The sequence below is a fragment of the Anopheles marshallii genome, chromosome 3 (assembly GCF_943734725.1).
Source record: "Anopheles marshallii chromosome 3, idAnoMarsDA_429_01, whole genome shotgun sequence".
Classification (NCBI taxonomy): Eukaryota; Metazoa; Arthropoda; class Insecta; order Diptera; family Culicidae; genus Anopheles; species Anopheles marshallii.
This window is the reverse complement of record NC_071327.1, coordinates 72,231,393-72,375,571: the sequence shown is the minus strand read 5'-3', so window position 1 is coordinate 72,375,571 and position 144,179 is coordinate 72,231,393. Positions and strand designations below refer to the sequence as shown.

General features: G+C 44.1%; 1 protein-coding gene across 1 annotated transcript; it reads left to right on the top strand.

Annotated features, from left to right (window-relative positions):
- The first annotated feature begins 39,258 nt into the window (after window positions 1-39,258).
- LOC128716010 (homeobox protein araucan) lies at window positions 39,259-99,617 on the top strand. Its single transcript, XM_053810932.1, has 5 exons — window positions 39,259-39,379; window positions 76,926-77,327; window positions 85,719-85,825; window positions 98,388-98,695; window positions 98,809-99,617. The coding sequence occupies exons 1-5, from the start codon at window positions 39,275-39,277 to the stop codon at window positions 99,615-99,617; spliced, it is 1,731 nt and encodes a 576-aa protein (XP_053666907.1). The 5' UTR covers window positions 39,259-39,274.
- The last annotated feature ends 44,562 nt before the right edge of the window (window positions 99,618-144,179 follow it).

The window sequence follows — 144,179 nt, the reverse complement described above, 5'->3', positions numbered from 1 at the left end:
GAACGGTGGAACGCCAGTGCCACGATCACACGATCGTCGGCTGTCGTTGGAGGCGGTTTTTGGTACCGTGTGCGTTAATGCTTCATCTTCTCCGGTTGTTTTGTGTCACGATCGCGCGTTGGGCACAGGATGCGACCCAAACAGCGGGAAAACATCGCGTCCGTGCGCTTTACTACGTTTGTGTTTTTTGATTTTTGTTTTTTGTAAGTCCGTCTGTTTAATGCACAATCTAATCACTAAAAGGTGAATGAGCGTTGAGTTTTAATAAGCAACGGTTTTATCTCTTTATACGCTTGTTTATGACGTGTGGGTGCGATTGTTGGTGGGGCAAACCGTACACATCCCTGCCCGGTTTGTCGACTGCCGACTTCGGCTGCTGGGACTTCTGGTACACATTCGGGTTCCGTGCGTTGAAATTCGCAATCAAAGTAGGCTTCCGCTACGCGACGAAGCAGTGCAGTTGTTTAGCGTGTGAGTCTTCGTTTCCTTTGTTTCTTATTCTTCTTCTTTCGTTTGGCTGTCTTTCTTTTGCGAAAAACACGTCCATACACACTCGCACACATTCCCTTCTGCGCGGTTGTTTCGCCCGTTGTCAATTCGCGCTCGAACGTTTCTTATCAGTTTTATAACTTATTGCCTCAATTAGCGAATACCCAGCGCGAATAGCGCAGAGGTAACCGACCAATTCCGCCACAGTTGCTGGAAGAAGTCCTTTTTCCTTCTACCTACCCGAAAAGTTCTCACCCCAATTCACAATCGAAGCCGAACATTCGATCGCGAAGACTTGTTTGGTTTGGGTGCACTTTTTTTTCTTTTTGATTCTTTCGCTTTTGCTGTTGCTTTTCCGTCCTTTGAATTTAATTTTTGGAGGCTTCTTCGACGTCCCGAAAGTCCCTCCGGGGGAAGGATTTATGCAAACTCCTCAATCCAGCTCGTATTTTAGCCAATCTTATCTCGGTAATGTATTTACCTCACTCGATGGCATGTGTTTGACTGTCGTTGTTGTGTTCTTTCAAATTGTTTCTTTTTCACCCTTCTTTTTTTCCTTTCCTTGCTTCGCTCATGCCGGAACGAAATGGTGCAATTTTGTACATGGCTTAAACTTCACCAGTTTCGCTGGAGATTTTTGCGATATTATAATGATGCAAATACGCTAAATTTGCGAAGGACTCGCTCCAATTCTTCGCTAAGAGCAATGATTTAAACTGTGAAGCAAATGGTACTCAAAGCACGATTTAACTTCAACAATAGTAAAACAAATCACAGATGAGAACGAAAGAAGCTGAAGAAAAAAACTGTCCAAGTATGCGCTGGATAATTCTTTCCGCGAACCTTCGATTTCGTGATTCCGGTGTGTCAAAGTGACAACTAGAAGTGAACGACACAAACGAAAAAAAAGGGACAAACACACTTCACGCAATTTAAGAGCATACGCCGCGGACGCAAGCAGCCTCAGCCTTGGCCGTGTAAGCAACGTTGGGTGAGGCAGCCAAAAGCGAAAAGCAAAAACCACTTCCAGAACGGCAGGCAACGGTGCGAAGCGGTGTACATAATATATCAGATTTGATTGGAGATACGTGAGAGATATCGTTTTAATGGCCAAATCTTGTTGAAATCAACTAAACGTTAAGTTACACATCAATTAGACACATTTCCATCGTCACCTTGGTTCCCGTCGTAACGGTGGGGAGGAATTTCGTTTCGGTAAACACACGGCACGACGGGAGGGATGCAGAGTACCCGGGTGGTTGGTTGCAAGCGGAATCGAAAGTACGGCTAACGGTTACGGATCCTTGCGCAAGACAGGCACGGGAAAAACACTTGCACTTTGGCGAATCCGCAGGAAAATCGGTGTGGATCGAAGCACACAGAGGGGGAAAGTGGGACCGCAAGGGAACACAAAAGTGGTGCGAGGAAGTGCTGAGCGCATGTACCATCCTTATCGCTAGCGTATGCTAAATGAAGGAAGGAAAACATTCCCTGCCCTTCCCAACTTCCCAGCGCGGACTCGTTTTAGTTCCCAACTTCGAGTTTCGAGTCCGTTCGCGTGAATCACTTTCTACACCGTTCGGGCACCGCACGCGAGGAAGAAGCAGCGTGTGGTGGTGGTGGTGGTGGACACATGTGTGCAGAACGGTGGAAGCCTCACTTCCTCCCAGCGATCAGTCGCTTCCGGAAGAAAATAAAAGTACGCACGGGCGCATGGTGCGGGCAGCTGTTGAATGTTGTTGCTTTTGTGTGCCTTTACACAAATTCGATTCCTCGGGTCTTGGCGGCCGGTTCCGAACCCGATGTGGCTAATGGGTTGACGAAGTCTAATGAAACACTTGACACTCGCCGGGCGAGTGTCTCCAGGTGGCTGCAGAGTGACAGAGTGGCATTAATTGATAGTGCTTCCATCGAACGGCCATTTAATGAAGATAAATTTTTTATCAGCGATACTGTGATACCGATAGCTGCCGGATGTGAGCTGCACACTGCAATTGGACGTACGCTATGGTAGGCGACCGTGTCATCAAACACAAATTGCTTTATCGAATTTTGTTTACATAACGCAACTCAATATAGTCTTCAGTTTTTTTATATACTAAATATAACTATTACAACTTTTTTTTGCTTACTTCGTAAAGTCTTAGACTGTATTTTTCTACAAATCGTCCTTTTGTCTTATCATATGGTTGTTTAAATTTCTCTTATAGATTGTAAAGCTTCTTAAACATATATTTTTCAAACGCCATCAAGTTTAAGTTTATATTTTCTGTACCATCTTGATCAAAATATAGTGCTTTTTGGTTTATTTTATTGTGATAATGGATTTGGATGTTCACTAGTTGCAAACTAGTTGTTTATATCTAATTTGTTTTTTATTACTTGCATTATCTTTTGACATTTTTTTATGACTTATAAAGTAACATTAATTCAAAACTACAACTATTACTACTAAGATAAATTATATTATTGCAGTCATCTAGGCGCTATCCCATGGTTGCTCCCACTCGCTCTTGTCTAATTCATTTCTTTTTAGCTTTTATATTTTTACTTCAATGTTGCGATATTTGATTACAATTCTAGATAAATATTTTTTTCCATAAATAGTTACGATGACAATACTTTGACTTATACTTAGACTTTAAAGATGAAATTGAAAGAAATTCACATTCAAACAAGCAAAACAACGTTTTAATTAAATTTATTCCATGTATATGCTTACATATAAATAATAAGCAGGAATTAGAACAAAATCGTCAATTTATTCCAGAAGTGCATAAACTACGAACCACGAAAACAGGACAGGGTTCAAATGAAATGTTATTAACTCTTCCTTGCATTCACATCAGTTTGCACTCTCGGCCATAGCCGTAGCTGGGTGTTTCCGTCTGCTTTTCTTCCGCGTGTCCAGTTTGTGTCAGTGAAGCTCAAATAAACAACACGGTTACAAACAGCTACGAGGGCAACTACACGGACATCGATATGTTTTCATTTCGACTCCGTTATCTAACCATGTATCTGGTGGTGTAGTTTATGAAAAACAATGGCATCCAGAAAGGGATGAGTCCCTTCGGTATATTACGATTTGTACGAAATCCCTTTTCCCCCGGACCGGTGGGAAAGGTAACCAAGGGCCTACAGTGCATCGAGCTACGGTTCCGCTAAAATGGTGGTGTACGATTCCACCAAAGCCAGACCCAACCACTCAACTGCGTCTCGACCTCTGGGGAGAACCTTTCGAGCGCAGCAGCAGCAACAACAACTGTAGAAAGGATGTCAGAACCGTAGATCCTGTATTAACAGGTTGTTTTTTTCCGAGACAGTACATGAAAAAGAGCTTTCCTCCCGTTCTCAAGGTGATAACGAAACCCATCCGTTCCGGAATGTTGCATCCTTGCACGACCGAGATTATCGATCCGGTTTACGAGCAGCGCGAAGGGTCGCGCCATGGGACGGGACACAAAGCAACAGGGCCACAACACAGATAAGCGTGTCTAGACCGATGGGCAGAAAAATTTATCGCTCGTCCTGGCTAGGTTTTTTTTTCTTTCGGACCTTTCCGATTCTATTCTTGTGCCATTAGTTTCATTAGGATGTCCTTTCGATTTCGCTTCATTAAGTGTCCTGCATGTTCCATGCGGACGTTCTTCGGCAGCATGTTGTTTCCCGCTGTTCCTAATGCAGACGACGAATCATTTAACTTATTCACACTCCCGATAATTGTCCCTAACACTGGGAGGTACCCGAAGGGCGGACAACGGACACACGAACCCACCACGATCGAGAGTGATCTGCAAGCGAGAGTCGGAGAGTGGGCCTTGTCCTTTTTCCCGTTCTTTCAGTGATAAACAGACGTCTTGTGACGCCATTTGTCCAAGGGGACAGGATATCGCATGGCTAGACAACAGACGTGTATGAATTGCCCAGGAGCCAGATGACAGCGACACCTGTGTGGGTTGTTGTATGCGACGCTTGACCAGATTCTAGTTCCCATCGGAAAGGGATCCTTTCGGGTATTTGTGTTGTGTTTTTCGATGCAATTGAGTGTAGTTGGCGGATACGAACAATAAAAAATGTGTTCACAATCCTGTGAAACAGTGTGGTATTTTGGGTAGAGTCATGTTTTCAATGTTTCACCATCACTGTTTTTTTTACCTGACCATTGCATCCGGTATTAAATCACAAACATTGCGCAGCAGCGTTATTCCATTCTTAATTGTATTGAGAAACAACAATTAATCACGAAAGGAAGTGAGTTGTAAATAGCCAAAAGAAAAGCTGGTACAGAGTTTAACTATATAATAAATGACCCAAAAAAATTGAAAAGAATCAGCGAATTAAATAAAATGTTATAGTTACAATTGTATGATTGTATTGTAATTCTCAATGAAAGTATTGAGTGTTCCGTCACGTTAAATCAATTTAAACTAATAAACAATAAGACTTATAAAAAAAAATATATGTAATCAACTATTCCAACTATTTCAACACAGATAACAAACAAATTTAATACCAATCTTTTCCAATATTAGCATGCGGTACGGCAAGCGTACCGCTGTACAAAAACAGACCCCATAGCGTTGGCCTAACCGTAAACCACTGTGCGATGGTTGCGTTGGATGTGATGCGGATTGCATATTCCTGGAACGTAGGGGGCTTAAAGCCATGAATAAAATAATGTTTTGTTTCGTATCGTTCTGTGCAGTTATGCTCTTGGAATTGATTACCGATAAACAAATAATTAATCAGTACGTTTTTAAACATCAATTAGATTATTTATTACAAAAACACCCTGTTCATATGAAGAAATATTTAGAGGTTTTGATTTCCACAATGCATTTAAAAAAAAAATATTTGCTAACATTGTCACATGAATAACGGCATGAATAGAAGTAGGTTGTACGCTAGCATTATTAATATAACTATGCAGATTACATTCTCACCGATCTAAATTACCGCTTCAACAATAAGACGATATTTTATTCATAAAATCAACGTACACTTTACATTACAATCAGCAGTTGAAACGGTCCACTTTAATCAGTATTCTGTCAAGTGACATGATCATTACATCTTTCCGGATACAGACTTATGGTCCGTTACATTCAACACGCGCCGTGGGAGTTCCAGGAACAAGAGTTCCCTTTTTCTACAGGTGCAACCGCTCCGAAACCCTGACCAGACCGTACGAAACTAATTGTCCCATTCGGAGGCGCTTACATGGAAAACTCGTGCCATCGTGACATGTCCCCAGTGCCAACCGGATGAAAGCTGTGAAAATCAAATTTTTAAGTAAATGTGGCAGTGAACCTCGTGTCGTTACGCCGGAAGCAGGCGCCGAAATGGTGACGATCGTGCCCAGGACAAGCCCACCACCGGCGAAGAAATGTGACGGAAGTGTGCAGCTTAACACTTCATCCTCTACAGTGCATTCTAATCAGTAGCACCATCACACTTCCCAAACCCCTAACCGGATATGGTGGATTTCGATGCTTCGTTTCCTGCTGCTTCCCGACGTACTCACCGGATCGTGGTGAGGAAATCTGGTGTTTTTTTCTGTACCGCATGGTATTTGATTTATATCGATGGCACATTATGTCGAGTAAAAGCGATACAAAAAGCAAACAAAACACTCACGCCCAAACCGTACGCGACCTGCCACCGACGCGTCCCCGGGCAGGGTCATTACGAATCGAATGGTTCCCGGATGGTTCGGCGTATGGGCAATCCCTGCGCTCTGTTTTTTTTTCGGTACCGGTTGGCGCCCACGTTCAGATTTATGATTATTATTTTATCATCGCAATCGTCATAAATTTATCGAATGTGTTACTTCGTTCTGCTTTCTTTCCTTCGAACTGCTTTTATTTGTCCATGAATAATGCTGCGCCAATGGTACGTACACAACACACTTAATGTCTTATTGTGAGCTTTCTGGGCTTCCAGCAAGGGCTGCCCTTGCTGCTTCCTTTGCATCGATAAGACGGATACAGTTTATTCCTTCAGCTTACTCGGTTTTCGGCTGGCTGCTTTTACCTACGCGAAGGACCGGCGATTTTTCGGTCGGTATTCCACTCGTGGGCCCATTTATCATACAGATTATGTTCCTATTAAGGGTTTGATTAACGAACGCTAGGAGTGTACTGCACGCGAACGGTGCGAAGGGTGCGGTTCGTACTTACATAAATCTAACCACGCGCCACATAGCCAAGAACAAATGCAATTGCGGTCGATGGGTGGAAAATTCAATTATCGCCGGACATCTCACATCGCTTATTTTTGGGTAATTTCTTAACACCGCTAGCATACATTAACATATTTCGTTGGCACCATTAAACCATATCGAACCGTTGGCTGAAGTTAACGCTGCAGTGCATTAACGATTTGAATTTCCATTATATGTTCATTATGAAGGGAAAACTTCACGGTAATATGTGTTACCAGCACTAATTAATCAAAGCATCAAGCGATTTGCGAGATGATCTCTTAATTTTTAACAAAAACCGTTATGATTTATACTTTGTATGGAAGCCGAGTTAAAGAATTTATAAATAAATTTTAAATGATCTCACTAGCATTTCGTTAATCACTTCGATGTATCTCTTGATTGGTTAGCACACTAAACCATAGAAAATCATAAAATTTAAAAGTTATTCTACATTTTCATTATTTTTGTATTATTTCTAATGAATGACTTCAAATACAACGAGAGTATTAGGATACAATTATGTAAACAGCACATCTATTAAGCAAACACTTAATTAAACTATAATTGATAGTGTCAGTATTTTGAATTCTGTCTCGATTAAGAGACGAACCTTAATCCCATGTAACGAACATCCTATTCTTCCACATTTAGTACGATTTATCGATCTATATTTTATCTTAAATTCACCTTCGCTTCATCAATACTAATAAAGTAAGTTAGTATAAGTCATTTGTCAACATAAGACTAGATAAGTAAATACAAACATAATCGCAACATAATTAATAGTTCGTAAGCATACACTCAAAACCATAATACACATATTATAGAACCATTATAAAACAACATCAAACAAACATAGCACACTTGAAACCGAAAATCAATTACCTTTCATCTCACGAATAGAAAACAAATGGTCTACACGGATTAGAAAAATGCATACTACAATAATGACACTAGACCCTGCTGTTATTGCCTGATTTGAAGAAGCACTTTTCAGTCTAAATCTTTTCCCGACATCAAAAGAACACTTGTAACCTAATGTCAAACGTGCAATAGTTTCTCCCACAACCACAATGTGAATGATTTAACGCGCAATAAAAGCATCCTGTTGACAAGCCCCAGAGTTGTTAAGAGTTCGCTCATCCTTTGTGATCGGTTTTAATTATTTACTTATCAACCGGCAAGCTCGATCCAGCATGCGACCGCCAGAGGAAACCGAAGAGGATCTTTAATAATTGGCTCTCTAATTAGTTCTGCCGCTTCGGTTATGTGTGTTAAGCATGTTTAGAATAGCGATTAGGTATGCGCGCCGCCGTTGCAAGATCAGTCCGCCTCAGTTCACCCCCGGGGCAAAGCGGCCGATCGCTTAATTCGGTGGTATTAAAAGTTTCCAGTAGCTCCAGCCGATTCGTTCCCATTATTAACAGAACTATTTTCTACCTGACCCAGTCAAACAGGTGATTATCCTTACCCTGCTAGCGGACGCACCCTCCAAACCGTCCACTGATGCTTCTGTTCGTCCTCAGATGCGCGATGTGTTTGACGGAGGCTTATGATCCATTCTAGACCGGTTCACACAGTTCGATAGCGACGGATGGATGGAGGGGCAAAAGAGGGGAGAGAAGAAAAAAAAAACATATAACCTAACAACGACATGGACCTTAAGATTACTCAAAGATCGAACAAGGGAATTGGAAAAGGAAACTAACAAACCAAAGCAAACCAAAACGGACTTATTTAAACACACCGGTTGACAAACTACAACTGCACGAAGCAAATGAAGAAACTGTAGAAACAAGATTCGTTCGGATCGGACTAAACAAAGAAAATGTAAGAGGAAAAAAAATACTACGCGCTTCGATGGATTCGTTCCAGCAATTCGTCACTCTTGTTATGTGGGATTTATAGTTGTCAAAGTTCGTATTAAAAAACCGAAACACAATTTATCTCTTGAGTCGCCACTAATCTCCCCGGAGCTTACTCCTTTACTTCCTTCTTCCACGTGATCCTGCGTCCCTGAAGGAAGGGGCCTGGTGCCCCCACCCCCCTCCCTAACGCCCCATACACACAGCTCATCGACACGACCGTTCGGCTTTCTTTGTAATAAGATAAATGGAATCAATTAATGATTTATATTCGCAGCCTATTCCCCGATCTGTTCGTTCCGGGGGTTGCGTTCGTACGGGGGAAATGGACCGACGATTACTTCGCCTTCGTCCTTCACACGGACGAAAACGGTAGACCGGGCCGGCCTGGATGGATAACTGCTAATGGAAAAACATTTCGGTAGTTTTATATTTATCTCTCAACCGCATCATCACATCATCGCATCGCATCAACGATTCGGATCTGATCATGGACGGTGGAACAATCGAAAGACAACGACGATGGCCAGTCCAACCAGATCAGCTACCCCGGTTAATGGTGCAGGGAAGATTTCCATTCCTTCAGCCACAGTTTTGATCCTTCCTTTTCCTCCGCGACGCACACTCTGGACCCTTACACCCCTTCCCTGTTCGGTGCAAAGGTCTGACACTAAAATGTCAACACGGATTGTTCGCGGGTGCTACATGCCGACGAGAAGTTACAAATGATCCACCAGACGACGGATATACCTTACCGAACCGTGCCTTGTCTACCGCTCTAATGTACTCGTCTTCCGGTGGCGAGAAACGACATGGTACCGACACACCTAGATGAGATGATCTTATTGCCCACTGACTTCCGCCCAGTTTCGTATGGACACAGGGGGAGGCAGTACGGTCATTTAACCACTGCATAATTGATGAGCAGGCACTAAAAAAAAAAATTATAGCCTCTAACATTCAAAGTATTATTTCATTTAAAAGTTCATTTCATCATACAAAAGTTCAATTTGTAAGTGCATTTTAATGCATAAATGCATACAATGAACCAATTAAGCGGTTGCCCGGAACTTAGTCACTAAATGTTCGTTTAATTAAATATGAAATAATGAAACATCTACTGGAAAGCTTCTACCATTTGAAAACAGATGGCGCTAGAAGAGGTTATTAGTAAACAATGTCAAATCGAACTTCATTCTTGATTTTAATTACCGTCGAAGAACAAGCTTTTCGGTAATTAGTTTTTTTCTTCTGTTAACCATTCAGTGATACACTTGTTTATCTTGCACATCCTGGAGGATAGATCAACACTAACACTTCATGTTAATTATGACATTTTAATGACATGACCAACCAACCTAAGTCTCGCGAATTTAATTCCCATTTCCCACATTACTTCTCACTAATAGTAGTGTACCGAGCCTCAATACCTCTAACTACAGCTCGGAAAAGACTTTTACTCATAATTTGGCTCAAAATAGGTTTTTACTCATATTTTCTTATGTCAATAATTCGTAATCAAACGGAGGTCTTACAGCATACCTGAAACCATTATCATTGTACAAAAGTAGAAGATAGTCGACATACTTGATACATAAATTGAGCATCGCAAATTAGTTACTATTAAATGTACTTTGTAGCCTGGGGCTTTAACTCAACAGACGTTCTATTGAGTGAGATATTGGTGACTATTCTTTATAGAACTCAGACTCAGAATTAAAGTGAAGGTTTCAATAATTCCCAAGTAGATGCCCTGTCTTCCTTTTTATTTACTGCATTTCACAAGTAACATAACCTACATAGTGTGTCTGAACTCATGCAACATTGCTGTCCGAGTCCAAACGTTGAGAAGATGTTAATCAGTACTGCATATATCTTCCTCCAGACTGCTTCGAAATGTGTATCAGTCTTACGAATTAAATAATTGCCTTCGCCATGACATGCATCCCTACGGTAACGCGACAAGGTGCACCTTCGAGCAACATTGTAAAGGGCACCAGTACAGTACACCCTTATGCAATCGTATGTACCGGCACCGACATAAATCATATCGAAAAGTAGATCGAACATCGTTTCGACTGTTCCATACTGTGCGCGAATAAACTTCGAATAAAGCACACAAAACACTAAGCAAAATCGTGATTGAAGTTTTTAATAAACATTCATCAGTTTTTTAAATGAAAACACAACTAGAAAGTAGTTGCATAACACATGACCAAACACAATAATGTTTAAATTCTGCTTCAATCAACTTCACTTCTCATTACCAATCAGACGACGACACAGACCTCGGACGGTCGGTTTCAAATGGCCGTAACGAAATGATTATCTTCACTATGGTTGCAAGCAATCATTGAAAAACGGCCACGGTCCGCGGTGTTGTTCTAGGAAATGCATCATGTGCATCTCTGCATTCACTTGGCCGCGGCACAGGTGTTTCCATGGTTTCCATGGCTTGCCAGTTGGAGTACGGCCACATCCTCACGTGTTGCCCGTGTGCTCTCGTGGCTTTTGCAGGTAGAGAGATAAGCACTGGAGAGCAGCAATAAAAAAAAACAACAACATTAAAATTAAACAAATGCACTCGGCGCTCCACACGCATGGTCCGAGCGGCAAGCAGCAACAAGCTGCAGCAAATGTAAATAGGAATTACTTTATAACATTACAAACAAACACAACCGGCGAGCAAAAAACCAGCAACAACACGAACGAACGCCCCATACAGAACCGATACGAACCGATTGTGATCAGTGTTCGCGTGATATGCAGTTTCTGTGAACTAAATTCATAACTTTGACTAATGGACGCACTTTAAATTTATTGCACAAGGTTGACTTGCTAATGTTGCCCGCACCGCACCGGGTACGTTCCCTCCATCTCCACGGTGTCTTCCATTCGCTGCGTGTCGTGGCAGCTCTATCTCTCTTTCTGCTGCTTTGCTCGTTGTCGTTGCCTGGTTCTTGCCTGTGTCTGCCCTGACCCCTACCGATCCCAGGCAGTACACGCAGGAACGCATGTACGTTATCCGGTTTAATAGGAATGGTACAACCGAACGCATCTCACACCGTCTGTTTTTTTTTTCCTCCTCATCCACCATCTCTTTCCGGCTTATTTTTGCACGGCTAGCTCGGTTCGCCGGATGGTTCTGGTGGTAGGTGCATCTCCAGAAACCCGATCATGTTACCATCTGTTGCCCCTTTGAACCGAATGGCACGGTTCTCCTATCGTCGCCGGTTTTGAGGACGACCTGCCGCTCCGTGCAACGTATGACTCGCTTATTTTCCGTTTTCTTCACTGTTTTGGGGGCGGATTGCACACGCAAAGCTATTTTTCCACCAGCGCCAGCGTGTGCCACCCGGTGTATAACGGGTTATGGAGTGGTTTTGTGGAGCTACCGAGCGCTACAGTAGCGACAGCTACAGTCAGGCGTAGGCAGCAGCAGCAACACTTGGACACGGTTTGTGGCCGGTTAACATGATCTATGCGCAACTGCATTGGGCGATATTTTATTTGGATATTTATTACCGTACCGTTCGACCGTTCGCTTAAAAGGCCCCAAACTAGCCAAAGCAAACGTGTGGCACTGGAATAGAATCGTTTTGTCCCTTCCCTTGTTTTGTGTCTTGTTGAATGGATGAACAATTGTTTAGAGCATAATTGCGAGATTTAATGATAATTTAAACCGTTGCTGAATGTACTACAATTATTGATCAATAAAAAAGCAGTTTTAAATAAATTTATCCTCTCAGAATCTATCCATCAGCTATCCAATACGTCCATCTACGAAGCCAAATCTACGAGTTTAAACCTACAAGCGAAATCAAGACAAATGCACCATAAAACCAGTCCACCATCAAGGACCGCTAACTGCATTCTGAGCGTATCCTGTCGACCGTTCAGCAAATGTCCCGGCCACAAGGCAAGCTTACAGAGCAAAAGCTCTCCGCTCGTGCAGCGAATAAACAAAACACAATCTTCGGAGCTTTAGAATCCTTCCTGCAAGGGAAGGATTTTTACGAATTTACTTCAATTAGTGAAACGTTGCAAGGATTTGCTGTATGATAAGTGTTTTAAATAGGAAGGTGGTGCTAAATGTTGCTATTACCAGGACGCCGTGGAACGTGCTCCTAGAACAAGAAGCAAAAATACTACGCGTGGCCAGTGTAGGAACGAACCCCATAGCCGCCCGGAACAGCAGTACGAAAGTGCAGTGCAAAGTGATGGTGTATGCGGTAATCAATTTTAATTATGAGCTTATAATAAATTAGATTAAATGTTAATCGATATACTGCAAAAAGGGGAATTAAATAACATAAAAATTGTTGTACAGTGTGGTTCTATTCCCATTCAAAAATGCTGTGGCTGTGGTGGAAGCGCCCGTTGTATTATCCCGTTGTGCGAGAGCGCTGCCATCGACTCTGTTACGAGAGAGCTTTTTTGGCGAGAACGACTCGTTCCTACTTCCTTTCTCCTTCCTCCTTTCTCCTTTCACATCCCCTCGATGGGACGAACAATCCTGCTATTCGGCAATTTTTCGGCCCGAGGGCAAAAATCCCGAGCCCCTGCCATTCTCTTTAGGCGCGCGAGCGCCATTGGATCCCCCGTGGCAGCGCCTGGAACTAGTCATTTTGCTTTACCCTGCGATGGAGCATGATGGTACAGACTGCTTTTTACGGTGCGCTCACGTTAAATGAATTTTCTTAAAGCAAAAGTTTTGAGTAAACAATAAATTACAATACAGTATAATCTTTCGCTCACTTTAAACCACAAAATACGCTAAAATATTTCTAAAACATCCCGTTTGGAAAGTTTCCTGTTACCGTCGGAAAAAAAATATTCCAAAGAAACCCAACCGTTACAAAATAATCCTGTAATAAAGATACATTTACACCAATCAGCAAACAAAAAAGCAAAGCAAAAGCTCCATTGCTTGTAAATGTAAAGCTAACATGAGTACGCTTTACGTGCCAACACCGCAAACGCCCAATTACAACGTTTTTCGTACCTTGCTACACAGCATGCCACACTTCACAGCACGCGAAAGAATTTGCGGACGAACTAATTATAGGCACAAATCATCGTGAGATTGAGTTGCGGGTGTTCACACCATTTTTTAAACCTTCCTGTGGCGATTATGAATGAAGTGTGCTAGTTACTAATGGACTAGAGCTTAGCTTGTAAGCTTACCACCCAAATATGATCTGCTACACGATAAGACTGATGTAACATGTCTTTTGCCATCATCTCGCATCATGCACAGTGGATGAATTGTAGTACCTTCTAACACTACAAAATAGTTTAGGAAATAGCAAATAAATTCGAAAAAATCGAGCACCACAAACTGAGCTATGTCAAAACTGAATGAATTAGTCAAATTGCGTACTACACGATGCATATGCTGCACCATATCCCCTCTTGTTCCTCTTGCTTCCTTATGTACTCCACCGTCATCGATCTACAGTGCTGCACAAAGTGTACAAACTTATACAAACTTGTGCCCGATATGCTTCCGCGTCGATTCTAAATACAGCAACGGGTAAAAAAAAACCCTTCAGGGAAATAAAAAACAGTCGAAAAAAAAACTTCAACCAGACAACGTTCTGCAAACACTCGGAGGGATTGCAATGGAACCATCGAACCAGTGTGTGTGTGTGTGTGCATTTGGTGGAGGAGAAAACGAGATGCACAGCTCAACAGGGATGAACTACAGGCGGCGGTGGATTGGCGCTTCCGCGTTCAATCACGTCATCAAACGTGATGTAGTTTAGTTTGATACCATGTTCGAGTATGTCGCATTCATGTTCGATACCCGTGCAAAACGTTGTTCCCTGCCCAATCCATCCCTCCTATCCCTCCCTCAAAACCTTTTGGTGTTTTTTCACCCTAAAACGCGTGTTGGCGTTCTCTTTCCGGTTGCTTGGTTCAAAGTTGGAACGGTTCTGTACGCTTTTTTTCGCTCTCTCTCTCTCTCGCTCTGTGTCAGGGAGTTTTTTTTTATCTTCCTCATTCATCCGTGGATGCTTCCATTTCAAGGGTGCTACACAATGCTTACATTGCACTAGAAACTCGGAAATGGATACAACAAAACGCTCCACGGTTGAAGATCGACCGAGGCGCATTAGAATGTTACGCGGCTGGAAGGAGAGCAGGGAGCCGGATGGTGGATTTGGTGATGAATACAAAAAATATATATTTCGAACGGAACATAACAGCTACAGCTAACAAATCACCCCGACGCCATCGCCAGGAAAGGAAATTCACCCGAACACCGCCACATCTCACGCTCTTCGAAATGGGGAGTGGAACGAAACGAAAAAAAATGGAAAAAGTCGATGAACCGAGTAGCAGCATCTCTACCACCCATGATCCCTTTTCCTCAACCACCTCGCTTCACAAATATCCTTGAAATTGGGAGGGAAAAAAATAAAAATAAAACCACCCCCTAAACCACATACGCATCTTTTCATCCATCGGTGTCGATCGCTTCTACGCCAGCAGCACGCCTTGGGGAAGGTTGAGAAAGATCTGCCATAAAAACAACAAAATATTGAACTGCTTGCGTAGGGAAGAAAAAAATAACACCTACAACAAAAATACACACACTCAAATTTCACAACCCCCCCACACACACACACATACGCATTTCCCACGCATGTTGTTAGAACGCACCGGGGTGACGAGTGTGCGAGCAAAGTTTAACAACAACGGCAACAAAACAGTGTATGCGACAAGCGGGAAACAAAGTACAAAACAAAACAAAAAATGCCAACACGTTGTACTAGGCACGTTGTGCGGGGGATGATCGGGAAAGCGGGGAGCTTTTCCGAGAGACGCAAAAAAGACGAATCCTCCTCGGGGAGGGTGGTCGGGTATTGATTTTTCCTTTCACTTTCCCGGCCAGCCCATACAATGGTTGGAACCAGCGTTGATCCCAGCTGAGGACTGGTTTTGTACACTTCGACAATGGGGTACGATTTTCCCCAAGAGTGTATTTAGGGGTATCGCCTTTCTTTATGATAGGATCCTGTTTGCCACGGTGGCGGTGGAGTGGCCGAATGCCGCGTAGATTGGGGATGGATGAGATTTTGCAACATGGAACGCAAAGCGGTGTTAAGGACGCCAAATGTTGTTGCACAATGCATTGGAAAGATGGAAGTTTAATTTATCTTCAGCGATGTTTTTAGAACAAATTTTGTTTTTAGTACTTATCAAATTGTAGCTCTTTCAGTGGTGATATGGCTTTTAAAAAATTCAATTGCTAAGGAATTATATCAAAATGTCTGGTACATGGTATATTTAATTAACTACAAGGAAATAAATTCAGCATGTTCGAATAAATTGATAACTTTTGTTACAGTTACTTCAAGATTCGAATGTTATTAATGTCAGATGCAAAATTCAAACCAATACCCCGTTAAGTAACAAAACGTTAAACTCATTCCCATTCAAAAACATATATCTTTAAACAGGTGTGTATAACAAGTGTCCGTGTATAACAACCCCTGATTTTTTTTAACGAACAGAGGGTTCTTATACACCCTGAAATATCGATTTTTGGATAATTTATTTGAAGTTGTCCAAAAGACTTCCTTAAAAATATTTTTTTAAATGAAAGTCCTATTCTGAAATGATTTACTGTTTTATTAACTAGATACTGACAAATTAATGGTTTTACTAATGGTTTGTTCACCACAAACGGTACTCTTTTTTAACCTTATAAGTGTATCCCATCCCCTAAAACGGCCCTATGTTTTAAGAAATATTCTATTACCTCAATCAAATAAACTTTTTTCTCAATCTGTTTTTCATTGCCCTGTTGATTCATAATTTCTTAATAAAATGTTCTAAAATTAAAACGATTGTTTGGAAACATTCATTAGAATTGTTAAAGTAAATTGACCGTTCGCTAAAAATTTCCAAACCATCGTTGCTGTATTAACCGATGCTTAAACACACTAACGGTGCTGGGTGCTGCAAGCATTCTGTTGCAACTTTTCAGCAACCACCGCCACAGCATCATCACCAATTCTCCCAAAGCGTAGTCACATCGCTAGAGAATATACACATTACATTACTGGGCTGCTACTGCTGCCGCTGTTTTAAACATTCTATTGCTACTTGCTACAGCAAATGCTTCACCCAAGCAACATAACAAAATAAAAAAAAACCCATTTTAGCACAAGATGGCAATAATTATTATATTTAAGGCGAACCTTTCTGCAACGGTTACCCTCGTGCCAGCCACGAGACAACTTCATCACAATAAAATTAATTAAAACTCCGCTCCCCTAGGCTGCAACAGCCGAAAACAAAATAAAATAAAACAAAACACAAAAAGCTAACAGACACCACCACCGTGGCTTAGGGAGTCTCTTAGAAATGTGAAAATTATGATAACCAAACCGAAGGCATCCAAAGACACGGTGGAAACGGCAAATGGGTGAAACACAAAAAAAAGGGAAGAGTACCCTGCAATACTTTGGACGGCAAAACGAACGAAATCTAGCCGAAACATTGAAGCGAACGAAAAAAGATGACACCCAAAGAAGGAAAACATTAAAACGGCATCAAAGTAAGCAACAAATAATACAGTAGCAACCGCATTTGCAAACACTTTGCCAGTAGCCAGTTGTGGTAAGCCCCCACCCCAATGCGTGTGTGTATGTCTACATATAAATGTAGTCTCATGCTCCCGGGAGTCGCAAAAAAGAGTCGTGGCAGGGAAGGACCCCCCAAACACAAATGCGGACAAGCGCCATAGAGCGCACTTCCGAGTGCGGGAAAAACTTTGCCACCGACTTCGCACGTCCCAACCATCTCAGCTGTCAACCCCTGCTTTTCGACCCAAAGGGAGATATTTATGTTGAGATGTATGTATCTATTTTTAATTAGGAAAAAAAAAACTGTTCGCCAAAACAATTGAGCTAAATTAACATACAGTTAATGTTGGTGCACGGTTCGGGTGTTATAATTGCTTCCTCCGGGTTTCGCCATCGATAAGAGAGCGTCGCGAATAGAAGCTTCTGGCAGCAATACAGCTTCTAAGCGGAAGACATTTGAATGCAATTGCCGACCCACCTTCAAGCACCTGTTGTGTTATCCCTCCGGAAGCTTTGAATTATGGCCTGTCCTACATGAGCCGTGCCAGATATGAGTGTGTGTGGGGGAAGCACAAGAAACAAAACAACAGAATGATGAAATGAAAGCAACCAAAACAGTCCGTTCGTTTCCCACTTCTGCTTGAAAACGCAAACAGGCGAACAGGGTAATAGAAAACAACACGGGATGCGATTCAAAGAAGTGGCATCAATTTTAATTAATTAATAAATGAAAATCATTTCCAACAACATGACATGGGAGGGACGGTGGGCAGGAACGAGAAGCAACGAGGGCCTTCGCCAGTCAGTCAGAAGTCAGCCACTCATGCCACCAACACTCCCCATCTGTGGGTGCATTGTAACATTTGTGCGATGAAACCCTCCCTTGGGGAACTCACTTTGGCGAAGAAATGGTGGAAAATGGCAACAAACGACGGCGGGTTGTGTTGATGTGTGAATGCGTGTACTAACTGGCACTGGCAAGTCGGTGGGAACGTATCGTCTGCATTACCAATGCCGTGCTTCCGAGCCAGCTTTCCACGCCTTCTGTTCCGTTTTGGGCCGTGGAAAAGCTTGATTGAAAGTGAAGCACAATTTTCACCTCCAGCCCTGGCGCGGGACGCACAATGGAGCAAAAAACCGTGCGTTCGTGTCCGTGTCCATCCGTTGCGTGGTAAATCATCTTCGTATCTGTAGTGTAGCGCTTCCAACCCCATCCATCCAAGCTGCTGCAAAACACACGTTTAACTGGAAAATGATTGTGTGAAACAAGGCATAATCTTAAAGACTTCATTATAAAGCCATTCGTTGGCTTCTTCCGCAGTTGGCAGGCCAACACTGCTCTAAATCTCTAACCACTTCTAACTACGGAATCTTGCGAGAAGGATAATCGGACCCTCGAATGGCGAACGGCAAGGCGGGCACGCCGTGCTAATGCTAATGCCGTTCGCTCACGTACAGGCAAAACTTCCAACCCTTCCGACGGAACAGGTACCGGCATTCGGGTGGCTAAACGCGCCCAGCATCTGAAAGGACCCGTTCCACCAAGTCTGAAATCTCCGTGCTCCCGATTCCGAACCGTGATGTCGCTACACACCGAAAACTTGCTGTTCGGTGTTTCGCTCGGATCTACACGTACATTAGTTCCTTTGTTTCAATTTGTATTGTAGCATTTAAGGTGGCTCAGCTCGCATCAGGGTGGCAAACCTTTTGGGCATAAACTATTTCACATGTTTCACCGCGAGGACTGCTAAAGGGTTGGGCGCACAAACCCAAGACACCCGTGTGACTTTGGGCGATCCTGCAAAACGGTTGTCTACAACAACACGTTCCAACGAGCTGGTAAAGTGTCTATCGCACACCTATCGCAGCTTTTGTGAAGTGCTCGAGAGTGGATGAATAAATTGGGTGATTTACACCATAAAAACAAGGCAACAACACGAAGCTTTCGAAACGTGCAGGCTGTCAACGAAGATGCAGTTGATTCCCGTTAAGGTTCATGTTACTGTCCATTTACTATTAAACAATCTGATAAACAAACGCGAAGAAAAACAGTTTGATTACTAATGTAAAATAGGCAGCAGTTGTACAGTTTAGTCAAAATTTAGTACTATTTAGTACAATTCAATATTAAGCACCAGCTTTAGTACAAACCTTTAAAAATTAGTACTAAAAACTAATTATTCGGTTACAATTGTAAACAAACAGCGAGATACAACTGTTACTCAAACATCTACACCCTTTTCATCATCTTCTTTATCCAACGATGAGCCCATCAAAGGGATTGAATGTGTTTTCGGTAGTGATTCCGGTTGAGATTTAAAAGCACAATCCCATTACCCGTATCGTGTAAACTGATGTATCGCAAAATCCCTTCGCTATAACAACACACACGACACGAAACTGTACAGCAATGTGTGCAATTTGTACCAAGATGTTCCAATTTTACGGCTGCTGCCAAACAGCTCCTAGTCTCGCTAGCACTAATTCACTATTCCCATCGCTCTCCCCATGCTCGAACTGTAGCAACCACACTAAATAGAGCTCTGTAAACAACAGCCACAACCACCCAACTTTCAGCTCATCTATGTATCTGTATCTGGGTCCTGCTGCTTGGCCGATGTTGCACAACTCTACACCCATTTAGACACCCATGCGATTGGTACGCCCGAAAGCGTCTAGCGGCAGATAGTTTCATCACCCGAACTGTTTGGTAGGCAAAATTTGGCCCCACCAGCCCCACCGAAGGTGTCAGATTTCTAAGTTTTCTTGTAACAAGCGCCCTCCTAAATACCATCTCAAAAAATTAGTTTTTGCCACTACGTCGACTTACAACCTCACGCCAACAAGAGGCTTCCGGCACGAGATAATAGCAGATGTGTAGTACCGTTTTTCGTTGGAGCGGGACAGGGCTCCCCATTCAACTCCCATCAAGCCTTTGTCTTGTGCTGCACCGCTAGTGGTAACTCCGTACGACGCTATGCATCACTGGGATTTATGGGATTTTGTCCGTGGTTTTTGTCTTCATGGTGCTCTCCGAAGGCGGAAAGCCCATCCGACACAGTACATTTTCGTGTTTTGAACCAATTTAAATGTGTGTCCACCGAACGGGTGTCCACCAAAAAAAAAACCCCCGTACTCCGTGGTCGTATGTTTAGGTCACCCCATTTTAGGAGGGAAAGGGGGGGGGGGGTCCTCTGCTACTGCGGGTGAACGAGTGACAGATATTTACTGATAGTTGTCCTTTAGCCCTTACTATAGCAGCGGGTTGGACGAGGCACGTCACATCTCTCACATCTTGGGGACAAGGAAAGTTTCTCCGGCATGTGTAGCTTTCCGTACCCATCGCCGGCACCGGTGGCCACAACGAACCACGTAACGAAAACACCGACGAGGACATAACGCAACATGACAAATTTCGGTGTTATAAATTTATTCCATCTGTTCCTTCGGGGTTGTACTACGGAGCACGGCGAACCCAACGGTATGAACTTGGGTGACTAGTCCGTAACGTGTAGTACAATTTGATGGATTACATCACACCGCTGATTTCTGGAAAACCGTTCCATTCCGACACATCTTCTAAGAGGGTAAAAGCATACAGTCACCCAAAAAAGGTACCACGGGTTTGTTCCCGTTCATGGACATTCATTTCCGGTTTGATCGCATGGTCTACTCTCCAGTGTAGGGCTTGGTACAAATGTTCGAATGCAACGTTAATGGAAGTTCTCGGTTTGTTTCGAACGAATGTTAATTGTGGAGTTGCATCATTAAATCCTCAAGGAATCGTTTAGAACCGTTTAATTTCGTTTTTTTTGTGTAATAAATCTAACTAAATTAAAAATGAAATGAAAAATGTTTGAAAAATCGTAAGATTGGTACTAAACTGTTTATTTTCATCTCAAGTTACTTCTAAATTTCTATCGAACCTAATTGTCTTTATCCACATGTTTATTCCTATCTTGATTTCCCTCTTTTGAATACTTTTACAACAAAGCAACGAGAATTTGTTCGTTCAACAAATTATATTTGAAATAAGTACGTTAAATGCAATGTTAATGTTTAACAAGCGAATTCTGAGTGGTCTTACTGTTTCTCTTACGCTTTATGTTTCTTTTATTTGAATTTTGTATCAAATTACAGTATACTTTGTTTTAGCCTTAAATAAGTTTAGTTCAAAATTTATATTGAAAAACTTACATGACATTGGGAATGCTTCGTTTATCCATAAAGATTCCTCTCTTATGTAAATAACTTTCACAATAATACTACTCCAGTTCCACCACTACATAAGATCGTCATGAATTATTTGCCACCCCAAACAGAACCCACCATTGTAACTGCAAACATTGACCTCCACATTACGCCCGACATGTGACACACTGTTTTGCCTTCCCCTGAGAGAATTGACAGTGAAACAAATCACCACCGAAGGCAATGACGACTGAGCGGTGAGCGAAAATAAAACCTCAACTACAATCCACCCACTCGAGGGGCCGGGATGCCGCAAAGATGCCCATGTCTTCTGCCGACGCTTGGTCGAAATGGTTCAGCCATGCTTAACCTCTTGACGTGGCAGTTTGCTCAAAACTCTACACCAACCGTACAGTAGCTGTGTGACAGTTTGTTTTGTCATTGTCATTGGCGAATTGCTGTATAAAGCTTTGCTGTCCTGTGCTTGCTTCGGTCGCAACAAACCACAACCGTACGCCGTATGAACTACAGCGATACGGTTTACATTGTCTAGCGACGGAAGAAAGTAATACAATGTAGCGAAAGGCTAAATAACTCGTGTCCTTTAGCCATTCACATCGAAACGGCTGTTGTATGAGTGTGTACAGCAGCGTTCTCTGTTTCTTGTGCTTTATTTTTTCTCTTTTCCCATTTCGTCCATTGAAAGTTCTTTCTGTAATATGCCTTTTTAGGTTAGTTTTATCACCGTTAATGTTATTGTATTTTGTATCTCGCAGTTCGTCTTTCCCTTCTGCGGTCCTTCTTTACGCCTGCTCCCTCCAGTGCTAAACAATCCCCCTTTTTCCACCGATAGCAAGTGTATTTAACCTTTTTTTTTCCTCTGTCACTTCTGCTCCCTATACTAATACTCACCCTTAGCTCGAGTCCTGCTTATCCTGGCGCGAACACCTCCCAACCCGTGCTGCCAACCACTTGCGGACAAAAGTTACTTGTCCCAGGCATTATGTGCTGCGAAGGATTCTATCTCGTTCTCCCTTTGTTTTTTTTTTCTTCCCCCATCCTCAAACTTCTCTCCCTTCATCCCCCTCCCTCCTTGGCATCCGATACGCCAGTTAAAGCAAACTTTACATATGTACAACCGCGAAACTCTTCGCGAACGCGTCCTTTTGCCTCCGCAAAAGGGGTCACCACTCCGCCTCCCCCCAGGGGGGGGTGGGATGCAGGGCTTAGTGGCTTTCCCGATCGCAAACACAATCGCTTTTGCGGTACGATGCGGTCGTCGTCATCGTCGTCGTCCTAGGGACATGGTTGATGTGTGTACTGCGCTGAGTTCGCTGCTTTCGAGGGTGCTCAGCACACGCCCCGGTGCGGAACGGTGACCGAGACGGCCGGCAACGGCAGGCGTTGTACGAACTAAAAAGATATTATGTTCCTGTTTTGTTCGGTTTTTATCGCTTCCACAGGGGGTTCTTCGGATACATAAAGCTCTCACTAAAAGGCGAAGATGTAGTAGCATCACTGCTGTATTGTACAAACAAGGAGCGAGATGTAGAAGAAGAAGGAGAAAACGGGCAGGGAAAACACAATGTGTGTGCGAGAGAAAGAGAGAGAAAAACGACGAAAAAAGGACGATAACATTGAAAACATGGGAGCGAAAACAAAAAGTAACAAAGAAAGACGCAAGGACTTCTTCGATGGGAAGCCATTTTCGCTGATTACAAATTTTGATTAAGAAAACTCATCCTTTTTGCCAAGTGTTCCACACCGTTCCACCAGGCTCGGCACCATCGCTCCCCCGTTTTTTATCGTTCCTTCTCCTTCTTTATACCTCCTGCCCGTTATCTCTTTCTTAGCGTTTCAGTCTTGGCCCCGAAAAATCCTGTATCGTATCAGAGTGCTACAACAAATGGCTTTAGCAGTTGTTTCACCTCGACCACAACATCGTAAACGATCACATTCGGCGCTCCACACAACAAAAGGATCAACCGAGGAGCTGGGCCAGTGTGTGTTTTTTTTTTTCGAGAAAGGGGTTGAAACTCGAAAGCCCGATTCTTTTTCTCTTTTCTTTTAGCTTCATTATTTGTTTATGGCTCCAAACCCATGTCCGAACAAGCAACCAGTTAAGAATATCGTCCGTCCAGGCTTTTGTGAGAAAAGAAGGCTGGCTCTCGCGGTGTATCTCGCTAATGTTCCAGATAGTGCACGGTGCTTTGAGCTTGTTTCCCCTACCATTAACTTTACTGATAAAGCGAACATTGGTTACTGTTTTGGGTGGTGCGATGGTGGAGGGGATGTGGAGGGATAAAAAGCTCCGATGACGACTTGCTCTGCCAGCCACGCCAAACCAAACCCACCGATTGTTATTATAAATCGTTGTAAAACAAGCGTAGGACAGCGATGAAAATCATCAAGCAAAGTGCGGATAGAGAACCAATACGAAACCGAGCACGAACTGCCGTCCGTGGGAAGTTGGGCGCGTTGAGAAATGAGAGAAGAACTGCCCCACACGGTACGTTTACATCCACACCGTGCTAATAATATACACACTCAACGCTTCGAGAAGCTAAAGCTGGATAAAAACGAAAAATCTCTAACGAAAAGTACTAACGAAAGCAAAACAAACAAACGAAAAAATTAAAAAAAAAAACAACCATCACCCCCCAGCTACGAAGGGTGTAATTCTCAAGCGAACAAGTAATGGAGTTTTATTTTCTTTTCCATCCCCATGCGCCGGGAACGGAAAAAAGAACGAGAGAGAGAGAGAGAAAGAGCAACCAGCACACGATCGTTTCTTTCCGTTCCATGCTCCACTTTCTTGGTGTGCGTTCAACAGCTCGCGCGCACAATACGCGAAACAGCATCATTCATCATCTTCGGAAAGCTCGCGCGTTTTCGCGTTGAAAATTGGGTGTTTGAGAGGAAAAAAAACCACCCCGCCGACACGCACACAGCCCCCAAAAAACAAACACCACGGTGCACCATCCCCCACGGAAAGGCGTGTCTCGTTTGCTCTCTTTCGCTCGCACGCTTTCTCGGCCGGCGCAGGTTGAGGCACGATTTCACGCACACACTCGCAGGCCGCGATGAGCGAATAAGATGGCACGTACCGCTGTCGACGGGGTGGCTTTTTCACCACAAAAACCCCTTATGGTGGAGTGGGTGGGAGAGGTGCATTCTTTTTTATTTTCACCACAAAGAAAATCGAAGGGGAGAAAAAGCACACTCGCAGCGAGGGCGAGAAGCGAAGATATATAGCAAGAAACCTGCACATTGAGCGGTGCTCGCTTACGATTCTTTGGGTAGCGAGAAAGAAAAATTCTGCTTTTCTTTTTATTCCACCAAAGTTGGTGTTAGTGAACTCACACGGGGGTAGCAAAACTGAAGGGGAAAAGCATGATTTTTCCCAAGAAGAAGTAGACGACTTTTACGAAACTGTACGGTGTATGTCCTTTGCCTGTGTCTTACACCGACCGAGATCGAACACTCGTCGAACATGACCGCAGGACGCGCGAGCGAATAAGATGAACCTTGCGCCCACTGACTACCCCGCTCCACCCAAACACCCCGCACACCCTCCGCCTTTCTATGTGACACGGTCTCGTTTGTAAATAACGAGCTTTGTTGGCCAGTCGTTTCATTCGGTTACTCCGCTTTGGATCCCCGCTTTTTTCCACGCTAGCGAACAACCGCACCAAGGGAAAACTGACCGTTTCGTTTGTCCGCGTCGACCGTTTGCCCTCCAGCTAGACTACTCCGGCCAGCTGAAGCAGGCACCCAGGAACAGAAGTTAAGTACATCTGTATTTGTACACTACAAATGTACATATTAATAGAGTTCAGGGCCCGGCTAGGGGCTAGCGAATGTTAGGAACCTTCTTTTTTTTACTTCGTTTACAATAATCAGGAGCAGCAAAAAAATGTACTGCGCCATGGGAGACCTACGACCCTGCTCCGAACAGGGTTGCATCCTGTTTCCTGTTCATTGCTAGTTTTTTTTCTCTAGTTTTGCTCTCTATTTTATTCTTTTACTCAACCCTGAATTTCTAGCGCTTGGTTTATTTTTTCTTGTTTTGCCATCCAAGCAAGCTTTGGTCTCGTTTCATCCCTTTTCTACACGTAAAGCGGTAGCCTACTTTGACACGTAAGCTTTTAACGTTATTCTTCTACATCATGACCACACAAACAATGAGCTTTAGTGACAATGGGACGCAGGGAAAAACAAGGAGAAATACTGAGTCCTACAGAGCTATGGTAGTACTTTTTTGTAACCCCAAGGACATTGCGAACAAACAAAAAATGGACGATTGTGACTCGCTGGTCGTGGGTGTCCGTGGAGTTCCTTTCCCAAGATGGCACCGAACAAACGAGCTGAGAAGATTGAGAATCATGGGAGCAATAGCAATGATAATCAAAACTAGTGTGCTGTTACACTACTTCCAGCGAAAGCTCTCACAAATTTGTCAAAACGAATGTATGATGCGATGGTTTGTTGTGAATATCACAACTTAATAAACTTTGTTTCCTAAGCAGTGGAGCACCTACCTTCTTCCCAATTGCGTTCATTTACATGCAACAAATCTTTCAATTAACCAAATTCATTATTCCACCTTTCTTTTTGTGCTTTGCCCAATGGAAGCGCCGTAATTGAGCTCGTTTAATCGCTTTACGATTTTCTTCCGCAAATTATGCGGTTTGCTCGTAAAACCCACACCCTAGACAACCTCTCCCGGTCATTCACTCCAGCCACTCCCGGTTGTACAAGTGCCTCCCGGTGTTCCATTACATCTTCATCCACCTGCCAGAAGGACCTGATGGCCCTGGTGAGGTTTGCCTTGCTTACGCTTGGTCGATTCATTCGTTCGATTAGCGCACACGCAAATGTGCGAATCGCGAGACGGAACGCGACTGCGGTACCGGCGCCTCGAGAGGCAGAGAGCCTTGAATGACCTGATTTAACGGCCGAGGGATTAGCGCGACACTGTATTTGTACAACGGGCATTAGATAAAAAGCAAACCGACGAAAAAGGAAAAAACCCCCCCGGAATACATTAACTCCAACAAGGGGGCCGCGACATTGGTATTACGGCCATCGTCGAAACTGGGCCTAAAGAAAAGGGAGCCCAAGCTTAGCATTAATTAAAACAGCAACACCCTCCAATTCTTCTAGCAAAAGGGCAAAAAGGATCCATTACTGGTGGTTGTACACGAGCAAAGCGTTAGGACATCTTCGGTTGGGTAACATTCATCTTGCCGTATTTCTTGTTTTTCGCTCTTCCGGCTTCGGTCACAACAGTTTTTTTCTTTCTCATCGTCCGTTAATTATGGTAGCGGAAAATGCGTCAAACTAGTGAATCGATATTAATGGCCCAAAAAGGACCACTTTCTCGCACTAGATTAACCCCAGCCTTTGTTGGTTTCGCTTTACTCGGGTGACAAACACATAAAAAGGAGAAAATCCATTTAAAAGGGGAATTTTCCTTTGGGGTTTTCTTTCTCCTCTATCGGAAAATCACTTTTTTATGAAGAAAAATTAAGATTCATCAACTTCTGAGCTTTGATCAGCCACGATTAGCTAGCGCAGGAAAGGGTGGTGCGTTTTGCGTTACCGTTAATGAACTAAATGAAGGTAACATTTATCAATTGTACTTACCATGCTGTAGCGCTACTAATGGGTTCGACCAGGATAGGAAATGCCATTGGAATTCATCCAACCTGTCAACGAATGCGCGTTATTTGCAGCCACATTCGTACCAATTCCATTTGATCTCATTCCTCAACACACAGTGTATGTGTGATTTCTTTTCCTTTATGACTCATTTTACGTCCACCATCTTGCTTTTCGTCTCCGAATAATTGCTCCGAATGTTAGCGTTTAGCATAGTTTTGTTTCGATTAGGTAATAAAAAGCAGGACGGACATTACACCACTTAGTTCACGGGTTGCTCAAACCCAGGAAAGCAGAAAATCATTCAACGTTCCTTCGGTTGACGGCATTTGGCCTACTGCGCTGCCACCCCACGCCCGTTATCTCCTATCCAAAACAAATGCGATCGAAGTATGCGTATGCAAGCGGTGAAAAACAAATTAGAAAACCATCATAATGCTTTTTTTTGTTTTGTTTGGAAGCTTCCATTAGCTTTTCATTCATGCCTGCCTTGAGCCATCATTTTGTATAATGGCGTTAATTGACGATACGAAATGCAGCCAACATGAACCATTAGGAGTCACACGTTTTGGGTACACTTTCAAGTAAGTTTCTTAGTAAATGGCTTAATTTTCTAGTAACAGTTTCACACTCCCACCTAACTATTTGTTGCGCAAGATTAAGGTGGAAAGCAGAGCGGGGCCCTTCTAGATAAGTTTTTTTTTCTGTTCTGTTTAATTACTCCCTTCAACGCATTTTTTTTATAACAATACGCCAATTTAAGCGGTGTTATCTTCCGTCTTTTAAGCAAATAGAAACACTGCTAATGAGTCGACTACGCGACTCCATTTGCGGTAATGCACGCTGATAAGAGATGGGCTAGATTTAATTTGCATCGATAAAAACCTCCCAGTTTATGGAAATGATTAATGAGATCACTTTGCTGCACAGATAGTGGCGAACAAATGCATACGGAAAGAAAAGATTCAATTAACGAATGTAAACTATTTTGAATTAGAAACGACTACGCTATGCATAATTTGAGAGATTATATGCTAAACTTCTATAACTATTTTGTTTAACGAAATGATTATTGAAAGATGCGTCATGCACCAGGGTTTTGTGTTCAGCTGGTAGAGTTAAAACCATATCTAGATTATTTTCAAGATGAACTGGAATGTGTCTGAGCAGATTTGGAAATCTTCTCATTTAACGAAACTGTTACAGGCTGAGATCAGTACTCTTCAAAGCATTCTTGTCTGGCATGCAAAAAGCTTTCAATAAAATCAATTAAACACTGCAAAAGTTCCTGAAAGAGACACGAATTGTAGATCTACTGGCACATATTATAATGAAACAAATAAATATTCAGAAATGGCTTCAATTTCGCCACCAGATCGCAAAACCCTGTAAATCGATTATTAATGTTTGTTTTAATTTTTTCATGAAGGTGTTTCACACTTCACATAATTATTTGTTCAACTGAATGCTACGGTCAAGAAATAATTAAAGAATTAAATCCTTTCGTGAAAGTTGCATGAATAATGAGACTCCAGAACACAAAACTAACTTCCTCAAAATCAATATTTTCTGGAAAATGGATAACAAATTGCTCCCCCGGCTGTCTGGTTGCATCATGTCCATAAGCTCGTGTAAAATATTTGAGAAATTAAATAAATCTCTTCATATTCTTACCCGACAAGTTCATTAAATTAAAGTCAAGGCTAAGCTGCCTACGAAATGTCACTTCACGGACACTCGGGCCAAACAGCTAGTTGGTCTGATTCGCTTTTTTACACGCAAAACAGTCTGTGCAGAGAAAAAAAATGCTATCCTTCCAACCTTTCCTTGACCAAACACAGCATCACAAAACGAAAACCAATGCCCGAAATGCGCCCGATAATGGACCAGGCTTGGTTGAAAAACGGAAATTATAAAACAAATTAATCGTCTCGTGACGAACAAAACGCGAACGAGTGGAATTAAACTCGAATCCGACCGATGCTCTTCATAGCCGTCCGCCCCATTGCTCGGGGCTGCTAATCCCATTAGATATACCTAGATCAATTTGTCACTCTTCGTCATCGTCTTCCCGCGAATGGGGACCCGCGGCCTTTGAACGCTAATGAACTGAAAATGGTCCCGCTGCCTTTTCGTGGCAGCTCATTCCACTCGCACCGATCGTATCATGCGTACCCTTGGCCGAACAGCCTCCGTGATACGATTATTACCGATCCGATAGCCGGGTTAAGCGATACCACGATACCAACATCAAGGGTTGTTCCGATGCGGGTAAATTAATAAAAAAATATGGCCGCCATGCTTGTGGTAGCCGGCTTTTGTGCGGTTTGCGGGGCTCTAGTCGATCAATTAATTAAAGCAATACGTCGTCTTTCGTGTGGCAAATGGGCGGGCGGGTCCTTCGCCTTGTCGTAAAAGAAAGCATCCCGGGTCTTAGGTGGTACGCATTTCGGGGCGAGAGAAAAGTTTAGCAAAACCACACAAAAAAACACCCAGCCACCACCGTCTTCCAAATTGCATACCCCAACACAATGGGTTGGAATCAAATAAAAATGGATGACCCGGTGTGGAGCAGACAGAACTGACGACGGAACGGTCGCATCAAAAATTAAACCTCGCTCAAACGACGATTTCAGCCTGCCATAACTTTCGGCGAAAATTTACGCACATACATTCCCCGGATGGGTCCCCCCGACGATCAAATCACCCGTTCCGGCACTCACAGGGCCGGCTCGCAATGGCTCGTTTTAAATTAGCAACTTGAATTGATGGTACTATTTTTCGAGAATTAAACCCTTTTGTGTCGGTAGTAAAATAAAAATCTCATCAAAACCCCTACCAGTTTTGGAAGGGCCGTTCTCGCCGGATGGCCCGATGCATCTTGTTGCCGCTGCCGTTCGACGACTTTCCTCCCTCCCAAGGCCCACGCCGTGCCGCCCGATGCGGGTCGAACATTTAATGGAGAGTTTCAAATAACATGACCCATTCCTGTTACGACTACTTGGGAAGCATACCATGACGAGCGATTAGAAGGGGGTTATTTCGGGGTGGAAGAAAGCCCTACCGGCCGAAAGGTAAAAAGGATGCCGCCTCGGGAAGAAAAGCCGCACCGCCCGCAACGTGGCGAAGAGTGAAAAAGACACAGCGGAACAAAGAGCAACAACAACAACAAAGCTGCCCCCTAATCAAATGCGGATGAAGTGCGGCATATGAAAAAAGAAAATGGGAAGACGACGGTGTGGCCAGGCAAGTCGCGGGCGCGAGGTTCAAGATTAATGAAATGGTTTTGGTTTTCATTGAATCTTTAGGTTGGGGTTTAGCATTTATGTTGCTTTTTTATATATATTTCTGTTCTCCTTAGTTGCCAAAGACAGGTTCTTTAATTATTTTTGTTACATTAGTTTATTACAGTTGTATTATTTAAAGGCATTCTCTTTACAAGATCTATTTATTGACGTTCACACTGTTGTAATTTCAAGAAAATTTCAATTATCATTATTCAACCAGATTTGTTTGTCCCAGCAATATTAAGCACATTGAGATCTCGTGGAAATAGTGTTTAGTCTAGCCTTTAGTATCAGAAACACATAACAGATTAATTTTGTTCGATGATGTTGTGTTTTCTGATTTCGCAGGAAGAGTTAAGGAAAAATCGATTTTTTTAACACAAAATTTTCATTTTTGTTCTTTACATAGCTCTAGTTTTGAAGATGGTCAAATAAAACTTATTTCCTACCACTCGTTTTTGGGGCCTAAAAGGACTACAAACTTTCTGACCATTTGGATTAATATTTCCCTGTGTTGTTCTGAGTTCAACCCATATTTGTCTTATGATTCTATGGAATAATGAATTTACAGTTCAATAAAGAAGAATTCATCTAATAAAATTGTATTTTAAAACCAACTCGCAAATTCTCACCTTCACTCAACCTTGAGATCATTATAAAGTTGGCCAACAATTTATTTAATTTTAATTTTTAATGAAAATTATTTATTTATAAATTTTAAGTACTATAATGCATTCGTTTTTCAACAAATAATTTTCCCATCGTGTAAACCGTGGTGGAAAACTCAGAACAGCCTTTTCATTCCAAACACAAACTACAAACGTTCCACAAATGCGCAAGTGTATTGTTGGTGCTTAAGTAGGTGTATGTGTGTGTGTGTGTGGCCGTAACGACGCTAATAAAGACGAATAAAATAATCGTTAAAAAGTAAATTGATAATAGACTTTGGGGCTTGTTTTTAATTCAACAGAACTAAACGAATTTCATGCTGCTGCCGCTGCGGTGATGCTGCCCAAAAGCCAACCATACAGACTCACATCATTCGGTCTGCGCCTTTTGTGGCACGGGTTTTAATGAGTAAAACACGTCCAGGACAGCTTCTCCGCAACACTGTGCTCGAGTGTGTTTGGACGATTGCGATCGTTTTGTACGGCCCTGTATGGCCCGATTGCCGTTGGACGCTCACACAACCTTTTGTCTCCACGTTCTGCCGGCAGCGAATTAAACTCCGCTTCCACTCTTACTCCAAGCGAATCTGCTACAGGCCGAAGACAAACGACAGTACCGAAGGGGGGGGGGGGGGGGCTCCGTAAGGGCGCTCTTTTGCTTGATTTGACACGGTCCGACATTTCCACAAGTCAGCCACCGCCGTCGCCGTCGCCCCCGCCAACAACGGCCAAACAACGAAAACCGTATACGACGCGCTCTTTAATGCTGATGATGATGATACAACTTAATGCTTTTAGCATTTTATGCCGATTTGACTGCTGCTGTTCCCGCCCTTCGATGCCAGGCTCCACAACCCCACCCCGTTGCCGTTGAAAGATCCAAAGCAAAGGGTTCACCGTTCACCCTTGCCCACCAAAGCACACCTAAAGATCCATCCCAAAATGTGTCACATTGGCTTCGGTGTGCGCCATGTTACGGCGGGTATTTCTTCGGTCACAAAGGCATGAAATTAAGGATTTCCGTGCTCAGGGCGCGAACGAACCCCAAAAACTCGACGGATTGTAAATGTGAAGTTTGGGCGTACAAAATCACAACTCCACCCCACTCCATGCCCTCGCAAAACTTGGCCAGCGTGTCCGGATCCTATTTGTTCACGGGCTTCACTGTGCTGCTACCACGCGCACGCTTTGTTTTTAAGTGATAGTTTGTGTGTCGGCAAACTATTCACTTGGGCGAGACTGGCCGGCCGAACGCTTGACAAGTCCCCGTGACATGCGGACCAACGACCAGAAAGTTTAACCTTATGGCTGAACTTTTTGGCGAACATCATCAAACCCCACGTACGATTCAGTAGGGGCTGGGTGCCGATGGCGACGCTCGGAGGGGATATATCGTTTTGTCCGTTGTAAAATGGCCCGGAATGACAACCAACTAACAACTAACTTCGTGGCCACCTGCTTCCACCCGTTACCCTGCGGAGGTTTTAATGGACTATGTGTGTGAGTTCGTTTGCTTTTCGGCAAGCACTGGCTACGGATAGGAATCTAATCGCTAGTGCTACAACTAAAACAACTGGTCGGGCAGGCAACCTTCACTGAACTGCAGCAAACAACACACACATCGCATTAAGAAAACACGTCAAGCGACACGTACCGGGCACTTCTCAGTCGTGAGGGGGGCAGGGTTAGACTTTACAGCAAAAAAAAAATCAAAAAGATGGTGCTAGACATAACATTTGAATTTTCTCGTCTAAATGCCATACCCAATTAATATTATGTGAGACGATGCTGTTACGCAGCATAAACAAACGCTTTATGTGGTGTCTAGCGTACCTTTTACATGCTAATAGGCTTTTACTTTTCTGTAATGCTTTAATCAGAGGTTTTTTTTCTTGTTTTTATTGTTGAGAAGTTACATAAGAATCAAATATTCAAGAACACTAGAACATATTATTTGGTTTTAATTAAACACATAATCTAAATACTGACATGTATCCTTCACAAATTCCAAGCAGCGGTTCCAAGCGAGTGGTCACACACGAAAGACCCTGAATGGAAGGATCACATCAGTGCGATTGGACCTGGGATGACTTTTTCAGCGTTGAGCAGCAAAACAAATTGATTACAGCCTCCGTGCACCATACCCAGCGGCAACCGTCCTTCTGGAGGAGTTGCTTCATAAGGTCCGCAAGACTCCCTCCTACCCCCTAACCTAGTGTACGTGGAAACTACTCATATTCATTCGACTACTTTACGGTGACTACCCTCTCTTAGACGATAGTCTGCTTGCGTATGCCTTTGCATCACGCCAAACACAGACAGCAAGGAAAGCATTCGTATCTTTCACACCACCGTCTAGCTGTACCGACCACAGCAGTAGGATAAGTGAAGTTTAGCCTCCGCCGATGGTTCACCCTATGGAGCGCGATGTGCTTCATGGCCGGGAAAGGTTTTTGCAGTGTCGTGTTTGTATTCCTAGCTGGCGACTTCCAGTCACCACCAGCCGGGAGAGAGGTGTGTTTGTTACACACGTATTAGAATAAAATGTTTATGTTGTACCACGTAACAAATGGTGGCCGCCTGCCTGTGCACCGACCCGTGCACCGGTGGTGGACAGGTTGGAAGTCATCCACTCGATGCCCTACGTGTGTCTGATGGACTGTAAAGCAGGAGCAGGGACAGGAGATCAAGGTGAGTTAGAGTGAGGCACAACTTTACAAATGAATAGGAATTAGAATTTAAAATTTTGCTGCTTGCTTGGTGTGTCGCTGCTAGAAGCTTTTGCACTTGAAACACGTAGCTTAAACGCGGTTTCGGTAGGCCGCGGCGGTATCCGTGATACGGTCTCCGTATGCCGTACGTATGTGCTTGTATGTACATTTTTTTTATTATTTTTGGTTTGCTGTTGTCGTACGTCGATGTCGGCTGTTCATTTAATGTGTCGCGGAATCGTGTCCATGTTCACACCGTGGTCGCGCGGCTCACAATTATTGGCCCCGGGCACGGTTAGGTTCGATTATTTAAAAGTGCAGCCGGCACTGCAGTGACTCGCTGGCGAACACTGGTGAAGGTCGATCTTATGCAAATTGTTCATACACGGCTCACAATCAATTCTTTTGCCGTGTCTAATAGCGCCAGTCACACGGTACGGTCAACCGTAACAGACGGACCGCATCGAGTGCGGTATTGATTGTGACCAGTGTACAGTGCGCAATAAAATTATAAAGCCATTTGTTTTTTTATGTTTCGAATTAAAGAATATGTTCAAGAGATAAATTTAAATGAGATTCCATGATGTTTTGAAAAGTATGGTAAAAATATATATTTATTCATATCTCAAACTCCTCATCAGAATCGATTTTGTATACATTTTTACGCTTGGAATTTGAAGTTCAGAGTTGCACAAAGCATATAATAGATATAATAATATTATTTTCTGTCTACATCTAATTTATTCTTGTACATTCCACAAACATGTGGGTATTATATCAGCGATGTAGAAGTATATGGTAAGAATCAATTGAAATAGTATGGAATCACTATATACGATATTTTATTAAATCCATAAAATAAAACACGCAATATCTCGTATCGAGATACTTAGAACTATTTTATAATAGTTTAATGTATATCCGCTGCACCTGCTATAAAACAACTTTTATTTTTGTGCAAATTTTAAAATGGTTATATGCATTAAAAACATTCATTTTTCGTAAGTGATTTTAAATTGATATAAAGTTACATTGAGGCGCTTTCGACCTGTATACAACCTGCATGTGCGTTTAAAATTAATAATCAATTCTCATTGAAAAGATTGTTGTTTTGTTCTGTTTAACTTCGTATATCTGCATTTTATTGTATTTTTTATACTTTTTTTTACACTGTTGTTTGTTTGTTTTACAAACTAAGTTATCTTACAATTATGCGACGGACTGTAACAAAATAAAAAAAATTGTGAAGGTTTGACAGAACAAGATACTACTTGCAATACTAATTTCTTTCTCGGAGCTGGCTGGCCTCAACAGTAAATTGATGTAGATGATGATAGAATGGCTTAAACCGATTTTGATTCCTGCGAAATTGTTTCGTTTCTCCATCGTAAATTGATGTCTATTCAACACCTTGATATTGTTTTTTTGCCTAACTTTAGATGTTTTAACGATTTACTTCATATTTACGTTATTATATTTATGAAACTTTATCACAGTTTAATACAGTTTGCATTAATTGAGCTTTTCACAATCATTGTAATGCGCTTTAAAGATAAATTCTTTATTCTATCCTTCATAAAATCATCAGAAATCACCGAAACAACCATTTACTTTGTGGCACATGCTCGGCAAATCGGCGGAACCCGTACGATCTCCCACATTTTCTACACCGAAGTCCGATGCCGTGACGGGTGTCTGAAACTTTTAATAATAATAAATCAGAAATTAATGATGTCTCCGTGCGCGTTTCACCCGTCGGTGTTTTGTGTCCAATGGAACGGTGTTTGGTTTTGAAGGTTTCGCTCCAAACACCAAAACCACTGCCAAACGCGTAGCACACGGTGGAAGCAAGACTAGTCGAACTTTGTTCCCGGTTGTTTTGTTAGCGTATTTGCTGCGGTGTATTTGAGATAGAAGCGGTTTAATGTTTTTCTTTTTATTTTTATTTTTGCTAGCACCGAAGAAACTGGTGCAGACGGGACGGGACGGCGATTGTTTCAAAACCAAGAACACGATCAAAAGTTGTTCTGTACATAATCTCCCATCGTTAAAACCATCGTTTCGTCAGGGATTGGTCTCCATTAAACGAGGGAGAAAAAAAAACACACAAACCTTCCCCAACCTAACACACAACACAACAACAAAAAGCACATTAATATAACACAAAGACACACGAACAACTCAACGAAGCGATTTTTTCGCGTTTTCCACCTCCCCGTACTCTTGCGGGGTTGGGTTGTATTATTTCCTTTTTCATTTTTCCCTCCACGTCCTTGTCTGGTGCCTGTCTCTATATAACCCAGCGAAGGCGAGAATCAGGCAGGGTGCGTTCGAAAATATTATAATACAGTCTGCGCCTTATTCCTAACGTAACAAAATGCACCCTGGAATTATTATGAAAGCGAATTGTTTCGTTAGAGAAGCACACAAATGAACAAAACCCCGTACCGTGGCATGGTAGGTTTTAATGCATAATGAGAAAGAAATAACACTGCTAGCACACAGGACATTTTGATGACGATTCGGGGGGCTTTGGGGGAAGGGTGCGAGGGGGGGAGGAGGCTTCGGGTAGGAAGTGGCAAGGACAGGAAACACTCATAAAAGGACTCGCCGGGCGAATCGTACAAAACAAAAGCGAAAAAACTTCACATTCCCATCACAAAATAAAACAAATTAAACGAGCGACTGTAGTCACGATCAGCGTTTGGCTGTGCGTAGAGTGTGTGTGTGTGTGTGTTTTAGAGAGCGAGAGAGCAACAGAAACAAAACGCAACAGCATAGCGGGCGGACGTGACGGCGTGATCGTTGGGTAAGTCGGGTGTAATTTTTATATTACATATATTTTCATTAATCTTCTTTGTTTTCTTTTCTCACTCACCATTCCCACCCGGCCAACAAGGAAATGATTAGCCGCTTCGTGTTTTGGGTGTCTGGGATTCGGTGCCGTCCGCCCCGGTTTCGGTCAACGGTCAGCAACGGCATTACATGGGTTCCATTTTACACGCTACAAGCTGCTTGTTTTTTCGCAATATCTTGTTGGAACTGGGAAGCTTGGGGAACTTGGGGGAGGGAGAGAGAGAGAGAAAAAAATGGCAGTTAATATAAATAAACACTGCCCACTCGAACAGCCGCCCTGGTCCGCGTCGGCCCAACCAAAGCTCCAGATGGGGGAGCATCGTTGTGGTAGAATTTGTTATTTCACACTGCCCCCGGGTACAAACGAATGTGAAGATTATTTTTATGATGCCATCCTACAAGGAAGAAACATGATAAGACGCATTAGAGAGCGAGGTCGTACGTGGTGAGAAAACTCAACTTATGCCCTGCTTTTTATTTTATTAAACACACGCATACAAAGTAAGCTTCCTGTAGTGGTTCTGTGCCTGCGAGAGGGTTACACAACGTCTTACACGGATCGGAAGGAAGTGCTTCGATGTGGAGAACACTGGTACTGGGCGCTGCTCGTAAGCGCATTAAACTTCTTGTGTAGCCACGCACCGTGAAGATATGGTGAGCTGCAAGGTTACTCACTCAACCCCCCGGTGTAGTGGAGCTGCCTCGGCACTGCGAAGTTGACCATGTACCAGGGTGCAACACAAACCCTGAAGAAGCAATGTACTACCGAGCAAACAAAAAAGGATAAAGCAAACGAAAAGAAACAAAACACGCACACACACACACACACTCACATCATCGTATCACTTGCTGTTCATCTCGTTTTACACATTAGCACGCGGACTGGTACATGTTCCGTTCGTTCGGTCCCATTCCCCGGCATCGGCGAACCGTTGGCAAATCGACAACTACGGCGCGACAACCCAACTGACGACGACGACGACGACGCGGATGTGATGCCACAACGTTGCGTGGTGCGCGTGCGATACGTTTTCTTTCGCGTGGCGAACTTGTATTTGCTCGGGATTTTCTTTTTCCCAACCACCGGTACACATCTATGTGTACGTTTTGCTTTGCCGTAGAGGGGAAAACACGTTCCTTTTTTTTTTGATTGCTTCGTACGTGCAACAAAACAGGGGAAAAATGGGAAAATTCGTATCATTCGGGGTGGTAGTTTTCTTCGTACAGCGAGGGTTGCTTTGCTTTTTTCTTCCCTTTTTCTGCTATTCGTTTGTTTACTTTTTATATTCCAACCGGTGCGCGCGAGACAGAGAGAGAGAGGAAGAGCAAATGAGAGGACTAAGCTCTCACTCTCAAACTCACCCTACGGAATCACGTGAAAAAGTGAGTCCGCTAGATGTGTCGCGAAAGAAAAAGCAGCCTATGGTTGTGTGTGTGTGTGTGTGCGGGAACGAATTTTTCGCGGAATGCGAGTTTATGTGCGCGCGTGTGAGTGAGTTTGTGCAATCGAAAAAATCCCAACCCCGTGCTGCTCTCGCTCTCGCACACGCTGGGGGCGGGAAAAAAATAAGGAGGAGGTGTCGCACCGTACGCCGGCTCGCTCGCACCCGTCGCGCCACGGTGCGAGAGCGAGCCGGCGAATGCCGCTCCGGTACCCACGGGAGGCGAACGGAAAAGTTAGCTGTTAGTTGTATTTCTCGTACCGGATCGAAGTCGTCGTGCGTCTGAATTGCTGGTGCCGTTCGACCCGCCGTACGGTGCTGCTAGTAGAAACTTACTTGCGTGAATGCTTTGCTCGGAAGCAAAACCCACCGGCACCGGTTTAGTGCGCTGTTTTGCCGCGACACAAAGCGTGATTAATCCAGCTTCCTCGGTTTTGTTTTTGCGTAACTCGTGTTAATCTCGTTCACAAACACTTGTACGCGGCAATTTTGGGCTGTGTCGTGCAAACGTAAACAAACGTAAACAACCGTCTGCGGTGCGCGAAAGAGCCACTAGCAACGAGAGTGCCAAGTGTCAGCAAAGTGTTGTGCTAAGTGAGACCTACCGTGAGATATTCGCAAAACAATCGCACTCAACAGCGGCATCGTGATCGCACGATCGAGTAGCGGCGGCAGTTCGGTGCAACGATCGATTGATGCGTTCAACGTGACAGCTGGGCATGATGCAAACGGCGCTCGCAGCATCGATCAAGCCTGTCCAAACAGCTAGCTGGTGCTGCCCTTCTTAACACCCGCGGCTGCAGAAGGTTCATTAAAATGTCCGAAAGCAAGTGCGTCCAAGTTGCAAATCTCCCGCGCGTAATGGGAAGTCCACAGTAGAGGAATCATCGCGATCTCTTGTCGGAGGTGGATTGTTCGGTAATTTCTTTCTGCCGTGAAGAAACGATACAGCCGTACTTGCGTAAAGACCAGCATTGGGTGTCGGCAATGTGTGTGAGCAAAGGGTAACGCTAAAACCTGTGCCTGTTGTGCAATACGATGTGTAATTTGCGGAGTGATAAGCAATAGCGCCGGAAGTTAAGTCCACCCAAAGGTTCCGAGTGTGAATATTTGCAACCGTACGAATTAAAAGATCCATCGATTGTGTTACGTTTTTGGTGCAAAACGAAAGAAGCTAAAGAAAAAGAAAAAAAAAACATCATAAATTAATTGAAAAATCCATTTCGCAAAACAAAACAGTGGCGTTACATTACATTAGTATTATTGGGAAAACGCGAACCAATAAAAGTGCGGTGAATGATTGAGACAGTGATTGGCGAACGGCGTTCTAGCGGCTTTGCAGTAGCAGGAGAAGAGAAAACCATGTCACATTTTCCCTTCCGAGGCTCGCCATCCGCACAGGTAAGTTTACATAAGTTATGAAAAAAAAGTTGGGAAAGCGCAACTTGATGTATTAAGCGTGATTAATTGTTGTACTGATTGATAAGTTTTTTGGGTAAAATTTTTGAAGTCTCAATATTATTTTAAACTAAACATTGTAAAATTTGCATTGAATGTTACACAATTTCTATTAATTCAAAAATTTAAGTTAAACATGCAGAAACTTATCATATTCGCAAAAAAGGAACTTCTTGTGGCCAATATAAATCCCAGTTTAAATCTGTTCAAAACCTGCCAAAGCAAACTCACGCACTCCCTGGGGAGCAGTTCAGAGGGAAATTCAGACCCAGAAAACTTCCTTCCAGTTGAATGGGGAGTATCTCCAACAACATAAAAAGAAGGAAAAGTAAAATAAATCAAAACGCTCCATTTTTTAGTGCAAAAAAGGATAAACCAGTGCCAGATTGGAGTGTATTGGTGCTGCCTTTGATTGTGTGTGTAGGTGGGGGTATGAAAGGAACATGATCATCCTGCTGCCAACAAAGGACAGTAAGGAGTGGGTGGATGGTGCGGAACGAAACCGCACACACAAAACGCCAAGTCCACTTCGGAGCTTCGTGTTTGGGGGCCACATCGATATTTTTTCGCTGCTTTTTTTTAGGTGCGTCTGAAGAAAGCTTTCAGCCGCGGCGCGCAGCATCGATCCCTGCGCGTATATTTGTGTGTGTGTGTGTTTCCCCATTTTATCAAAATGGCAGAAAATTGACGCGACGACAAAAAGCCACCCGGGGAGTTGAAAAGTATTGATTTTTCCACATCCGCTTAAAAGAGCGTGTGGAGTGATTGTAGGTTGCCGATTTTTTGCAATTTCTTCACGGTTTTATGCTCATGCAGCTGTGTGTGTATGTGTATGTACGTACAGGGAACTGTGTGGGCTACATACATGAATTCAATTGCTGCAGGATGCGAAGCGAAGCTGACGGGGGAGCACAATTTTACCCATGAGGGTGTTTGAGTCACTGAAAGGAACAAGAGTTCAGGTTTTTTTTTCGTCCAGTTTTGTTCATTGAGTCGCCGAGTTGTGATGATGGCTTAAAGTGAGTGAGAATTGGAGGTGAAAAATATTCTTTTCACTCATTGTATTGCACAACACAATCCCGCGGACGGCTTGCTTAAAGTGAAGCAGTTAGTTTCGACAGACTTCAACTTCTGCTCCATGGCATTCTCGGACCAGATCGATAACCGTGGAGACGCCTTGCACAAGGCGACGAGAAATAAGTTCTTTGTCACACCATTTCCCACCCGAGACGTGACCGGAATAGACGAAATGGAAATGATTTCCTCAAGAATGTTTTTTGCACCAGATGAAGTCCTTGTGCTGCATTTTTTGGAAAATTCCACCCACACGGTGGGGATTCGTGCGGGGTTACTTTACTTGGAATTAAATTTGTACCACGGCGCGGCCGGAAGAATGTTGACAATATCGACGCAAATTTATTATTCATCCTCTCGTACAATAAATCAGAAGAAATATAATAATAAATACCGAAATACTTCTTTCCAACTTTGATAAGGGATAAACCATAACAACATGCAACATGATTTAATCTGTGCCTTTCGGTACGACAAGCGTGTTGCTTTGGAAACAAATGTTATAATTAGACAGTGGAAATATCGTTGACTAAATCATTCGAACAGTTGTTTTTTTTTTCCTTTCTGTTTAATTGTGTGCTGCTTTTGTCTCACACTGAGCAAACACTTCGTTGCGTTACTGGCGTTTTGAGTGTTATGGCAGGTGTTACAGTCACCTGTTAACTATTTAATAAAGCTGTTAGCTCATCTGTAACATTCATTTTGGTTATATTTAAACCTGTACCAATCACTAATTATTATCACGTTTGAGTCCATTTAGCAACGATCGCTGTTAATTAAAAGCCTTATCTCTTTTTGGCTGGTTCGCTTTTGCAACAAACCATAATCATTGTGTTCGTTTCAATTGTGTAACAGAAGATGTAGGAGAAACCATGTCAAAAGTTTTATAAAATTCCATATTTCTGTAAGAGTTAATTTAAGGCTTTTTATAATAAGAACTAGGTTAGTTTTCCTGGTGACTGTTTATACCTTTTAAAGCCTGCGACCCTCGTACTTTCTAACCCTACAAAGCGTCACACTAAACAGTAATAATTCTCTGCCCCGGGAGCCCACCCAGGGATTCGTCCCTTAAGATTACCACCCATATAACTCCTACTTAGAAAAATGTCAAATAACTCCAGCGCACGCCTCGCTGGGACAGCTCAGGGTTTTTAATTTAATGCCCACCTAGAGGAAACTTTTACACCGAGACCAGCCAACCAATTCGGCACGGGGGCCCCGGGTATTAATCAACTGTGTACACCAGTAAGCCGTTTGTTTTGCGCTCCCGAGAGCAAGCGGGGCCCGCGAAGAGGTTGTGGCTCGTCGGGTGGATTTTTCTGCGCTGGGATGCGTCGGTAGCAGGGTCACGAAACTTTTCCCATTTTACAAGTGATACACTTGTTTTGTGTAGTAGTTTGCATAAGATTCATTTGTGCGAACCATTTTCTTCAGGGCGTTACAAACATGCCAACGCTCGGTTCAGTGGCATTAGACCGGAGGACCAGAATCCAACGTCAACAACTTGTTCTCCGATTCCACCGGAGTACGGTGCGGTGGGCGTAAAGTCTCTGCTTCGACCGAATGGATGGTGTCGTTCGCCTTTGCTTGCCAATCTCCGTTTGGCAAGCTTGTACTGACTCTTACCACCAAACGGCTTCGCGTTAGTAGCATGAGAAGTAATGTTTAACATTTTGCATAATTATCAACATTATTAGTGAGTGCGGCAAAAGATTGCTACACGTCAGGGCCTCGGGGGAACAACCCGTTGTACTCAACGGTGTTTTGTTGAAGTTTTGTGCTTAACTCAGCATACTTTTTAGACACAAAATGGTTGATATATTGTGTAGCAGAGAGAACGCACAATTACCCGACGGCTGTTGCTTTCTGGCTCTTGGTTCTTGGTACAATTATTTATTTTAAGTGCTAGAAAAATGTGTTTGTAAAACTGTGAGTGTATCGTGCATTAAATCATTCCCAAAGGATGGTGTAGTGGCGTGGAAATTAATTACAGTTTAATCATTCGCATGCTCGCTTACACCAGACAGTACACGTGTGGGTGCCGCCAGTGGGCGTTATGCAGGCGTGTCATTGTTTGATTGTGACGATTGATGCTTTCATGCGATGTTAGTTTGTTCACTTCGATCCCATCCAAAAGCCCTTAAAAGTCCCATCATTAAATGTTACCAACCGACCGGCTCGAGTTGCAGTGTGATTTGTGACCATCGATGATCTCTCTGCAATACAATGTAATGTGTGTGTGTGTGTGTGTGTGTGTGTGTGAAGTTTAGAAAATGATCTCAAAATTTCAGCCTCTGTGCGCAATAAAACCCAGTCAATAACAGCATACTCGACGTAACAGCATAATTGTTTGGAATATATGTCCATTTCCCACTCTCCGTTTGGGAATGGACGCGTTTCCCTGTGTGTGTGTGAGTATGTGTGTGTTCAGTCTAACCCACGGGCTCGTCGAGATGAAAAGAAGCAAAAACAAACCCGAAACCACAACACACAGCTCCCCAAGATGATCGCTTCTTCAGATCACTTCAAATGGACTTTCGTTTAAACCTAACTTGACGTATATTATGATAACTAAATTTACGAGCTACGAAGTTCCCTCCTTCGGTTATGGAGTTTGCTCAAGTTTTACCGTCCCCGGACTCCTGCTTGGTTCCCCCACGTCACCTAGCCACAAAGCATTCCCTTCCAAAATGAGAAAATGATACGTCTTCCTCTCAATATCCAATTGCCGACGTGAGGAGGTTTTCGTCACCCACGGACGAATGCCGTGCTGTTGAGCGCGCGTAATCGTTAGGGTGGATGGCGTTACGTTTTGCGCCCAGTGCCAGCGAGGCCCGGGGTAAACGAGCAAACGAAGATGTGCTTAACCACCACCACCACCACCACAGTGCGTTGATACATTACCGTTGATGAGTTTGTAAATGGTCCAGAAAATAGAGCTGTACACACAGCGTACCGCATCCAAGATGTTCCCCAAGACCCTGCTCCGGACGAATTCCCAGTTCCAATTTCTGAGCTGGGAAAGGAAAGAAAAAAAACGTATCATAGATTCCACCGTTGGAAAGCCCAGCGGAACGCCAAAGAAGCGCCTTCAATAGAACATTAATAATAAAGAGGCAGACAAGCTCGACAAGCTACGGTGGAATTCAATGACATTTTGCGTCTAACTGATCATTGCTCGAAAGTAACCCCCGAAATTCCCGCGTCCCATAGTGCCGATGGGAAAATATTGTTATTTTTTCTGTTACTTTCTCAAGTGCGATCACTAACGCACCACGCCCATCCATCTTACTGGAATGTCTGGATGCTCTTGGACAGATGCTACGGAACTCCGCCACAACTATTGCCCAAACTCATCGAAAACTCATCTCTATCCAATGGACAATAGGTAGCGAACCCATTCGTGGATCTTTAGAAAAAAAACGAGTTTGCTCCTCACGGCCCATTACATTGGCGATGGAGACTACGCACATTTGAATAGAGTTGTTGTATATTTCTCAGATCGCAGAAACAAAACAATGCTAGGCTCAATACAATGGATCGCTGGTGCTGGAAAGCTTGAGCAAACTTACAAGTCTGGAGCTTGTCCATCTTGCTCCCAACCCAACCGCTTTCGGGTAGCTCGCCTCCCCTATCGGGAAGGGTACATCTTTATTACCATCAACCATTTACCACTCGAAGCTGTATTTAATTACCCCGCTTACTGGTGGGTGCCAGATTTGCTATTGGCACCGCACTTCGCGTGCCAGCATGTGTGTGAAACGACGCGCTGAAAGATTCGGACAGTAGTAGCCATTAGAGTTTGCCGAGTGCCGGGAGTTTGCGGGATTGGGGGTTGTAATTCATATTGAAATTTTATGTTAATGGTTACACTTCACCACCCAACACACTTTGAACGAGCTGAAGCACCATCTCCCGGCAGCGCATTGGCACTGTGCAGCGCTGGGGAGCTTAAAGTGCAATCTCTTCATCGATCGAACACGATCGATACAGCAGGACACGATCGAGCAAACGGGCGGGCACTGGCACACACTTGTTACCGAATGGTAGCTAATGTAGCTAAGCACACTCTCGTTGAGGCTGTGTTGAACGCATCGAGTGGATACGCATCCACTTACGGACGAAGACTTACGGGAATCGACTCGTGGTAGAATGGTGAAAAACAATCATTCAGGAGCGGTTTGCTATTTTTGTGTGTTTGACCGCCAGAAGTTGAGTAAACCACGAAATAAGTTGTTCAAAATAATAGTAAGTTTGTTTCGTTAGAAAGGGGTTTAAACGGACCTTTTGTTTATTGAAGTTTTTTTTGTTGTTTTGTGCCAAATAAAACTGTCAAACCATTGCAAATAGAACAATTCGTAAGCTTTTAACAACGAAAAGAAATATTAAAAAAAATGTGCCTCTATTGTTTGGCATAAAGTACTTTAAGCCAAAGTTTATTTTCAATCGCTTCGTTATGTAAACAATCACTTTGGTTCTTTACACTTGGCCACATGGAGACGCTTATGTAGCATATCAGTGATGTGCCATTTTTATGTTTTCTATTTGCTGGTTTGCTTTACTTCCAAACCATATCTTAGGCCAGTTGATCGAACTTGCCGGAAAGACCACTTTTTTGTACTTTTGCTTTTGCTTAACACTACAATCACCGATCGAATTCGATCGTTTGGTTTTTGATTTCCATCGGTATCGGGTTACCTTCCTTTTTGCTTGTACAGAAACAATATTTTCCACCAGTCAGACATGCTATAGGGAGCAACAAAAAATATTTATACTCAATCCGACCGGATATGGACAATTACAACCACGCTAATAAACCATATAAAAATAGAGGAAAAATGAGGGAAGGAGACACCGGGAGGTAAAACAAACATCGCTTGGCAGGTGACCAGTGTTGCCTGTTCCGATTGATTTGCTGCTACCGGCCGGGCCGTTAAAATCAGAACGTCAGCAAAATTGTGGAACTGAGCTTTCTCGAAAAAGTTTGCGAAACAAAGGAAGAAAAAAATTAAGAAGGAAAAAGACAGATTGAATGAAATCCACCCAAAAATGTTCCATAAGCTGTTAAGGCAGAAATGGTTAGCTTGAAGACAACGACTAAAAAATCAATATACGCCCAGGAGCATCAAAATTTTGCAGGATGTACAATAAAATGAATTACTACTATAAAGCTAAGGTAACAAAAAATAAAATGAAAACCGTTTAGCAGACATAAAAAGAAACCGACATACACATACGACAAGCGAGTGGGGAGTCTCTGGTTTTTTTTTTTTGGAACGTCACCCCCAAAAAAGCTAGCAAAACATGTCAAGACAAAAAGAGGAAATGAAAAAGCTAAAAGAAAACAACAACAAAAAAACAAGGAAAAACCAACCAAAAGAAGCGTGATGATGCATAGCGAACAGAAACAAGTGAAGATAATAAAACAAAACAAAAACGAACACAGCCAACGAACATACACCGGGCACGAATAATCCACACAACTGGTCGAGCCGAGCCGCGGGCCGGCTGAGGGCGAGCCGGATGGAGGGAAATAAAATTGATTACTCATAAATTACGATAAATTGCCAAATAATTTCCGGTGTATGTACTTCGAATTGTTCGGGCTGTTGTATTGTATTGGAATGGAAATGAATCGTGCCCGCGTCAATGCAATTGTTCGGGTCGGGGAAAATCCACACCACACACTGCCGACCACGATCAGCGAACGTGGGTGAAACAGAAGCCGGCCGGCATTTTGCACCGAGAGAAAGTGTGTGTGTGTGTGAGAAAACAAAAAAAATGAATTGAAGTAATAAACTGCACCAAAACCAAACACATCGGCCGCAACGGGTGCAATGGGTGATAAAAGATGAATAATTTATTAAGAAAAATGTTTCAGCCCAACACAGTCACTGTCCGTAACCATGATTCGGGTGGAAATGTATGTGCTTTCAGTTTGATAAACTACGAACGGAAATTGGAATTTGGACAATGTTTCCACAAACTATGTGACAGCGCAACAACATCCTTAATTAGACATCAACATACCAACGAAAAAGTCCACAAACATTGCAAACAATCCATCTTCATTGATTGAACTAGGTTTCGATTGCATTTGCTTAATCAAATGTTTTTTTTTTACTATCAATTTTCCAAGTAATTTTTGTTTTCCCCAAACCCCAAAAGTTCTCTTTTGTGAGTGGTAAAAAGTGAACCAATTCATAAAAATGGAAACAAAAGCACAATGAAGAGCCTTACCAAAGCGTAAAACTCAACAGTGTTACACACCAAAATAAGCAATACTAACTCAATCACTACCGTTGATTAAATAAACGCTTCACTAGACCAAACAAACTGGCGGGCTGGCGCAAAAACACTGTCCCTCCCCGGTTCAAATAACCTGGGAAACAGCAAAGCGTAAACCCGCGTTCTATAAGGGTGTCCGCACGCTTTTCGCTGACGAGTCGACAATAAAACGAAACAAAAAATCAATATCCGCACGGAAGCGTAGCGGAACTTGTGCGTACGCAAATTATTATATTTAAAGCAAAACGAAAAGCAAAAAAAAAACTAACATAACAACCGTGACCGAAACGTGTTAAAAAAGTTAAACTACACACGATCGTGTGGTAGGACATCGGATCGATCGTTTAGTCAAAACACGACCTGAAATTTTATTCTTCGATTTGCTCACCTGCGTGGCATTGCGATCGTAGTGTTGAATTGTTTTTTTTTCTTCTTTCTCCGCTTCTAGCACAAATCGACCTGTGGCTCGGTCACGATTGTTTATGCTAGCTCAACAATTATTGCTTAAATTAGAGAAAATAACAACATTAACGTAAACGAGAAATCAAAAGTTTTTCCTTGGAGTTGAGCTGAAAATAAAAATAGTTGACACAGGAAAAGATATTTTTGGTGATGATACAGAAATTTATGGAGCATCTTGCCCTTCAATCGTTCACCCATGAACTCATTAACTGAGAGCTTAGTTTTCGTTCACTCATCAACTTACTCACGTTTTGAACGTTTGACTCGTAAACGATTTTAAACAAATTGCTTGTTTTTTCGCTCTATTTTTCTCTGTTTTGTTGCTGTAAATATTTGTATACAAAATATCAACATTACTATTTTGTTACATTTATTCTTATTGTTGTTTTATTTTTGTTTTTAAACTTTTTTTTTGTAAAATCTTAGTCACATATAGCAATATAAAGGTACTTTTAGCTTATTTTCATGTGTTCTTAAATAAATAATGTATTAAATGCAACAAGCTATGAACGTTGTCATTTTTTTATGTCAAACGTAGCAGATAATTCGTTAAAGTCTTCAAAAGCACATACTTATATCAATTTTGGTAATTTTACCTTTCTTTTATACTACTATTATGGCTGTTTTACATTAAAAATAAAATAGAATGTTTTAAATACGCCATGATATACACAATGAGATATCTTTTTCTTTATTTAGTTTCCAAAGAAAAAATATTTATTCTATTGATATAGAGATTTATGGAGCATCCTACCACTTAATCATACACAATAAACTCATTAACTGACAGTTTAGTGAGAGTGAGGTTGACTTCCACTCACGTAACGCACTCACGTCTTCCAAAACCTGTCAATGGTACGCATGAATCATTTATTTGTCCCAATTTGTGTCACTTGTCCGTGTGCTTTTGCGAAGAAAGGAAACAATGCGCACTTCTACAACACGCACGCTGTTTTGTTTGTGTCCCGTAACATATTGTCCATTCTTGAAGCGTACCCACAGCGTGATGAGTTTTGGGTGACATACATCGGCCACATTATCAGCATAATTCGTGCGTTGCCGGAGCCACTGCTGGAGTGAATGGATGTTGATGGTAGAATCCATTCGGTTCTGCTGTCAACAGCTAGATTTATGAAGCTTTACAGCGGTGTATTCGCAACAAAATCCCACCCGCCTGCCGAAAGGGTGGCAGAGCTTTGGTGCGCCCGTGTGTGCATGTGTTTGAATTATGCATCAGCAGATAGCAGCAAACCGGCAGCAGGTTCTTGTGCGAGCGTGAATCATTCCCACGCCAAGATTTATCGAATCCGGTGCAGTATCGCACATTAGCGTCCATTAGAATTGACTTAACAAATGTTTCGCTTTTTGTCAGTTTTTGTCCACGATTGTGCTCGGTTGTTCTGTTTTCTCTTCTTTGTAGTAAGCAAAAGCTTTGACACTGAAGCACACACGGCAATTCATTCAAGGCAAACGATGAACCTTGCCGAAGATCTGCACCGTTTCGTCATTCCCGCGATCTATAATCGTGTCCGGTGTGGTTGGTCGTCGCGTTGTAAGAAAGCGCACGAATGTGAACCAACAAAACAAGGCGAGAAAAGCGGCCGATACGCGTACGAACACATTAAAGAAAAAAACCTCCCCAAAAACTGAGCGATCCCCGTTTAGAAATGTATCAAATATCGCTGATTACCTTCTTCTCGTCGGGGCATGTTTTGGGTCTTTGCTTTGTCGGGGTGTCTCGCTTTCCGAAGCGATTTTCTTCGTGGAAGAGCGCGCCCTGTTCGCCGTGTTGAAAGGCGATCCAGATTCTTCAAATTGATTGCTTATGGGGTTCATAATTCTTCACGCCGTACGATCGTCGTCCGAGCCGGGACGGCAAAAGGGCTCCGCGGGCTCCTCGTGCGCAGCGTGGCCTTTCCGCGGTCTATTCGCGCCTTTTAAAACAAAAGGAATTCCTGCCGGAATCGAAACACGAAACGCACCGTTTTGGAGGAAAACTAAGCGCAAAAGAAAAACGAAACAGAGTTTGAATGAACGACTTGAAAACCGAATAAAACCCAACAACAACAACAAAACCCAGATGGTTGATTTCAATTTACACCTTTGTCAACCGGCCCCGAAATGCAAAAGGCGCAAACGGGCTACGAAACGTAACCGAAACGTGGTAATTTGGTCACCTATTTGGCAGCTGAAGCACCGAAAAGAAATACAGGGGGCCTCCCAGCGACCGGGGACGTCTTAAGACGGCCGCCGGGGTGGTGATGTTTTTACTTCACTTTTTCTTCCCATCTTCTGCGTTTGTGTCTATTGCGTCCTTCGATCATGTGCGTGTTTTTCGGCCCGTTTCTGTTCCAGTGCGAGAGATAACTTGAGATTGATGAGTTTTTCCGTTTGACGTTTGTTGTTTGTTCCGAACATTCAGCTTAAGGCGGACAGACACGATCGGTGCGCGGCCATCTGCGGGTTTTTTTTTTTTTGGCTGCGATCGCCATCGGTTTACTTTTGTCAAGGGCAATTAGCACAGAAATTTATAGTTCTCCCTCCTTTGCACTACGAACATTCGCACTTGTTCGGTTTGCTTCTTCACAGCACAACCTCGTGCATTAGGAAACAATTTTCCTCTGTTGGATGTGTGTCCTTACAAAATGAGTATTAAAAAATCACGCAACATATTGGAGCATTTGCCTTCACAATTAGCAACAGAAATTAATTTATTATAACGTAAATTAAAGCTATTTGATTACCTTGAGAAATTCAAAGACATTTATTTGGTGGAACATTTTTATTTCTTTCACTCCCAAGATCATTCTTTGCATAAGCCATTAATTGCCCTTAAGCTGCCAATTGTTTGGAGGGCGTAGCGTCAAAGAAACGCAAAACGGGCTAGCAAAACGGGCCCTCTTCAAGTCGGTGATAATAAGTGCATGCCTATAAAATGTTAAAATTTATATCTCATTAACATAATTCTTGTTTTTTTTTAGTTTAGTTTGCTTCTTGTTTGAATGTCGCTTCCGCCCTTCGTTCGTGGCGTAATCGAGAGGAGTATGGTGTTTTTTTTTGTTGCAATTCGTGTATAATATTTTCGCACATAGGAAAAAACCAACATACACAATCAAACAGAGCTATAAAACAAGCCGATGAAACAAAACTGAGCAACGTTGGCTTGGAACTGGTAGTTGCGAATGGTAGAACTGCTGCTCTAGCTCTTGTTTTAATTGTTGTTGCTTCATCCATAGCATCTTCTTCGACATATTTACCTTGTAATGCTTCCAGCGAAAAGGTTTTCACCCCGGTGTGCATACCAGTATTATGCATAATGCGTGCCCAGATGCAGTTGCTGTTGCGATGTTGCCAGCATTAACAGCGCGATCACTCTGCCATACATGCATTAGCAGTTTGTAACATTTCTACTAAATGTGTGTGTGTGTATGTGTATGTTTCCAGCATATTTTATTCGTTTGCCACGCCGAGAAACACGGGTGTGCATGAGTAGTGTATGTTTGGCTGGTTAAGAACCCTACCTAAGCCGTGACAGAAACTTTTAAGCTGCGCCGCTTATGCGCGCGTACGCGTTACTGAACCCGATCGTGATCCGTGCGAGGGCTTTAATTAACACTTTTATTGTATATAATTAATATTAGAACGCGCCCGGGGCCCCCGGACCGAACAATGTAAAGTAATAAATTTCAACAAGTAATGGCATGGCGTGATTGTTCGAAATGCTTGAAATGTTTCACCGAGTCGTACACACATACACCGTTCCACCGTGCTACCTTCTTTGGGAGTGTTTTTTGGAGTGCCGGGAAGCACCCGTGCATGTACTCGGTCTTTTTTTTTTCTTGGCGCGATGCGTATTGTAGGCGAGTACATTTTTCACTTACTGTTTTTTTTCGGGGCTGCTTGTTTTGCATGCACTGCTACCAGCAAAAAGGGGTGAAACGGTGATCGAGCACGGATGGATCACTTACCGCAGCCAAAGATGGAAGTTCGGTTGGTATCGGACGGCGCTGGATCGGATCGATTACCGATCGTCGGTATGTGTTTACCATCGGATGGGGGTTGTCATTTGCCCGACGTGCCTGTAATCGTTTCCGGCAACCCGGTGGTAGTCCGGAGATTTTGCACCCGTACACGGCAATCCCTAAAAGGCCGAATACTCACCACCGATGGACATAACACTTCCGTCAAACGGTTTCTTTTTTGTATTCGATCGAGTCGAAGTGTTTGGGCAAGGAAGAAGGAAACAATGGCAAGCAAGCGGGCAATTGAAGGAGGAGTGATGGACGCAAAACCGGTGACAACGAACCGACACAAAGTCACTTTGACTGCGGAATTGAATTGTAATTAGTGGCAATAAAAATGGTGTCGTATAGTATGCCAGCTTTTGGCTGTCGTCTCCTTTCTGTTCCGGGTAGTCCCAGAATGCAGCAGCAAAACGACATGTACCGTTTTGAAGAAGCGCTACCATTCCGGCACGGAACGCGTACGGGAAACTAAAAGCGAAGGTTTGTTGGTTTATGATGGCTTCATTACTTACAACATTCAGGGGGGACTACACGTTTGAGACAGGGAGCGGACGTATTCTAGGACAATATTTTAGTAAAGATATTTTAATGTTAGGTGATAATAATTGAAAACGCATCAGTGAATGAAAACAAATCCAAAGATTTATCTCAATTTGTTGACGAATATATGAACTTTAAGTTACTGAAGTTTTGCTGCTCCTTAATGATTATCTTAATGATTCTGATAATCATACAAATCATACATCATACAAAAGAATTGTATTTAATTCACCATCAAATTCCACTTTTTTAGTTACATTTATGCAATTATATGTTAACCAGTGGCGCCACCTGGAAGTCCAATGATATTTTTCCAGTATCACGGATAATCCGAGACCCGGACAAATGGAGTTCTAATGAGCATCAGATTTAAGAAGATATTTCACAATAAAAACCGTCTGTCGAATCGTGGAAAAATGATTTGTTTCTCATTTACCATGCATGCCAATTTCATGATTTTTACTATTAATTTCCTACGTACAAAGAGTATTAAAATAATGACATAAAACAATAATTAGCAACATAATTTATTATTAAAAATTCAGAAGCTCCAAAAAGTCGAAAGCTAATGCCAATGTTATCCACAATGTTACACCGTTGAGCAATGCTTTTAACGCTTCCGTTGCGCGTGCCATGCCACAAATCAAACCCCACCAGCCCGCTAGCAGCCGGCAGCGTCACATATCGGGGCCCGAACTCTTTAAGCTCGTCGTGTAATGGGTTTCTTTCACGCATGCACCCTGTCCTTGTGTGACCGATATGCCTAATGCCAACCAAGGAACGGAAGAAAAATCTGCTACACGATATGAGAAAACATTTTTCGCTTCCCGATTGTTATTAGTGCGCGATAAGGCGGGAAGAAAAGGCACCCGACAAATCAAAGGGAAAAAAGAGCTACGAGCAAAAACAGAAGAGATAACCAAAGTGACGAAGAGTACAAAAAAAATATACGCAACCACTGCATGCACACATAAGTGAACAGGGCGACGATCGGTTCCGACTTCACATTCGCTTGTTCGCGTTCGTTGAATGATGGTGTTTTATGTGCTACATTGTGGTGATCAATCATTTCACGGTTGCACACGCCAACAGCAGCAGCAGCAGCTAGTGTAGCGGAGAAAGGCTGGAAAAGGAACCACTCCGGGACCACCGGTTCTGGTCGCGCGGAAGCGCACCGCAAAAAAAAAACTTTCCCTCACCATCGCGAGCGTTTTGCGGGATGAAATTGACACAACCTTTTGCCGCCGGTACGAGCTTGTGACACATTGTTATCGTGTGGGCCGCCCATTTTATTTCCACTTCTATTGCGGTTACTCAACCGTGCCGGCTGCCGGTAGTCTTTTCCTTGCGTGCGCGTATCTCCTGTTCCTCTCGCTGGCTGGCTGGCTTCTTTAAAGGTTCACGTGAACGTGTCAAAAGCATATCTTAATGCAATACGTTATGCTGATGATGCCCCAAACGGAACGAGCGGCGGAACGCTCCCGCGGATTCTGGCTGTTTTTTTTCCCTTTGGCCTGTTCCCGGTTCCCCCTCCAGTCCGCACATCCTCCCGTCCCGGAACCCTAGGAAGATATTTCTGTCAGCAGAAAAAATGTAATTTTCCCACACAACCAACCAACAGCACGAATCGATTCTACGTGGCCAACGGGAGCGTTTCGTTTCTTTCGTTGGCATCTGATGCATCCGGCCGTACATCGGCGTGCTGCAAAGGAGTGGCGGCAAATGGAATGGAAGTTTCATCCCGTCTGCTGTATCTTTTTCGCATATTTGCACCGTTTTACTCGAAGACGTTTGCGACAAGCGTAGGAAAAATGTTTTTTAGAAAGAGAGAGAGAGAGAGAGATCGTTAGAGAGAGGGAAAAAGAGTAAAAGACAGGGAGAGCACTCTCCCTCCCCCCACTCCTTCCAACCGGTAAAAGTAGTTGTAGTATGTTGCGTTTACATTAGGTCGTTAAGGGTTCTGCAACCTAATCTATTAGTTGTTAGTCGAGTGCCATTTTTTTCGCCTTGTTCTCCCCACTATTCCGCCTTGTTCTTCCCTATTTCGCCTAATTCTCCTCAATACCACCTTCTTCTCCACTATTTCCCCCTTCCCCTCCTCTATTCCACCTTCCTCTCCACTATTTCGCCTTCCTCTCCACTATTTCGCCTTGTTCTCCTGTTCTCGCACGCTCCCCTTTTAATGGATTTCTTCACGGTGGAGTGCCCGGTGGGGTTCAAGAAGACGGCAAGGCAAAATTCTTAATGCCATTGGCGAGCGTGCGTGCGCTTGCACTAATTTCATAATTACACAGGGACGGAAGGGAAAATGCCCCAAGAAATTTGCTTCCACTTTACTTCGGAACGAGTTAATTGACTTTCAAGTGAACTATTTCAAATTCATGCTACTACCCAAAAGCTGCATAACATAACGTTACTTCGCTATCTTTCTCCCTTTTCCTCGCACCCTTTTGCCAACCAACCAACAAACGGTGAGGCGTTGCAGCTTTAAAAGGTTTCCCGAATTAGCGCTTATCTTATCGCGCAAAACCGTACCCGCGCAACAAATGCAACTCTAATGCTTGGCCGGGACGCGCTTAGGGAAAATGGGTGGCTGTGACACCCGCACATTAAAATACTTGCACCCACGGGTGGTAGGGGGGAAGGGAGGGAGGTTGTTGAGCGTGAAATGCAAACGGTTGTAATTGCATTACCTCATCATTTGCGATTAGCACTGCACGGCAACATTATTATTATTATCCGCCTGCACCCATCAGCGATCAAAGTCGGTCCAGGCAGGTCGCTCGTTCGCTAATCTGTGAAATGTAAATGCCGTCATCTTTCTTGCCCGGTTTGGGTTTCTTTCCTTCTTTACCCTTCAATCTCCAATGCAATAAACAAGTGTTCGTGGAGTTGGTGTTTTTTTTCTCTTTCCTCCTTTTAATTCTTTCATAACATTCACTACATTTCAATGAGTTCAGCTAGGATCCCATTTAGACATTTGCCTTATTTAAATTTGAAAAGAAATTCATGAGCCTCTTAACCCACTTTTTCCACGTTACAAAATGACTAATTTGTTTACAACGACGGTGTGTGTGACTCCGAAAAGTGTGGTAAAATAATATTTAATCTTTTCAATTTCCTTTCACGCCCACGGGGTGCAACTTTTTGCAAGTGTCTTGGCTAAGCTAATGGAGTCTTGTGTTTTTTGCTCTCCTCCACCTTCACCTTCTTCTTGCACCCGTCCCATGCGCTTGTGCAATCACCCGTTCTCAATCGGTCAGCTGCTTGCAGTTCGGTTTCGCTTTATTTATGCTCGCAATCAATGATTTTATTGCGATCACGCGAAACCGGTTGCATACGGCACTTGCTTGCATGGGATGTTATGTTGTTGTTTTTTTATTCGTTTCGGCCGGCCTAATTGTCGTCACCCGGGTATGCAGGTTAATTTGTAAAACCATTCTTGTCACCGATTGATCTTTGCGTTTGTTTTTGCTGCATGTCGTCGATGCGGTTTGTCGATCTGCTCGTCGCCGGTATTGAGGAAGCACGACTGTTATGATGTTCTTCGTCGTTTAATTGTTTTAAAGCTTGCCCTTTTTTCCCGTATTTCTGCGTTGCGAAATGCAACCCCTCAATTTAGATCAATTGAAATGAAACCACCAATTGCATACACACGAAAAGGGAGGCCCCCTCCCTACTGACCGCTTTACGGGCATGTTCGGACATCAAAGTTTATAATTTCTTTTTCCATTCTGTAGGCACCGCTTTTCACCGTGCACTAATTTATTGTGCCGCTGTTTTTCGAACAGTTTACTTGCCTTCATACTTAAGCGTCTTCTCCAGGGGGTGTTTTGTTTTAATGGCCCTATATCTTACAAACCCACCGAAATGTGTTGATGCACGTATGGTTTTACACAGCGAAACAGACAGAGAGAGAGAGAACAAAAAAAGAAGCAGCAAAACTGCAGCAGACCCATTTTGATGTGACATTTATTTGAAAGTTTAAGTGGACTGACCACCCCATGTGGACGCCATTCGGGTGATGACATTCTGACCTTTCGCGCATTCGAATTTGGCGGGTGCAGTTGTGTTGCGCTTCCTTGGCGGCTTGCTTTACCTGCGTACGGTGCCCGATCAGCCAGCCAGCCATTCGTTTCGTTGTTTTATTAGTCGGGTTTGTATATTCCATTTGTCCGGCTGGGCCGGGTTGCGTATCGCAAGGGCAAAGTTTTGCCAGTGGCCCGTAACTTAAGAAGGGCCCCTGTTTGATTTACGAACAAACCGGCCAGGCTCGGGGGATCGTTACGACAGCGAGAGAGAGAAAGAGAGAGGGCACCCAAAACCGACCACCAAAACGATCGCATTAACGCTACCACGACCGTTTGCATTTTAGTTGACTTTTTTACAATTTTTTAATGTTTTCTTGTGTTGCTAGTTGTCATTTTTATTATGTCTGCAGCCGGTGCCCGTTTGCCGTTGCGTGTGTTTTTGGTTTCTTGTTCCTCCACACCCGGATGCATTCGTTGCACCTTTTTTGCAATTCCGATAGCAAAACGACAAATGCGCTCGCCTGGTCACTGACTATTCCCCAGCACACGAGGGTGACAAACGTAGTTCCGATTTCGATTCCGTAGCAAAACGACACGCTGCAACACTGTTCGGTGCGGTAGCGGTTGGTTAATCGATTTACCGACCCGCTTCGATCCGCTGATCGATCGATCGAACAGTTCCGCACACCGGAAGTATTAATATTTATAGCAAACGACAACAACAACAGAACAACATTAAAAAGGCTACGGGCAGAAAGGAAATAACACGAATCGAATAAAGACCAAACAATTGGCTGGTTGTAGGTTAGGTAGGCTGTTGGGCTAAGGCAAAGCTAACTCCTAGGCTTTACAGGGATGAGAAGGAACAAGGCACATCTAAGGGTGAGGGTGGACCAGTGAAGGGTGCCAGTACCACCGTCATAAATAAAAAAGACTCTGTTGTGACAGTTTTTTTTTCTATGGGAAATGAATTATAATCACATTAAAGTCCATCACAACGTGCGACGAAACTTTTGAACCACTGCCTTTACTCTTATTTCGGTTCTTCTGGTTCGTCGTCCTGGATCATGCAGTTCGTGAATGGGAATCGAGCATAGTACCATGGCAAAAGCCTTCCATTTTTCCCGTACCAACCCGAGGTCAGGCGATACAATTGAAAAGGTAAAATCAACAGAAAGCGTAAAACCACAAAACTATCTATCTTTTGTCAGCCCAGCCGTGTCAGTGTTTGTTCCCAACCGAAAGGGACCCACACACAATCACGTATCCTTTTTGGGCGAGCGGACCAGCGAGTGCAACCGAAGTGTTATAAATACGAGCAAAGCAAAGAAAAAACAACGAAACAGAAACGGCCCAAAAACCCCCTCTATCGGCACAAAACGGTGAAAAACCTGAGTGCATGTTAGCGCAGGATAATAGCCCGAAGGAAATAACACACATCATTGCCTAAGTAAACAAAAAGTTAAACCCCGACTGCTCAAATAGTGTGCAAAACGCAGGGAGTCCTTGCCGTAAGGGGTAAAGAGGATGGCTTTGCGGTTAGCTAGAAGGACACCGGAACCCGAACGAGAGTTGAGGAGCGAAGGGCGTTGGGAAAGGGAAAGGATGTTTATCCTGTTTGGCGGCTATACGGACGGCACTCAGGGAGCGGGAAAAATCAGTTTCTTAATAAATATTGATGAACGGCACCCGGCATTGGCCCATGTGGAACGCCGCCACAGCCACATTTAATATCCTTTCGCACGCATCGGAGGCTTAAACAGAGAATTTTAATAAATGATTCTTACCGTATCGGGTTTCCCGGGTTGATCCTTTTGTCGGAACCATCGATAAATACAGCTTGCCGTTTTGAGTTACCATTTGCGGTTGTGCTCTCGTGGAAAAGCGAGGATAATACCCTGACCAAATCACCCACAGCTCTAACCGAACACTTCGGTGTGATATCCAGCAATTCCGAAAGTGTGCTAACACGCTCACCAACAACTACTGCTGGATATGGGTGGCAAAAAAATGTGTTGAAACTAATGTCACACTTGATCGAAACTGACGTGCGAGTGAACTTGTTGAAGGGAGAATACCCCAACACTTCGCCAAGAACTCCTCCAACATGCATGTCCTGGGGGGATATTGAGACTTACCTTCGCCGTCTCAAGGATAATTCCCCTTTGCTAGCCACCATCATTTATTATCCTGCCGTACGAAGTATCATTTATGTAGCCGTGCATCACCCACGAAGGGGAAACCAGGAATGAGGTCGATAATATTGTATCCTTTTGCAGTGCATTTGTTTTACTTCCACTTTTTTCCCCATTCTGGCCCGGTTATGGACGAACCTGGGCGGTCGGTTAAGATATTCGCCGCAGACTTCGCAGACCGATCCTACGCTGTGTACTAGCGGGGCTCCTTCCACGCCCATCATCTCGCTGCCTATCGGTGCCAAACATCGACGACATCAATCGTCGATGGGGCAAAAGGTGTAGATAAAAAGGGCATCATCATTTCGCCGATCCCGCCGACCGTAGACACTCACGCGTCAGCAAACCATTGGAAGTCGCATTTCCAATGTAAATATTAATATTAATAAAATATTACATTTTATGGTTCGACGAAATTTATGTCCATATTCACGCCGGGTTTTTCGGTTCGTTTGCTTTCCCGTTTCGTAGCGTGTAGTTGGATGGTGTTGGTGATGCTTCGGTTTTCGTTTTATATGATTGTGCGAACCATTGCCGGCAACAAAAACAAACAACCGCGAAATGAAACGAAGTCGGTATAAAGCGGGCGAAGATTAAGCAAACTGCTGATACCACCTGCTAAAACCCCTCCCATGTCCCTGGCTCGCACAAGGAAACCCCCATTCGTAGGTGTAAGTCCGTTTGATATAACTTTTATACGACTGTGGAATAAAAATGAAACGGTTTTTATTGCCCGACCATCGTGGCATCGGGAAATTCACCACCCATAACATCCCACCCTTGGCTTGGGTGGTTTGGGTGCGTCGTGTTTCCACGATTGGTCATCTGTCGGTTGGATGGGCACACATTTTTCACCCGGAAACAGTCCTTAAGCCGTGGAGATGGAAGAAAACCCGAGACTTCCATATATCATCCGTATCCATCGGTTGGGCGGTATCAAAATCATATCATGGCCTCGGTCTCCCTTTTTTTTTATCTGACCTGGGCGGACAAAGCTGTCAACATCCGGAAGAACTTTATCATCACTCCATCCCAGATCGAGCTCATCTTCGTTGTCATTATTATTATTATTATTATGATTATCATCACCATTCGCATCTCGGACCTGGTCCTGGCTCGTCTATTCGAAGTCACCAAGAAAAGAGTTTATCCGTGCTCCAGTATGGAGTGGAGTGGTCCGGTTTAACCCTCCGGACATTAGCTTTGGCGTTTCTCAAGAATGTCGTGGAAAACTCCTTTTACTTCTCACGCCAAATCACAACCCATCTTAGATCGCATCTTCAAAACTCCGATAGCTAGCCCAGCTGTTGCTGAGCGCATCATCCTCGCATCACCGATCGCCGACGCGGACGAATATCTCAGCGTGTATCCGGGTGACTACACTGCAACAGCATGTGTTTACCGTTTGTCGTTCGGGGGGGGCCCCTTTTTATTGTTTATTTATGGAAAATCTGTTTTTCCTTCGTTTACGGTTTAATGTGTTTATTAGCACCATCACTCGATGGTGTTTAATGTGATTAGGGGCAGCGATGCCATTCGGCAAGGGGTCGCCGAAGAAGAATCGGAAATCAGCGTTGCGATCTTTTCATTATTTGCCAAACCCAAGGCACACCCCATGTTTGGAAGAAGTTCGTAAGTGAACGAACGAGCGAACGATGGTGACAGTCGGTAAGAATGACTCTCCAGGGACACGGGACACGGCTTTCCAAGCGTGTACGTGAGAACTGTGGGATGGGTTCCGTATTCCGTGGTGGTCTTGGGTTTGGCTATCCCTTATAATAATGTCAGGATTTTTGTCACCTCTTTTGTGGCGGAGAAAGAGAATGGAAAGGGAGTCCTTCTGCATTTGTACGTAGTTTCTCCCTCGTGGTCTTGTGTGGTTCATAATATCAGGTATTCGAGCTCAAGTGGTAAAGTTGGATCTATTGATAGACTCTTTTCAAGATGAATTGGAATCTGTTACATATGTGAAATCTTTTCCAATTTCTGGCTCATTCCGATGATTGAATTTAAGATGAAATAGGTTCCGTCAGGTCAGTTCCACTCAGTAAGCTCTGCAAGAAGTTTTACATAATCCAGTTCAACTTGGCAATTTTCTAGAAATGATTGTAACTTAAAAGTGCAAGGATGTAATAATTAACTATGTGCCTCAAGAAAAGACTTTCTTGAAGAAAAAGAAGCAAACACATTTTTGAAACACATCTTAAATACTTCTACCATTGTTTCTTCAGTTAATTTCGTAACGTTGAGTATATCTACCACTCCGATTCCAATAGATGGTTGGTCCGATTTAAATTCGACCCATCATTGGAATGAAAGCACGACAGATTAAGTAGTTAAATACGGCTTATTGGCTCGCATAGGCAAATATCCTAACCGTAACCCGTAGTCCTCCAGGGCACACATTGTGCACTGTGTTATCTGTTGTTTTATGAGGCTTGTTTAGAAAATGACCAGCAATCGATATGATCGGTTCCCAAACAAGGGAACTGCCTGCGCTGTCTTTCGTTACACATTTGCATGATCGCACGCAAAGCCGAAGCACCATCAACGGATTATTATCCACGCTGACCGCCCAATAAAGACCGGTTATTTGCCTAAGACAGAGGCATAAATTTTTCCCCAATCGGTTGTTATTCAAATAAGCATCTTCACCATCCAATTTTCAATGTTGTACTACAGCTCTACCTTTTACGATACACCGCGCGCATCTCTTCACACACTGACTGCGTCGAAAGGTGAGCTGAAGATTTTCATCAAAAAACCCTTCCCGCCCGGCGCGGTCCGCTGCGCAAGATTAATACCGCTAATGGTCATATTTTATGGTCACCCATAGTCAGCGACCTTACACCGGCCGAAACAATCTGCTACGGCACAAACAAACGCAGCCCATTTGTCGTGCCGCTGTGGTTTGTTTTCTTTCCTGTTTATCGCCCAACTCGATCGGACGATAGATCGATAGATCGACAAGGCCAAAGGCGAAGATTCGCTTTCGGTGGGCGACGATCCGTTCCGAGCGGTTCCTTCCACACCGCCCAACCGGGACAGGGCTTTGTGTAGGTGTGCGGGATGTGTGTGTAATGGCTTACTTCACATCAAGCGAACCACACCCATGCGGGCCCGCCACCGACGATCTGATCGCGGCATACCCCCGGTTGACGATGACGACAATAGTGATGGTGATGATGATCGGCTCAGGGTGATGTGATGATCGCCCGGTTAACTAGCCACGAGACCATAACGTTTACCGTTTATCGACCGGTGGCGAATGTTAAAACCGATGTTGGTATTAATTTTATCGATCGTTTCGGTTTCCCTTCTTTGGGAATGCGTGTATTTCTAGCCGTGTACGTGTATACATATTTGTTAAATCGCACAGCGCGCCGTTAGTTGCCATGGGTGTCCGGTGTTTTGATGCTTCGTTGTGCCACGCTCGTTAGCTCAACGCTCCAGTGTCTATAAAACGGCGGTAGCCTTATTTGCTGTTAATTTATGATCGTGTAATACATAAATCATGTTCTCTTTTTCAAAACCATCCAACTGACACCGCTCAGCTAGATGGAGTTCCGTGGTGAGACGGTGAGGACTCTAATGTATCTCTACCACGCCCGGTTGCCTCTGCCTCGTTCTGGCTTATGAAATGGAGATGGTTAAAGCTAGAAAATTAGTAATTGTACTTTTGAAATTCCAAAACGATCAGTATCAGCCACAAACAGCGATTGTTTACAGTACCATGCTTAATGAAGGCTACATCAATTCTTAGACAACCAATGTTGGATAGTTTGTTAGTTGGAGCCTTGTTTGTCAATTCTATACCTACAGGTACATTTAGAATTCTTCGCATTACCAAGAACATTTGCGAGTTGATATCAATTCTTCCAAATGACTCTCTCGTCTGAATACCAAAAGATGTTCCATCAGGAGAACTTTCACTGTGAATCCAGTCGAGAATCAACATGCTTTCTAACAACATCCAAAAAGACAAGTGCAAAGAGTCGCCTGATCTACCTGAGCACATTCTCCCTCAATTGGAACTGGATCCCGAAAAGGTACTGACATTGCCGGTGGAGCTCAAAACCCCCCTGTTTAGTGCTATCGATGTACGGAAACCAACGACACTAACTCGCATCCATTACACAAGCATCATCATCATTTGTAAGCTCGCGCGCACTTTGTTACACACGCGTTTTCTTTGTGACCAGCAAGCTTACATTACGGGTTTTTGCGTCATACTCGCCGGCAGGTAAACGAGCAGCGCTAATGCGCACCAGACATGACACTGAATGTTAAAAAAAAACTTTAATTAATTAATAGGCCTTTATTTCGCCGCACCCGCGCCTCAGAGATGCGTCGCGGGGCTCGTGGTGATCGTACGAAATCCCACACACGACATCATGTTTCAGATACACATGACGCTACTATGTACCCCGTGTTTCAATTTTTTTGTACTGGTTTTGCTGACTTTTTTTTTCATTCGGTTTGTTTCTTCACCACGAATTGAAGTCATGTCATGTTTTTTTTTGTTTACTGTGATGTGCACAAGCCGCTGGCTGGCGTCAGTTTCTCGTCTCCCAGTACCGCATTCAGTGCGGCAGTAGTGATGGCGGAATAGGTATTGTTTTACAATTGCAAACTAATCCGCAGGCACTGCGTTCAACCTACCAGGGGCATTCGTTGTTGTTGTGCATGATCATGACGATGTGTAATAAATACACCGAAAGGTACAAACACTGGCCCAGACCAGAAATAGAGATCTTGGCACGTGAGCCACCGAGTGGGACCGAAGGGAAACGGGAACTATGCGGAGGGAGGGGGGTTGGGTGGGGTAGGAAGAGGGATTGCTACCAACTTTATGCTTGTTGTACCAGTTGTTTGTTTCCTCGCTTAGTCAGAGCAAATCGATGTAATTGAAGTCTGCACGAAGCTCCACGAAGCAAACCATTTCAATCCCCCGTCTAGCGGTTGTTCGGACGGACGGACGGATGGAGGGAGACCAAGGAGGCGTTTGAGGGTGGTTGGAAGATACAGGCTGTGGGCGGCTTGCTGTACACCTAGGGCACCGAGAGTCTACGACCTCGAAACTAAGTCTTCTGTGAAATTTAATACCCAGCAAACGCGCTGACTACAAAACGCTTCCCAAAGCCCTTTCGGGGCTTTGCTTGGCGAAAGGATTGTTGGCAGCACGGCCAACCAACCAAGCAGTAAGGAAAACCTCGCTGTCATTGTTTATTAACTGAAAACATGGTTTCAATTTTGTTTTCCTTTCTTTAATGTGATCCATCCTTTAGTGTCCAAAACGACCATATTGGTGATTTGCATTTTGTAGCCTGTTTGAAAAAAAAATGCGGATCCACACCTGATTGCCGTCGTTCAATTCGTTTGAAACGTTTTGTGGTTGGGTGCGGAATGGGAGACTGAAGATGATATTTGCAGCTGCTGTATTACACTTACACCTATCGGTCGCACATCGTTTACCACCAGGGCACGCTGTAACGCCGTTTGGACGAGTTTGAGCCCGGGCTCAGTATTGATTAGACCAGATGCAATAAACGCGGAACGCGAGTTGGTAGAATTAGTGTGGAATCCATTTTCCGGTGAGTGCGCTAGAAAACAGGCCCACAGAGGGAGAAAAAAAACGGGAAAACAAATAGAAGCAGTACACAGGAACTCACAAATAGGAAAGCTTGCGGGAAAAACCCCAAAACCCGGGCGCGGCAAGATGGCCGAACCATTTTTCGTTTTGCTGCCTAGTTCCTGGTTACAGAGAAGGTCGTAAAATGGCTCGCAATATATACACACACACACAAACACATTGTTGGAAATCATTTGCCACCGTCGTTCCGTCGCTGGATAAACGGCTGTAAAGAGTGTATTTAACGATTTATTAACGAACGAATTCGAAACAACAACAAAAAAACATACAATTCTCCAGTAGTAATAACAACATGGCCAACAAGCGTGCTCAACCGGCAGAACACACCTTTTGCTAGGGTGCTTGCCGTTGCTGTAGGGTCCCTTTGGAATTCCTCTCCAAAACCAAACACCAAGGGTTGTCTAGGCGCAATCGTAAGCGAAGGGGAAAGAAAATGGCCATCTTGCTGATCTTGCAGCGAGGGGGAACCAAAGCCGGAACGCTACGCGTTTGTAATAGAACAAATATGGACTTGTTAAAAGTTTTTTGGGAAAACCATCGGACCCGGGCTGAGACTCAACACGAGAATTATCAGAGAGACAGAGAGAGAGAGAGTCCGTTTGTTTGGACGTGAAAATAAAAACCGTCAAATACGACCGTCAAGATAATTAATTTTATTCAAAGCAACGACTCCCTGCTCCCTTTAAGGTGTGGCCCGTACGGATACACGCCAAACAGGGTGACTCGGGAAATTTTTCACTGCCAAACCGCACACACACACACACACTGGCACACTAATAATCCCGTCGAGTTACACCAGAAACAACACTACACTACCGTGAGCACCTTTTGCAGGTAATTATGGGCGTTGAATGTGATGTTCCAACTGGATAACCGTAACGTGAAACGTGAAAACCCCATCATCCCCCCCTCCCACCAGGCTGATGAAGATGCAAGGGGGAGAAGGGGTGTCAAAACACGCAAACAAACCGTCGTCGCGAACGGAAAACTGAAATCGGATGAAAACGCAACGGTTGGAACAAAAGGTTGACAAAAGACCATTGCGAGCGCACGAGAGCGAGAGCGCAGAATTACAAGTCCGAAACCGCCATGAACATGACGCGGCCGTTCCTCGCTCGCTCCGTCACTGCCGCCATTTTCAAAACATCAGATCTGATAAGCATTAAAACATGAAAATAACATTAAATCTATACGGTTTTTTTTTTGTTTTCGCCCTGCGTACGCACGTCCTGCATTTCAAGGGTCCTACCCTTTTTTCGCCCGCCAGGTCCATTTGGGATCGGTTGTTCCACTCATGTTTTTGCTTCTGGGTCCGGGTATAGTTAGGGAAATAAGAACAAAACCAGAATGAAAAAAACCACACAAACACTCACAAGAGATATCTTTTGCCCGACGGTGAAGCTTTCGGTCGACTAACAACTTTCTGTGGCTTGTGTTTCGGTTGAAGTGTTGTGAAACGTTTCACACCATTGTGGATGTAGCTTCACGACGATTTGATGGATGTTTTAATGCAAAATCGAGCTATTCTGATTAAATAAGCAGCAGAACGCGCAAGAAAAAACCTCCTCTTTTGTCGTACAAATGAAAGCGAACAAAGCACGAGCGTTCGCGTTCTGGCGTTAGTGTGGAACGATTGGCAACGTTGCCGGCAAACCCATGACACTGTTGATGAGCATGGTTTTGCCAGAGTGCCGCGTGCCAAACATTATCTGCACACCAGTGCAACGACAACAAAAATCCACCCCTCCCCCGATACACGTGCTCGAACGTGTAAAACCCGACCATGGAAAAGCTCGGAGCAGCAGCAAAACATGCAAAAAGAAAAAAAAATCCCGAACCTGAAATCTCATTACGCGAAATAACATTATAATTCAATAAAAACTCATACATAACACATGTACCATCCATGTCATTTACCCGTGGGCAGACCCAGTGGACCGGTCAAAAAGGGGTTTACGTGCGGGGTACGGGGAGGGGCCGGCAGCTAGCAAAAGGGGTTTAGGTACCTGCGTACGGGAGGTATACCTTGGGCGGTAAGGACCCAAGGGTGGAAGCCTGGAAAAAGCCTGTCAGTCGGTTTGTAATAACATTGTCCTCCGCTACGAGGCTTCAGCCATCGAATCAGCATCGAGGTTACGAACTCCTTTTTCCCCCCCTCCCTCCTCATTTACTACGTGCATCCTTCCTCACACGCACACACACCGACACGTAGGGAAACGCAGTCAGTCAGCTGTCATGTAGAAAAGATCGTGAGTTTGCATGAAAATGGCGAAAAAAGAAACATACTTGTATGCCAGACCGGAGCGAACTATTCTGTTTGCGCTGATTTGTTTGATACCCCGATATTCACCGGAGTGCTATTGTGCTGGAGTGGACCGGACTGTACAGGGGTTTTGCCGGAGTGCCTTAATAAGCTGTCAGTCAGCATTAACATCAGAACTGCACTGCATTGAACTGCACTCCGGCAGTGGTTCGTTTAATGGTAACATTGAGCTCACTTTCAAAGGACTGAGTTTTGAGGCATTTATTCCTTTTTTTTGTAATGAAAATCTGAATTTTGTGGACATTTTGTTGAATTTTAACGTTTATTTGTCCAAATTATTTCTAACCGATGCTCAAATGTTTACTTATTTCCTTCCTTTTGCTCATTCTGATAACACTCATTCTTGTCGCGATAGATTCATGTTTCTTAACTGTTTTGTTTTTGTGCTCAACCTAATTCAATATTGTTTTGCTTGGTGCAATGGGAGTGGAGTCCATTTTCCACCACACACACACACACAAAACACCCTCCAACCCAGCAAAACACGCCTGCCTCTAAAGGACCTCGCTCGGTAGCATGCGAAGCGGTGGAGGAAATGAGAAAAAACACCAAAAAAAAGCTCACATTTCGCCGAAATGAAAGCAACGCTAACAAATCAAACAAAATAAACAAACAAAACAATCACGTACACCGTTGTCGAACAACGGTTTTCCCGTCTGTTTGTTCGAATCTTGTTCGAATCGTTGTTCGGTTCTCACTTTCACGTTTCGCTGTGCAACGTTGTGTTTTTCGCTGGCAGTTTGGATGATATTTTCATGCTTTAACTGGCCGTTGTTGCCCACTTTTGCTGTACACTTTTCACGCGCCACGATTGCATAGGACCCCGATTGGGCCCTGACATTTTCCACATACACACAGGCACACAAAAGATGGAAGGTTCATTTTCCACCTCGATGTTTCGTGCTGTTTCCGTGGTGTATTTCTTTTTTCTCTCTCTCGTTTTCTCGCTCCCCTTTAAGTTGGTGTGTTCCTGCCAACAGCCAGCACCGATATCCGCCGGAACACGGCCACACTGCCGCCGGTTGATTTTGAAAGGTAGCTAGGAAAATTAATTTAGCGCCTCAATAAGCTGTCGGTTCAGGCGTGTTCGGTGTGATAATTGGTTTGTTTGGCGTGCCTGAAATTGAGCCCGGTGCTGGGCCTCAGTGCCGGGTGCGGGATTTTTGTGGAGTGTACATTTGTTTGGGTGTGCTTTCACTCACCGGAAAGCCGTGCAGTACGCTTTGGCACAGATGATCACCCATTTCACACACGAAAACAACAACAACAAAATACGGCGACCCACGGCGAAGGTCCTTGAAAGGTACGGTGTCCCGGTTACGGTCAATTTGTTTCCGTACGCTAAGGTTGACTTTCTCTCCGCGCGTTTGATGAATACATTCGTCACCTTGCTGGTGGCTCAATATTGGCCGGCCGACAGCTACCTCAACAACGAAAGCAGCTCTCGGGAGGATTAGCAACGGATCAGAACCGATCGCACCTCGGGAACCCGGGTTGACTTTAGGTAAATCCGTCCGGATTTGATTTGTGTGTGTGTGTGTCAAAAAATTTGGCACAAAAGCGACACAAGCTGTTGAAGGTTGAGTGTACGTGAAAAAGAACATAAGTGCGAGAGTGAATTCCACGTACAGAACGAAACAAATGTACAAACAATTCAATTAGTTTGAAGATTTGGGAAAGCAAACATAGTTGAAGAATTTTTGCCGACGGCCCCGAGCACTAGGTGGGAAACCCTCTCCAACCGCACATGGCTACTCCATGGACCGGGATCGTCACGATGAGAAGCGTTTGACAGTTTTGAGCAGTGTTTTCATTGCCCTCACTCAACGATCGCCCTTTTTCTGGGCAGCTGGCGGCTGAACGCTTTCTTTTCAGAGCTATCGAGTTGACCATTTGGCAGGGTGTATGGCAGATGAGAGCAGTTCTTATAGGTTTGCTACTTCCATCAATGCCCCTAAATGATTCTATTGCAACAGAAGATATGACAGGAGACAGTTTACAAAGTTATAAAACGCTCAACTACAAGCGCGCATTAGCTGGCTGATTGAGTTTACAGCAGCGCGCGCAATTGAGTCATTACGATCGTCGTGGATGACAACGGCCCGCTGCTTCCGGCACCCCGGCATCATCGTTCGCTGTACAGTAATGCGCTCAGCAGAACGCGTTGTATTTTTTTTATTTCCTTTCTTTGCGCTAACGCCACCATTACTGGCTGGCATCTCGATATGTGTAGAACTCGATCACTTAATCGCTGTGAGCTTGCGGTACGCACCCTCGCCTCTCTGTATCTCTGATATTTAATACCCTGATCGCTCCAGTGCTCAATCGGCCATCTTGCCATCTTCGTTTGCTACCACCGTCCGTGTGTTGAGCTGGTGGAGCAACGATGTCAAATTACTTCAGCTTCACTGCGCAACGCTCCGTACATCAGTTATGCATGACTGATCGGCTTTTCGGTTTGTGGTCGGTTTTCGATGTAGGGGGGAATGGAGGGCGCAACACGGGAGGAAAGAGGGAAGGGGGGGGGGGGGACAAATTAATAAATGGCCGTGATGCGAACCAGTATGTATATACATATATGTGTCTGTGTGTGTGAGCTTGATCGAATCCCTTTCCTTCATCTTCCGCTTTAGCATTGCCGAGGGAGAAAAGGCGAGCAAAAATGTATGCAGCGAACCGAGAAAAAGGGGAAATAAATCGATCATTACAATTAATGACTGCCCTTTTGGGCTAGTTTTCGTAGCGTTGCCAACCAACGTTTGTTGCTGTTGCTCGTTTCCCCCGATGCTTCTCCAGGCTGATGATGATCGGCAAAGGCAAAACTCGCTTGATGCTGCAGCAATGAATGCTGGTCTAGACACACACACACACGCAGCTTATGCTAACAGAAAACAGGCAAGCTACACTACTAGCAACCATTATGTTGCAAATGGGAAGAAAGAGATAAACTCCAGTGCATTAAAAAGGGGAAAACGATTATTTGCTAAGCAAACGTTGTTACGATCCCTCCTATGTTTTCTGGTTCGTCGCTTGCTGTTGTTCGAGTTCTTTGCCCAGCGTGGTTGCACTAGGCCAACTGAAGCGTGAAACGTCTAGCGAACGTGTAGTTACACATGTATCAGAAAATTGTAGTTAAGCCCACTGCTCAGTCCCCACGTTCTGCTTCTCCTTCTCCTCCCAGCTTCACAAACATCACAGCAAACCAGCATGATCATGGTCGGTTACGGTGAGCAAGATCACTACCGTGGTGTAGAATTCGTTTCGGTTTTCAATGCTGCCAAAGTCAAACAATCTTCCATCTTCAAGGGGCGCCCTGTTTTTATGCGCGTGTAATGAATACATTCTCGCGCATTGAAGGGCTTTTGTTTATTCAACGTGAGGCACCTAGTGAGCATAACTGTTGAAGCTGGGCGTGGTCTTAAACGATCGCCGTTTTACATCTGCCTTTGTTGCCCTGTAATACTGTGGCCGCGTATTGGAATCAAGTTTTTCTCACCTTTTTCCCTGACCGGGACCGGGAGGGAACACCATTATTATAGTTTTCCCCCCGATGACTTGCCCTGGTGTGGCTACGACCGGCAAAAGGAGTTAGCACTAAGCGCTGAAATATGTGCAATTAGGCACGAATTCTCACTTTGCTCACCATCTGCAGCGCTAGGCGCGCTTCCTGGTTGCTTAATTCGCTTCCCTTTAAACGATGCGTTCTATGCGATTACAAAAGTCGCACCAGTCACACGCCGTGAGACAACGCCAATCGCCCAAACAAAAGCCACGGTCGCCATTCCGCCGTACGTGAAAGATTTCCGTGGTTGTCCCCGGGAATGGGTGGGAACGGGTTTTTGTTTGTGCTCTGGTTTTGCTTCTTCCTCCCTTTTCTGCTTTCTCAGGAAAGCCCAGGAACGGGGCAGCGCCGGTGCAGGCAAAAACTAGTAGTAAACATAAAATGTAAAGCGTAATCCGATTATAATATTATTTCACGGTTCCGACAAAATTTTCAAAACATACACACAGACCCACCGAGCAAATGCGCACAACGGACATGCATGTATAGGGATTTGGGGTTGAAGTTGTGGTGGGGGGAATGGAGAAGAGGGGGAACATTAAAACCTCCGATGACACGAAAGTGCGAACGTCAGTGGGACGGCACCGGCCTGGGTCGGTTTTAAAACCATTCGGTCGGTGACATTGGGTACCGGCGCGACACGCTACACAACGGTTTCCGAAAGGCTTAATAAGCCGATTGCCTTTTTAAGGCCCATTCTTTGCTCTAAGCTTCGATGTAGCAGAAAGGGCTGTTCGTGAAAAGGCCTGGGAGACTACGGGAAGAGACGCGGCCGGCTAGAGTCTCTAAGCACGGTGGAATGAAGAAGCCACCTAAATGGCAGCGCCATTAAAGCCGACACACAATATACAAGGACACGGATCACCAACGGAAGGTGCATCCGTGTTTGTTTGTTTTTCTGTTAAAAAAAATTGATTTTAGTTTTGTAATGTCGTTCTCATTATACGATTGATTGTGGAACAACGGAGCAAAGAAATGATTTATTCTCTGCTACTGCTCGCACACACTCCATTTCATATTCCAACGCCTTCCATAATAGGGCGCAAAACAAATAAAACTATTCACGGTGTTGGTTAGTTACGCCAAAACGTACAAATGTGCGCCCACGTTTCGATCACAATCCACCTGGCCGTATCGGGGGCCATAAAATGCTGTTTCATACTAGCGATCCGCGACATTTCGTGTAGTACACGGGTGGCATTACCAAAGGCGTGTTGTTGGCGTGCAACGGTGGCATTAGGCTGAGGCGTGAAAGTGCTCCTCCAGACTAAAGACGTCCATTCCGGTAAACTACCCTTCCCTAAGTCTCTCTTTGTTGGGGAGGGGAGGGGGGGGGGGCATAACATCGTATCACCTTGTCCTTTTACGACACACTGTTGGCGCTTTTGCTCGTGCTCCAGAATATCTTCCCGTGCTCCCAAGTAGTATAACACCGGAGGGCTTCTAAACGATCGCCTGCTTGTCGCACGAGCAGGTTTTACAAGTGGTGGAGATTGCACGGGAACCACAAAACATACACTCACACACGCTTTAAGGTGTTTCAATCCAACCAAAAACCCCTCACAGCATAAGGCATTCGGTGGATTCGATGAACACAACACAAACCAAAAAAAAACCACACACACACTCGCACATAACGTTCCGCCGGAAAGGCGATACGGTTTGAAAATCTGGCTGAAAATGTTGTGCAAATAAAAATATTTACCCAGATGGTGGTAAGCGTCCATGTACCAGCGGTTCATCATCAACCGTTGACGCACAAACGCGTCGCGCAGGCATTGCCCGCGTCCGAACCGTGCTGTCGTCCGCTGGGACGTACTCCTGCATTTGGAAGAGGTCGTAAAAATCACACATATTCGATTATGGAATGGTATGGCCGCATCGTGCCAAGGTCCTCGAAACATACGCTGCCAGCATGAGTGTTCCTTCCCGTTCCTTCCGTGTCTTGCATCCCCTCGCTCTACCGAGCACAGCGTGAATAATGCCACACCGCTCCGAATGGTAATGGCAGTAAAATGGAAATAAGTGGCGCCATCTGGCGAATAGTTCTGGTGGTCCTGGGGACCGCGCTGGTTCGGGGCGCGGTTGGCGCTTGTTTAATCAATAGCACTATTTAAAAGCACTCCAGTGTGTGTTCTCACGTGCAGCGAGGTAAAGATGTACCGCAGTCAACAAATTTTATGCTACACTGTTTAACCCACACCGTCCTATGGCTGTAACAATGTTGAGTTTTACGAAGACTATTTGTCATAGTAAAACTTGAGCATCTTGTGGCAAAATGAGATTGAACAGGTAACATGTTGAACTAAAATTTTATTTCGAAGGATTATAACTCAAATATTCTTTAAAATGTGTTTGCAAAATTTTTTTTATGACAACTCCAAACACTCTGTTAAACAAAATCCAGCGATATTTAACAGTATTGAAGTTCATTAAATGATTGCTTCATCGTCACATTTAAAAGCTCTTTTCGTTAAACGGCTTCTCTCTTCCCGCGTTTCGTGCGGGATATTCCCAACATGTCGACACCACCATCCACGGCCACTGCTTAAACTCGTTCGCCGACGCGCTTGGGATCGTTTTGATACGTTCTACACACGATCGCTCGGATTTCTGTGCCGTGTTTTACCTGCCGTCGTCGAACGCCGTTTCTTATTTGCCCGTTCCGAGCACTGTCCGCACCGCTACGCTGCTCCAGGACGTATCAAGATTTCAAGATTGCTTAGGATGCTGTTCCAGCCGCCTCCACCGTCACACCGCACCGGGGTCGGCGGGCGCGCATCATCATCACGCCCCATGTCGCATCGCCTGTCGTCATCGTTGTCGTTATTTTAGTGTCAATTTTCATCCCAACAAACTCCACCGAAGCCACCGAGAGTGTGCTGAGCGCCGGCGAAAAGGTTTTTGATCTCCACGGAACCACGACCGGTGGTTGTTGTCCCGGTTTGGCCTCGCACTCCCGCTCCTCACACTCCCCGCAAGACGCGATGCTACCACCGATCACTGGTCCAGGCCGTCACCTTTAGTGTCGGGCGTGCGGAAGGAAGGCCGGAGCGCTTCGTTTGAATAAATAAGCGCTGGGAAACAAGAATTTTATTGAAAATGGCCATTTGTCGATTCCGTTCCGTTCGCGTCCTTGCCTTCCATTTGACCTCGCGCTAAGTAACCGAAAACCGAAACCCTTCGGGACGGTTTGGACGGCAACACGGGGCGTGCTGCGAGTGAAAGAGATCGTTCGACAAATGACAAAATAAAATATTAATAAAACACCGCGACTGAGTAGGCCGCGCTGGAATGGTTCACTAAGAAGCTTCCATGCTTCTTTCCGACCTTCATCCCGGTCTTCGTGATGCGGACACTACACAAGCGACACGGTCTATTTTCCCGCCCGAAAGACGAAAATCGCTATTCTCAATGTGCCGCGGTGTTCTTTTTGTGAAACACTAGACGCCAACCGTTTCGCCTTCCCTGCCCGTCGCCCGTTTCTTAATATCCCCGCACTGAAACATGCTTTTCTTCCTTGTCTCAGTTTTCGTACACATTCCAGCGCTTTAAGCTGTCATCGTGTCCAAAGTTCCGTGGCGAGTTTGTGTCGAGACCCGGGAAGGTGTCGAGAGTGATCAAGCTTTCGCCCGATGCGGGATACTCGGAGTGCCACTGATCGATGGGTGTAGTTTTAAAAAGGGGTCCCGAATTGGATTAATTTCGATGCTCGTTTTGTAATTGGATTTTATGTTCAATTTATTATTCCGCCATTGCTCTACTTTTCCCACAGCAAACCAATGCGGGTACTGTTAAGTTCAATTAAAAGTCGTCACGGGTACGTTGGGGTTGCTTTAAAATTGAAGATATATACGCTTGTGTTCAAAACACAACCAACAACCGACCGTACCGATTGCGTTCCATTGAGTGGAGATATTTTTAAACATACAACCATGAAGACACCATGTTTGATCAGTGTCCTTATAACCGGCGAACCAACCGTTCGACCCGTGTCCCATGTCGTCGAATGCCCCCCTCCTACCCGCCGGTTCGACACGCCGCAGGGAAATTCAATCAATTTTCTGCTTATCAATCAGTCAACTCATTGCCCGGACAAGGTTGACAACGGACAACGACACGACAAAACACGGCGTACTTTGTCCGAAACACAAGTCGCACACGGAATCGCACCGTACACGACGAACAAGCTACTTCCTTCGGTGTGCCACCCTTATGCACATCAACCCTACCGTCCATTCTACCTACCACGCAAACCGACTGACCGCATGTGTAACATTTGATTGCGAGTATCGGTTAGAAGAAAAAAAAACGGTTAGCAGGCTTTCTTGAAGGTGCTAGATAAGTGTCAAATAGGTGAAAACGAGCTTGTTCGCTGGAAAGGCCCCGAATGATAGATCGGTCAACATGCGAGGTTCGATAACGATTTCACTGAGTCCGATGGGGTGGGGTGTGGGGAAGAGGGCGGTTTCGAAGCAGATCGAACATCGCCCATTGCGGTAGTTTAGTTTTTGATGTTAGAGCTTGTACACTTGAAGAGCTTCCGGAATGGGCATGGGGTGGGTTTTTGAATTGCCCGGACAATGAGCGAAGACACTGCGTAACAAGTCAGCGTGAAGTCAATTCCATTTTCAAGGCTTGTCAACTTTAGGTTTAACGGCTTGCCGTTTGTAACACTTCAACTTTATTCCTACAAGGTGTCGCCGAGATCAAATAGATGGTGTGAAAGATGTCCGCAAACACGACGAACCATTCGACTTTTGCAAAAGGAAATGCTCCACATACGATTCCTACATTCTAACCCAACTCTACCTCTCTTTCTAAAGCATTAGTTCGTGTTACTATAAATAAAACTGTTATAAAGAGGTAGATTTATTAACAATAAAATAATTCCCTTTGGAACGCATTTCCCCTCTATTGAGGCGTGTAATTTATTTATAGTTTAAACCATAATGTGCATCCAAATCAGCACGTTCATGTTGCATTTTGCAACGTACCGCGATGCATGATGGTTGGGCAAATATTTATTTCTCTTTGCCCATTGCCCGGAAAGTACCCATTCTGAACACACACACGCGCGCACAGGAACCCTTCGAACACAGTGTGTAAATATCGCTCGGGCCGTGTTCGTCCTCAACCGTTGTGTGAGCATTTGCACACGTACCTCGGAACGCACATCAGATTTGTAAGTGCTTTTACACTGTCGCACCAAGCTGCACCACCTCTGATATGCTTTTAGCTTTGGTGGAGCTTCAAACTCCTGCACACCGTTCCCGCGGTGCGGGCTCTGCACAACAATCACGAGCCTAATTTGAGGACATCGTTGCGGAACTGTTGCGCCCGAGCATTGGCACGTTGTTTGGGCGAGCGTGAAGTTATTACATCCATCGATGCTTTTTTTTTGTTGGAAAAAACATCACCACACACAACATAATCAACGGGGTCAGGTACTGGGGCACGGACGTGGGGACAAGGCCCGTGTTTGCCATACAGCAGACCGCACTGTTGTGGATGGATGGTGCACTGAGATAGGAGCAAAATTTTAATTATGTTTTAAATGCAAACCATAGTAATCATATTATTGCGCTAAAGTACTCATACTAGAGGGGACTTCAGGCGAAAGCCAATTGATTGGTCGTACAAACAAAACATTTATGATCGTTTGGTGCTCATAACAAAGATCTACGACACAGTTTTAGACCTATTAATAGGAATAATTGCCGGTGCTCTGATGGTGAGATAGTGATAACGTCACAGTTTTGCAGAAACATGGCCAGACCTGTTATCAAATCCTCTGAGGACTGATATCCAGGAATTGATCTTCAATTAATTTTAAGAGCTTAATGCTCTATAATTAAATCTATAATTAAAAGATCTAAGCCACCATATCGTAAAGTTTCAATAAAGAAGTTGTAAACAGATATGTTGGAGAAAACGCGAGGAACCTTAGGATCGCGAAATTTAATCCAAATACCACCTCCCAAAAAAATGCATCAGAAGATCTGTGAGTTCCTGATCCCCGGCGAAGGTGGGGTGTGTGTTTGGTGTGTTCCACAAACAACACGCACGTTGGGTTTTGATTTTCTAGGTGACCGTCGCAGTGTTGTCGAACATCGTGTGCCGTTCGTCGCCGGTTTTGTCATTGCCCATCGAGAGTGTTGCTCTCTGTTATCAATGACTGCGCAACAGACAGACAGAACGTTGTTCAATTTAGCCAGTGGGGTGAGAAAAAAAAGGTGGAACGAGAAAGGTTCTCTACTGCGTCCCCTGCCACACAGCGACTACTGTGTGTACCGAGAGCGTTCCAAGCGTTTGCGTGCTGCTCCGGGCTGTGTGCCTTTCTACGTTCCTGGCTGTTGAAGTCTCCTGATAAGAAGTTGTCCGGGTTTGCCTTGCAGCAGCTCGCCGATGTACGGCCGTTGTGTTTCACATCGCACAAGTTATTCAAGCCAGTGTGTTTGCACATACTCAAACCAATCACACACATACACCGCACCGCCCCTGGGGTGGACCTCGGTTATCGATCGTGAGGACGCGGTATTTGTAATTACATTAAATTGGTTCACTTTATATGCGTACGTGATTTATAGAGTCAATATTGATAGGGAGCATTATGGGTGAGGTGGCGTGTATTTGCCCAGCGCTCCTTCGACACCTTGGAGCGATCGAGCGCGTTAGAAAACGGTTGCCAAGAGTGCGCTGCATCGGCCGGCTTGCAGCGAACCGGTAGTCTTCTTTTTTATCCTTCTTCGGCGGATCCCCTTGCCACTGCCCACTGATAATGCGCACCCTTTACCCCTTGTTTCTGCAAGCCTTCCATCAAGGGTGATTATGTCTGTCACGATTGATTTTGACATTTGACATGCGGTTGACAGTTGCCAATATCAGCCCGAGCAACCCGAGCGGGCCCATCCATATTCCGTCATGATTGCTTGCGCCTTAATCATGTTATTATTGCGTTCCTTCAGGTGCGTGTTCTTGTCCGGTTGCATGTAAGTGGCTTTCGGTGCAGGGCAAGTTTGCTCTCCACTCACCTGTTTTTTTTTTTTGTTCTGCTCGTTCATCACGCACTATCTCGCTTACCGTCGATAGACGGTTAAGCAACAAAAAGCAGAAACTAAAAACAGTGACTCACTTGCAATCGTCACGTTCCTTCAAGGGACTCCCTCCCTTGTCGTTGGGAAGCAGCAGTGCAATTTCAGGCGTGCAATAATTTGTTCCGAAGTTCTCGCCGCGTTGATGAGGCAGTTAAAATTGTATGTTTCCAATGATCGCTTCGGAGGTATTGTCGTTCAATCTCACTTAACCCGTTTCTGTTGTTGCAATTTCCTTTCAGAGCACTACACCGACAGTACCGTCTGCGCCATCATCACCACCGACAGCGCCGGTTGCGATGGCCGTCACAACAGTTCCCCCCAGTGCCCGGAGTGCGTCTCCCTGTTCGGCCACGTCCGGTCCACCGACGTCGGGCCCGGGTGGTGCGGCGGGCGGTGGTGGCGGTTCCGGAGGCCGCTGCTGTGATACGGGGCGACCCATCTTTACCGATCCCATCTCCGGCCAGACGGTGTGCTCGTGTCAGTATGATCTCATCAGCTACCAGCGGTTAGCGAGTGCCGGTATTGCCGGTCCCGGTGGTGTACCGCTCTCGATGTACAGTGCACCGTACTCGCCGGAAACGATGGCTGCCTACTTCCCGGCCATCGGTGCCGATCAGGCTCCGTTCTATGCAAATCCAGCGGTAAGTTGTGTATGCTTACTATACATTTAAATGTGTTAAAACTAAGCAGGATTTAATTGTGGTTACAAAAATCATTCGTTTGTTTATATTTAACGTTGTTTCTAGCAGTAATTTAAATTTTATTTGTCTCAAACCATCAAAAAATTTGACAATTTATAAAGAATTTGACATTATAAAGTACTAATTTTTATGATACTTAGTGACAAAACCGTGGACGTTTAAAGTTAAAAAGCATCAGTATTTTAAAGTTAATTGTATCAGTATTTTGGTTAAAAAAAGCACATCTTTTTCTTGTCAAGCACAAGCATATTGTTGTTAAGAATACCTGATGAAAATTTCCGGTTCAAATTCTGCTGGAGAATTGTTGGATCAAGCCGAAACTTCATTCCAAATGCTAACATCTGTTGGCTTTCTAAAGGATTTTATGTATTCTCCAAGGAATTGAATATCTTCAAGGTACCTCGAGATACTCCATAAAAGAGCGATTGCTGCTCACATATATCGAACCCCCATTAAACGTTGAAATGTTTTTTTAAGTACCAACTACAACAACTCTTGTCGTAGTTGGTAGGCAGAACACCGATATAATTCAACCAAATAAAAACTCGTCTGCGAAAGTTGACTACAGTCCCGCTAGTTTGGTTTCGCTAGTTTCGCAATCTCAGATAGAAAGCAAACAAGCTTTTTCTCCTTGGTAAATTATTATTTAATCCAACGAATAGCTCCCAAACGCTCGCTACATTGCCTCAGTGCTACAGTCCGTAACACAGTAGGTACGATACCAAAAACCATACAACGGAACACTATGTACAATCTGTGACTCTGCGCGGGTGTTTTTATGATTTTAATCCGCCGCCGCTTCCATTCGAGCGTCTTTTTCGATATGCGCGCGAAGAAGAAAGACAACCATGGATAGGGGGAAATGTGAATACGACCACTAGTGTTGGTACTACAAAAAAGTTAGCACTTTGTTTTCGAAAAAAAAACAGAAACAGAAAAAATAACATACATTTTTTTTACATCTTGCTCACATACACAATGCTCGCGGAGGTGATGAAGACAAGTTATAAAACCTAGGTTTTCACTATCAAAAACGGACTGTGCGAGAGGGAGAGCGAAAGAAACCCGCATACGCGGGAGATCGTGGACGGTACAATGGGTAGTCAAAAATGTTCGTACGGATGTTGGACAACCCGCAACCAACCGGGGGGGCAAAAACCCCATCGACCACACCGACACACTCGACACTATCGAAGTTTCGAAGTCCGTGCAGGGAGCTTCTGTGAGCTATTCGGGCTATTGTTCACCGTTTTGTAAGCATCTGTGCCATGTATGGCGTTTTTTTGCCGCTACTATTCCTCATGCACACTGCCACGACAGATAACAGCCATGAACATGACCATAATGTGAGCATGAGGTTGTCATAATATGGCGTTACTATTGCGTGGAGTGGTTGGTAACGTGAAATAATTGGTGTAGTTTTGCTAGGCCTGTTTTTTTTTAGCCGAGGTAGCCGTTTTTGATAATATTAATCGCAAAAAAAGACTAGTTTTGAGCTCACAAGACGAAGCAAAAACATTTCCAAATGCGGCTGACCGACATAAGACGACAAGCGTGACAACGAATACCAAAGATTAAAATACGGCGAACGTGCAGCAGTCAGGCGTTTATCTCATAATCTCCAAACAACACGGGAAGCTTCCAAAATCATCATCATATCTTTTCCACCCCAGGGGTATGATGATGATTGAATCAATAAAAAAAATTACCATCGATTAGCATAAATAATGTCTTAATTTAATCAAACGTTATGTTTATGCCTTTCAAAATTTTCGCTTGCTCTCGATGTCACTTTGTGCTTTTGCTTTTGTTTATTGCACACACCCCCCCGTTTACGGGTCGCCAGGTCCACGGTGCGGGTTTTGCTCGAAATATTCGACATCGAAAGTCGCGGGGAAAAATTTATGAATAATGCCCAATCAATTTATGTCGCGCGGGCAATCTCCATCTCCGACGAGCCCGGGCTGCGTCCGCACAGTTGACCGGACCGTAAGCTGACCATCCGCGCCCTACAGTGCGCCGTGAATGGAACCATACTCAATGACAAAAAGGAAAAATCCCTCCTTTTCTCTCTTATCCCATGGAAGCAAACAAAAAAAAAACGCCTGTCTGATTGTTGTTAAGCTCCACTTCCATTCACCTCTAACGAGCATTGGGCCATAATGTTTCTTTTTTCTCCATTCGCATCTCATTGAATGGAACCCCGGTACCATAGTCCCGAGCTTAACGCGCTCCGAAATCGAAATGCGGAGAGCAGAGGAACCCAAAAAACCGTACCCAACATGAACAGAACATAACGCAGCAGGGAAGGTTTCGGAATGATTCGAATTCGATTGTTCGGCGGATCGTCGTTTTCCGACGCGTTACCGTGTGCGCGCTCGATGCGTTCGTGGCCGGTGCGGTAAGCGCTGGAATGTCCACACTTTGCTGCTCAACACGAGACGAGATGTTTGTTTTGTTTGATCCGGGGCAGCTTACACATCGAACATGAATGAATATCATCGACCGTGGACGGTACGTGGTGGTTGGCATTTCGGTAGATCAGGGTTCGGATTGGTAAGAGCCTTTTGTGGGGGGGAAAGTAAACTAAACAGTATCATAAATTTAAGGCTTGTTAATAAAATGCATGATAACTATAAATTTTTTTGACGTTCTGTTTACATTTCATTTCCCCTCCCTACGGGCCAACCCTTCTGTCGTCAGGTGAATAGATCTAAGGTCTGGGCTTCAGCACCAACGACAACGAAACCATGCTTGAAAGGAGCATAAAGGAATGAAAAGTGTGTTGTTAAGCAGTAGACTTTGAATAAACGGGGATTTTTCTTTCGGTTCGGTGGTGATTGCTAGGTTTCGTTCTTCTCCTACCGACAAGCGGGCTTTATGGTGAGCAATGCTGTGCGTCCTTCAACCCACAATCTGTTTTGACTGGGGCATTCTCGGCAGCCCATTTTCTCAAACGATCATTGAGAGGTGTTAATCTGTTTCCAACATGATCGTTTTGGAGTTTTGGGCGAGATATTTAGTTGGATTTGAGTTAGTTCTACGTTGGGCGACTTGGTACTGATGTTGTTTAATAATACTTTGCTTGGCGAATATCTTCATAAAGTAACTATAACTTTTTATGGCACAGTTAATCATCTTGTCAGTGCACTGTCAACTAAACGATAAAGACATATGCACACACTACCCCATTAGATGGCGCGTACGTATCCATAATGGCTGCATAATAATTATGGTACGCCGAGTTGATCACTTCATTTCCCGTGTTCAATATGCGTGTGCTTCCACCATGTGGAGGGCTTTTCAACACCGGAGGTACGATAGTGACGAGGTATATTTTTATGAATCAATTATGCAAAGACACACATGCTTAATGTCTTTCGTTATGACCCTTCTTGCGATCAAGTGACCGTAATCGTGCGCAGGTTTTGTTGGATGAAGACATTTCGTTGGTGAAAGTCTAACCCGTTGCGAGGGGGTTTAGAACAAGAAAACTTAACGTTCAGTGTTTCAAAGGCATCCACCACTCACCTGTCAGTAAAATACGTCTAATGTTGTATCTTGTGTGCGGAAGAAAGTGCACCATGGTTTACGACTGCTTCCAGGTGATTAGGATTAGGAGCAGTAAGAAGCAGCAACAAAAAAAACACGTCCTTCCTTCCTGACCACCTTTGAGTGACGAAGTTTCTGTTTTGTTTATCTGTTACTTCCATCACGAACTTCCTCGCGGGATAAGTGTTTCGCTCCCAGGTGAATAGGTCAGATAGATGATGAGACATGATGAGTTCGAAGCGAGATGTCTATGTTTTCTCCCTCACCATGGCAACAGGGTGTATATTATCTGCCCGTAAGTGACGACCTTTCTACCACGTCAAACACACCTTGCAAAGACCTGAACCAGAGGCCGGATCCTTGAGGGTCTTGAGGAAATGAAAATATGACAGCAATAAAAATAAAAATTACGGTTTATGTACGTATAATTTATCTTAACCATCACCGATGACAGCCTCCAGGGAAATATCGCTCGATGAAGTGGTCTTAAAAATTGGACGAAAAAGAAATGTTTCATGCGATGGAAAGGAATGTCTAAATCGAAATTTTTTACTCCACCAACTGTACCGTGCATGTGCGTTTTCCTTATCCCCTAGAGCATTTACCCTATGGGCGGGTATCTAGACCAATGCAATGAGTTCTTGTGGCGTTTGAGCACTTAAACACTGCGTGCATGCATAATTTATGAAGAGACTTACTGAGCACACAGACACACATACACACACAGGATGCAGGAAGAGGAATAAAAACTCCCCAAAACGTCAAGACAGTCGTTTGCGTTCGAACCTCAGAAAGCCTCAAATTATCTGTTTCCGCATTCATGTTGCATTCGGAGTTCGGTTCTTTTTCCCCCAGGTTTTTTTTTGTTTTCTTCTGGTTCTTTCGGATCTTAAGCTTGGCCGAAACTTTACCAACCCTTCACCACGCATACGGGCGCTGTGTAGATTGTTCCGTTTATGGTACTTCTCCAAAGTGAGCAGCTTCAAAATGCACGGTTATATGCTTAGCGTTTACAACCTGTTTACGATGATGACCGTCCGCCCCGTGGTTGCGATGGGTGCTGTTGAACTTTTATGACTTCATTTGCCTGGCCGCGCTTTTTTCTACCATCTGCTCGATGCCAGGGGCGCCTAGGCCTAGCTCCTTTTACAAAATCCGTTGCCTGGGTCTCGTACGTCCACCACCACTGCATTGTTCCGGTTGCAGTGCGCGGCATAACGATGCGATAAAAATCCCACAGCCGAAGGACATGAACAAATGACAATTGTTTTATGCCCGAATTGCGTGCTCTGTTTTCTTCATTCTGCCGGATGTGTGTGTGATTGTGGCAGTAGCTTGCCAAGAAGCGAAGGAGGAAGAAGAATAAAACAGCAACCCGATGATGTACAACAATCAAACAAACAATTCGCGTTCGACTTGTGAGGTCTTACGCTGAGCGGGCTAGTTCCTGGCAACTGGATCGCGACGACGGTGCGACGTGGAAACGACGCGGTAGATCGACTCCAGACGATGCTGATCGGGCTTAATCGTTGACCACCGGTGGTGGTTGTTTGTATTGTAAACTACGCTAACATAATACGGCCCTGTTCGAACACGGTTCGCCTCATACAATAACATAAACTGTTTGCAACGTGCAGCGTAAGCTACAATCTGCTACCCAAGTACGGCGAGCGTGATCGGTTTCTATGCGATCGAGAGGTTGATCGTTTGCCATCATATGATCTTCGAATCGATCAAACTTATGTTGCTGTTGGAACCATCACCAACCACTGAAAGCGGTCAATTGCAAAAATTCCACCCAACCCAATGCCAACGAGCTCTGGGTTTTTTTGTTTTTACTCCCAAAGTCACGTACTGGGGTTCGGTTAAGCGACGCATTTCACAACCATACGAACATTTGTGTGGCTTAGTGTTTATGTTGCAAGTTATCATAACCATCCTCGCAGGCATATGAAACCTTCTTCAATCTTTTTTTTTTTTTGCTGACGCGAACTAATATTTTTCTGTTTGCTTTCTTTGCTTGTAAAATTATGAATGATTTCTCTGTAATCGCCATTCCGGTGGGTTTGCCCGTTTGCGCGATGCTTTTTTCGATGCACGCGTACCAATGCTAACAAACACGGGTCGTGATTGTTGGATAATGTGCACGTCGTAACTATACCATGGGGTCGCTCGCACTGGTGGCCTCGCGATAGCACACAAAACTGCACGCAACGTACTGCCCGGCATCGTTGCACCGAAAATAACCTTTACAACGCACCAGGTAAAAGGGCGTGCATTAGTTAAACTCTTCGCTACCAGTATGTCTCTTTAAAAACACACACAGGAACACAGGAACGAATACTCACAATTTATGTTAACCTAACGCAGTGTCAAGGATTTGCATGTTCGGTCAGCCAGCGAAAGGTTACAGTCGATCCGTCTGCTTGCTTGTCTGTCTGTCTGTGACCAAGTTGTTTGTTGATTTGTTCCGTTGTTTGTTTGCTACCCTTTGGTTTGTTTTGTATCGTCACGCTACGATAAAGTTAAATGCTTTGAAAATAATGTCACACTGCTATCTAACTGCTAAACGCTGCTACGATACTTGCCCGTGTATTTCAAAACCACGACAAACACTGTTGACTGCTACGGCTGTGCATGCATGGCTTGTGCACGAGTTGCAAGTATTATATTATGTTGATATGTTTTGAGGAGGTTTGGTCGTGCAATCAAGTTGCAACCATCAACACAAAGGTATATGTTTTTATTCGCAACTCTTTACCAGGGCACGTTCCTGGGAAATCCATAAAGGTACTGGAGAAAGCTTTAAATTGTTGGACAACTAACCCTAAAATTATTGAATTCTCGATAGAGGATATTCTCCTGTATATGGAACCAAATTTTGGAGGCCATTTGCAACATATTACTCCTTCGCAAGATCATAGAAATTATTCAAATCGTGGAATTCGACGCCACAGCCACATAACTTGAAATAGACCTGTACTGACTTGCGTCCATTTGAAGCATCTCTGAAGAGCGTCCAGATCTAAGCATAGATGTCATTCAAACAAACAATAATGCGCTAAGGAATACAGGAGAGATTTTTGAAATTGTCAGAATCGCTACACAATAGTCGAGGCTCTGTACAACCTCCAAGGATTTTAATGCATAATTTGAATATTTATTCGGAGAATAACTACTTGTCATCAACGAAGCGCAAGAGATGGCTACGCAATACTGTTTGTAATAACTTGCAACATGATTCGAAATTCGTAATATCTCACTGTTTTTTTAAAGTTTATTCTCAAAAAGTAGTAAGCTGATGTAAAAGAGATCTCTAACGCTATTACCTTCCTAATATCATACCTTTGAAACCTCCGTCAATGTACTTGCTCGAGAACATTTGTACCATTTTTTTGACAAGTACTCAATGGCCACAAAGTCAACCCAAAACGTGTCAGCGTATCAAAGCGTGCCTACGCGCAAGGCTAACACACATAACGCTGCACTAATAATCCCGTCTGACCTCACCGGGCGGCAGTAGGAGCAGAAATATCAGAACGAAGCAAATGTGTTATTTAGCAAAAATAATAAATAAACAGACCAGTATGCCACACTCGCCAACCCGAAGACCACCGTGGTTTTAGATGGAACGGAACGTAACGCTCTAATCACAACACAGTGTAATATGCCTGCCACCGCACCAGCAGCCGCCGACTGTCTTATCGGTCTGCACGGCAAATACACCAATCAATCTCGCGGGAGAAACCAACGCTGATGACCAGGACAAACATTTGTGTATGTAAAAATGTGTACCCTAGGGCCGAGCAAATATTGCCACTTGTGTGAAATATTACTTTATTTGTTGTTATTGCTGTAACTCCTTCCTGTCCAAAGCCGTTTCGGTTTAACGCACACCACCACACTGCCACTATCGACGACTCGGCCCATCCGCATGATCCGGTGCACCGGTCGGTGTATGCGCATCCATCGGCTCCATGTTCGTAATTTGTTTTCAATAAAATTAATTACGTGTCAGATTCAGTGTAAACGTTACCAGCGGAGCCACTGTGCGCCATCATTATCATTCGCGTGCAGGGAACGGTCAGATACGGTTTGCTATTGCTGACGTCGTTGTAGAGATGATAAGCGGCGGTAGCACCCATCACGCCTATACCGGTCACGCTGAAAGATGCTCCGGATTTTCTGGCGAAGTGTCAATCTATCATGTACTGCATGACCTTTCGATCTCCCGAATGTGTCGGCATACGGTTCGGCCACTATCAGTTTGCCGAGACCTATGCTGTTCGCTTTTGGTGTGGTTCCTCTCACCTCGGCACCTCGTGAAATTGTTGTATGTTTCGGAATGGTTTTTGGTTTGATTTTTTTTGTTTTCCGCTCCAACTTTCAAGCAGACCCCTTCCCTGGCGTCATTCGAAGCTGTGCCGCCGTCCGGTGGCGCTCCGTTTGACGTTTTGATAATGGTGGCTCGCCAGAAAACGGTGGCATAAACATAAATAACAACAATTAGAGTGTCCTACTGCAACCGTACCACCGCTCGCGCTCTACAATTAGTGATCCGCTCGCGCGGAGGTTACTTGGTCCAGTTATCAAGAGCCACCAAGGTGCCCCCTAAAAGCTGTTACAAATTTCTCGATGATTTGTGGAACTTCAAGACGTACTGCTGCTCCCCCTCCGACAACCATTAATCATATGCAAAATGCGGAAATCGGTTTTCTATTTACTTTCGCTTAACTTCTGCTCGTTCATTTAACTCAATGAATCTTTCGCACTTTGCAGGCTGCAGGAATCGATCTGAAGGAAAACCTCGCTGCTGGTGGCGCTCCGTGGCCTTATCCCTCCGTCTACCATCCGTACGATGCGGCATTCGGCTATCCGTTCAACTCGTAAGTATTCCCATCTATTATTACCATATCCGCAACGACACTGTTCGTCCGCGTGCTAGACGATCTTGCCGCGAGTAGTGGGTGCTAACGCTTCACGAACAAAGGTGCAAAAACTTGACAGCTTGTTGGGTGGATGTACAGACAACGCCAAGAATTAGTCTCTGCCGGTAATCTTTCACACCGAACAGGAACACGGACCACAAAACATGTGTTTCGTGTTGCGCTTCCCAGGGCCACAACAACGCCCTGCGATCACGCCCTGCGATCACCTTCAAGTTGTAGCCTCCCGAGAACCGAAGCGTACATCGAAAAGTTGATTAATTAGGTTAGGATTACATATTCCACGCGCTGTGTCAAGAGTGAAGCACTAACGCTAATGCGCATCCTTGGTGTGGCTTTCAGAACCTTCCCGACTTTCCCGAGCCCCGTTGCACCAGCAGTGCTGTGGGCGGTGTTTCGCTTTCATGTGACAAACTTCTAAGCAATTGCTGCCGCCAAAACAGTTGATGACAAATTTACGACACACTTTGGTGGCCAGCGCAAGTGGTGGTGCAGTGGTTTGACGATATGTTGCACTTCCAAGCGTAGCGTCCCAAACCAACACCCTTTTGATCAGTTAACACCCACCGTGTACCGTGGACACTTTTATGAAGCCGGACGTACGGACGGGTTTTGTGTCACTCGCGTTTACGCTTACTGTTTGTAATTCTTGACAGTATCTCAAGAGCATTTCGCCGCAACAACCTGGGAACGAGGAAAAAACAACACCGGCCAATCATAGCAAAAAGCAGCTCGTTCGGGGTAAACTTCGATAAATTAGTGATTGATTCTTGGCGTCCGCAGCAGAAAACCCGCTTGGACGCCCTTTGACTTGAGCACCGGACTGAGCAAACAGCAAACACTTGTTCCGCAAACAAACCGTTTATCAGTCACCACTCGCGGGGCCCCGGCCGAGCGGGCTGTGATGAGTGATTTACCGATTTTCTGCCCGTTTTGTTTTTGCTTTCCAAAATCAAAAAGACCGCCGCCGGCACGGGTTGACTTTGCGATTTGTTTTCAAACATACACACACACACACGCACACGAGTTGGGTTTTTTTTAAATAACTTTTTGAAGTGCGATCGCTACTGAATTGCTGGTGCGCTGGAATAGTGCGAAGTGCGCGATGGATGCCGATAGGGCCACATTTGTTCGCTGCATGTAAAGCAAACGTCGCCGCGATGAAGGTTTCCCATCGGGAGATAATAACATCGCACGGTATGTCTTGTTGCGTGTATAATTACTAACAGCGGCAAAAAAGAGATGTTCAGATAGTTTCCAAATCACACCCCACATTCGCAGTGATTAATCATTGCTTGGAACGCTGCCACCGATGGCCTTAACCAATACGGTACCTTTCAAACCCTGGAAGCACATGTACAAAACGTCTTAATTATGCAGCAAATGTTTTCGTTTAATTAAACCATTGCACAGCAACGCCACACGCACAAATGCGTCAAGTGCCACTTTACACCGACCAAACATGGTCGCTCTTTGCAAACCATGGTTTACGCATACGTGTTGGACACTTACCTCGTTTTTGCTTCATAATTTTGTCTTGTTGGTGCGGTTCCCGGTTGTTTTTTTTTTTTTTGTCAATAACCGTATTTGCTTGCGCTTCATCAGCGTCACTTCCCATAAGTCACTGTACGCGCACCGCAACGAATCCTACACATGTTGCCGGCCAAGACTTTCTTTTCAAGAAAGCAGAAGAAAAAAAATATACCCTCCGTCATTTTCCGACGGTAGCAGGGTGCATATGAATTATTGATGCGTTTATTACGCCAATTTATTATTCCGTTCGATGTTAATTCCCGGTAATATTGTGTCGGCTTTCGCGGCCCCGACCACATGTCATTCCATTGTCATTCTGGCAAAGGTATTTCACGAAACCTCCAGCATGTGCGCGGTGCTGCCGTGTTTTACAAGGGGTTGCCCCGGGGGTGTGCTGGAAAGGAAACCACCACCAAAACTTGGCTCGCGAAGCAAAAACGAGCTATCGCATCCATCGTGTTTGATCCATAATAAGATTGGTAAATTGAATGGATCGGTTATTGTGGGGATGAAATTAAAATGAGCCACAGGTAAGGCTCCACGTTGCCCATTTTTTGATGTCTTTTCATTGTCATCGATGTGGGATTGTGGTTGGTTTGATGTGAGTGGTTCATAATTGCGCTCATGATTTACCTGTTTGGCACAATGTTGGATGGCTTCCGGCTAGCAAATGCACAACTGGTTGATGGTGGCAAGGTTAATTAATGTCAGCTTCCTAACCACTCTGCCACCATGTGCATGTGGCTTTCAGATATGCCCCAAGATGGCCATTTGCAAACGAGATGGCATACGTTGAGGATGGTTGCCTTGTCAGATCAAATGGCAGTTCGACATTTGGACGTACGCTTCGGAACGCTAACGTGTCTATCATCTAAATCCCTGATAAGATCGACCACTTCCTGCCATTCAGCTCCAATAGTCAATCCTCTGCTCGCTTCTTCCGCGCCCCGCCACGTAGCTGATGCCAATTGACTGATCGCATCAGGCACGACTCGGCGGTGGACACTCTTCAATTTTTCACCGACGTAGAACCCGCCTGTCAACCGGGTCACTTCCGATAAGGGCGTGAAATGAAGACAGTGCCGATGCCGGCTGCCGACGGTACAGCGGATCAGCTCCGATCCGATGGCCATCTCGGAAAACGAAGTAGACAGAAAAAAAGCGAACGAAAAAAACAAAACCCCACCAAACAACCGGAAATGAACCGCGCAACGGCACAACCGTGTCTACGGTCTGCGGTGTTCCCGAAAAAGGAACAAACCACCATAACCTGCTGATAGAGCAGGTTGCATTGGCTGCATTTTCGTGTCACGATGCGCGCGTCAACCGCACTGCACTGTCGCTGCTGCTAATGAATTGTGGCCAAAGTTGGTGGGCCCCTTTTCGGTGTGTTTCGGTTAGAGAGTGAGAAGAATAAATCAATCTACCCACACAGGCTCAAGGTGGAATAAAGACACACCCGGGGGAACAGCACCAAGGGTGAAGATTTATCTAGTCGAATGATCTTTCCGCGATCGTATCACCTTATAATAGAGTGGATAGAGTTTAGAAAGGTGTGGAAAAAGGGATGATTTCGTGGGTTTTTGTTCTCCACATTTGTGCACCTGTAACTTAACCTGGGCTGGATGAATTGCCCATCCTTCACAGTCACAGGGGGTTGTCAGTGGGAACTGGCGAGTAAAAGATGAAAAACGTGGATTTCATTCAATGTCTCTATTTTTGTACGCAAAGTTGCATAACATTGAGGAGAGTGAGGTACGGTTTTACAGTAATTTTAAGTTTGTATACTTAATTTTAATTTAAACCTCAAGAGTTTTCGCGTGTACAGTTTGAATAATTACGAATAAAGCTCAAGAATTCGTGGAATACGACGTAAGAGCTGTGTATCATATTAATCAAGCAGCTGTACAACTTTGTACATGCCATACAACACACCAGATGTTTCGGGAGCTTTGCATGTTACACCGAGCTACCTTCTCGGTGCATTCATTAAGAATTTAAACCACTCCTGCCACCGGTTTGCAACCGATTGTGTGCGATTGGATTACATCGTTCATTGATTATCCCTATACCGAACTTTGCTTTTTAATTTACATCTCATGTTTTCTCCGGGATCCGTGAAGTAACGATTGAGTTTTGCACTTGTGGAAGGGCAAAAAATCGATCAAATGGAACAACAGCAACAAAACAAAAAATAAAACACAATCACAACACAGACAAAGTGCACCAAAATGACGTGCCGATGGGATTGCGATTCGTCATGCAATTTCGTTTCTTTTTAATCAGGATTACATGGCAGCAGGAGGAGGCTGGCAGCAGATTTTGTTTCTCATCCGTACGTTGATGTTTCATCATTTCTGCAATGCTGCCTTCTTCCCACCGCCGGTAATCCATTCGACAAAATCAGGCGATATTCGAACTGATGCTGTGATTTAATTTGGTACTTTTTGTACATTGGATGCGATTGGATATTGGCAATGCTTTGTGATGCATTGAGAGGAACAACGCATTTACATGGAACATTACATATTGTGCCACTGGAAAAGGTTCTCCTGTAATGGTGGGCGGATGGGTAAAGTAAAATAAAAAATTTAAATGAAACCACTCCCAAATTTTTGTGCACATTGGATGTATTCGTTCCCAATCGTGTGTGCCACTCGTTTTCACCAGAATATCCTGAGTATCTGTTTACTGACCGGCCTCGAAAAAATAGTCATCACCTTTTGCAATGAATTTTTTAACCTCTACTTGTAATTGCAATGGGTAGAATTAAATTTGTATTCGTATAATTTTCCATCCAGCAATACTTCTGGATACATAGAAAAATTCGATTTGTCCTGATAAATCCTACTATCGATCCTGTTCTGCTGGGAACTGTTGTAGAATTATTCTCCTCTTTTTTTTTAATTACAAACGTCAACCAGACGAAGTCGTCAATTTCACCGAATGTTCTTCGATCACTTTCAAATCGCAAATAATTGCCATCGCCACCATTATTTTCCATCAAAAGTCAATCAAGCATTGTCGGCTAGTGGTAGATTTACTGTTGACGCCAGCGAGAGATCCAGAATTCCACCATTTCTGGCCATTTGTCACGGTTACGGTCGCCCGTTTGAGTCGCGTTAGCCAATGCTTACGTTTATTTATTTATTTCCTGCTATTTTTTTCGCTTTGCTTCTACGGTTGTTAGTTTTGTTTAGAAACAAATCGCCGGAAACGCTTTAGCGCGACAGATGACCCGGGACAGGCGGCAAGCGAGCTGCTGGAGAAGAATTATCGTCCATTGGTCAGGCAGCATCATTGACCCGTGGGCTATGCCGGTTTCGATAACGAGCCTCAAAAAAACGTCCGGGGAAGCAGGGGTTAGAAAATAATGGTTGGAAAATGATAAATTCATACCACCGGCAGGCGAGCTGTCTGGCGAATTTTCACCATCGGCCAACGAGTCAACTCAAACCGGGCAAAGAATGATTGACTTTCGCGGATGGTTTCGATACGCGTCCATTAAACCGTCAGTGTCCGCAAGCGGTGCCAAATGGGAAGCCACCGTTGGTGGTTGGCGCGATATTCTTTCTTTCCTCCCTTTTTTTGTAATGCGGATAACGGCAAGATAACGCTTCTTCACATCGATCAGTGGGTAAATACAGCGCAACCGTGCGACGACCGATAAATCATGCAATCACTACCAAACCGGACACTCCAAACGGCTGAATTGGCGTAATTTATCTCTTTTATCAGAGGGGAAGCGTTTGAATATTTATACCCCTCTGCAAGTGCTTCTCGTTGTCCAGCGTGCCCGGTACGGTCCCAGAGCGGTGCGGTGGGCAAAAGTGCAATCCAATGCTTGCAAAACCGCGAGACCAACGCCGGCCGAGGCCGTGCGAGGTCCGCACGCGGGCAACAAAATTTACAACGATATAAATTGTCAACACCTTGCAAACGATCCGAGCGATCGTTCATCGCGATCGCGCCGTTTGCAAATCGGGTAACGATGGATTTCCTTTGTATGGTACCGTTCCCGCACCGTGGCATCCGTGCATCCACCGCAAGGGTACGGGCAGATGGACAAATGCACCGGTGCACCGGAGGCGATGATGAGGTGGGCATTCGATGACGATGGCCATAAAATCGCCATGTTCATTATCCAGTACCGAACGTGAAATGCAAATTGCGATCCGGGCAGAATGCGACCCCCAGACGATGTCACCGCCGTCCAGTCACTATTAATTTGTACACTTTATTAAGTAATATGTATTAATTTAAAAGGAAAGGCCTACATATTTGTTTCCCCACCCTGTATGTACATCACCTCCCCTCATCCCATGCACATCGGTCGATTGACAAAGTGTCTGTGCGGCTGTCTGTGCTTAGGTTTTGTTCACCTCTTTGCCTCGTTTGCCAAACGGTTTAATTGGCAGAAATGTGACTAGATGCAAATTGCAGCACGGTGTCGCTTACTCTCTTTCTCTCGCACGCAAGGACACACGGGTTCGCTTACAACCAACACAGTACTATCCGGGGCTGCTAGCTAAATTATGAGGAACGATCTGTTTGATGGGGTTGGATGGCGTTGTTGTTTGAGAGCAATAAGCGCGAAACCGACACGGCTGAATACTAATTTGCGGATATCGTTTCACATTCATCAATTACTTTATTGGATTGGAAACCGTGCCGGCACCGAAGATTGATTCGGGGTTTCTTTAGCATTTTAGCCGTGTGTCTTCTCTCGCCCGTGACAAACCGGAGGCCAAACTAACCGGTGGCTACCATTTACACCACGACAAACGCACGCTGTGGTTTGTTATGATTTTCGATAATTAATACACCATCGCCGGAATGGTAGAGAAAAAAAAACCTTCGGCAAACGGTGCGTTTCTGTTTAACTTTGTAGCCATTTAACCTCCCAGAACGGTTGATTGAGCTTCCGCCGATCAACCCGAACTATCGGGGGGCTTCAATCTATGCGTTGGTTTTATGGCACCGCCATAAGAAGGTTTTGCCGTACACCGCGGAGTCGTTCTGTGCGTTCTCCCGGGGACTCCCGCCATTAATACATTATCGTGGCAATCGACGCCGTCATCAGGCTTCATGATATGGTCATTTACCCGTACAGCCGAAAGGTATTCATTTACGCCGCAATCGTAAAACACCGAAGCCCAAAACGACCATCAGCAATCAGCGATCATCGAATGGAAATGACTTGGAACCGAGACTACCCTTTAACAGCCGTTCGTCTAAAAGGGCGACTCGTTGCGTTGTTCGGACGTGTCAATTCCATTTTCCACAATTGGTTGTTTTGAGCTTTGTTACGTTGTTTTTCCCTCGTTACGGGCACTTACCAATCGAAGCAGGAAGCAAACGAATCACCTAGACAGCGATTATCGAATTCACTCACATACGGAAGGGCCAGTTTTGGAGCAAGTTCGATCCTCACCAGCCTTCACTTCACTTCGGTCAAACGGCAAAAAATCACATTCGATGGAGCGACCAAGTACAGTTCGGGATGGTACTAAGCAGCAATACCCCCCCTCTTATGCTGGCCGTTCATGCAGGAAACACACAGAATTCGACGCATTACCCGATTACCCGGACGGCATGTAACAATACTAATTATTCAAGTGTGTCGCCTGTACAACCTGATCATTGACCATAAAAAAAAACCACACAACACCAGCAACTCAAACATTCACCGGCCAACACATCCAAGGCCGCACACAAGCATTCCGATGCGTCCCGAATCCCATCGATGGAGTTGACTCGACTCACGGCCCTAATACGATACGGCTCGCGGTAATGTATAACTAATAATTCAATTGATTAACAATTAACTTACCGACCGCCGTGTCTGCCCGTCTTCGGTGTCGAAGCGCAGAACGTTCATTGTGCATTGCGGGTTGCAAAAACAAAACAAAAATCAAACACCGCCCTTCACCAAACAAAACCAACCTCGGTTCTCCGCCGTGACACGTTCCGGCAGTACTTCGGGTGACAAGTTTATGATGACGATTGTCATCTGTTTGAGTGGTGATTTTCGAACGAGTTGTGGTAGATTTTTTCAATTCGATTGGACAGCGATGTTTGGTTTTGTTTCAGTGCAGGGTTTCATGCACTACGAATTCTAGTGGCCAAATGTTCAGCCATTTCTGGAATATTTTTAACTTGAATTGGAGGGTAACGAAGATCCAAAAAATCTAGCTGATCGGATAAAAGATGCAGATATTGTATAGAGATCCAAAGCTACCTAAATACCTACTTCCACTCAACAGAATTCCAAATTGTCTCCAGCTTTACCACAATAACTCAAAACCCCTGTAAATTTCGCATTTTTCTGCTTGCTCACGATCACTTCCCGCAGAAAACATGGCACGCCGAGTTCGGGGTGAGTTTTTAGCAGAATCGTCGTCGATCGTTTGGTGAATGTTAATGAGCGCGAGCTGGTTTTTGTGATTGAAAATGGATGTGACGAGCACATCATAGGACGGGAAGGCATCCAAAGGAAACCGGGAAAGTGTGTAAAGACGCATTCAATCATTAGATGTCGCGAGCGGAACAATCCGTCGCCCTCCCTTTGCGTGACGCGCTATCAGCCATGTTGGAGTGACATTTGTTTGTCGTTTAAACGATTTCTTATCGTGTTTCGTACGACACAATGAAGCGGAGGGTATCTGCAAGGAGTCGGTGGAGAGCGAGAGCGACACCGAAGTAGAATTATTCAAATGTCCCGTGTATCAAACGCTAGCCACGGACAATGCTACCTGTTCATCATAAAAAATGCTGCTCATCAAAGCTCATAACAGCACCTATTATGAGTGTCATAAAATGCCTCAAGGGAGCCCATATTAAGTAAGCAGAGGCCCGTCAGAAGAGGACGCTGGACGTTGGAGAAAGTTAGACATAAATTCCAGCTGGTTAACATCGAACGATTGAGGGTGTTTTCGATGTGTTCGCTTTTTTTCTCCATTTATTGATGTACGCAACATATAATATCGAACGCTTCTCGAAGGGCGCATTCTAAATTCCTTTTGTGGGTCAATATTAGAAACCGTGGCTTATTATTTATTTTCTTCGATTCCGTGCACAGAATTGGGTTGGTTCTTACACACAGTCAAGCTGGACGCAGGTTCGAAAACGGGGAATTAACAACCAACTCCGTTGGTGCACAACAATAATGGAAGACACAACATTCCGATTCGAAAGGAATAATAAAACCCGTACGACTTACATGGAAATGGATGAAAATTGGGCGGCCGCGGGGTTTCTCAGGCGGAATGGGATTGCGGTACGGCCGTGATTGAGACCGAAACCAATGGACATAAAATAATACAAATTATCGAGCGTGACAGGAAGATGACCATTTATAATGTTTTAATAAATATGTTTCAACTGAGCAGAACAATGTCGTACCGGTGTTGGCGAAAAAGAAAAAAAATACAACCACACACAAGCAAACCTCCCTCCGATGCCTCACGCAATCGAAATCGATCGTTCGGCCGTACCCGATTGTGGATTGCAAATCGAACGCATTATGGCGTCACGTTTGCATTCGAACCGTGGGCTCGCTGAAATATATGGGCACGTTCACTTTTTGGGGCCCACCCTCGGGGCAAAGGAAGCGATGCATCAAAAAAGGCAGTGACACGAGCGCAGGATGTCTTACAATTGTGTTTTGAGTGTTTTATTTCGTTTGGCCAGTGCAGGACGCTGCCCGGTGGCGCCGGATGGTTGGTGACTTCAACGAGCGGGTGTGCGCGCGTGGAGCATATTGTTCACTTAATTTACTGAGGAATTCTGCGTTTTCCTCAGTTTTAGATGAATATCCGACTAGAAAACACAGAATAAAAACCCTTTCCCCCGAATCGATGGCACGTTAATCTGCTGTTGTAATCCTTCCCCAGCAGTGTGTCAAAAGATTTCATTATAATGTCCCCATCATTCGGAATGTGTTGGAAAATTTATGCCTAACGCTTCTGCTAGGCTGGTTCCGATTCAACGGGTGCAATTTAAATTCATCGCTCGCAAGACAATAATCGCACACTCTCACTCTCGTTCTGCCTGGCATGTCTGTCTGGTAGCAGTGAATAGACATCGCATCCCCTATTAAATCGTTGCCCATTAAACGACATGTCGGCTTTGCCACAACATCTTCACTACACATTCCTTGATGTCTCGATTCAGTGTTGAGTCTCTTCCCTAGTCTTCAGCGCTAAATGGTAGCCGAGTTTTTACGACGCAGTTGATCTGTGTACGTATCCATGATTTGTACATTACTCCATCCTCCGGGGAACTCTCCCGGAATGTACTCCAGCTCATTGTTGAAGATGCAAATTATGTGGTACAGCTTTCCATACGATCACGTCTCTCATGCAGACGTTTGTTAAGCTCGGCTTGCTGGTAGTGGTGTAGGCGAATAGGCCGGGTCGCGCAATAATTACCATTAATTATATTTTTATTAAACGAGAAAAGTGCTCATCCTGACGACGACGATAAGAAACAGAAGGGCATGTTTTCATACGCGGCCTGACGCGTTCATGCAAATTTTACGCCCAAGACCAGAAACAGATCACCAACATATTTGAACGACAATGGGCAGGGAAGTGTCATGATCATGAAGTCATGATGGCTGGCAACACGCATGAATGGCGCATCAAACAACTGCTTTTATACACAACATCGTCTTTTATTCAGCACCAGCGCCACAAACAGATCTTTTGTTGCCGAGAATGTTTCTTCCATTCGCATGATGCCATTTTGCAACGATCTCAGACGAAGAACTTCCCAATCTCGTCTGCATCCATCGAACGATTCGGATAATTGCTTCAATGTTCTCCCCACAAGGTGGAGAATGAAATCAGTGTCTGTGGTTTGTGCTGTGTACAATCCAACGCCCTGTTTCGTTGCGGCGCAAGCAAATTTAGCACAACTACCCAATATGGTGGAAGCCATAAGTAATGGAGAGTCCGAGTCAGCTTGTAAAACATGGCGTCAACTTTAACGTTAGCTCAAAGGCGATCGAGCGTAGATGTAACTGATACGGCTTCGCGCTGCATTCGAAGCAGCGACTGCATCCTTCGGTTTGGTCACTTTTTTTTCGCCAATTTCCGCTCGTTAATCGATGCTTCCCGCCAATGCGGTTAAGCGTCTTAATGAACAATCGAACGATTGTGCTGCGTGCGTTTGCACAGACGCCAATGCAGTACTACGTGCCCGTGTGCAAAAGGGTCTTCTGCGGAGCGTTTCTTGGACGTTTCCTCTTTGCAGCAAGACATCGATTTACAGAACATGCTGAACAGTATTTTCGAAACCGGACGAAGACGAAACGGTGTGCAGTAGGAACATCGACAACTACACAACATCAGCAGAAATTGAAAGCAGCAGGGGAAAAAAAACCGACGACATCACTCACCAACGTCCATTCATCGGGCTTTTCATCAATGTGGTTTGGGTGGGCTGGTTGGTGAAGTTAGCAAGTTAAAAGGAGAAAATGGGAAATCCGATAAAAGTTGTCTGATAACGAAACGTGTGCACTCGGACGGACTACTCGCTGGCTTGAAGCATTAAAAAAAACAACCTTCTTCCTGGGGAAGTGAACCAACGAAATGGGAGGAAGTAAGAAGGAATCAAAATAACATCACACGAACTTAAAGAAACAAACGCTTGTTAAGCCAAAAGATAACACGATGTTTTGCTTCGTGCCGTACAGCAATATACTCTGCCAACCCATATGCCAATTCGTGCGTCTTGGCGTTTTCGCGTATGTCCTCCCGCGAAGACGCCATGACGAACGGGACACGTAGTCCTACACAGGAAAACGAAGATGTAACAGCAAAAAAAACAAACAAACACCCCTCCAAAGGATGATAGCGCTGACCGTTTTACCCGCAACGCAACGAATGAACAGATCGGCGAAAATCATCATGTTTAAACGCTCGTTGCACAATATGCGAACAACCCACGCTTCGTGTCCGCGGATCAAAATGTTGTCCAGCCCGAAAGGATGCAATCGCTGGCCGGCCACAGACCACAGGTCCACAGACAAGCGACACACACATACACGCACTCACAAATGGCACCGTTCTGATGACTATTCATGGCGGTTTTAATTGCAGGCCGCTCATTCTGTGCAATTTATGGTGGAATTTTCGGAAGGTTTTGTCGAACGCAAATGCCAAACGCCACAGAGCACCGTCGTTTAGCGTACGCTTGGTGGCTATGGATACTTTTTTTTTGGTTTTGCAAAAACCCCCTTTACGGCAGAACCTGTTGTGGGCAGTCCAGAAGCAAGGGCCCGACCGAAGGAAGTTTTTGTTTGTGGTCGGTGGGAACACCTAACGATCGTTCTACGAAAAATTTCCCAAACTACTACCGCTATCGCTACGGTGAACCTTCGCTTCGCATCATACGAACAAAACCACAGCTTTGGGGTTTCGGTGCCTCCGAGTGCCATAATGCTGCAGTCTCGAATTATGAGTACCGGGTGTTCCAAACTGTGTGGTTACGGTCATAATGGCCTTTTTTTCGTAAAGGATGTGCCCCGAGTCAGTGAACTTCATTTATTGAGAAGATGAGAAGCGGCTATTAAAATTATAACTTACCACATACTTTCATGTGGATGCTTCGGTATATCAAGAACCAATAAAACAAAGTCGTAATACCAAGGATTAGAGTAAAGTTTGAATAAATATTTAATTGTTGGGAAAAGATTACATCGCATCAATGCCTTGCGTTAGAAATAATCTCCATCCGATTCAATTTTAATATTCACATGCGAAGAGTTACCTGTTGGTTAAGAGCCAATAACGTTGGTCTTCACATCACAGAACCCTATATCAAGTCCCACGAGGACCATGATCGACCACTGAACTGAAACAGTGGACTCCATTATTTAGCGAATTCCATAACCTTTTTCACCACTACGAAACATCTCACTGATGAATATATTCCTTTCTATCTTTATTCTATCTCACCCCAGATACGGCATGGACTTGAATGGAGCAAGGCGAAAAAATGCCACCCGAGAAACGACGAGCACCCTGAAAGCCTGGCTGAACGAGCACAAAAAGAACCCTTACCCGACCAAAGGCGAAAAGATTATGCTGGCGATCATCACCAAGATGACGCTGACGCAGGTGTCCACCTGGTTCGCGAACGCCCGGAGACGGTTGAAAAAGGAGAACAAAATGACCTGGGAGCCGCGAAACCGGGTGGAGGACGATGATGTCAACCTGGACGATGATGATGACGACAACAAGAGCTTAAAGGACGATAAGGAAATACTAGGTGAGTGATCGTGATCGTGAATCTTAGTGTTCGGCATACACATAGCTTGTGAGGTTCTTCACGTTATTTACGTAAAAAAAACTGCTTGGGTTTTCTTTTGCTCGCCTTAATAGATTCCAAAGATTCCGGCACTGGTTCGAGCGAAGATGGCGACAGGCCGTCGCGATTAGACATGCTGGATCGGCCGGGTGGTAGCGAGTGGAACGGTTCTCGCAACGGCAGCGGTCCCAACTCACCCGACATCTACGATCGAGGCGTCCCTGGCCATCATCACCATCCACTGCTGCATCCCTCTAACTTCCCGCCCCATCTGCGGCCGGCCATTACCACCCCGCCCGATGTGACCCACACGCCCAGCGGTAGCACAAACCCCAGCACGAAGCCACGCATCTGGTCACTGGCCGACATGGCCAGCAAGGAAAGCAAGGATTCCGATTCCTCCTCACCGACGGCCGGTGGATATCCGTCGCCCGGCAAAATCCCCATCACCCCGCTCGCTGGCCGAGGGCTTAACCCGCTGCACCACCACCCGTACATGCGGCCCGAGTTCTACCGGAATCTGTACGGCCATCATCTTGCACCGGGGTCGCCCGAAGTGTCCCTGCTCGAATCGTACCAGCGCACGTTCGGAGCGACGATCGGTGCCCACAACGGGCTGCCGGTAAGCATCAGCCCGCTAATATCGAAAGCATCCGGCAGTGGGCCCCCGTTCGCACCGCTTAGCCTCACCACCGCCAACCACCACCTCCATCAGCAGCAGCAACATCCGCACACGGCACCGCCGCCCGGTGCATCGCCAGCCTCCAGCACCTCCAGCACTGGGCCGGAAAATCTAACGCCCACGTCCGTTTCGCATCCGTCCGGTACGGGACCCGGCGACGTGAAGCTGATCAACGTGCTGGCGAACAGCGCCAAACCTTGACCGATGGCGATCAAGTAAGTGTAAGAGTGCGTGCAGTGTTAAAAGCGAACCCTTTTTACCAAAACCAGCGAGTACCAACAGCAAGTCAAAGTGGTTTGTTTGCTTTGTTTGTTTTTTTCGGTACACCACTTCCTTCGTGTTAGTGAACTAGGGTGTACGTGCAGCAAACGAAGAAGACAACAAGATAGCCTTTCAAAACGACAGAAAACGAATACAGCTCAGTTGGGGTTTACTTAACGAAGACAGAACACAAAACACAATTTAATGAAATTGGACAATAAATTGAGTGCGATTGAGCTTCGATCCATTCTTGTAGCACGGAAGCGAAACCAATAGTCAAGCGGCAAACGAAAGCTCGGCATGATAAATGAACTGTGAACAGGGGACCCTTAGGAAAATGGGGGGGAATCGCCCTCCGGAGTGACAGTTGACACGGGAAGGTAGAAGAAAAAAAATGGTCTTTGGAAAAATAAAGTATCGGGAATTCTGTACAAAGTAAGTGAACAGGCTGTTTTCTGCCTCATCTCTTGCGTTGACCAAACGAAATTAAATAGGCAGATTAGTTAAACCTTCCAACGCAGATGAAACCAATTAATCAAATCAGCACCATTCACACTGATGTTCGGAGTTTTCGTTCCGAGCCTTTCTCTCCTTCTTAATGGAATTGGAATTATTCTTTAACTTCAATTGATTTACAACCTATTTGTTTCCTTTCTTCTGCATTTGTATGGCACATCCAGCAGTGCAACTAGTCCCCGAGAGTCACTGTATCGCATATACGCGGATTTTGACATTCAACAGCTCAGTGATTTTATTCTACAAAAACTCGAACCCAAAATTGGTTGATGATGTTCTCTTAATTCTATCCGATAAATTTGCTTTAAACTTTGTCAAATTTTGTTAAATCTAATTCACACAACAATTACATCATACATTACATCTCCACCCGAGTACGATATAAGCTTAAATGCGGGTTGTTTGAATAGTGTATCTCGGGGACTTTCTCTATACCTTCAAGGAGTCCATGTTGAATTCTTCCAATTGATTGTTTCCCCTAAGTTTCCCGATTTGTTCACTTTCCAACGCATGCAGCGTGAAGCGTAATTCACCATAGAAAAGATTTTACCACCAAAACAATCATAAACCAAGGATCCAAATGATACAAACAGCAAACGGTAACACTTACCAGCAAACAATGCGGCATTCGTGCTGCCCCGTTGTACATAGTGGCGCTAGATTTATACATTTGATAGTGAAATGCAGCGAGGAAGACATACAAAGCTCAGCAAAAAGTGCACCTCCGTTGCATTTTTCTCCACCTTCTTCCGTATATTCACACACACAAAGCTTCCCCCCCCACCCTCCCAACACACATACTCACACCAATAGGAGAGGGCGCAGAACGAGCAGTAACTAGTGTATGTGATATTAAATTGTATTAAATATTATTTGATAAGCGATATTGGAATAGACAGCAATTGTGTAGATTTGTTGAGTGGAGGTTTTTTTTTTTTTGTTTTTGGTGAAACATCCCTAGGCAGCGTTAGGTTCTACGTGGCGCATTGCCCGTTGCGGTAAGTGAGTTCCCCCTTCGCTAAGATGGCTTTATTAATGGCCCCTAGAGCCCACGTCTAGACGACGGTTGTCTGTGTTTTAGAGCTCTGTTTTGCGCTAGGATGCATTTCACATTACCGCGTACAAACCATGAGATCCACAATGCTCCCTTTAGCTAGTTGTTGTAATAGGTTTGATCGTTTGTCCTCCATCCTTGATTACCGAGCAGCAAAAGAAAAGAGTCGAAAATCGTCACGAAAACGTGTGGTTGGGTAAAGTAAAGATTGACCGAAAACATATCATTGTTCATTATCAGATGCGTTCATTTTTGTGCTTCCCCAAACAAACCGTGGCGTGTGACCATCAGCACACCGTGTGGTATTCAGTATTTACGTTTCGCTTTTTAAAATATTAGTTTAACGTTCATGCGACGAGATGTATAAATTCGACTCCTAGGGAAACAAAAAACAGGCAACAACGTTGCATAGCATGCATGTAAGTGTAAAGAAAAAAAAACAACAAAAATGTATAAAAAAAAACAAAAGATGTCGTAGATGTGAGTGTCCCGGAATCGCGCCCGAATCCTTAGCTATCCCCCATCTATCCTTCCCGCGTTAGTTAAATATTTAAATTTTTGCTATTTATTTTTGCTACACCTACTGGGCACCACCGGGAAAACAAAAGCAGTGTTGCCAGCTGGTAAAAGAGGTGTTTGTAGTTCGATGGCGTTAAGCATGTAACATGTGTCGGCAGCTACTAAATTGTAGCTGAACCGCGAGCTGTAGCAAACAGTTGCGCGTGTGAGCGAAGGGTTGATAACAAAACGAACAAGCACACATCCATGAGGTGGCGTGCTGAATGCTGAATTTTCGTACCACACTTTCACCAAAACCCAAAGCGCACGGTGTGAAGCGGTTTGGAAAGTCATCCACTAGCGGGTAAAATGCCGTACATCTACCGTGGGACTGGAGCAGGAAAGTTTATACATACTATAAATATATCATTGTAATAATGGTCAATAGTCGTAATTGTACTGTAAATTATTATCGTAATGAGGTGAGCAAGCAAAAAAAAACAACAAACAAACACCCACACTGGAATAAAAGAGGAAAGTAATAAGTAGTGCTAATAATGATGCAAACCGAATTGAAGGATATAAAAAAATGAAACAAAGAAATGGAAGAAGACGAAAAAACAAGAAAAACCCCTTGAAATTGATAGGACGGGTGGTAAAACGGTAAAATGAAACCAACGTAATGTTACTAGTTGCAATAAAAACAAAAAACCGAAAATAAAACTGAATGATATAAAACTATAAGATGAAGGCTACGGCTGGACGGCATTTCGTTTGCTTGGTGTGGTGTAAAGCGTATCGGATATATCACAACACTTACATGACGACAACAGAAATGAGCAGAAGAAGTGTTTAAACAATTGATTATTAATCAATTCAGAGGAGCAATCAGATGTAAACTGTGTTACGATATGTTCAACTGCAGATAAGCGTATATGAACTAACAAATGAACTAAAAATATCAACTGCCATCGGTGTACGGTAAGGCTCCTATCGGCTGACTGCAGGAAACCGGTAGCCCTAGCCGATGATGATGCCGCCGAGCGCATGTTTCGCTCATGTGACATTGCGACTTTAAACCGTGGAGACGAAAATTATGACTTCAAGCGATGATTTATGATGACAACCCGTGTACTCGTGTGCATTCGACCATCAGCCCGCGTCGTAGAACACCGCAAACAGCGAGAGCGGGTTCCCTTGTTTTAGCGAAGAATCCGGAATCCGACCAACCCTTCAACCGCAAAACACGCACCCGACGAGAGCATCGAAGTAATCAAGGAGTATGTCAACCGATTGACGTCCGCATACGTCGGTTGATGTTTAGTTGCTTTCATGTTCTGCTATGCTGTACGTGTGTTTATCTTCTATGTGTGTGTGTGTGTGGTTTTTTTTTCATTATTCCAATGTCTGAAAAAAGAAATGTCAATCTGAAGCAACTTCCACGGCCACCTCTCCCGGAGCACCAATCACCCGGTAAGTCCTAGGTTCCAGCCTCCAATCATCGAAAAGTAGATGGAAAATTCTAAAAGGTACGAAATTCAATCTCTATCTACCCTGTTGTTCCCCACGGGTTTCTTCACTCCCCCGGTGTGATCGGGCGCGTTTGTCGCGATTGGAGCCTGTACTATTGACTTGTAACACTTGTTTATCCAGTCAATCTTTTTGTTTGCGGTTTGGCGTTCCTTTCGCCGTAGACGATCCCTGTCAGCGTAGCGATTCTTTCAAGTTTTGCGTCGATTGTCCCACGGGGAGAAGGTAAAGCGAACGAACGCGAGAGGACGGTATTGGTGGGTTTCGTACGAAACAAGTTGTCTAAAGTTGCAAGCGTCCCAAATGGCCGAACGCCATCCATCTAGTCTAGACGAATTTTGGTATGGATTTGGTAGACAAGTTCCTCGTACCTCCATGATTGTAATTGTATTTCAGCTTGGATATGCCGTATAAAGTGTGACCTGAAGGCAATACGAGTTATTTATTTATTAATTTTTGATATTAAAAAGATATCTTATAATCTTAATAGTATCCTTTAAATGAGCTCAAGTTTCGTGGTAATGTGTAGTATGGGTTAGCTTTGTCGAGCTTCAAGGTGGTTTGGAACTATTCCATCGAGATCATCTGAAGGCTATAAACACTGATCTGAAAGGGTTTTTTAGATCCACGGGTAGTCGATTGTGGCCTTAAAACGTTTGAGGGAGTTTACCAATAATGCACTCCACCAAGAACATGTTGTCCAATGCTTCCGTTTTCGACGACAATAACAATCGCTTCTTTCACTTCTTCACTACCATGCAATCCCAAACATGACGAAAGGAAAAATAAAGCACATAAATTGTCATACCATCTATCCATTACTTCGCTCAGGACCGTTGGTGGTTCCGCGGTCACCGCGAGCTCATCTTCGAAAGAACACAACTCAGCGGATGTCAAGAATCAATAATAAAAATTGATTGCTTCGCTACTGCCAAAGACACAAAACCGCTCGCGCGGTCCGAAAAAAGCCGACAGTGGCAACAGTCGCCAACGAACTACCGTCGGACAGAGGGAACAGATGGATGAAGGAAAACACGGGAAGCTGCACAGCGAGCGAAAAACTCGATCAGAACGTGTATGAGGATATCCAGTGCAGGATGCGAATGGGAAAAACATGACATATGTTATGTAGGATGTATGTTTGCATTGATTACTACTACCGCTTCACGAACTTCGAATGCAGCTCGGGTGCTCCGTTTGTCGGTCTGGAAAGGTTGTGACTTTTTTTTTGCAAGTTCTACTGGATCTTTTTTTCTGTGCTTGTCAAACTTTGGTTAAAAACTTCGAATGCAAAAAAACATACACACACAACATCAAAATATGACTTTCAGCCCACCACCGGTTATCGATCGCGATGACGCGACGCGTTTGATTATGAATTTGAAAGATTGAGTCTTCCCCGGTATCCATCGCGCAGTGCACAAAGCGTACCATCCGGAAAAGGTTGGATGTCCGAGCAGATTGATATGTCTGCGAATCCGGTTGTGCGCTGCAGTGGGTCGACGGCGGTCGCCTAACATCATCGAGACGGAATACATTACCGTGATGATTGGAGTCAGTTCCTTAATTTCTTTTCCCGATTGCTCTCCACGGCCACGGCAAATGGATGACGGACGTGGCATCATCAATCGCCCGGCCACGGCCCGTGCAGGGATGCCGGGATTTATGTATGATTCCCTCTCCACGGGGATGACGCGGTGAGAGAAAGTGAGTCCTGCACGACAACAACATTTGTATCTTGGGACGAATAAAATGAGATGTTCCCTTATTAATAATGATCGCTTTTCGCTCACTCGTGGCGGCATTTTCGCTTTGTTACGCTTTGTTCACTGTGTGTTTTGTGTGTATCGTTTTTTTATGCATCTGCTAAGTTAATAAATAAAACATCTTAATTGCCCGCTATTGGCAACAAAGTGACTCTCAAATGTACCGAAAATTGTTTAATTTGGAGCGATTTCATTAGGTACTCCTCATTTGGAATTATGACGGGTTTGTCGATCGATCGAACTTGCGCATCAAATATTCTACTTCGTTCAATAATGATAATGGTTTTTGTTGAATAATGACAACTGCAGGCTCCTTTTCAGATAGACCGTTTACGATACTTCGTCCTCCGTTTGAAATCAACTCCCAGTCTCTGCCATCATCCTCATTAATGGAGCGACAGTTTGAGCAGCTTTTAAAACGTCCCACCTGATCCAATTTTTCACCGTTACGATTTGCTCACACCCATCGTTTCTTCCGTTGAAAAGTGTTGCTAGCGAATGTTTTCCATTCTCATTCTCCGTTACGCAGGCCGCTCGAGAAAGCCTCTAGGAAAGTACCTTAAAAATTTACACCATGTTTTATGCCACACTACTGACCACTAAGTGCAAGCAGTGACCAAACCATCGACATTCCAGGTTAGAAGCCATCAAACTTACGACCTGACAAGACGAAATGCACCCATCGGACAACCTCTTAAATAAACGCCAAATAACCCCCAAAAATGATACCCACGGTTACTCGCGTCTGTCTTCCCGATGCTCCGTCCCTTTGGCTTGTGTTACATTTTTCAATGGAATCCATTACATAGATTGACCGTTAGGGATCGTGCACACGGTTAAGGTAGACGTACGCCCTCGCAAGCCGCACACACTCTCACGCGCACGGTAGCCGGAAGGTTTTTTTTTTGGTGCCGTACATCTCTTCCAGATACTTCTCCGAGGTTACTCTGCTATCGGGCCCGGTTTTACCTTCTGTTTCGCGTTCTTTCACCGAAAAAATCCCCCCGCTAGCGGTAATTAAAGCAAACAATGGGATTGTTTATCTCTTCAGGTAGTCATAAAGCATAAATAGTTTAAATAGCAACTTTTAACTTTACGATCCCCCGCTACAAATAAATGACCCCAAGCTAAGGGGTAAAGCGAGGCACCGCTGGACGCTGAACGCAGCGAGCAGGGAAGGTCATTTACGGTGCACTTCCCTAGCCCTGTTTTTAAGTAGCTGTTACCGGCACTAGCGAAAGAGATGGAATGTAGTGCAGCCGAAAAACAACTCCCAAGAAAGTAGGAAAACTCACCCAGCCAAATAGCAGTCAAAAATGGATCTAATTTTACGACCCTGGCACGACTCACGACCCTGCCAGCTAATTCACACTTTGCGGACGAAATGCAACGGTCTCGGTGTTTCGATGTTCCGAACAAACATTTACCACGCAAACGAAACGGTGAACAAGATATGAACGACTGTGTCCGTTATTAAACAGAGAAGAAAAAAAAAACAACGGCCGCAATAGAGGGCTAAGTGACCGACCGGGGTGGCGTCTCAGCGACGACGAGCGACGAGATCGTAAAAACAAGCAAACAGATGAAAGCAAGAAGAAAAAAAAACACAGTGAACCGTAAAAAATGGCTGAAAATTGATAATGAAAAGGTGCAATAGAGCAATAAACAGGAAAGGGCAACAACTATTACCAGAACAGAAGCTGCATCACTTGCGCAGAGGTCGCACACAAAGCGCGACCATACTGCTCCGTCTGCCATTCGGGCACATCTGTCTGTTTCCATCGCTCCGTAACAGGATCGATTCATCCTCGTGCGGACATTTGTTTGACAGGATCTTGGGAGCGAACACTAGCTCTACTTAGCTCACCGTAGATAAGCGACCCAGCGTCGGCTGGCGCCTAATAGGGTTCTATGCTTTAACGCAGGCAGTTGATGTTTTATTGATTTATGTTCGATTTCCTTTCCATCGGGCACGATGTTCGGTAAATTGGAACTCGCAAGCTGGAGCTTTTAACCCGAAGTCCTCCCGCTGAACCAATCCAATTCCGTTCGCTTTACACTCGTACGCTAGATTTGTGTTTGATTGGTTTCACACGAGAATTAAGTCGCTGGTTATGAGATGAGAAAATATGGCGTTTTTCTAAGAGGTCCCAAACATCTCCCTTCAAAAGGAAACGCATTTTACAGCCCTTCTTTCGCCAATCAGACGGAGAAATGTTGGGCGAGCGTTTAGGTATTAGCAGGCTGTCAAGTCGGCAAGCGCAACGCTTGGAACTGCTGCGATCGAAATTGATCACAGTTTATAGCACCGCCCCAGTTAGATGCGACCGATCATGGCACAATCCTTGATCGCTGAAGGATGCTGTTGCACGGTCGATAGCAATAAACGCCAGACGCTAAATATCTCGACGAACTTTCCACACTCTGATTAAGACCCGAGAACTCCACGCCAAGCCGGTCGGTAAACAGTCGGCTGATAGGAGAAGGTGTCAGATTTAAAGAAGCATTTCCGAATCGGTTTGAACAGGGCATCAAAATAAACAACAAACTCCGTATAACAGCCGCTCCGAGAACTCGAATGACGGTCGTGGTAATAAATCATCGCGGCGATTATGAATGTTTACTTTAAAGAAAATACGTCGTCCCCTGCCTTTCAACTTCGACTCTTCGCCGGGATAGACGGAATGCCATGATTGGAGGAACTGGGTTTGTCTATTGAGAGTGTAAATTAGGACGCTACGCTTATTTACAACCATTCATCCGAATGATATGAATCGGACCGGAGTGTTAAACGGGCTCCGCTAAGCAAGATATTACGACATTCAAATGGGAACGCATTCATCAGGAGTTCATGGTTCCTTTGCGGACACACACCGTTCTTGCACTCTCACCGTGATGATGCTGCGTCTTGCGGTGCCTCTCCGCTATTCCAGCTAGGTGAGACCTCACGTCGTTCCACTTCAGTAAGTGCCAGAAGAGCAAGAAGGTAAACATTGCCCCTTTGCCAGGGGAATATCCTAGAAACATTGTTCAAACAACACAGCACCTAATGGATGGAAAACGGTTCGACCCCGGGGATCCAATCGAAACGGACATCCGCAACACCTAAGACCTTGAAGTTCGATGCATGTGAACATGAATGCAAACAATTCTTCCGTGTGAATGCCACACCCAAACCACTGCTCAACAAGGGAGCAGAACGATTTAGAAAGGGAAAAGCAACGAAACGACGCATCAGCAAACAATTCTTCCGATCCTCCGAAGATCCTGAGCTTCGGAGTCATAAAGGAGAACTACAAGAAGGACCAACAATTGGTATCGTTGGAAAAGTTTTGAAGGAAAAATATTTGACCCACAACAATGTCCGGTTGTAGACAAAACACACCATGGTGGGTCTTCGTTGAGGTCTTTAACGTTGACCATGGGTGAGAAAATCAGATCAGCGTACGAAGAGTTATGGAATGTATTAAAATACCTTTATAATTGTTAGGCATGATTAATACATCCGCCATATAATTCGTCCTATTTTCCGATTCTTTGTACGCAGACAGGAATGGCCAAGAGGTATTGTTATCTAACAAGCATTTTGTGGTACTTCTACTTCAATATCGCAAGTGCTTGGAAGTGTTTTTGGTATTTAATACTAACATTCAGATTAGCTTCATTAAAATAAGAATTAGCACCAATAGTCAGACAACAACTAATGAACCATTCAAATATGCACACGAAACATGTACAACACTACACCGATGCTTCGCGCTTACAGAAAGTATGACAATGCTTTCATCACTGATGAATATTTAAACATACAGATACTGCCCAAATTTATGGTCCATAAATTGCTTGATTTTGTCATCGATACAGAACCCCATTAGGACGGACGTCCCTTAAGCATACAGCGGCAACCCGTCACACATTTGCACGTCCCCAACCGCATGTGCACGATTTCGTCAGTGGAACGTGATCGACACACAATTCGCAACCGCCGGAATCACTGCAGCAATCGGCACCAACATCTGCACGTCCGTAACGGCCGGTTCCTTCGGTATGTAACTGTAATGTCGGTACGATCATGCCGATACACGAGCACGAGAGTGCATAGTTATGATCGCCGAAAAAGGGCTTTCCTGTGGCACGAATTTGTACTGCCCGGGGTCCAAACTTTTCGGCCACAGTGTCCGCGTACCGTACGGTTAGCGCTGTCCCGCAAACACTAGCACACTTTCCGGCCTGCGATTTGTACCATTTTGTATGCAAATTTGCTTCGCAACTGGTTTGTACGTTTTGTACCTAGTAGACTATAAAAGTCGTTGGTTGAATCGACGACACCCTTTTGTTTCCCGTTCCCGTCAGCTGGGTGACGCATGTTAAAACCCGGCTGGAACTTATTGTATTCCAGCTATAATACGAGAACTTTGAGACATTTTTATTCCATAGAACTTAGAACCAAACATTCCGTACACCAAGTCAACTAATTCAAACCAAGTTTGGTTATTTTGGAAAAATACCCCAAAAAACACCCCCAACACGGTTTGCGATTTCTTTGCGCTCCACGGAAAAGGTTAATATCGTACGCAAATAAATATACGGCAAACCGTACGCGACACACCGGTTCGCGTCAAACCGGCCAATCGCTCAAGCATAATGAAGCCATAAAATACAATCACTCATTAAGCTGCCGGAGAAAATGCGGGACACACCCGACACCACCGGGGCAAAACAAAACAATAGAACATTACAAATTTTCTCTATAATTCAACACCGAAAAGTTGCCGCAATAAATTTGTTTACTTTATTGCTTCCCGTCCCTCTCCCATCTCCGCCCTCCGCTCCACCATCCCACGGTCCCTTGGCCACCGGGGGATGGGGGACGTCCCCAAGCGAGGGACGCGTTCGGAAACGGTCGAAAGATTTTATGTCGATTTCCCTTCGGTACGCGCGCGCACGGGGAAACGATCTTGATTCGAGCCGCGCGTGAAGGTGATGACGTTCGGGATTTTGTCGCATTGAGTTAGTAACCGCCCGGGGTTTGCAACCCAGTTTGACTAAATACCATCGGGCGGAGGCAACAAAAGTAAAAAAAAAATAACAAAACATGGACCACTTTGCTACACAAGGGTGACAAGGGTAAGGGGAACAATTCTTCCGGTTCGTGTAGCGGCACAAGGGTACGCGGCGCTAATCATGCGCCCCAAAACACCCCCAAACCGCTCATGCTTCCCGGGGTCGGATTGCTCATTGGTCAGTGATTTCCATTGTCCGGCCGGGTAATTTTATTGGCACACACAGAGTGACAGACCGAACAAATCAAAACAACCTCCTGCAAAGGTTAGAACCACTCAAAGGGACCGACGCTGGGCACAATATAAAGGGGGGGAGCACACACATTCGAATGTGAGGTCCCTGGATGACGATAAAACATTTTTCTGCCGTTGGCTTTTGGCCTTTCGGTGGTCGCTTTTTTTTTCTTTCCTTCCAATCCTCACCATAAAACACATTCCCAAACAACGAAAACGACATAGACTGGGCACGATTAGTACTGGTTGTTTGGTGATGAAGAGCGCGAAAGGTTGGCAGAGGGGAGGGAAGGTGTAGGAGGTAATTGATTTGGTGGACTCACGAAAATGTAAATGATTGACAGAGTTTCATGGTGCGGTAATAAAGTCCTGCCATATATTTTCCGCTTTTTGTTTTCTCGTGTGTCGTGGGGAGGTGCTTTGTGTAAATTAAAGAATATTCAAACTTCGCAAAATTAGCACACACAGCAAAAAAAAAAAAGAAGTCAATGATAATGACCTGAAGGAATAAATTTATGTTATACAAAATGGTAAATATTAAATATCTTGCTAATAGAAACAAAGTAAAATACAAACTTGTAAATACAAAATGGCAAAACAATCGAGGAACTAGAAGCACATATGAAAACTACTGTCTTCAATATTCAGCCACAAAGACATCATTATTCCCAACTAAGATTTTCAATCAAACTTCTGACTTTATACCTCTTTTTCAATTCTACAACATGGCTATAAATTCCTTTACCATCGTGTTGTTTTTCTTGCCGTTGTGTCTGTGAAATTCTTGAAGCTTCGGGACGAGAATTTAGTTGCCTTTTTATCCGCCGTTTTTACGTAGTTGTTATTGTTAGTTTGCTGAGCAATTTTTTTTCCAAAGTGTTCCTTTACCCTTCTTGCTCATTACCTTTTATGCGTTGCACTCCTGATGATCGTTCGCACCAGAAGGACCCAGAACCAGCGGGCAGGACCGCTGGGAAACATCAGGATATCGTTCTCTTACTGCGCACACTCTCTGGCCGTGCAGGAACGCCTGCCCCTTGCCCGGAGCGGTTCAAACAGCGAACGTTAGTGCAACGGACATAAAACCCGGCGGAACTGCCGGTTCTGCCGGCATGTTTGAGTTTTACAACCCATTTTATTAAACTTTATTAATTCATTCCGTTGTAATAAAATTACTTCGCTTGTTTTATGCTGCCTAATGGGTCCTCGGATGCCGGCGGGCAAAGACGGTTCCGAGTTTGTTTTCCTGCTCGTTCTACCGAAACTGTGCGCTGGGTCGGGAGAGCCACTCAACTCAATTCTGTGTGGCAAATCTTGCACCCAAATTCCCGAAATGCAGAACTTCTTACTTGGTTGGGGCGAGTGTGAATTTGCATTGGCTGGAACTGAGTGGATTGCATGCTCATTTAGCTTTACACCAAAAATTGTCTTCCAGTGCTTGAACCCCAGGAACCTTAGAAGATTTGGGCTTTTAATTGCGAACGACATTGCCGGTGTCCTTGGGGAGTCTGAAACCATTAGCATGAGCGTATCTTTTATGGACTTTATTTTCGGAGGAATGTCTGGCCTTTCCTTGTGTGGTACCAACACGTTTAATGATTGTGTTTTTCATTTTGTTTAATTGCTGATTTAATAATTAGCGAATATGTTTATTTGCTTTGTATTCTTCAAAATACCAAATATCTTAGAATTATGCGTTCAAACCTGCACAGTTTTGAATATCTATTTTATATTTCTGCTTTTTTATTCTATTTTCAACTATTTTAAACTATAAATATGTCTGAAAATCATAGAAACCAGTCGCCGTATTTTAGGCCTCCTTCACAAAATTCGACAAATGCAGCACATTTCTCCAAGACGCACAGTGATCGAATGTTTTCGGCATAGCGGCAGGAGAAGTGTGAAATTTATTTGCTCTAAAAATAAGCATAAAATATTTCATGAAATTTTGCCTCACTACATAAAGATTCCACCAACCGTGTACCGTTTTTTTTTCCCCTACCGCGCACTAAAAATAACGAAACTCATTCGTTCCTTCAGCTACAAGCTGACATGATTTTTTGCCACGGTATGTCAAGATGGGCGGAAGCTGGGCGCCTAAACAGCCAAACAATCCGGTCACAATTGTGGTTAACAATTAAAGACAAATAAACTTACAACGCGTTTTGCGGCGGTTGAAATTGATACGCACTCGTATGAAGTTTCCCATCATCGTCCACCGGTGGCGGGTGATGCGTTCCCGAAATTCCCCGGATGGCCATCGTCAATAACAAAAAAAACCGTCTCAAAAGCGACACTTGTAGCATGGGCCCCTTTCATCGGTAAGTGCCCGCGCGTGACGATATTCGTGGCCGCCATCCTTATGCATGACCGTTTTCATAAATTTCACTCTCGCCCGAGAAAGCTAATCGGTAAAAAAAAAAATACGGAAAACGTTCCGAAAACCGAAAACAATCCCTGAAACTTACACGCTGTAGGCAGAGAGGCAGAATGCGTGAGGAAGAGAGAAAAGTGTAAACATTTGCTCGAGCAGATTTTCACCAGCTTTCCACCAGCTCACCACCATCCAGCCCACCATATCGGGATTGGGTACAATATTTGGATTGAGTTGTGTCAAGCAGGGAAAACATTACGATCGACATGTGAAAATCGGCTCCGATTACCATGGATAGTGCTGCCCACGGGAGAAAGCCGGGTGGAAGTGGACGAAGGGCGAAGATAGAAACGATGAAAACAGACCCAGAATGAAAAAAAAACCGATCTAAGCCAACAATTTCTTTTCCCGGTTCCGACTCGTTGAGAACCGCGTCGAGCATGCATAAGTGCCCTTCGACACGATTAGTAGCGCAAGGCGTTGACGGGGACGAAACTTGAGTCTTATGGTACACGCCGGTCCCATTACTTATACTGACGGTGACAGAATGCTGCTGAAGTGGTTGGAGATATTCGAAGATGCAACCGGCTGCGAATAGGCTTTGTGGTAAGTACTAAAACTAAGCTATTGAAACCAATTTGTTCATTTATGTTATTTTTAAACAAAATATATTTTATTGTACAATCAATTAAGTTGAGTACTGTCTAACTTAAAATGTTGAAATATGTTCAATGTTTATAGAAGTTGTAAAATAAACCTCCAATATTACACGATTGTTTCACACTAACAGCATCTATTTGTAAGAACTAATTCCGTGACTAGTCAAGGAAAGACAACACAAAACAAGGACATCACCCAACCACCAACTAGCACCAAAAGAACACTGGTGAACAATGGCACCCCAAAAAAAACACATCTTCTCTAAAACTAATCATGCCAAACGTCTTTACCATCTTGCTGCTACTGCTGGTTCGCCACCATTACGGTGGAACATTCTTCGCAAGATCCGCAATTTGACATTCGTCTACCTTATTTCCACCACAGTACATCCATGTTAAACCCAATATAAAATCTAATAAATTTCAAGATAAAATGCGGAATATGCAAATTCACCGCTTCGGGGTTCGTTCTGACGGTGCCAAGCCACAGCCCACCGAATGCTTCCTTTCACACCTGATCCACCTTCCGCCTCTTGCAGCTGCTTGGATAACATCCAATCCAATCCGTTCCGGCGCATCCGAGAGTTCCTTCCACCGGGGTCCCGTCCCCATCACTATGCTGTAGGTACGCGAATTGGGTGAAGTAAAAGTAGTATTACCACAGTACTAGCACATTAACGACGAACGACGCTATAGCAGCGCGCGCTCACAGGACGGCAAGGACGTAATAAAATACATTCCAGCTGAAAGAAGCCAAAAAAAAAACAACTCCGACACACACACACATCCACTGCCGAGCGACCAACGCGAAAGGTTGCAGGTTTTTGAATGTTCATTTATTCAAATTTAAATTTCAAAATAGACTTGAGGTGAGTTTTTTGGTTAAAATTCGCAAATAAATGATGTTCCGCGAGCGTAACTGTGACGCGATGCCGCTTTGGTGCTTCCGTCTGCTGGCGGTGATGATACCGTTTGATAATGTGCAGAAACACCGTCAGGATATAACTGGCCGTGTGATAATCGTTTGTCGACGAATCGTTTCCAGCGCGTCAACCGGAACGGCACAGATCGATGGTAGGAATGCAAACGGATGTACAGTCGGGTTTCCGCTTTCCTCGGGCACGTGAAAGCACTTCCTGGGTGGAATTTCATTCGAAACTCACCGTGCCCGGCAGCACGGGGACGGAGTGGTATAATAACGAGATTGTTATATGAATGAAATAGATTAAAATTGCTTTTTAAGTAATTCACTGCTCCATCCACGAGCAACGGTTCGAGCCGTCGCGTTTACTCCTTGCGGTAATATTGTATGCAAATGGAGGGTTTGCTTGTGCGAACTAATGGTGGTAAGTAGTCGCTTCCATGCTCGACGCTTGGAAAGGATTCCTACACCGCCAGAGGAGCATCATGCACTGGTAAAAGCAACCAACCCGAGGCCCTGGGAAAGGAAGTATGGAAATGTGGCCAGAGAACACGATCGTAAGGATTTTCTGTTTACAATTTAAATATTTACTAGACATCCAGGAGTTCCTTGGCGGTGGTTTTATTAGAAAATTTCGCCCCCACTCCCCCAGCGTCCACCATATTGTCGAACGCTGGTTCGCGATGAGCGATGACACTACAATGCCCCGTTGGTTGGCTTGAGCAAATACTTTTGCCCAGTGATTCCTCATCGAGTGAGGCACTCGAAAGTGTTTGCCGCTTGGAATTGGATTGCGATTGGATTCATCTTTTATTGGAATGGATTTGAATAGCGGTGTGCATGCGGTAGCGATGGAGGTTGTGTCTAATTAATGTCACCCGATTGAAGGAATTATTTAAAATACGATGAAAAATAAACGAAGCCCAAATGATGCACATACGCTTAACGATAACGTGTTGCTTCACGCATTAGTTTCTCATTTAATAAAACAAGAACGCATCCGGTGGAGTTTCCCTCTGCTCCATTCGTGTGCAGCGCATCTTCACTTAACTGCTCCCGAAACATAATCAATGTCTGAAACGCAATGGATCTGTCATGCCCCCGGGGCGGAATCTTCATGAGGCGCATGCAATGCAATCGTACAAATCGACGGCTTCATATCGCGACCAGCCCGGGTAATGGTCTGTGCTGCCCATAAGGGTTATCAAGACTGCCCGCAGGAAGAAAAAAAATCCTCGCGTAAATGTGCATGAAATACGGAAACACGTTAACATGAGCAGCGAGACGCACCTTAACACCGAACCTTATCAAGATCGCCGACCTGACGACGAACATCGTTTGTTCGTTTGTAATTATGGGCTGCGCTGTTGGTGATGAAATCCAATCCCACGTACAGGCAACTACCTCCCGAAAGCTGATGATGAACAGCTCGATGAAAATTAAGTGAAAAAATAAACAACATAACTCCCTCGTCCACTTCGAGGGGGGGGGGTTTTGTCCAGCGGTCTGTTTTAGCGCTTTCCGACACCGGCCAGCACTTTACACACACGCAAATAAAAGCTGAATCGCAAATAAAAGCTTAGCGCTGGAAGTACGGCGGGGAACAGAGAGAACACCTTAAATTTAATGAGATTTTAATGTTCCCATAGGTCAGCAAGGTTCGCGATAACAGACGTCAATGTTGCGCATTTTGGAGGTATTTTTCCTTGCTTAATTCGGTGTCCATTTGGACACCTCACGGCACCCCCAAAACCGTTTGCCTTCGTTTTTGCCATCGCGGGGAGTGCGAAATGCGTGCACTAGCGTGTAAGTATGTGTGGTTTTATTCCTTTTTGTAAGTTTACACTCGTGTTGTGCGGTGTAAAATTGCATGTTGCAACATCCCCTTACCGCCCCTCGGCTGGCCGCACCGATCCCTTTCACCACCGCCTCGCATGCCCGGTGTGCACGTCCCGAAACGTCAGCGGAGTGACGAAATGTGGTACCGCCTGCTGTAGCCCAAACCGACACACAAACCGCTGAATCGCGTCGCACCGGGCTGCGTCTTCCGTAAAGGTGTGAGATCGCCCCGCTGGCCACGCAACACACCGCCAACCGGTGAAGAGACATAGCAACACCAACAGCCGAAAACTGCAACGGGCGTCTGTTTCATTGCACCCGAAAGACGCCGGGACACACTTTGCTGCACGCACGGCATTTGCTGCCCGATCGGTATTCATTAATTTTGCATTAAAACAAACACTATCTTTATGGTTACCGTGCGAGCAAAAGAGGCACTTTAGTGTTTTAATTTAGCTATTATACCGCGGACCAGCCGGTATCAGCTATGGACATCACTATAAAACATCACTCAAGAGATTTGTCCAAGGTGCTGGATATAATCCGGAGTTTTAGTTAAGGAGGAATTGCCGGCACTATTGCAAAGGTAAAATTTAATTCATGAAAGAATTTCGCATTAAAACATCAAGGCTTTTTAAATGTGAATCTTACATGTCTGGTGATTTCGCCCAATAAAAATTGATCAGAAACTCGCTGCAATATCCTTCCAATCTAAATTTTCAATACTCTTCAGCGAGTAGTATTGATATCCGCTATGTAATGTCTAAGGTCATACAGTAAACGTGGAATTTGACTCTCCGGGACTTGAGTATTCCTTTAATTTTTTCATTGGAAAATTAAATCCACTGAGCTACCAATAACCGGTAGAATAACAAGTGAAGCGGCCTGTCATCAATCAACGAACAACGATATACAATTACACTACACATTTCCACGGTGGAAAAGGAATTTATCCAAAACCGTAACCCGGCAACAAAGCAAACCAGACACACGTACACACATTTATCCATCATTTAACACAACGTCTTTAACGTCATAAGTTATTGTCATAATCTGCCTTAAACATGGACACGCGTGTACCAACCATCACCGGGGATCGGAGCGGTACGTATGAAGTGGTTCGATTCGTTACATCGTCTGCATTACACTGGTTTGTAGCGGTGCATACAAACGCGTGTAACTTAAAACTACATCCATTTTCAAATGGTCTCTTACGCCGATATTTCAAATGGATTCAAACAGTGGATAACTTTGCGGGACAAATCAACCTGGTTGATATCTCGAAGATGTTTGGTATTTAGTATTTTTTTCGTAAAGTCGTTCAATAACTTTCGCTGGTATTTGTAATAAACATGCTTGATGTTAGAATTTTCTTCACTATGGTTTGAATCAGATACAGTTGGCTCTATAACTTCAACAATATTTGTGAGATAAATAACTCCGGTTAAGGGAACTCAGTAATAGAAGCACTCTCCTCTCGTATCACAAATCCATAGGAACGTGAGGGAAATGTTGCTGTTGTGATTAATTTTCCTCGCTGACTTGCTACAATTCTCCACCGATGCCGGGGAGGACGCGTAAGCTACACATCCGAAATGCACCAGAACAAAAGACAACAACTACGGGGAAGGATGCGGAGATGTGCATGAAATGCCACACTCAACATACTTATCCGTCCGTGCCGCCAGCAGTGTCAGTGATTCAATGACAGGCCACGTTTTCGTTTTTAAGAGCATTTTCGTCGGTAGTGAATTGATTTGAGATGAATGCTGTACTGCCTGCTGGGCAGTATTAAGAATAACACAATTTAATGCCATTACATTACGTGATATTGTGCGGGAGTTTTGTGTGGTGTAAAGCTCCTCGTCATGGTGTGGCGTGTGTTGATGCAATGATTACAATACATGCGCCCCGGATCGTGCTCTGTCAATAGGCGCATGGTCAATAGTAACTTGGTGCATAAAGTATACTTCAATAATGTGCTTGAAATTGAGGCTCAAGCTTAGTTATTCTAAACTTCTAATGTTCCTTAAGACTTATTTTAAACAAATTAACAAAAAAACACAACTATCTAGTGCTTACATGAATCACTTCTTCGCCATGTTGTTAACCGCATGTTTCTACAGATCTCGCCAGATCACTTTGACATCGTGCATGTACTACACCAGAATCACAGGATACTAATAATAAATATTATTTTTTTACATTTGTCTCTCTGCTCACGGTGCAAAAGCATGAGCGCGCCAATTAAAGAGATCGAGTACGCAAGACACAGCAAAATAATGAATTGAGTTGCACGAAACGGTCCACAACCGGGTCGCCCGGTAACACTTTCCCGCGGGGTCTATCGTATCGAAATCATCGGGATGAAAACGTGGCACATATGGCAATTAAGGATTAAATGCATTGCATCGATTTGCATACCTTGCTCCCCCGGTTTGGCAAATGTTCGTGTCTTGATCGTGCCACGATCTTGCAACGACGATTGTTCACGACCGGCCAGCAATGTAGCATTTCGCTTCTACTTCCTCTACCGCAACCTCTGCCGTGCATTAACATTGATCGGAAGAGCATAGCACTAGCGCGTTACTGTACCGTATCGGGTAGAACTCCGCGTTGGAGCATGCCGTCGTCCGCCTGGACGAGTGTTGGGTTCGAGATTTGGAACCGCCCTGCCGATCGCGTCCGTCAAGGCGCCATTGATAGCATGGCGCCAGACCACCCGTTTTATTATATTCACATAAATCTTGCAAAATTGTAATAATTGCTGTCGTAATTCACGTTTCGGAACAAAAAAACAAGCCCCTCTCCTCCCCCCCGCAAGTGCCAAATCGGCGTTAATCTGACGATCGTTAGCGTGATCGAGAACTGGCTGTCTTTCCTCGTCTAAATGTTTCGGCGTTTCTTCCCACTCCCTCCAAACGCTCCAAACAAAAGCACCAATCGGCAGTCTCGGAAAACATGTGGAAAAAAGGATCTTAAACACAAAGTTAAATCGTATACGGTATATGATTATCAGACCCCTTTAGACCTGACGCGACACAATATGTGAAGCCGAAAAGTGTGAAAGCGAAACGACACCAAGTGCAGGGGCATGATCATCAGATACGTACAGGCACGTTGGCTCAAACTCAACACCAAAGCGAAAGGATGCTTCAGCGCACTGTTTAATACAAGATAAAGCGAACCAAAAAAAAACAGGCGACATCAGTATCCTCCAAACACGGGCGATATGTTGGCGCTCGACAATTCACCGCGCTGCAAAGCTGCAGTTGTGTTGTGCCTTTGCTTTTATTATTTCATTTTCTCATGTGCATGTATGTGTGTGTGTGTGCTTTCACAGGATGTTTCATTTTCCAGCGAGTTTTTCATGCTCCTTTCTGAGGCCCGTTTCCTTCCGGCGGCCGCGGCTTCTGGTGGTCACGGCCCTTTTCAAAGTTCCGTGTTGCGATCGCAATGCATAAATGCGCTTTCGCGCCATCACATTAAAACGTACGCTGAAATCATGAATACAATGTCAATTGTTTTTGTACGAACATATTTCAATGCCGCCCGGAATCAATTTCCAGTGCTATACATTTTAATTCCCTTCACCACCTTCGCGGGCACTGCAGACTATCGTAAGACATGCGCTTTGTAACACTGTTGCTCGAAATTATTTCATTACGATAAAATTTCAAGATTTCTACCATTAGTGACGAATTTAGAAGACTTTTTGATCTATTTATTAAATTAAGTACAAAATAATCGATTTCGCCGAGATTATTAATCCTTCAAGATTTATTTCAATTCCCACCGAATGTCTAAAATATGCCTGAGGATCGTTGAAAGCGATATAAAATTATAGTTTTAAAAAGATCAAAAAAGCACAATTTTGTCCGTGAGTGTATCCATGCGCTGACTGGCATTGCCAGCATTTGCGACAAGCGGATAAGCGCCAAAGGAGATCGCGACACCGATCCGTGGAGGTTGGAGTGTAATCGTCGTATCTCATCTAAATTACTAGCTCCTGATCGGGATCGAAGCATGGGAACGAGATCCTGATTCCAAATCACGAACTTTTGCTTATCGTTCCGTTTGCCAATCGTTATGTACTGCAAGAGAGAGAACAAAAAGAAAGGACAGTACAGTATACACATACGCCAGCATGGCTGCAGCATGTAAGCGCCCGTAAAAGGGCTCTCGGTTTGAAATGAGGTTGCGAAACAAGAACAAAAAAAACCAGGGCAACAAGCACAACCCGAAGCACAAAACCGACCGATCGCGAATAATCAATTGGGTAGTGCATTGTTTTTCGATCACACGCGCGCGCTATTCAGAACTCGTCTGGAGTTATTATATGCGATTTAGCTAATTGTGACCAATGCTCCTTCTGGGTGGTACCGTCCACTCGCCTGGGCGGTACAACATCAACCCGGTACGTTCGCGGTGGACCTCCCAGCATCAGGCATCATGTTTAATGTCATCAACATTACGGCTTCTATTGTGTTTTTTTTTCGAAACAATCTAAAAATACCGACCGGCAGCATAGTAACGTAAGCCGTGGGAGACCCCACTGTTTGTAAAAGAGGAAGTATATTTAACTTTGACAATCAATCGCACATCAAACACACGTTCGGTATGGGACGAAAAATTTTGACAATCGGAGCGCGGAATCGTTCAACGCCGGGTTCGAACCGACAAACTGTTTACAATTCACATTTCGGCACCAACAGAACCAACAGAAAACACCTTCGGTAATGGAAGTTGCAATAATACCACCGCTGATCGTTACGTTCGACCCATTGACGGTTAGCGGCATTGTTCATCTGGGCAACCGTTGGGCAACCGTGTGGGTCAATATGGGAAGGTAAATATTTTCTGCTCCCATCTAAACAGCTGCCTAAAATTGGACGATGAAATTCATTCCTACTAAATCTTGTAGTCCAACTTTTCGGAAATGGTTCAGGTGCCAGATTTAAGCATATTTACCATGAGATGAAAGCTTTCTGTTACGCCTTTGATTGAGCCGTTAAATTAGTTGATTCACCTAATGTGTTGCAATCTCTCACTCATAAAAACCACACTATCAATCATCAGCCTCCTTATGTGCCATAACCTCATTTATGTGACTTCGGCCACAGGAACATTTTAGAAAGCATTGAAAGAAGCAGAATGGGAACGCTACTGTTTAATCACAAAGATTGTGAAAAAGTTTTGAGAAATAAACCGAGTTTAAAGCAGTAAAATATATCCAAAGGAAACTGTTTTTAAACTTTGACCACAAACCTGAAGCTTTAAGTGATTGACAGTAGTCGAGAGGCAGCAAACAGTATCGATAAGCATCAGTATATGAATAGTTGTAGCAACGATCTCCTTAAATAGGAAGCTTTTTTTCAATGTTACGTACAAAATAAGAAGAAGTTTAAGACATTCCGTTCCCAATTCCTTATAAAAGCACAATCTTATTTCTACGATAAACTATTACTAAATAAGCTCTTCCGAGTCAATATTTGGAGCAATACAAAACTGATGATTGTGACATAACAAACTCATGCCAACATCTATCATTTATGCTTCTTGTCGTCCTACCCATTGCAGTCATACCACTTCTTGGGTGGCAAAGAATTTTCTAAACATCCTTACCAATGACATTGGTATGCAGAGCGCACCAACTGATACGATCGCTCATTACGGCGGCCAAAGCCTGCTGCTTTGTTTGTTTTCCCCGTTTCCGCACGGTAACTCAAAACTATCCGCGGATACGATACCGTACATGCTCAAGCCTTTTATATTAATTGTTTTAAATTTCACCTCTCCCGCAAATCAACCAACTCCGTACGCCCTCCGCTCGCTGCGGCTCGCTAATAGCCACCGGATAGAGGACTTTAAGACTTTTACAAAACAATAAACAACGAAACAAGCTGCCCGCTGCCGCCGAGACCTCTAGGGAGACCCAACGTGTGACAGACATGGCGTGCAATAGATTTAATTTGAATACCACCCAAGTAACCCAAGTAGCAGCTGCATATCATTTAACCCTTAGTGTCGACCGGCCAGACATCGGCCAAGAATCTTCACTCCACCAGCCGGCAGAGCGGCAGCACAATAATAAAACAAAAATTATACAACAGCAAACCTATCACACACACCCCGGGGCAAAGTGCCTGATGACATTTCCGATTACTGCGCCGGTAGCGGCGAAGAATTCCTGCTCGCGTAGGAAATACATTCCACGGCAAAGGAAAGGAAAACGGATAGGAGCGAGTCATTTGTTCTCCAAGCTCCAAACTGAAAACTGATCGACTGGCAACGCTGTAAATTGACTCGAAAGCCGATGTGTACCGTGCTTAGATTCATGCTCCGGACACTTTGGGCCGGTCGACGTACCGCCCTTTAGACGGCTGCCAAGACGGCCGCTGTTGAAAAGTGTGAAATATTTAAAGTTTTAGGATTTCCTCCTATTTTGTATGCGGTTTGAATGCTAACAGCGTCGCAGGGTTTTTTGGCGTATCAAAATCCACCTCCAGCTACGGGCTGGTCACACACAAAAAAAGTCAAAGGCACACAAAGGAACATGTAGCGCATACCTCAACCATTCTCGATTGGTGGGCGAACCTCGCCCGCGTATCGTCTACCGGACCGTTGCGCATCCGTTCGGCAGAGATTCTACACACGCCTGCAACGTGTCATGTAGCTTTTTTCGGTAGGTGTCGGTGGACATAAAACGGACCCCATGAAGCACTGATATGTAGGAGAGAAAAAAACACCAACATAAAACACAGCCACAACCATACAAAAAACTGCCTTGCATTTGACCAAGTGGCTGGGAACGGACTTTTGTGTTGAGGTTGAGCAGCAGCTGGTTTTTTTTTTGGGTTCCTATCTCTCACATAGGCTAAACCTCACATGAGAAAAATTGCCGAGCAGTGGCAAAAGGATCGAACATGGATCACGGTTTTCGTATTTGGTGTCACACGATCACACGCCTCGCCATTCGCGATACTTTTTGGCGATTGTTCGGCGACACCTTCATAAGGTATAGGGCCAGAAAGTGGATTTGGGGACATCTTTCAGAACTCCCGGAAATCCCACCACGCAACTAACGCCTATCGTATGCAGCAAACAGCGCGGAAAAGAAATACCTCAAATAAAACCACATCGATCTGCCGGTCTGCCGGCCTTACGCACGGGCACCATTCGTTTTCTTGCCATTTCGGGTGGATTTTACAATTTTATTCCACTTCATTTGATACACACACACCCGGGGTGTATACGCGTTTAAAAGGTGGCAAAATGTTTCAAGATGTGGCACATTGCGAAACAAATCGATGGTGGCCGATCATAAATTAGTCTGCGACACTGGTGACAAACAAACATTGCCAAACGATTGTCCTGATTATCGAATGAGTCGATGAGTTTCACCGACCCGTAGTAGTCTTTTTTTATGTTTGAGTTTTCTTTTCGTTGCTGGTATTGCTTTTTTACCCGATGGTGGCATTTGTGTTTCACGCGAAGGTGCGAAATAAAACAATTGATTTTTAGGTCCTGATACACAAACCACCGACACCTTTTGTTTGTTTGGTTGTGATTTTAGAATGTTTTTTTTTTTATTTTCGCCAGGTTTCTTTTTCATGAATTTCTGGCTGTATTTCTATCTAATATTAAAGAAGCTGGGTTCCCACGATTGCGATCACGCTGTGTCCAGTTTGGTGAAGGTTTCTATATTCACTATCAATAGCAATGGAAACATTCAAATCGATCGGAAAAATACGTTCTTCATCGTGATGACTGCTCAGTAAAAATTTCAATATTGAATTTAAGGAATAAGGCTATCAAATTCCTTACAATACAATTACAGACTACATTGAGTCTATTTTCAGATAAGATATACCCTCTGAAGCTCGGGAAAACTATACGAAATATTGAATTGTCAGTTAGTATCACAGAATCTACGGAAAAAAAAACACTACAGATGGTAAGTTTCATAAGCCTTTTTTCCTAAAGATTCGAACAAAGTCATAAGAAATTCTAAAAAGTCATCAATTAATTAGTACTTTTATCGGTGTATAGATTTTAATTTTTTACTTGATATCCCTGAGACTTTAAACTCAAAAAATGCATCAAAATATTCGATAAACAAAAAAATCAAAATAATTCAAGCCGTAGGACTAATTTCACTACACCAAGAGACGTACACCAATTATCGCCTTTAAAACATAATAACACTAAAAATGTAACACTAAATAACGTCTTCTGCACGTCTACTCCTCCTAATCACACAATGCATGTTGCGATGTACTCTGCAGGTCTTAACAAAAACAGTCAAAAATCAACATAGAAAAAAAATACATTGCAACTTCCGGACTTCACTTCGCGAATCGCTAAATGGGGACAAAACCTCATCCTTGTTAAAACATTCCACCCGAAATCGTTGCGAAAATATTCGATACTGTTGACAGACATTCCTTGGTCGGAAGGAAGAAACAAACGAAACCAACCAACCACACAAGAATGGAGTAACAAATAAAATCATACAATTTACCCAAGATCGAACGATCCGCGACGGAGCCGCAACGTGTGGTATACGTGTGGGAAAAGCAACCCACTAAGCAGCAAACTCCCCATCTCATTCGACAGTGATTGATCGCACCTCCGTGGTGGTGAAGAAAAATCGTGTTTGTTGTGGCGCATCGTGCGCCGAAGGTATTCCTTTTTTCTGCTGCACCGTAACACCTAAAAAGATGTGATGGGATAAAGCATTTCAGTGAACATTAAGTGCATCGAATAGTCTTCAAAACATGGTGCAACAAAGTGCACCATATAGCAACTAAGCTCACTTTGCGGAAACGTCATTACCAAATGACTTGCTCGGGCGTTGGTTGACAACTTTTTTTTTACATTTGAAATCATGATGATGTAAAGCAAAGCAATTCTCGATGCAATTGTTGCAATCAACAACTCGCTTATATCCGCTGCAATACCACATTCGCAGGAATCATATCTGCAATCTTAAACACATAATAAATAATCGGTTTATGACCAACAGGCCCGCTACTAGCAGGGTTGCTGTGCCCGCGTAGCATTCACCCGCAACGATGTCTCGCTGACATTCGCAATGCCATACCCGCATCGAATTTCTGCGAAACTACTTCAATCCCCCACATCCACGCATCCTTCCATCGCTGTAATAAAGTTTAAAAATCACCAAACGCACGTTGTTTGATCGAACATGGGAAAAAATAAGGACAAATCGAACTGATCAGCAAAACTTCCGCCACCCGTTCCGGTTCGTGCCGCCAGCGTGTGTTGTTGTTTTCTTTTCCCTGATTTGATCCCCACCACCGAAAGGCACCTTAAAGCCGTGAAATTGCGCGCGCGAGCAAAGACGCGGTCACCAGCAGTTAGTAGCAGCACCTAAACCCGCGCTGCGGCCCGCTAGCGTAAGCAACCTTGGAAACAAACAATCACACGAGACAATACAATGCAAGAAAACCGTTTCGATCGGCAACATGTAGCGCATAGCAGGGTGACGGAAAGGCAAACGCGTTGCTTTTGCTGTAGAGTGTAAATTAAATTCACGTTACCGGATGTTTTAATGAATGATCGTGGAAGGGTTCGTTTAGCGATCGAGGCATGATTTTTTTTTCTTGCCTTGCCTTCTTTTCACTTATTACTATCGCTTCTTGTTTATTTCTTGTGTTCGAATGGTTTACTGCTGTTGCGATTGCTTGTCGCCAATATGCGAACGGCCAAGAATAAAAAGTGTTGTTGGGGCAATTTTTACGGATGTGTGTTCGTATATAGCAGCACATCATCAATGAATGGTGAGTTATGAATGAAATTGCAGGAAAACGAAACGCTTCTTGAAATACTACGCGGTGGGAATTGAGGGTGATCGATAAGAGGAACTGTGTACACGGTGGGAAGTTAATGAACGGAACGATCTGTTTTTTACTTTAGAAGTTATCATACATGTGTACGTGGATCGCTTAACCATGAAAATATACTTTAAAAACATTGTAATAGTGCAAAAAAGCAATTGTTTTACAGTCAGCATACATCATCAAGAATCCTAAGGTCTATGGAAAATCTGCTAATAAATGCTTATCAATGCTGAACAACAAACGAAACTAAAGCTCAGAGAATTAACATTTCCTCCTTAGAGTTAACTTCAATCCTAAATGTTCAAGCGTGCTCTATATAATGATTTGTTTACAAGGACTCAGAATTTGTTACTTAATATGTAATATGTTACTTAATATATATTTCTTCCTGACCAATTCCATAACGTTATTCAAAGACATAATTAAAAGTGTGGATGGCTTAATTTTTATAATGAAATTGCATTTTGGTTTTATTTTAAGTCGAAAAAATCATCACAACCAAACTATTTCTGGATCAAACACCATTTGCTGATGCTATCACATAATTAACATAAACATCAATTTTGTCACCAGACGGCTTCCGTGCGATAAATTTAACAAAACCCTACATGCTTCCAAGATTACCGCGAGTTTCTACTGGCTTTTCGTACCACCCAAAGAGGGCATCAATGACACCAATGGAAAAATCGTCCCGCCTTGTAATAGCCACCGCGAATGCTGCCAATTATTTTACGCCCACTCAGGTTCGGAGTGAATAATTTTCCCAACCCGTTTTCTCCACCAACACGGCCACCTTATGCGAACCGCCAAGCCCCATAGAGTTTCCCAACACACCCGCGGGACTCTTACACCTCTGCCTGGGGGGAAACAGTATCATATTGTGCCGGTTGTAAAACAGTTCCTCCGAAACGGGCAATGAAATCGAACCGCCTGAACCTGCAGGCCGCTTTCGTCGAACTGCGAGGCCGGCACGGGGTCCGCAGGAACTGCAATTTAGAAGCTGTTCTGTGTGTGGTTTATCAGATTTCGCACCATTTCTTCAAATGCTTTGGGAGAGGGAAGCGACCAGCGAGGATTGCCTGTTTGTGTATGCATCGTAGTTGCACGTAGCATCGCGGAACAAAAGCGCACAAGATGCACTGCGAAAAAACACAAAGCAGTAAAGTCAGCAGTACTGGATCATGAAGAAATCGGGCACTAAATTTTATGATACCGGGCGCACACTGGTTTTATTAGCTGGTCAGTATGAGGCGTGTTTTTGAAGAGAAAAAGAATTGATCGAAGTGATAAAAATAGATTTAATCATATGTTTGGATAATTTAGATACATAAAATACTAATATTTTGGTACTATTTTGCAAATTTATTTTATTGTAATAAGAGTACAAACAGAAAAATTGTTCATTTGAAATCCTTTTAAATTACAAATACCCAAAAAAACCACCACGAATATTTCACAAGCTGAAATTATCAAAACTCCAACGCTCCACTCATTTAGACAGTTGTGCTGTTCGTTATTTAACACGCGATCACGATTGCGATCCGACACCATCCGTGCGGCCTACCGGGCTGTTGTATACACAGGTTTTTTTCTGCCCAGTGCAGCATTTATTGCTCTTGCATGAGCGAAAACATAACAAGATCCGAGAAATAATGGTAGCATTCAAAACAAACTATCACCTCAAGACGCAAGCGCAGCAGACGCGTGAACACATTGCGAATGGTGACCACACAAGAACACCCATAAGTTTGGTCCGCATCCGTTGCCGCTCCCAACGGTTTCAACTCCCACCGTCCATTATGCCCCATCAAAGGCACTGAATTTATTATGTCGTCCGGAAACGGTTTGTGGGGTGATTGGTTGAGAAATGTTCAAAAAATTAGTCACTTACTGCCAGAACACTACACCTGACCCGTCCGCCTATGGCAATTCCCTTGGTGAATTCACACCACCACCACCCCCGCCATATCCCCGATAAAACGTGCTTAGGGGAAGAAAGCAAATGTCATTCTAATGAAAATTGACATTCATCAGTTTTTGGGCTCGTCAAGAGCTTAAGGGCAAACGATGATGACGACAACGACGACGACGAATAGCTGCCATCAGGAACGGTTCCTGTTTATGTAATTCATCTCCAACACTCCTAATGCCCGGGTGCCGAAAGTTGCCGATAAAGCGGGGTCCAACCTACGGGAGGAACCATCGGGACCAACCTCGCACCTCTTTTCCGACCCACTCTTCGTTGGACAGTGCCGGGAGAAATGTTCCGTTTCGTGACAATATGACTGGCTGTCGGATAATCTTCATTTTCTGTATGACTGATTATGACGGCTCCGGCCGGCGGATGGGTGAAACCGATCGGTTTGGTTTGGTCTTTCGCCTGGGTCTGGTGCTCTATGTTTTACTTCTACGGTTCTAGGTTTTTCGGTCGGTACGAAAAACAACCGTCCTGGCGAACATCGGCAGCAGCAGCGTGGATAGCAAAAGCCGTATAAATATGTTAATGTGATGTTTATATTCACTTCTCCCTCGTCGGTGCACACAACAGGACTTAGGGTTTTTTTGCCATTGTATGCCTCAAAATTCACCTCAGTTTATTCGTGTTCAACATAATATTTCCTCCGATATGGTACCCGGTGAGATTAGTCCCGTTTGATTCTACATAATGCTTTCCAGAATAAAAAAGTTAAACACAAACGAAATCTAAAAATGAATCAAATGGAACGAATTTTATTGAAATTTCTATCAACATACAGAAACACGTCTTGTGGTTCGATCTCGTCAGCAACCACTTTGTGGAATGCAAATAAAATATTGAACCATTATCTTGCACTGAGCAGTATCGCATCAAATGGAGCAGTTGCAGTTGCAACTACCCGTACGCTTCCACATCCCGCGGTCACAAACTTCGACCCTAAACGAAGGCTCCGGTCCCTCGGTAATGGGGAACCATCACTCTCAGTGCCGGGGACAACCCGGGTAAATGTGTTTGCATGTCTCTTACCGAACGACAAGGACGGATTCCTATCACCGTCCCCAACATTATGGATGATCTCCAGAATGCAAGCCACTTGTTCTGTCATCAACGCCATCATCTGCAACGTCGTCGTTCAGGGAAACACACTGTATCACGTTTCCGCCCTGGATGAAGTGGCATCGGAAGGCTGGTCGCCGGGGAGTAGTGCAAAACCTGGCAGAACTCGAATGAAATTAGAGAAACCTGCCCATCCACAGCTGACCACACACACCACGGACGGTGATGGACCGCGATCGTCCGACTTCCGCCGTCCCCTGTTGCATACAGGTTCCACGTAAAGCTCGTAGTTGATGGGTGTGTGTGTTTTTTTTATTCGCTTTCCCTTCCCATCAAAACTTCCGACCAAGTCCCAGTGATCTCGCCATGAGGACCATTAAAACAGCAGGATTGATGCTTCATAATGGATGGATTTGCTGCCAAGCAGCAAAAGCAAGCCGGATAAAACGAATTTCTATGTTCTTGGCGATGTATGCGAAAAGGATTAATATTTCACAAATTTTAATTAGAATTTCCTATGTTTTCGTGTTGACACTAATCCCCTTTTTGAAAGGGCTCGTCGACTGCACACTCGCAAATGGCCACCGTACGGGTCCGTGCATCTTCGCTCGGTTCGTTGATCAATGCTGTTCTGTTCGCTTCTGCTTCTACGCGGTCCGAACGATGGAGAATGTCTTTTGTTCAACACTTGCGATGCATTATTTTTAGCCCAGAGGATCAAGTTGATTGTTCCGCGTGTCTTACACTACACTTTAGTTTCGTTTTGTTTGTGCAATAGTTTGAGAATGAATTTCCATAACAATTTTTTTTATTTAAATTGATTGTTTATTTAAAAACAGACTATAATTAAACTTTTTGGTCACTTGTTTTTTGTAAATAAAAAAAATGAACTCAAATTAGAGTAATAATCCGTAAAGTCAGTTACAGTGTTATGATTTTTCGAATATTATGTTATTTTATTTTACTTTATTTCCATGATTCAGCTTGTCCGCCATACATTGGCTTTACAAGTAAAGTATGCTTCTCTATTAACGTCACTTTAGGCTAACACAATTATTTTTTATACAAACTCATACTTAAGTTAACGTTATTCTTCTATTTATACGTCATATTGAAATATTAACAACATCGTTGTAATTATCTTAATTGTAAAAAAACTTTAATGTATTCTTTAACAATTGCAGTTCATTTTTAATTTCTTTTGTTATTGACACACTCAGCTGCAACGTCCCACATTCTATTTTTCTTTCCAAACGATGATCTTTTCTTCTACAATCGTAAGTTAATTCGTTAAACCGTTAATGTAAAGTAAACACAATTATTTATCACTTTTTAACAAACATAGATTCTTCAAGTTTTTCCGACGATTGACCCTGGGTAATCGAAAAACAACAAATTATTACCATAATGAGTAACAAAAGGAAACAATTATCTCCTCAATACCTGGTCGTCCAATAAGTACAGCAAAAACTTTTCCATTAATCCAATCCAGATGTAGGCAACACCAAATCCGAACCGACAGCACCATCAACGCTTAGACTTATGACTTTGGCTATTTACCCAACAATCGGCCTACGCGTTACAAACCCCTGTAAAGGCGCAGCATGCCAACGAAAAGGCCAGCGCATACGGCGGTGTGGAAAACAAATACGCAGCGCATTAGCCGGGTCAATTCACAAAGGTGGTGAAGCGGAAAACCCAAAAATATGCGAAAAAGGACGAACCACGGAAAAGGCAAACATTCATTAGGTGGCCTGGTGGCACCGGTCGATGGCGTGAAATGGCACGTCGGGATTAAGGGAACTTGTGTGGCATTAGGTGTGGCTGGGTTTTTCTTTTACCTTTCCATTTCACCATCGGTCATCCGTTTCAAGCTGCAACGGGATCTACGATCGTACCATTTTGCTGCGTGCGAAGAATGTCGAACCAAGCAACAATGAGAAAAAAAACAGGTGAACGGAATTTCCGGTTGTAGGCAAAGCAACCAAGTTCCGGAGGAAAAATGCCCGGATTATCTCTTTCCACACTTTTTTTTCGCACTCCTTTCGCACTTTTCGACTTTCTTTGCGCATCCTCAGTTTGCTGCAGGTAAGAAGGTTTGGCACTCATTACTATTTATTTGCATACATAATAATTAATTCCATTTAGGCAGAAAGGATTGTTGGCAGCGAGGCAGGGCGTAGAGCATTAGTACGAATTTCCCACGATTTGTTGCTTTCATCCCTTTTTTCCTCTAACACCTAGGGCCTATTGCTCCCGTTGTATCCTTGTTCATTTCTTTTCCCATTCATCCCCACATTTGTTTTTATCGGTGGTTTAGGGTTTTGTTTATTTAGCTATTTCGAGGTATTATCCTATTTAACACGTTAAAAATTATTCAATGTTCAACTCGTTTCGGTTTAATTTCCTCTGGGACACCCTCCATCTTTATTCTCGCCTAGATGAACGGTAAGTCTAAGTCCCCCTAGTTTTTATCTCAACTCATAATCATCTTAGTTGCGGTTACAAAAAAAGGCTACTAAGCCATTTTACAAATATGATAATTATATGCTAGACAGGATTGATTAACTGCAAAGTAATAAACAATTGCGTAAATTACTGCGGGTGAAAGCAGGGGTTAATAATTTGATCTTCCGATATCTAAAATGTACCGACTTAGTTATGCAAAACATTAACAAAAACCGTATCAAATTATAAATTGCACACAATTTGACAATTTTAATTATTTGAAGACAATAGTTAAACAAAAAAAACCTAATAGACCACTGTAAAACGAAACACCACTGAATTATAGACCGAAATAACTAATAAATACACTTGAAGCAATGAAGATCAACTGTTAAAGTCGAACATTTACAAAAATTGACTGTGAGATTTTATGAACAATACAAATATCTAATCCAGACTATAGTATGTCTTTGTGGCATCCTTTTTGTCCGGTACTGTAGCGCGGTAACTCAGTATTGAATACACTAATACTTACGTAAAACCTATTACTATTGCTATTACAATTTATAAAATCAAGTGGAAAGAACACTAAATCTTTATGTGTTCAAAAATACGATTGATGTATTCAACTCCTCGTTCTGAAGTTCCTGAAACCCTGAAGTTTAATCCAATCAAGTGATAGACGAATTAGAAAGTGAATCCCAATGTCATCAGTATACAATAAATACAAATCGAAGAATTTGAAAAATTTACTCTAAAATTGAAGGTTGGGCTTCTGCCGTTTAACAATATGTATAATCGTAAATTATTAGGAGCAATTTACCACCCTTTCTATGATCCGTCCTCTACTTCCAAGATGTTTCCCGAAACCAAACCGAAATAAATTGAGCATCCCGCAGGGACGAAAACGGCTTCCGAAATAGCTTTCGCAAAAGTAGTTTACAGTTTTCGACTTGTCTGCCCGGATGCGATGGATGAGGTCAAATTTTTCATAACAATATTTATGACATCCGCCATCGGTAGCCTGCACACGGTGTCTTCGACCCATTCGTTCTTCAATCAATATTGATGTAGATGATGATTAAACCCACTTACTGCGGCCTACCGTTCTTTGGAAAATCGGTTGCAAAACTACCCCACCCCGTTTCCGGTCGCACAGAGCGGTGACCCAGCGTGAACAAAGTTGGTTGGAAAAGCAATTGAGAAACGCGTGCAATGGTTTGCGACAGTGGAAATTGCACTTCATCGCCCGTCCGATATAACGGTTGCGCGATGAGCATTGGGTGATGTTTAGTGTCTACCCTGCGCGCCATCTCTTCATGGCCGATGTATGGAGTCTCGCTAGCCAGTGTCGGTTAGGCGTATGTACATCCATTCGATGAGAATGTTGTGACGCGTGTTCATTAGCTACCACCAAACCCGTAGTGATCCGCTTATTGTTCTTAATTATTTTCGATAATTAACCTTATCGCTTCGAACCGCGATAATCTAGCGACCAGTCCATCCCACTGAACGGGGAACGCTTGTATAGGCATCCAGCATGTGTCCATTTGCTAACCAAACAAAACCTCTAACCCTAACACCCTATCGACAGCCGGCCACAGTCCATCCCCGAACAACAAAACCTCATAAATTTTAATCATTCTTCTATCGATGCCCGTAAATCTATGGCGCATAGACAGACTGTGGCCGCCACTACAATGTGCAGCAACTGGCAACAGGCTGTGTTCGTGGATTGGGAATTTTCCGATCACTTTTCCATCCTTCTGAATTTGGCGAAAAGGTTAGCAGAAGCGTGATGATCGAGAGAGAGGGAGTAGAGAAAAAAAAACCATTTATATCGCTGAAATGAAACTCACATGCGAAGCAAATTAAATAGATATTTCCGTACATTACTAGCCCGGGCAGCCGGGATATTATTAAATGTTTGTGCAAATACTTCACATTGACATCAAAACGGTTTATGATTTTGTGCCATTTTTTTTTGCTCGCTCTTCTTTCTATCACCGATGCGGACCGATTACTTTCCCTTCGTTTCAATGCGGAAACCACTTCAAACGGCCACTAGAGAACCATCCGGCATCGTATCCCTTAGCCCTGGTTGGTTCACCATCGATGACCAGCGCCTCGGTTCCGAACCTTTGGCGGTCGCCGAGGGAAACCTTAAGAATTTGATCAAATAAACCACATGACCCGGCGGACAGGCTGGGAGATTTTTGCCTACCGACATACCGATCACGACTGCTGAAACGGGCATCGTTTGATGATTTCGAATTTTTCTACGCCGGATGGCATTTTTCTTTGCCCATCCACTCAACAACGTCAAGCCGTCTGCCCGCATAGGACTGGGGCTAAGTGTTTGCACAAAACGTCGGCAAATAAAATCCCACTGCACCGGCGATGGCTTTGCACACGTTTAATTTCACTAATTACATCGCCGATGCACGCTCAAGTTCATGATCAACTTGTCCGGGGAAGTACAGGATAAAAATTATTAATTAACAACATTCGTTTTAAGCGGGGGGGGGGGCGTCAAAGCAGAGCAAGCACATCATACTGGCATGATTCAATGTAGCATCGCTACATCGTCAATCTGGATGGCGTAGTGTCCTCATTACACGAGATCGTCCCGAAAACAATCTACAATAATAGAGCATTTTTCCCGGGATATCAGTTCATGGACTCATATAAATCAATTACGCAATCGACAGTGGCCATCAAATTGAACTTCTTCAAAATACTTTATCCGAAACAATGCAGAAACAGCGATTGCTCTGGGTAAAACTTTATGGCACGCATTTATCTGGCGCATTATCTCCAGATCACCTATCAATTCTGCGTTGGAGCCGGAATCTCCCCCAGCTCAGGACACTCCAGAGAAGGTGTCACGAGGAGAGGCAACGCGAAAGGAAACAAAAACAAAATAACACGGATACGGCACACCATACGGTCCACGGTCGTAAAAATGACCATCGGAGCGTGCGTATCGTTAAGACATCGTTACAGGCGGGATGGCACCAAACGGGCAGTAAAAATAAGGGGTCAGCAGATTGTCCCTACTGGCCATTTCCTGTACGAGATTTCGAACGACTTTCTGCGCTGGTTATGGTGAAATAAAAAAAAAGCAGAGCAGGAATAAAAAACACACCCAACCATCAGAAACCGTTCTCCCACACAAGGAGCGATTTACGGTTCCGATCACTAGGATCTCACCGTTTGCTGTCAGGACATATTCCGGATCCCCTAGCGATTGTAATATTATTAGGATTTTTTTTTTGTTGTCGGTGTTGTGTGGGCCTTCTCCACCACCATGACGCATATGGTATCTAATAAAAGAAAAACCAAGTCCGTACCAAACCATTGCGGAAGACACACACACAAAAAAAAAGACCTAATCGGATTTGATTTTGTTCCCTCGTATGTCACAGGTATTGCAGGAACAGGAAATGGTCATTGTTACGCAGCCAAACACGTTAAGAAGCAATCAGAGACATATTGATTTCCGATTCGATTTTCAATCTCTGCCCCCATAGGACCGTTCGAGATTTTTTACTGTCCAAACGGTGGCGGAATTGATCTTATCTAGGATTTCCTTACGTCATCTTGCAGATACACGGAAGGGATAGATGGAGATGCTGTTTACTAAGGAATTGCTGCTTACTAACTATTGCAAAAAAATATACTTCGAGTAAATTTTTATTGTAACTCTCTTTTCAATTGATGTTAAGTAATAAATAAACTGGTTTTTACAATTTTGCATACAGATTCTAACCTGACGGATAATCAGGCATATTGGTTCGTTTTTTTGTGTAGTGAGGACAAAGTAGGTAGCAACCAGAACGAAAAGAGTCGACCAGTTACGCTGTTATATGCTAGAAGATGTGTTAGATCAAGATAAAACATTTTCTTATGACCATTAAACTCTCCAAGGCAATTAAATTTTAGCTCCAAATTAAAATTTAGGCAATTTTTGGAAATGCTTATCAAACAGCATCTCCAATCGAAATCATTCAATTTTGCAACATATCGCAACGCATACGTTACATCACCCTGGTTTTTCTAAACCGTTTACTTGTAATTCATATTTGAATGACAGTTTCCAAAACAACCTATTTAAAAAAAACACACACACACAAACTAAAATCCTCATTTTATGCCTCTTAAATAAATAACACTTCCACGAGCTCATTAGCTGCAAATTGGCCGTTGCTGAAACAACATATCCCTTTCTAAAAACCAACAAACAACGGGTCGCGCAATACCGTCCAACAACTGTCCCAGCGTGTTCATTATTTATGGCAAATGAACTACATCCACAACGATCATCCGATCGAATGTTATTCTAACCCAGGACCCGGTTTTGGACGGATGAGGTCCGGAAGTGTAAATGTTAAACGGTGAAACATCTGTTTGCATCACACCAGGAGTGCAATGGAGGGTACCAAATTGGGAAAATGGCGATTGTTGTTGGACGTACTTTTTTTTCCTATTTCGATATCCCGATCGGTTTTGTAACAGATAGAAACATTGAACGCCATAATTACTGCTACACACACACTCACCAGTGCACTTTCCAGCCACTGTTAGCCCAAGCTGACATTGAGGCGAGCATAAAATGGGCTGAGTAAATAAGGCTATCACAACAATAAATTAAGCGTATTTATTAACGCTAACACTCCACCCATCCGCAAAAGTGCCATCCTGGTGCCATCGCTGCGGAGACCGATAATATTTGTATCAACAAAAATCGGATAACCGTCGACGCATCCGTTGCGAAGCCATCCGGAAGGAAGGAACAACCGTGACCGCGTTGCATGGGACGCTGCCTGACGCTGCCGGATTTTGGTACGGTGGCTGCAGACGGGACCACCAGTAGTGAACACCCTGATGAACAGACAAAGGTGACAAGATGACAATAACTCAATGCACGTTCTTAGGCTCCGAATGATGATGACCATAATCGTGAAACATCCTGCGGTACATACAACAAGGACACCCGTTTTGGGACAGTTGACGATGAATGCGCCAAACAACCTGAAAAGCGAACAAGGCTAGTTAGCAAAGATCGATTTACGTTGTTGTACTTTATTTATCTTTCCCTCCCTCTCTTTCTCTCTCTCTCTCTCTCTCCCTCTCTCTCTTCTGCAATCCCTTTTCCATCGGTGTTTCCATTCAATGTTTTTGTTTACCCTTACTAAATCGAAATGAAATACTTCCATTGAATATGTCACCATCGAAAGAATCCTTCAAAAAGGGGGAAAAACAGGAACCGATCCGATTGAGGTCGATGCCGTACGCTATTAAGCCTAATTCATTACGGGAAAAGGTAAACATTTCTATTTCCATTTGCCATCGCCAAACAATGCGAACCACAGCCATACGATGTGAATGCATCGATCGCCTCGTAAGGACCACACGAGTTAGGGATCTCGGCTGAATGGTGCTCACCCGTGTGTGTGTACAAGCGTCGTGGTCGTAACAGCACGATGACGAAAAAAAAAACAACGACAGGATGCGTCTGGTAAAAGGTGGAAGATGACACAAAATAAATTAAAATGCATTTGTCATACGACGACCACCCGCGGGGCGACAGTCCGGGGGATTCGTACCAAACAGCCAAATGAAGAACTAAAAGTGACAGAAAAATGTGCATCGAGCTGGCTGGTGAGCTTGGATGGCATGGAGGACAGAACGGGCGCAAAAGGTGCAAAGAGCGATTGAGCGTACTTAAAAGTAGTGCAACGACGGTTATCCTGGTTGTGCCGTGTTGTCATCTTCGGTATCGGTTGTCCCGGCACCAGCAAACGGTCGCGGTACCCGAATTCACGAACGGGATGCGGAGCTTCACAGTTTCCTTCCTTCGCGCGTAATACCCAACCAACCCAACGGAGAACGAAGCGAACCGAGGCCCATAAAAACTGAGCCAACCTCCGTGTGCGAGAAGTTAATGCTTTCGATCGGTGCACATCGGTGACACTTTCGGCCAGTCCCTTCAAAATGGCCGTGCAAATTAAGACCCCGGGCAACGATTGGGCACAGGAACGGGAATGGTAAAAGTAATTTGCCAACGAAACTCGTGTCCTGGTGCGATAGCGCCACTGATTCGACCTCGTTACGCTACGCTGGTGCACCCGTCGCCGAACGTGGTGGGCAAAACTTTTACACAATTCCCAATTTCGTTGGTTTGTTCTATTTTCATTTTTTTTTTTTTGGTCGTAAACTTTTTTGGGGTTCCGATATAATTCAACATAAATCACTGCAACAGACAACGAAGCGGGGGGAGGGAACAAATACACATACGTGCACGTAAATGCGACGCCAAGGCTAATTTATCGTACTTTTGGGTAAAACTTTTGCAACCCTCTCTCCGGTTGTGCGGCTTTAGATCGAACGAGATCGCATTTTTAAATGGTTTCCATCGTAGGCTATGCGATAGCGATAGGCTAATTTTCTTATTTATTATACTTGTAACATGTGTATATCGAGTTAGTATAGACACACTCTACTCGTTAAACGCTACAAAAATTGTTTTTTTATTAACATTTTCATTACTTAATCCATTAATTAACAGGGAAAATGTAAATATGATCATTCAACCTTCGCGATTTCGTCAAAAGTTTAGATTTTAGCTACTCAGTTTGTTCAATACTTGTCGGAAGAAAATTCTTCCGAAAGTTTCATAAATGCCAGAAATGCAATCACAGTTGACAGGACCACTGTTTTAGTTATTCATATTTGAATGTCAATTTCAAAGTGGAAATGATTTTCTCTTCAATGTTCTAAAAAAATTGATTTTTTAAAGGTTTAAATATTTTTAAAACACAAAAATGTGCTTTCTCTAAACATTTCCAAAACACGACCAAATATTGCTTATGTCTTATCATGAAACTGTGTTGTGAAGAAAATGTGATTGAACAATTTAGATGGTGACATTAAGCTGCCGGGTGATTTTGATGAAAAGTGACGAACGAAAAAGCCAAATCCCATTCAACAACAACACGTAAACTCGCCACACATCAGCGTCGTATCTTGTTACGGCGCGGCCAAAAGAACACTCCCATAATCACCTTAACTTTTTGCCCGGCTCTTGCACCAAATTGGCAATCGGTAAAGAAAATTTCTTCACACACACACACCCCGCACTGATGCACGGACCGTTTTGTTAAACTCTTCATTAAAAACCTAGTCCAGGTTGGTGTTTGGTGCCGCATTTTTGGTGATGAAAATTCAAATGCCGTGAAATTGAATCCCCGCGCTACCGTGGGCAAGCTGTCGTCGGTCGGTCATGTTGAACATTCCCGACCGGGATGACGGGCGTGCGGGCCATCGAACTCTCCCGGGGCGAACCCGGGATATTTCTTCATAAAAATCGACCTCCAGAACGCATCATCATAACGAAACCGGGTAGATTAGTAAGTTTTGTCATGTTTTCGTTACGCTCGTTGAAAAGTTTTCCTTACACATCCAAACATCATCATCATCATCCTTCTCGGTGCCTGCCTGCGTGCTACCGTTCGCTTTACGGAGGTTTTGCCTTTAGCGTGTGCCAATTGGGAACACTTCTTTTTTTTTGAAAAATCGGTTCAAAAGAATCAGACACTCAAACACATCTTGATAATCTGCTGCAGGCAACGGTTCCACGACGCCCAACGCCGGGGTCGGGCTGCTGCCGCGACGCACAATAGTCTCCCGCCAGCACACGGTGTGCTCGCACAGGGCAGAATATAAAACTGCCAAAAGCCAAATCCGCTCCGGGTCTCAATAGGCAGAAAAATAACTCAATCATGGTTTCTGCATGAATGAAGCGGACAGTGGAACGCGCTCATATTCATTTTTTGACAAATGTCCAATCTCCAGCTGGACCGCATTAAAATGTCTTGTTCGGTGATATTTTTCTGCTTCATCCCAACCTCATCCGGACCGCGTCCATTCCTGGACCTGGATGACTGGGGGAACCGAACTTTGGGAAGCACGAGAGGGCATGGGCGTAGCTGTGTTGCTTGTGCTTGGTCATGTTTTGCAGAGATCTTTATGTGTTTTTTTTCCAATTCTTTTCTACACCGATGGATCTCATACGAACTCCGGTGGGCAAAATGGCACATCGAAAAGTGTTTCCTTGTGCTTTGGAGAATTTTGTTCATGTTTTTATGACATTTTGCTCAATTATGCATAAGACTATTTGAAAAAAAAACCTATCGGAGCCTCAGGGACTTGAGCAGTTATTTTATGACTTCATTATATTTTAGATCACTTTCCGTTTTACCCACTCGCGGCTACTAACCACCATGTAACCAGCTCATTTAAATGATAAAAAACTATAGCTTTTTATGAATTGAGCTCGAGCAGTCACCCGGTTCAAAAGGAGCTAAGAAAGCGCACACTAAGATGAACATAACTACACAGCGATCGAGCACAGGAGGGAAAAAAACCAGGCAAATTCATTGTACGCGGCAATGCAGAGCAAAACTATCACGACGAAATAAAAGAAGGTGAACATGGCTATGACAAAAGATGTTTCCAGCGTTGCAGGAGGTCGCGCTTGTAAATATGGCCAGAGAACATAAAATAAATATGTTGATTTCGCAGTCACATTATGCAGTTATGAAAGGGAGAGAACATGGATAAGTTTCTTGTTCCGAGTCATCAGACAGTTCCAGTCAGTTGAACCAGCCGGTTTAAGCTTCACGGGCACGGGTTTCAGGGTTGCTTTGAAATTATATTTCTACCAACACACAACAACAACAACAACAAAACCCGAACCTAACGAACAATAAAATCTTTGGGCGAAAGTAAAATGTTGAGCAAAACAAACGAACATGCAACAGACACACACACACACACAACACAGAAAAAAAAGAAACATCCACCCAACCGCAAAACCGGAACACAACGTCCCGATGATCGCCGAGAGATCGAATTTATGCGAATTGACGTGACTTTTCGAGAGGACACATTATTTATGGCCTCGTGCGATCGTGCCGCTTCACCACAGCAGGTCCACCGATCAGCTCCGGATGGGACCGAAATGCTTCGGGGGAACGGGGAACTCCCAGCCCAGGGAGTCAGCTGCCAAAGCGTGTAACGCGGCCGGCAAACCGAGGGGAATGGTAATAATCGTAAGCTTTAGACGCAACTCGCTTGTCCACCGACAAGCGGTTCGCTGTGCCATTTGTTCGTAATAAGATAATATATTTGTAATTTATGTTGCCGATGAAATTCCACGAATCATTTGTAATAAATTGATGATCGGGGCTCGGAACGGGAATCGTTCGCTCGTGTCGTTTCGTGTCGCGCAATACCTTTGCCGCAATGTCGCGCGTGTTGCTGGCTATCAATATTTCAGTGTTCTAGAAACAAGCGGAGACCACCTTTGCTAGCCAGTGAAGTAAATTTTTCACTCTAAAATATCAAAGAATCTATCAATTAAAGAGAAAAACTATGTTAGACTCGTTTCCATTCATGGCTACGAAAAATAACACCCCAAAAAGCATTGAAATACACCCCCTTTTCAAGAAATCGTCAACAGCTGCATGCAGATGAGTTGTGATTTTTTTTTAAACAACACTGTCCGTTGTGCAGCAGTCCTCAAAACAAATGCACCCGATACCACGAAAGAAAACTTTACCCAAATGCTCAGTCAAAACTGTGCCAATTGTGCTGGGAAATTTATGCATAAGTAAAACAACCAACTGCATTCCTTAGGAAAAAAAGGAAAACTACTTATAGCCCAATATACAATGATGCAAAACTGTACTGCGGCGAGCCAAACCGGGGTACAAACTTAACCGCAAGGCACACTTAACATCGCCTGCGCAATGGTGAAGTGGAAGAAAAAAACGCAAGGAAAAAGAAAACAAAATTGTTTAATGAACTAGGATCCATTTATAATTAAACTAAATTGCCGCAAGTGTTTTAAAATATTGTTCTGCGCAGCTTGTCCTATGTTTCGCAACGATTCGCCCCCAAAAGCAAGTGGGTTTCAAAGTTTGGTTGCTTTCCGCTATGGTATGTCTACTTTATTCTTAATTCTGAAGATGGTGTCGTAGTTTTTAGAGAAGTACCAAATTGATAATTGAAGTACCATATGTATTCCAGATCCCGCTTACAATGGCTGTGTATTTACAATGTCTACAACGCGTTCTGTACCCAAACTGTTGAAGTTCATAAATCTGTCAACGTCCTATTTGCTTAAGACAGCCATCTCCATCGGATGCCGGTGTAACATTTCCAAACATCCAAGCAGGTCACCATTTAAATCATGCCCTGTTTGACCACTGCCTGCCTGAACCGAAGGCTGATAAACAAACAAACTACCAAAGCAACGCGGTCCAATCAAAATTTACGAGTTTGAACACCAATATCTCACATGTTGTCGGTGTGCAACTTGTAGCACGCACCATAAATGCATTTGGTAAAATTGTTAGTGTTAAGCACGTGACAAAATAAGTGTCTTTCAAAGATGATTGCTTTCACAACACCATCAGGATTAGATCGACATCTTAGAATGGTTTCGTTTTTCAATCACATCATAATTCATGCAGCATGTATCGTCTTCATCGCACGAAGGGAGGAAGTCTTGTGGTCTTTAATGATAGTCTTAGGAACAGTTCAGATGGATGGCAGAGGCTTTACATTACTTGTTAATGTACAGCAAGATTTCAACATCGAAGCTCATAATATTGACACAGTGCTTCCCATGAACAAAACCCTGTTTATAAGCAACATTTTATCTTCAATCTCCTCTAGACCATTAAGTGATACTACACCTATCTGCTATGGTACAGCTTTACATCATGGAGCACAAATCATGTCCGCACCGCTAGGTGGCGCCTCTCAAGAGACCCTCCCTAGACTCCGTTTTCAAACGTATCCAACAATGTACGCAAAATAGCTTAACACATGTTCTGCTATGTTGTGGCTGCTTCCTTCCTGTGCCTTGAAATTTTCTCAAACGTTGGCCAATGTCTTCCATGGTGGTGCTATTCTTTCTTCTAAGGCCAAGGCTAATGACATGACCACTAAATAAATTAATTTCCTAAGGGATCTTAATATCCTGCTACCGTTCTCTAGGCCCAAAATCGTAGCTGCATTTTTATCACGGTTGCTCCTGCTAGTCGTTAGACATCTCATGAGAAAAGGGGTTCTGCCGCCCTAGGAGTTGGAGTGAGACGTACTTGGTTCTGATACACTCTCACCGAATCCCAAAACGGAAGGGGTCTCTATAGGTGCAAGATCTCACTCCTCGGCAGCGCTGATGAGACGGTCGAGTGTGATGGTTTTCTGGTTTTCTCGGAAGACACAGATTACCACCACGCCTACGAAACACAGGATAACAAAACCGAACGACACATAAAAGTTCTAATTTGCATAGGACAAGTTAAGTCTTAAAAGGTTATTAGTGTACAAGTTTTGAGGCAGTTGTAGCTCAATGCAAACTACAAGACCCATCCCCCGGTCCGGTGCGACGACATTTCTCTACCCTTCCCCCATTCCAATACGTCCTGAAAATACGTTCCGTGCTCCAGGCACAAGTCGGTAGCATCTTCGGACCGATCCGCCTGTACTCTTGAGATGATAGAGCTGCTCTGTGTTGGTTAGATCATTGGTTGGGGCGGTTAGTTGCCCGGTGCCGGTGTCCCACCGTACCAGCGAAACCATGTGGCTTCGAGCAAGGAGCAAGCATCCCTAATGGTTCACGGCACGTAAGACCAGCAGTGGAGCCTCGGCCGGATCCGTTAGCGTGTATCCGGTGGTACGAGTAATCATGTTTTACATGAAAACTTTCCACACTTTCGACTTTCGACCGTCACCTTCAATTGATCAAACTATTATTCGTCCCGCTTCTGGAGTCGAAAGCCCGTCCCAATCCCGTTTGTTTCTGACCGATGGCGACCGTCAGAATTTCTCGCCTTCGCTCGCTGAAGATGAAACACAACGCCACGAAAGGCACAATTCATTCAATAAATTTAACTTTATGTCTTAATTAATGCTCTCGTTTCGTCTACCGTAAGGTGTCCGAAGGTGCACATAGCGTCCGGATACTACACCATCAACGCCACCGTAGCACATTAACAAAACAGCGGGATGCCACGCGGGCCCGCTCAGTTGGCCACTGCTGAATCGCTTTTAGCTTCGGTAGGATTTTTTTTTTCATTTCCCATTCCGTTTTTCTGTTTTAGTTCCCGATCGGACATACAAAGTCTTCCCATTTTTGCCTCAAACCGCAGCTCTTTCTTCTGATGGTTTATGGATGAAATCAATTCTTGTTTTAATGAATTTTGACAACTTCAAGCCAACATCGGTTGTGTTTTTTTTTTGTTTTGCTTTATAGATGAATTCTACTCGCAATGTTTTCGCGAACAATAGCACACAGCCTACCAATTTATCAATACGTATTAAACTTCGCGTCCATATCGTGCGACTTGTCTTAACCACACGGTGGACGTTGCACGTTCTTCGGAAACACTGAGCCTCGCCACGGGATACGTGTTGTGCTCGTCTATATGACCACCCCTGCTGTGGGCACCGTTGGAAAGCACCAAATTTTACAACGTTTTTCATGTTTTTTGTTGTCGTTCTCGGGCCCACACGTACGACCACGATCGAAGAGCAGCTAACACATTTAGCTGAAGATCAACAGAGAGCTGTCCTGTGCTCACGATGCTCATCTCTGCTTCTGATGCATGAGCGAGACATGCA

Bases quoted from the DNA above. Each gene is read 5' to 3' on its own strand.
- LOC128716010 (XM_053810932.1), top strand. From the start codon at position 39,275: ATGATTGAGACAGTGATTGGCGAACGGCGTTCTAGCGGCTTTGCAGTA. The intron at 39,380-76,925 runs GTAAGTTTACAT...ATTTCCTTTCAG, and splicing joins GAGGCTCGCCATCCGCACAG to AGCACTACACCGACAGTACC. The intron at 85,826-98,387 runs GTAAGTATTCCC...ATCTCACCCCAG, and splicing joins TTCGGCTATCCGTTCAACTC to ATACGGCATGGACTTGAATG.